We start from the raw sequence: 112,498 nt of genomic DNA, 5'->3' as shown, positions 1-112,498 counted from the left end.
TTATCCTTGGTGTATGCAAAAGAAAGGAGGCTATATTCTTTCAATGTTGACGTGCAGTAGGCCATTTAAGTGACCCTATATGTTGTGTGTGTGTGTGTCTGTGTTTGTGTGTGTGCACGTACACAATGGTGCATTTACATACTTGTGTAGAAAAAAAAAACCACAACGTGATTTATAATTTTTGTCATATCAGTACAGCAGTATTTTACTAGCAATATGTTGATGTTTTCAAATGCATTTTTAGGGGAAACTGGAATTTGCATTGGCCAGAATCACAATATTAATTGCTTGTTTTAATTCATGCAAATTTTCAGTAAATAGTAATAGATTTTAGTAAATAGTAATACTGTTGCGCGTTTTTGGCAATTCTTAGACAAATGTCATACTGTTGCCTCACTTTATCATTTCTAATTAGAATTTAATTGTTTTGAGTTTTAACATTAAACTCTCCGTATCGTAATTGTATAGGCTACACGTCTATAACATATTAGCCAATATCTCAACAGAAATCAAAACGCCTACGTTAGCTTTCAGTCAGGGGCGATTTATTTGGTCTGACTGTCAGGTCTTGCGTAGGAGCAAACCCGCAGCTGAGTGCTGACTTCGTCCAAAGAACATCTGATCGACCAATAGCACCATTGTCCCCGAGGGCAGCTGTCACCATTACTTCATCCGCATTGGTTAACAGTAAAAAGCGAATTTAACAAGGTAAACAACGGAATTGAGCGGGCTGACCATCGGTTTGGGAAGTTTTTTGGATTGGGAACAAGTCAAAAACAACCTCCGCGGGAGTGAGAAAGGAAGAGACCAGTGCTGGACAATGATACTGGGGAAATTGGTACGGTGAGATTATGTTTCCATGGGGGGTTCTATGAAACAAAGCAATGCCTCAAGCATAGAAGATTTGGGCGCTTGTTTCAGAAGTGTCCTTTGCAGCAGTGAAAACGATTGAACCATTGTTGTCCCTGTCTAATCTTTTAAAATGTATGTTGCTAAGTGAACGCAGATGTAAACTATTGCGTAGGTTGCTTTGGGGTCAAAAGCTTAGCTATCTTGCGTAGGCTACTCTATTTCGCAAGTTATCCCACAAGTAAAAAAATAGTTTTTGACTGATTGCAGATTGTAATCTATGCGTTTTTGGGGCAACGTTTGGAACACCTTTTCTGTCTCTAATTTAAAACGATTATTGCATGAACTGTCCAGTAATGTCAGACCCAAGCGTTTACTGCGGTGGGCTTGCTCATTTGCTAATCATTAATGTTAACAACTCTCAAGTGCGTGATGCCATCCACTGCATCGATCTGTGAGTTTTGTGAGGAAACGCAGATAGGCAAGTCCTGCTGTTATATTAACCACGGGAAGGCTTGAAAGTTTTACTAAGACATAGAATCTTACAAAATTGGATGTATTTTTATATGAAGGACACTGCAAGACCCGTACGACAAAGGCACAATTCAAGCATCGTCGTGTTTCGCTATTGGTAATTATACATCGACGAAATTCGTCCTGCAAAATAATGCAAATAGGATTTCAACTTGTTCCACCACAACGTTCATTGGGTGGTTTGTGTAATTACAAAAGCTGACCACCAACATTTGAAGTTTCTAGGCAACGTCAAAATACAGTAATTGAGGGTCATACCGCTTAAAAATCATTGAATGATTTTGAATATATCGTCCTTTTTTAAAATGGACCAAAAATCGTTTTTGCCACTGTATCGACTAGCATAGTCTACCTTTAAACTCTCAGCACCTATAGCCCATTCATCCAATGTAAAGATCACCGGATCTACAATTGAATAACACAAAAGTAGTATTCTGGTGGAGTTCCCAATTAACAGTCAGTCACTCCTCGACATATATTTAAACTGAAGAGAGACAAATCAAATTTACTGATTTGTCACGATTAATCATCCCAATTTACTTGTTGACAGGTATTGTATTCATTTGTTGTTCCAGTAATATGGGATTGTACTCTTTTAAACATTTTAATCGCTCAAGTAACATGTATGTAATACTCTTAGGTGTTCCATACCTTTTCATACCTTGCTGGTTGCAGTCTTTGTGTGGGATATGTTTTTCAAGCAAGACGACCAGGAGAATGGGATGAAAATCCACATGCTAAAGGTAAGAACCTCATAGTACTGTTACACTTGTAACTTTATCAGTTCAATTGAATCGGCTTAACCCAAATGTTTCTTTACCTTTTAAATATGCAACAGGAAATATCCTTAAATTCCAAATTCTGTGGAGGTGAGGAAACGGTATATCTTTACGAAGCCTTTGGTCTGTTGTTTCACTCATATTTAAATGTTTTGGTATTGATTTAAATCCAACTAACTTGCTCTCTAATGCTGGTCTTTAAGGGTCTACTATAGTTAGACTTTTGAAACTAACTGAATTTAGAAATTTACCAGTACTAGGCAGACACAGTTTTTGCTGCTTATCTTTACGTGTACAGTCAATTTTTGGCTGTACGTGTAGATGCTTTTCTGGGGATTATGAGTAAATTGGGTCCCACTGGCACAGTCTCTGTAAACAGCGTATAGCCAAAATGTACCTTAGCAAGGATTCAGTTTGAGCTTCCTGGCTATTCTGAGTCCCCTCTCTCCCAGCTGATTTTACATGTCCTATCTGGTCATAGTTCCCTCAGACTCCCCATGGATAAAATCATCTGGATCATGCAGGGGAAGATGCTTTGAGCTGCATGAAGCTGAACCTCCACACTGTCGCTGTGACAATTTATGCAAAACCTACATCAGCTGTTGCCAAGATTTTGACGAGCACTGCTTGAAAACCGGTAAGCCCCCTTTTTCTGTGCCCCCTTCGATGCTCTGTTCATGGAATGTTCTTAACTGTTTACCAACAGCTTCTTCCTAGAAGACCTGGCTTTAAGCTTTCAGTCCACATTTTCACAATATTTTTATTCCCCCATTAAATTAAAGAGAGGCTGATTAAAAATTCATGTTTCTGTGTAAACAGTGTGATTTTGTGTTCCATTACTAGCAATGACCATTTAAACCACATTAAACATTTAACATTGTAGGCTTTTGTTGAAGCGTGGGATATTACTCTGATTCCCATTAAGCTGTGTGGATACCACTGTATGCGATACTTTGAATGGTCTTCGGGTCATTGCAGCACAAATGTTTAGCCCACTTGGTGCAGAAAGAACATGCGCTGTGGCCCACGCTGTAAATAATGCACTGTGCACTCACTGGTCCCCTGTGCTCTCAGCGGGAGGGTTCGAGTGCACTAAGGAGAGGTGTGGGGAAATTCGCAACGAGGACCACGCCTGCCACTGCTCTGAGGACTGCCTCCTTAATGGAGACTGCTGCACTAATTACAGGGCCGTATGCGAAGGTGAGAAACTGCCTCTGTCCAATGCTCGTCAAAACTCTGCATGGTCAAAAGTGCCTGGCATTCATTCAAAGACATACTGTATAGGGCTGTACTGAGAAAGAACGTGAACCAGTCAATGAACAAAGCCTTAATCAATCACTTTGTCAACTTTAAAAGTATCACTGTATTTGACAGTGAAACATTGGCAAAGTACATATGTTTGAGTTGAAGTGCGTGGTCTAATCTCGCCAAACACTTTAATTGAATAAGCTCTTTTTAAAAGTCTCCTCTACTATAAGATGCACGGCATTCAGTTGAAGGTTGAGGCTGTCGGACGGTGAGAAGGGATCCTTGCTTATATCATGGTCAGGAAAAATGTGGAAACTCCGTGCTCTGGTGTGCCTAACAGTGTCCCAGTGTGTTGCTTTTCATATTGTTTTTAGGAGTTTCTGAGGGTAATGGTTTCGTTCTTTAAGGTTCAACTTGTTGCCGCTAGCATTTGACGTCTCTTGTGGCTATTAACCACCAGTGAATGAAGAGAGACCATTCATTCTGTACACACTGCTTTACATTGGGCTAGACTTGCAGCCCAAGGTCATCCAGTTCTCCTGAACTACAGTTAACTGAAGTGGCAGCCTGGTATTGGTTATTGCCTTTGGCCATTAGATATAGTGTAACTGATGTGGTGAGTGAAAATTCAGACACACAAATGCACACGTTTTACAATATATAAAAAAGGTACAGAAATGAAGTGACATTGCATTATTGGGAGGGCAGGTATGCCACCCTGCCAAGTTACGGCTTGGTGGGGCAGCATGCCCCATACCTATACAACACTGAGAGTTTGGCACTTTTCAGGGTTTCCTACAGAAATAATCACAAGGACCACACACTCTCAGCCCTTAAAAACATTATTTTTCGGTACCTTCTGACCGCATTTCAACAGACAGAATTCACTAACAACTTCACACGTCCACACAATAAAGCCCCAAACTTAGGGGATTTTGCATTTTTTCCATTCTTCTTTACTTTTAATATACTTTTAATGGCAGGCCTAGATTTTACCAGTTTGAATGAATGACTTATAGACAGTGCTTTGTATGTGTGAGTAACTTGGCATTTTTGTACATTGAAAACATGTTTTTCATCAGATGGACACTATACATTATTAAAAGGTTACAGCAATGGAAGAAACAGCACATGACACCTGGGAGTATGCCCTTTAAGACGGGTATACCCTGTGGTCAGTACTACATAGTGCACTGGGGTCTGATGCTGAATTGGAGCTTGGTGCGAGCTTCTATAACTGTCACTGTCTGTATCTATAGAGGGGGAGACTCCATGGGTGCAGGATGAGTGTGAAGAGATTGACACCCCAGATTGTCCTGCTGGGTGAGTGGTCATATTTCCGGAGCACCGAAAAACTTTCACCATCCACACCACGCTCATTATGCATATACACTGTAGACTGTACATGACACCGACCGCTGCTATGCTTCACAGCCGAGAGAGGCTGCTCAGGCCAATCACACGGCTAATTATCCCTGTGTATGAAAAATAAAGAAATGATTGTCAGCCAGTTACTACAGTAGCTGTATGTCATTCAACTTGGTTGTTATTAATGTAGAGTTTAACCTTTTCATGATTCCTCTCAGTTGCTAAGCATAACTTCACTGAGGGTGTGGCTAGGCTGTACTCTGTACTTTGGAGAGCCAGTAGTAATTGAGAGTATATATTTTTTTGTGCTCAGTTTCATTCGGCCCCCTTTGATTATGGTGTCTGTGGATGGATTCCGGGCCTCCTACATGAAAAAGGGCAACACCGTGATCCCCAACTTTGAAAAACTGAGTAAGAGACTCGTACACTCACAGTGCTGTGATTTACAGAGCAGGAGCAGTTCTCCACTGAATACAATGTGTGACTTGAGCTATGGGCTTGACTTGCTGTTTGGCTGTTCAGAAAAATAGGAAAAAGTATACAAAATGATGTAGAAATGATATTTAAAAAGTTTTTGTATCCAATGAATTGTAAGAGCTCTGTTAAATAATGTCCCAAAAAGGGTTTTTGTTGAAAGGAATTGGGTGAGGACATGAAATGTCTAATGAAAGCTGAGAAAAATAGGCGACTCCATTGTTTTTTTTAATACCACATCAATGAGCTCCTAATACTGGGTTAGTCAGTCGTGATTAGCAGGTGATTAGCAGTTAGATTCAAATCCCATCTTTTTTCTGAATTCAGAGTTTAAAATTTTCTTGTAATCCAAGACATAGCTGCTGCCATTCAATTTCTGTACACACCGTGAAGGAGCTGATTATTCTAGACTATGAGGTTTGATTGGTTATTCTAGCCTAATAAGTACTGCACCCGCAGTCTATTTCCTCCACTGCTCAAAGCCTTTGGCTGTTAATTAGATGAACCATTGATTCATCCAGTTACCTCTGATAGAGAACCACTGTTTTATGGTGATTCGGAACTCTAATATTGCCTTAATACTTTAGTAGAATGAACTGTGTTCTGTCAGATAGTGGAATTTGTATGTTTGTGTGGGTATTTCACGTACTTTGGGATGTTATTGACATGTTTTGTCGAATGCTTTAGGAACATGTGGCACTCATGCACCTTATATGAGACCTGTGTACCCCAGCAAAACCTTCCCAAATTTGTATACACTCGCTACGGTTAGTTGCCTTTCTTCCCATTAACTTATTTCTGTGCTCTTACTATTTGAAAATAATAACTTTGTATTTGAATTCAAATAGATTCTGTCCTTGTTATGACAAGTTACTTGAATGAAATTTTTATTTTGTCATTCTTATCTACCGTATCTGCTGTGTTAATCTGAGTGCTGCCTTTAATATGGCAATAAAATAATTTAGTGAAATCAGTATTCGATTTTAAATCTTAAATTCTGGAATAAAGTGCCATTTATCCTTTTTTTAGGGCCTTTATCCGGAATCCCACGGGATAGTTGGCAATTCCATGTACGACCCTGTGTTTGAAGCCACCTTTAACCTGCGGGGCAGAGAGAAACTGAATCATCGTTGGTGGGGAGGTCAGCCGGTGAGCAATAAGCAACCTTTTGCCCTGAGCCCTTTAAGGAAATTAAAAATGCTCCCTGTGTGTGTGTGGATTAGCCTAGCAGAGCTCTCTCTGCAGCCTTTGTGAGTGACACGAAATTGTAATGAGATGGTAATGATGAAATGTGTTTTTGCAGCGTACATACGCATGCACAAAGTTGAAATATTGTAACTAGTATAGTGTTAGTTGTGTTGATTTGCTGAAGTAAGGAACTGTTGTTATATTGTGGGTTTGAATGAAACCTTATCGTTTCGGTAGATCTGGATCACAGCAGTGAAGCAAGGAGTGAAGGCTGGAACCTTTTTCTGGCCCATGTAAGTTTTTTTCTTTTTTTGTTTTGTTTAAGAGATGAGTAACACCCTTGGAACATTGCTATGTTAACTCCTGAAACTGCTTATTTGAGGGGACTTTTATCAGTAGTTTAATGTGTAGTTTGTGCATTAAGCAAAAAGTCCTGTGGAAAAAACGTCAGCAGGTATTTGATGATGAATATCGTGGTGCTGAGTGCTAAGTTGGCTGTAATATCAAGGCTGCTTCAGGAAAAAAGGCTTTTACAAGGCCGATTTGCAAATATTTGGGGACATTTGACCCAGCACGTTCCCAGAGTCTTACTGTATGTCCTCACAGGATAAGTTCATTTCTGCTTCGGGTTAAATCACATCGCACATCAAACGCTTGATTTATGAACTGGCTGTAATGATGCATGTGTGCTTGTTCAGTCATGCATATAGTTTTGCCCAGGCTGCTGCGTTAGCCTAGCTATAGGCACAAAGGCTCCCACACACACAGACACAGACGCCATTGATCTTTGGAAGCAGGGAGGGGGAGAAATGGACTTGTTGTGCTGGCAGTTTGTGCACATGAGCCCATTTATACAACTCTTTCTTGTCTTTGGGCCTCTGAAGCCTCCCTTCAAAATGGAGGAACCAATTGTGCCTTGTGATTGATTTGATGATGTTGTTCCCTTAAATGTAATGTTACTGGCCAAAAAGATTCGAGAGGGAAGTGCATGAGGTTACTGCTCTGTTAACTGTTAACCTCATACTCAGGGAGGGCTGTGACCTGATAATAGTCAAGGGCTAATCTTTCAGACCAGACCTTGACAGCCACTGGTTTAATACAGAAGTTTATGAACCTGGTTTGTAACATTAGGTTGCTGGATTTTATGTTGCCTTTGTGAAGCAGGGAATTGACTTTAGTAGTAGTGAGACAACAGTAGCAGAGCTTTAATTGAATACATTATATTTTTTGTACCTTTCTCCTGATTCTTTGGGCTAGGATCTGATTTAAAGATACTGGAGACATAGATTTGGATTAAAATTTGCCTGTGTGTGCGTGTTCCATGAACAGGGTGATTCCCATGGAGAGGCGCATACTGACCATACTGCAGTGGCTAAATCTTACTGATGACCAGAGGTGAGCTCCATTTTACCTTTACAGACCACATAGCACCAGTAAGGTGTGTGCAGGACATTAGAGCAGGTCACATGACATTCTCTGCTCTGTACCATCTGTAAAACAAACAAAGTGGTATTAAAATATTTGCAACAAGTCTGCCATTAAAAACAATGAAGAATTTCTCTTTGTTGTCTCTGAACCTTATTTTGGGTACTTTCTTGCTGCTTTGGGTGAGTGTGGCAGCCCTTGACTTCCAGGGCAGTGGAAGTTACGGGTTAATCAGGGTCTCTTTCTTTTCAGGCCCTATGTGTATGCTGTCCACTCGGAGCAACCGGACACCTTCGGCCACAGGCTGGGGCCCTTGAGCAAAGAGGTGAGCTCCTCTGATTGGCTGAGAGGTAGAAGTTCCTAGAGGGGGGGTGCCCTTTGTGTTCTATGACTACAACTGCAGTTTTACTCCACTTGCTTAACTTACCCAGAACCAAAGAGCCTGGTACAAAATGGACAAAATACGAATTTCCCTTCTCTCTGGCAGACATCTTAATCTTTTTTTTTTGTGATGCAGCTGAACAATCCACTGAGAGAAATTGATAAGATCGTTGGGCAGCTGATGGACGGGCTGAAACAGATGAATCTGCACCGCTGTGTGAACATCATTCTGGTGGGAGACCATGGTACTGGAGTTTCATTAGTCCTCCACGCATACTGTGGGCGCTGTATTGTATAAACCCCATTCAAAATGACATACAGTCATACACATGTATCCACATATACAGTAGAAGAATGTGTCAGTGGAATATATATAGGTGTAAGTTTAGGATAAAAGGGTTAGTTTGACAAGGTATGTATATTTCTTTACCCCATAGGAATGGAAGAGGCCCACTGTGACAGAACAGAGTTCTTGAGCTCATATCCGCTGAATGTGGATGACATCTTTTTGATCCCTGGATCTCTAGGAAGAATTCGCCCCCGATTTCCCAGCACCTCCAAATGTGAGTTACAAACGGTCCTTGTTGATTCATGCTTTATAATCACAACTAAATAAGCTTAGCTCTCACGTTAACAGTAATGAGATTGACCCAGATTTTGTAAGGGACTTGACATAACAGTGTATGAACAGTGCTAAATCATTTTTTTATAGAATGTTTTTAAAAAAAAAAATTTTTTTTAACAATCTGAGATCTGCCCTTAACAGGGTTGGATTTCATATTAATAATAAGGATAGAAAGCAAAAGTGTGGGAAACGTTATTAACGACGGATTAGAGCTGGTCCTTGAGATGTTCCCATAACAACCGCACAGTGCCAGATGAGATAAAACAGAAATGTACAGTATTCTTCTGCCTTGAAAAGAACGCCTTGTCCATTGAAGACCTTTTCATGCTTTTAAGGACTCACTTATCAAGTTTATAGTGGCTATACTATGTCAGTTTCACATATGGGCCCTTTCAAATGGGGAATGCATTAATTTTGTATTAGAGTAGAACATAAAGTAGTTTGACAGCTGCTACTGAAGAAAATACAGTGGAAGTTATGTTATATTCTGTATAAAGATGTACAGTAAATACGCTTCATTACAGAACTGTTAAAACTATTCAAACTGTTTTTTCAGATGACCCGAAAGCAATTGTTGCAAATCTTACAGTGAGTAAATTTTTACTGTGATCTGTTTCTTCTGTGAATATGAAGGTAAATGTCACATCATGCTTTGTATTAGGAAAACAAAATATATGTGATATTAAACAATTTATTACAAAACAAGTTAAATTCAATGTATATTCAAATCATTACATGCAAATAACGACTTCCAAATTTTGAGGCTTCAGAATGCAGAATGTTCCATTGAATTACGGTACAATTGTTAAATAGTGGTCCACACTGATATCAAGGAAATGCGATATCACATTTTACAGTAAAAGTAAAATTTTAATCGCCTCCTGATCATGACGTTCTTCCCTCAGTGTAAGATGCCAAACCAGCACTTTAAGCCATACCTGAAACAACACCTTCCCAAACGTTTGCACTACGCCAACAACCGGAGAATCGAGGATGTACATTTGCTGGTGGAGAGAAAGTGGCATGTTGCAAGGTATTGTTTGTTGTAATTCCTTGGTACTAAGAACAGCCTTTTGAGGGTAGAAAGACTCTTTCACACATTTTTGTAGACTGAATTTCACAGCTTGTGTCCATTTTGAAGCAATTAACTGCACGTGTGTGCAAAGAAATGCTAATTTCTTGATGTGAGTCAATAATAATGATAACAACTATCATTATTATTATTATTATTAGGTGTGTGCCGTCAAATTGGGGGAATATCAGTACTGGCGGATAATATCTTAAAACAAACATCAGTATTGGGCAGTATGGTAGGATTATGGCTGATATGACAACATGTGATCACGATGAAGTATGATGCTCAAAAAGTAGCCTAATCATAGGCACCCAAATCAGTTTTATTTACTTTTGATTTATGATTTTTACCAAAAATCATCCAACTCCAGGAATAGTTATACCGAAACTCAGTTGCTCTCTAGACTTATGCTCTTGATTAATAATACAGTTAGAAAAGTTAACTTACTGTACAAGTAAAATTTGTTGCATTTTGTCCGCATATATTGACATTTGTGCTCATGTATATTTTGGTTGCAGTTTGCACGTGTGCTGTAATGTAAAATGGGTAATTATCAGCATCAGTATCAGCCAGTATGGTCATTTTTATTTTTTTGGATGAATTTTGTGTTTTGAACTGCTTCCTTACAAACCTTTGCCAATTAAAAAATTATTTAAAAAAATTATTAATGTATATTACACTGTGTGTATTTCAGGAAAACTCCTGAAGGCAAGAAGCATCCTGGGAAATGTGGTTTCAATGGTGACCATGGCTATGACAACAAGATCCACAGCATGCGGGTAAGCTGATTTCATACGTTTTATTTGCTGAACATCTTTCTGTTCAAAATAAGATTAAAATAAAAAGGTAGTCATTTTATATTGCAGTCATTACTATTACAGTTACCTGAAGAATGACCATCTTTGTACAGCTGTTGATTCATCCATTCATTATCTATACCCACTTGTCCTGGTCAGGGTTGGGGGGGGGGGTGTTGGAGCCTATCCAAGTGTGCATTGGGCGAGAGGCAGGAATACACTGGACAATCTATCGCAGGGCACACACACCATTCACTCACTATTCACTTACGCACTCATACCTATGGGCAATTTAGAGCCTCTCAATTAGCCTACCTGCATGTCTTTGTACTGTGGGAGGAAAACGAAGTACCCGGAGGAAACCCACGCGGACATGGGGAGAATATGCATGCTACCTGCTGCACCACTGTGCCACACAGCTGTTGATAAATTATGGTTTTTTTTCTTCAGACAATCTTTATGGGACATGGACCAAGCTTCAAATTCAAGACACAAGTGCCAGCTTTTGAGAACATTGAACTATACAATGTCATGTGTGGTAAGACTGTACTTCTGTAAATGCTTTCATTTCACTGCCTTCATTGTCCAAATTGTCGCTGTTTATTTTCTAAACCTCCATGTGCTTTTCTGTGCTCCATTGATCTTGCCTGGTGTAAATGAGCCTGCCAATATGAGCATAAGATGGAGTTTGCACTTTTTGAGAGTATTTCATTGGTTACAATACACCAGGCAAGATCGGTAAAGCGTAGAAAAGTATTTGAATCCAAAACAAATATTTGACCCAGGTCGGAGGTGCAATGAAGCTGTGGGCCCTTTGAGTAGTTTCTGTTTTTTGTGTTCTACATGACAGATCTCCTGGGCTTAAATCCTGCTCCTAACAATGGGACTCATGGCAGCCTCAACAACATATTAAAAAGCCCCTCCCACATCCCCACCCAGCCGTTGGAAGTGTCCGAGCCCTCCCCCTTAGACCCCGCCTCCGCTGTCACCGACGACCTCGGGTGCAGCTGTGACGACCAGGTCAGCGTAAGGAACACCTGTAAAGACCCTCTGACAGAGCGGCCTCAGTACACCTTTATTCTGTTTCCAAAGCAAATTCAGGAAATAACCCAACTGTTTATGTAGCCCCTGATGGTTATCGTTGTCATGGGATACAGAACAAGATGATTTAACATGTCTCCAGTTGCTACCATTTGTTTTGACTTGCCTTGCTTTTTAAGCTAGGATTCTAATCTTGAGATCAGATTTTACAGATAGAGTAATGTAGCCTCTGAAAATATATTGTCAGATATGTCATCTTTTATCAGTTACAGCTGTTTTAATGGATATTAATCTAGAGGATAGTGCAGTGTGTAATGTCTGTGGCTTGGACTGTTACAGAATGAAGTGGAAGGGCTCAGTCAGAGCCTCATGGAAGCAACAAACGGTAGGTCTCTTTGTCTCTTAGTCTGTTTTTGTTGTTAAAAGTGGCATTAGTAATATCCCAGCGTTCCCTGAGGGCCAAAATGGGCCATACCTTAATCCAAACTAGGCAGTAGGGTAGTGCAGCTATCGCATTTCGTCATGTGTCAGAACTCACGGGGTGGAAGGAGAATTAAAAACAGGGCCGAAAAACACTTGCTGAAGCTTGGGGCTGTTTCTCAGGGTAGATGATGGAAAAATGGAAGTGTGTCATAATGCAGCTGGCTTCACATTGGAAGACTGGATGTGTTCTCCTTAGTTAATGTAGCTAATATCAAAGAGTCTAGCTAGCTACTTAGCTTGATAAACATGTCTGTATAACTGACACACATCCATCCATCCGTTATCTATACCCACTTATCCTGGTCAGGGTCGCAGGGGGTGCTGGAGCCTATCCCAGCGTGCTTTGGGTGAGAGGCAGGGAACTGGGTTACATTGCAACCTAATCATTACTCTGAAGCAAATGGCAAAGTAACAGGTACACTGAATGAAAGTACTATCAAAATGAATCTTTAAGTGGAAATTAAAGTGATTATTAGATTAGACTTTGCATTTTAGACAAGATTATTAGCAATGGCTTGATTTTTAGTGAAGGCTTTTTAGTGGACTGTTTGTTAGTGAAGGCTTTAGACAAGTTTGTATTCTATTTAGACTACTTCCCTCGTACATTTTGTGGTGTTTTTTCCCCCAGTTATTGGTGGTGCTGTGAGCTCTTACTTTAATTTGTATGTTAATTAAATCTTTAGAAAGCATGGTGTGGTTGGTCAGAATGGAGAAAAATAAACAGGAAAGCCAGTTTCTTGTATCTCTGTTTTTGGCAATGTAAGTGATTGCTTCTCGACAGCTGTTTATTAAAACTAGCCTATTTGCGCGAAATTCTTCACGCAAGGCCAGCATTTGCAGGTATTTCCTGTTTTTTTTGTATTTAACCATTGCGTCCGTAAATGTCTCGTTACCGGCCTGTTGACTATCACTCGGTTTTTTTTCTGCAGATACCGGAAATCTCCCGTACGGCCGACCGGCCGTTCTTTTCCAAACGAACTACAGCCTTCTGCACCACCTAGACTTTATCAGCGGCTACAGCGAATCGCTGGCCATGCCCCTCTGGACGTCATACACGGTTCCTAACCAGGTAGCCGTACGCTTGTTGTCTCCCCTGACGCCGAACATTCTCCCAACGCTGACGTAACGTTGCGGGAACGTTGTGACTGGGTCACATCGCGTGATTCTGTGAATGTGGCGTCGTCGGCAGACACGAGTTCTGTGCCCCAGTTCATCGTGTTTATCACATTGTTTATCACGTCGCGCTGCGGTGCGAATGCATGCCACGCCCCCGCATGCCGGTCTACTCTCGGCCGAGCTGATGGACTGTTCCTCTCGCAGGTGAACATCACACCGCTCCCCGAGTCTTTCAGCCACTGCAGGAGGCCTGACGTCCGCATAAACCCGACCTACAGTCAGTCCTGCGCCGGCTACGACTCCGACCCAAGCCTCTCCTTCAGCTTCCTCTTCCCCCCTGGTGAGAGTCCTCTGCTGTGCTTTCCTCTGAACAATAAGTGCCAGATTTAAGCAGGTATCTTCCGGTATCATTGTATATATTACTTATCTTAAAATATGGCAACTGGAAAAAAAAGGAACTGAAAATGCAGCTGTTGTAGTCTTAAATTTAGGATTTTGTTTATTGTTGGCAGAACTGGCCTCATCCCCTGACACAAAATACGACGCCGAGCTGATCACAAACACAGTTCCAATGTACCCCGCGTTTAAGAGTGAGTATTACATGAAGCGGTCGACGCAGTGAATTCGAGCATGCGTGTGCTTTTTGAAGCAGTGAGTTGAATGTGCCCAGTGAGAAACCGTTGCAGGTGGGTGGAGTTCTCTGGGGGTTAATGAATGATCTGTGTGTGGGGGCGGGGGAGGGGGAGGGGGAAGGGGAGGGGGGGGGGGAAGGGGCGGGGATTCGCAGACGAGTGGCCAGTCTGATGACCTCAGGTCCGTGAAAGGGGCCAGTGTGTGGCGCTGTTGCCGTTCCTTGAGACGACTGGCACCTATTGTTCTGTCTCTCTGGGAAGGAGTCCAGCGCAAAATGCGAACCCACACACACACACAGATACACATACACTCACACACACATACTCATGCACACACACACTCACACACATACTCACACACATACTCACACACACACGCGCGCATGCACACACACACACACAGAGCCCAGGGGAGGGAAGAGGATGTTGTGATTACTGGGATTTCCCTGTTCCCCCGTCTATTTCCCAAAAGGTTTTCAATCAATGACTTCCCCCCCGCTTTGTTCGTAAGATCATAGATTTGGCTAACGTAGTCAGCTCTCGCTGTGGATTTCTGAGAATAATGACCACGCATTGCAGACTGAGCAGGGGAAATCTTCCTGTTTTTATTTATTGCTGATTCAGTCCCGTCTTGTTTAACACTAGCATGTGAAAGGTCAGAACAGTTCACTTTAAACTAAAACAAAAATCATGTTTTTGAGTTGAGCAACTCTGCTCAGCTCAGAGCAGCGTGTCCAGCAGCTGGGGGGGTGGGGAGGGAGGGGGGGGTGCAAAAGAGGTTAGAAAAGCAGGAATTGTGATCAGGTTTCAAGTCTGTGCTGGAACTTGCTTTCGTACCCTTGAGCAAGGTTACTGGACCAGAAGTCCTTCAGCAAATTTTCAGGCTTGCAGATTTGTAATTGTGTAAAATAAAAACTACCTATATGCTTTCTGCACCATTTTCTCTGACAGTTGAAAAAATATATATTTGCATCAAATAAATAGTATAATTGTAATCCAATGTAAACACCCCTACCATGCATTGAAATGAGCATTGGAGTGCTGATTGAAATTCACACTAAACAATTCATGCATATGTTTTCTCTCTCTCTCCCTCTCTCCCTCCTCCCCCCCCCCCCTCCCTCCCTCCCTCCCCCGTCAGAGGTGTGGAACTACTTCCAGAGGACACTGGTGAGGCGGTACGCCAGTGAGAGAAACGGGGTCAATATCATCAGCGGCCCCATATTCGACTACGACTATGATGGCCTCCGTGACTCAGCTGAGAAGATGGAACAGTAAGAACTACAACTCCCAGATACTCAGAGCTTATTTATGGACTGGTTATTTGAATTTATAATCCATAATTGAGGCAGGTAGAGTTGAGTTGCCCCATTTTTTAGGTGTGATGCTTTCGAATATTCAATTGTAGCAGCCACACTGCATCACAAAAACCGAAGATGTTAACTCTAAACACTGAAGCAGTATAGATAGTCAATATACACTATATGACAAACAGTATGGATACCCCTTGCTCAGGGGTTGTTTTTCATGGCTTGGGATAGCCCAAATGCAAATCTTAATGCAATGACGATTCTGTGCTTCCAACTTTGTGGCAACAGTTTGGGGAAGGCCCTTTCCTGTTTTGGAATGAGAATGCCCCCGTGCACACAGCAAGGTCCATATAGAAATGGTTTTGTCGAGATCAGTGTGGAAGAACTTGACTGGCCTGCACAGAGCCCTGACGTCAACACAATCCAACACCTTTGAGATCAATTGGAAAGCCAACTGCGAGCCAGGCCTAATTTCCCAATCAGTGCCTGACCCCACTAATGCTCTTCTGGCTGAATGGAAGCAAATCCCTGCAGCAATGTTCCAACATCTAGTATAAAGCCTTCCCAGAAGAGTGGAGGTTATTATAGCAGAAAAGGGTCGACCAACTCCACATTAATGCCCTTAATTTAGGATGAGATGTTGGATGTCAGGTGTCTATATACTTTTGGACATGTAGTGTACAAACTTTGTTTTCTGTGTTCAAGTGATTAAGTCCCCTGAACCCATTTTAATACCCGTTTCTCTCTTTCAGTATTCAAGTATTTAGTTTTTCTGATCTGCCCTGGCCAATTACCCTTGTGTCAACTGTTTAAAGAAGTTTTTCCCTTACAAATGGACCTCTCTGGCAATATTTGACAAGTAAATGGCTGTTGTTAGCACTCATTACTCTTCCTGCTGAATTTTCATTGCGTAATGTTCATTTTGTATTGTGCCAGTTCCACCTAGTGGCAGACTGCTATAGTGCGGGAGTGTTTGAAATAATAGGTTATGCATATACTCTGCTGCCTATGTTCTATATATGTATGGTGTGTAACTGCCTTTCATTTGTCAGTTTCTCATTTGTAGCTTATTGATTTATTGATTGACTCGTAACATAACTCACTGATATCATCTGGACTTTTCACAAAGATGCCTTGGTACAGTGAGTGAGTTAGTTTGGGTTTTTTGTGAGCATATCTCCTTGGTAGGTTTTTATTTTTAAAGTGTCCTGCAACACTTCCCATCTATTGGCTATGTACTGCATGCATAATTTGATTGTGAAAGTACATGCACGTTTTTTTGTTCGTTGCCCTCGCTTTACACTTGTCCTGGAGAGTCCCTGGGCTCTAATGGGATGGTAAGGGTTGTGGAAACGGGCCGGCCTTACTGAGTGTTCCTGTGGTCGCAGGTTCGCGAGCGGCCCCGTGCCCGTCCCCACGCACTACTACAGCGTGGTCACCAGCTGCCTGGACTACACGCAGGACGTGGACACCTGCGACGGCCCGCTCAGCGTCTTCTCCTTCATCCTCCCGCACCGGCCGGAGAACGACGAGAGCTGCAACGTGAGTCCCCGCCGCGGTCCTCTTCCAGCCGCAGTCCTCTTCCAGCCGCGGTCCTCTTCCAGCCGCGGTCCTCTTCCAGCCGCGGTCCTCTTCCAGCTTCACCTCTGAGTCTTTAACACCACGCTGCTGCCATAGGTCTCATAGCACTCCTCAGAACCCATCACTCTAGGCCTTTGGCTTATGATCTCGAGCAGCAGTCGTTTAAAATTCTAAGAATGTGCGGCCCATTGCATTGTGTTTTTTTTTTGTTTTTTTTTGCAGAGCTCGGACGAGGAGTTCACGTGGGTTGAGGAGCTGATAAAGATGCACACGGCTCGGGTGCGGGACATCGAGATACTCACAGGCCTGGACTTCTACCGCCAGACCAGCCAGAGTTACACAGACATCCTTTCCTTAAAGACTTATTTGCACACGTATGAAGACGAGGACTGAAGCTCTCTCGCCCTGGTACATCTTTGATGGCAAGCTGTATATTTGTTTGTTTTGTTTTTTTTAAATGTAATTTTACATGTTTGTATTCCTTAGAAGTGCCAGTAAGTATTGTAATCCCATGTAAACCCCCCCCCCCCACACACACACACACACCTTTTGTTTTTTAACAAATAACAAGATTAATTTTATTATTTGCAACTGTCTTTTTAAAATTGCGGTCTGAATGTTTGTGACAGGTTTCTGATTAGTCATTGGAAGCTTCAATAGGACTCAATGGGATGGGAGTACACTCCCATCACACTGAATGCTGTACTGTAAACCACAACGGAACTGTATCTAAGACTTTTACCACGTACTACCAACTGTGTGATTTTCTACATCCACAAAGGTGCGTCACAGCGAACGAAAATGTTCACTGTTATTAGTACTAATATTTGCTCGTCAGACAAGCTTTCCATACGCGAAGGGTGGATTCGCTCTTGATGGTGTGGGCTTCTACTGAAGACTGAATGCTAATTTCTTTTGTATCTGGTGGCCAGTTAAACTTGATTCCCTATATTCTTGATTTTTGAAGTGAAGCTGCCCTGCATATTATGGCCCAATAGTAGTACTGTTCATCATGGCTGCTGAAAAGCCACACAGGGCTCTTGACTGAGATATACTATATGATTCTCACCACTTTCTGATCTTATGATTATCAGTTGATACGTACTATAGTAGTTCTTGCGTATCTGGAAGAAGAAAAAAAAAAACTTAGGTACTTTTAAATCCCTTTTAGTGTTTTTTTAGTTAGAAGTAGCAAGGAAATACCTTCAGCTCAGTGGCTCTAACAAAGCTCATTTTTAAAGGCTCGGCAGGACCAGACTACAGTCTGGTGTTATTGTATTAATAGCGCATGCTAGGCGCTTTCTTAGGAAGAGTGCTACACAGAGACCACTGGCTCGTTTATTTATTTTCACTCTGTGCTAACGTTACTTGACGATATTGTGTAATTAAGCATGTGGTACCACAGTGTCTGTCTCCGCATTACTACACGGCACAGCTGCCTGTGAGTATTTGCAGAGCTACGATTGTGGCATTCTGTCTTGTGCTTATTTTATACTGGTTCCTCACACAGGCTTTTCTACATATGGTAATAACAGTCTCCCCTAAATTTGAGCTAAAAAAATAATGAACCTTGTGACAGGTGAAGCTGTCAATCACTGTCTCAAACCAATCAAAAGATGGCGGTCACCAAAGAGGAACACTTAATTGGTTAAAATCAGCGGAACATTGACAGGATGTTGAAGGCTCCACCCATCAGTCGGACAGATTATTTTACAGTCTTTAAAAGCTTACATTACTCATGACGGTTACTCACTGAATGTGTTCAATTTATGTATAAGTATGCATATATATACACGTGCAAATCCGGACCATTTTGCGGCGCTTCCGTAAGTGATTGTGTTGTTTTTGCAATGTAATTGTTATTGGAGATTAAGTTTATATCTAGCTCCTGGTAAGAGTGTTCAACAGTACATAAGTCTAATTACATTGTTTACATTCAATGTAAATTTGAGGATGTTTGCCACAGCCTAGTAACACTGATGTTTTGCTTGTAATACCAGCTGTGTGATCAACATATTTATGCCTTATGTAGAACCATGAAATTGTATCACAATAAACCAGATTTTTATTCAGTTTAATTATGGCTAGTTATTACCATTATGGATGATTAACACAAATGAATGAATTTTAATAAATGGCATGATGGAAAATCCTGTACTGCTTGTAGAAGGTGCCAGCAAGTCTTGCAGCACCATCAGACCAAAGAGGTTTGAAGATTCATTGTGTGGTGATGCTGCTCCTTTCCTCCTCCATGTCATAACGTCAGCTCTCTGATGGGTGCGAGCTTCTGTTTCCTGAGAGGTCACCTGACTTTGCAGGGCTTCTTTCAACTGAAATGGAGTGTCAGAGCTAAGTGCCCACCAGGACTTCACCAGGAATCCATTTTCTATGCCTGCTAATGTTCTTCAATTAATTGGTGAAAATGAATTTTAACATTATAGTTTCATAGCATTGGCAATGATTCAGGAGAAGCATTATTATTATTATTGTAATAATATTATTACCTGTGGGTGAAGGCAGGTTGGTCATGACTGAAAATGAACACTGTGACATTCTGTCTTCAGTTTGATGAATTTAGCCACCTGGCTTTCTTATGAATTGACTTTGGACTGTTATGGTTCCTCACAATGAGACTGAAAGCTAGAATGAAATTTCCAGATGTTACATTTTTATCATTTACTGGCAGCACAGACCATACTTAATAAGCAGGGATGAATAACATGACTAAAATTAGGAACCCTTCTGGTGGCGTAAACATCTCAAATGTTTCTTTTGTGGGTTCATCTAAGAGCATCTTATAATACTTTCAATACATATGTCAAAGCCCTACTCCAAAGTGTACATTCAGTTGTCTGTGTGAAAACTGATATTAGCTTCCCTGCATTATTTTGGTTCCCGTTAGCACACAGAAATTGGCAATTAAAATGTAAATATGCACTTTGAGTCAGTTAAAGCTTGACTGTAAACTTCAGCTTGTTGTCTTGAGAAGTTTTTTCATGGCTTAGAATAAGATCATCAGGAAACACGTTTGCTCAATTAAATAAATTATCAAAAACTGCATTAATGGCATATGATTTTTGAAATGACTAAAGACATTTAGTGCTAATACAACGAATCATTCCAGTCTTGGATCAGCTTTTGTTGCTTTAGGCATTTCAGCATCACAACTGAGTGCTAGACTTTGCGAAAGCCCACCTCAGTTCAATAAATCACAGTTCTGTAGGAAAACCCAGCAGGAAATATCCAATAAACATAATAAATTGACATTGCAATGACATGTGGCTGAAACAGGCATGACAGAAATTTCACTAATGCATTTCGTTTTTTCAAATCTAGTGATGATCATGTGGATGCGTGTACGTCACCATCTCAAGTTCTCTCACAAATCAAAAATATTTTTCTGTTGTAATAAAATTCTAACTTAAAATGTTTTTAACAAAATAATTGTACATTCCTTTCAGCATAATCATTGACCAATCAGAACCAAACTGCCTTCACCACAGATACCATGAATGACATTTGACATGGTGCAATAACCTACCCTTTGATAGTACAAAGCTCAAAACCGTTTAATTTTTTCAACTGCAAGGACACTAAGAGTTTAGACATTATCAATTCAATGAAGAAATTACACATAATAGTATCCATGTATCCAATTCAAGAGCCTCCACCTGTCCCTTCTGGTATAGGATGCCCTTGTTCAGAATATAGGCTATGTAGCCTCCTCTAGACAACTAGGGCTTTTCTAACCCCATCAACCTCTGAAACCTTTCCAAACCAAGGTTTCAAAGCTGGGTCGTTTCTCTGTAGTTCAACAAATCTTTCGGAATATCCATTTCCAACAATGTGCTTGGGAGATCCTCCATCTTCTTATGTTTAGTGGTGCCAAAACACTTATCCCTACACTTGAGCTTCTGATTTAATGTGCTTCACTGGCCCTGCTCCCAGCTCAGCTCCCTCAAAGGGCAAAGCCTTAAACAAATCAGCAGCACTCTGTGCTTTGGTGGTGACCATAATACAAGACTTAGCCTGGGGCAGCAAATCTAAAAGAGTTGGGACATCCTGGTCTAGGACCACTGGATACGGCAACTGAGGTGCTATTGCCACTGTGAGAAAGAAAGTCTGACCATCTACAGTCAGGTAAACATCAGCTGTGGGATACACCTTTTCATTCCTGTGAATGCAACACACCTTGACACCATCACTCCACTCCTCTCTAGGAACCAGATCCTGCAGTACTAAGGACTGAGTGCTCCCTGTGTCCACAATTGTTTTCTCCTGCTGGCCATTAACTAAAACTGAGACAACCTGACCCTTCTTCTGCAATACTGGCTCTGGACTAATGGGCCTGGGTACAGAACATAACTGTTTGCTTATTTTGTCTAGCAGGACAAACGGGCTTTGTGAGCCCCAACTCCTCACAGTTGTAACATCTCAGCTCTGGCTTAAAAGGACGAGCAGGAGGTCTACTACTATTATGCAACTTACTGTTAACGAAGGTTTTACTATTGGAAAGACCATTACTCCCTTCACCCCCATCAGACTTACGCTTGGATGAGTAGCTGTTGTCTCTGTGGAAGACTGCGCTCCCGATTCCCTTCCTGGCCGAGACGAAGCCTTTAGCCACACGTGCGGCTTCCTCAGTGGTCATGGGATCAGGTTCCTTGATCCAAACTTCCATTCCTGGATTGACCATCCATAGAAACTGTTCCAGGATCATAGTCTCAGCAAGCTTCTTCATGGTGGTTTGTTTCACCTTAGTCCATTTGGAAAAAAAATCCTTGAGGCTTACATACAGTTCTTGTGGGGTTTCACCACCGTTGAATGTCCAGGGAACTAAACCATTGGTGGTAGGTGTTGGCCGTGATTTCATATTTGGTCAAGATAGACTCCTTGACCTTGTGGTAGTCATTGCTGTGCTCAATTTCCATTGCCACATAAGCACTCCGTGCCTCGCCGGTTAAAAGGGGAACTAAATGAATAGTCCAGTCTTCCCGGTTCCAGCGGCCCACGGTAGCTATTCTTTCAAATGTGGTTAAAAAATGTTCAATGTCATCGTCTGGGGTCAGAGGATGAAGATTGGGTAGTTTTAGGTTTGGTGGCTCCCTCAGAAACCTAGCAGGTGGTCTGGAAGGTTCCTCTGCTTCACTGGCGTCATTGCTACCCTCCTGCTGCGGCTGCATCTGTTGCTGCTGCTGCCCTTTCTGCATGCTGCCCCACCTCTGGTCCTGACAGGGGGCCTCCTTCTCCATTCACTTATACTTTGCTGCTTGGGACTGAAGAAGGATCTTGACCATCCCTGCCAATTCTGCAATGGTGTCCTTTGGGTCCTCCAGCGCAGCCCCTTGGTCCTGTGTTGAGCTAGCAGCCTTGGCTTCTGCATGTGCTTCCTCTGCCTTGTCCTCCTTTCTCTTGGTTGACATCTTGACCTCTTTTGCACATCAATTATGCCCATTCAATTGCACTTAACGAATTACACCCACCTACTGCCAGGCCCTACTGAGAGCAAAATGACCTGCTTATATACACTACAGATTATCTATATACGGACTATACCATTTCCATACGATATTTAATTATCTCAGAAGAAATGACAGTATATATTTTTATACATATAACTCATTATAAATATATTATCCGTTGCTACTTTATATCTAATAATCACATATCTAATTGGGTATGATAAAATATTACTAATGCAGTTTATGGTCTCCCCCCGTCTAAAATAGCCAATTATTCAGGTCCAGCGCGTCCAATAAAATTGCACAGAATCGTGACGTTCGGATTACGTCAAGCCAATTTGAAAATGGAACAAACGGAATAAACCGCAGTTGGTAGCAACTCCTAACATTGCGTTATTGAACATGGTATGGTAAAATAAATAAATTTTATGTTTGAAACTAGATGTGTATTTTTAAGTGATTCGCAGTATGTTATGGTGGTGAGCAGCTGTACAGTAGTGAATATGTTTGAGTTGACAAACCGGCAAACATAAATGGTGCGCACTACATGTATGCGGCGTCGGCCTACTCGCGCCAAACGACAGCTACCATAAGCAGGTAGACTACAGTTAAGACGAACGTTGTGAAGAAATAGTGTCCTAGCAGGAACGGAGGGTTCGCTCCGTTACAGTATGATAAGCAAAATGCCTGGGAACGGATTTTGTATTAAATATCTGCTCGCATCTCTATAAAAACCAGTCTGTCTCAATAGATTTTGTAGGCTAATTAATGAACTCTGCCAGCACAGAATATCCTCGCACTCAATAAATATTTAGCCTTCATTTCGACTCGGCAGTAAGCGCAAGTGTTAGCTACTTTTTTCTTCACAATCCCAAGACTTTACTATGAAGTAGTTCCATTTTATTTGAAAGTCAAAGCAATAGACACATATTGATTCGATCCAGGGGCAAAATGTTAAACATAATGCTTCATGCAGTGACACAATATTAAAGAAATGTCTTTGTGGTGGTCGGTTAATCTCTTCTCTTGCACTATAGTTTCACAATTCATTTGTAAGGTCTTTGGTAATTCCTGTACATGTTTCATGGGAAATATCCATATGCACCACAAAATCAGAGTACGGAAGAGAAGTATCATCAGAGAGACCACTGATCAAAGATGACTGGGAAATATGACTTGAATGTACAATGTTTGAAAACAGGCATCTAGAGCTAAGTAAATGTTTTCCCTTAGTGAATGCATACTGTACTCCTTAATGTTCCACACTGGTGGTGGCTCAGCTGAACCCTCCCACCCCCTTAACTGTGAAGTGTCCATTGAAATTATTTAAATTTACCTTCCTTGTTACTCGCTTTCAAAGAACAAGCTACATCATTGAATGTGTGACTTGCATTCATGATTTCATACTTCCTGGAAAAACAGAAACACTTTGACTGTCTGAATATATGTCTGCATTTGTTATTTATTACTTCCCAGTGTCATGTGATGCATTAAGCTTCCTTGGCTGAGTTTCTTATGTTAATTAAAACCACATTTACTGCTGCTTTTCTACAGCAGCCCATTATTTATGGCCTTTTTCTGCTTTCGTAATGTTTGCATTACATCACTGCAGAAGCTTTTAAGCTTCCAGTATAGAGAATTTGAAGTCAGGGTTTCCAACAAATCGGCCTGCTCGTTTAAAACAGCCAATGGAGGCTCAAACCTCCATGGTGCAACAAGGTTAAGCATACAAAGCATTTGTAAGAGTTTCCAAATTACAGCTGAGGCCTAGTAACCCTTTATGAAATGCTCCACTATCTGATGTCTGTGATTAATTCATTTCTGCTCCTGGGACTGTTGATAAGGATAATAGTGAAAGTTATCAATGTGGTAATGGTTCATAAAAATGTCTTTTATTTTAAAATATTGGAGGCCACAATTAGTCAAGTAAAGGCCAACACACAACCATTTTGAGAATAACCAGTATAATGTAAATAGCATGAATAGCTGAATACATTTTGGAGTAAATTGTCTGATTTCTTGATAGAATGTTGTTGTGGTATATCTGCAACCTAATGCAAAACTCAACAGTGTGGAACACATCATCTTTATTATAAGTGTTTAATAAAATATATGCTTATAAAGGCATGGTATCTTTAATTGGATGGCAGTTTTACAGAAAACAAACGGCAGATCACATTCGACCATGTGTTAAATGTGATTATGCTGTAAACAGACTGCCAAAATCATCATTGTTGCTCATAGCCAACCTTGAGTAGACATCCATTAATTTCTGAATACATCTGTTATGTAAATACACTGTGGTCTGACAGTTTTACCAGAAACAATGACTCAAGTCGATGAAAATGTGTAATAAATCTTGTGCTTTATGCAAATTAGCAGGTGCGTGAATGTCTGCCTGTGTGCATGCATGTGTCTCTGTGTGTTCGGTGTATGAAGAGATACTGTTCTATGCTTTTAATCAATTTGAATGTAATAAAATAAAAAAACAATACATTTTAGGCATGTTTGCTCCAAACCCTGCAGTTCATTTTAAACTCGTAGGCTGACATCAAATCCTGTTTCTTCTGCTTTTATCCACCTTCAAAACAAAAACGTATATTCGATTTCTATAGATGTGAAATAACCTTTGGGTACAAATGTATATGGAATTGCTATTAGGAATTGATATATGTGATAAGGAGTTTATCTTTTTTTTCTGATGTGTTCACGGCTTGAGTCCCCTATCAGGTATGACTTGCAATTATAATAAACAGCAGGTTATCTGCTTATTTAATAATGACCACATCTGTGAGTTCCCAATCTATCTTTCTGAAATCTGTCACAAGTGATCATGTAATTTTATTACCAGGCGTTCTGTAAGGTTCATGGACATTCCTTCTATATTAAATGATGTGTGTTCTGTTTGGTTTGGCTGGTACAGCTGGCCAAGCGAAAATGGTGAGCCACTTAGTTGATGCAACCTGCTAAGTTATTATTTTGTATAATTTAACGGCATCCTTAAAAAAAATGCTTCATGTCTCTCCATTTAGAAAATCCCGATTCCCTGAAGGTACAGGTTTATTAACATACTTCATATTTCCTTAAATAAATGTTGGCCTAATACCATAACAGTTCACAAGACTACGTCAGCTCAACTTGCCACCTGGCTGAAAATCATATATTAATAAACAATAATGCAACTCACTTGATTGAATTTAGCACGTTCTCAATTCTTTATTATTCTTATTTTTATAACGAAGCAAGTTTTATAGATAAAAACACGATCACGTCTTTTGTCCGTTCCATAGGATACCTTCGATTAATATCAGTCAAAACACGTGCTTTTTGTTGTTTTCATTTTTGACTGCCGTCGGCCTGACACGAACAAAAAATACTACAGCGCAGGCAGCTCTCATTTTGATTAACGGCCCGGCGAGTGGGTAATAACCTCAACCGTAGAATACTTTCTCGTATGCAAATTAAAACAAATCATGCTGTAAAATAATATATATTTAAAAGGTTTTTTTTCTTTTTTCTTTTTTAATAATTTTTCCCTGTGGAATACATGCACATCCTCATGACTAAGCAATAAAAGCTTGATTAAAGTGAATATAAACTGGGTCATCAGACAGTGTTATCAAAAGGTAACACCTTTATGCAAGAAACTGTTAGGAGGGGGAAAATATGCTACAGCTGGAAATACCATTATTGGGCTGGGCACGGTCTCTTCCCTTTTCCTTAACTGTAAGTTCAGCATGGAAAAGAACGTGCTCACACGGACTTGATGGAAGGACTGGATACTGAGATCTTGAGGCCACGGTCAATCATGAAATTTTACCTGGTGAGTTACGACAAATTTATGGGCCGTGAAACTTGATATCGGGCATTTATGTAGTTGACTGTATCAGGCATCAGCACTATTCATTATTTGTATTAAGAGGATGCTTCATCGAGCAAAGACAAGATACTAAGCGGACGTAGACTGTTCTGTTATTGGGTAGCTCATCTTGCGAATAAATAATTCATTTTCAATTATCATATGCAATTATTCGGTTGTAGCCTACATCCCTCGAGGAAGCATCTCATTATGGAAGGATGGATCTATAGGCTGCCATAAACTAAAAATCGAGATGTTCTGCTTTTATTATTTAATGGTTTGAAATAAAGTAATTTAACAAATAATTAGGCTATATATGTATTCCAATAACGTCCTGAAAGTCGTGACATGCGTAACCTATGTTTTATTTTCAAAAGACAGAAAATATTTTTTGGCACACATGCATTCCAAAATAGACGTTTAATTTTGGAACAAAGAGAATTCAGTCCCAGTGTGGAAAATGACACAAATAGGGAAGTTCCGTGGGCTCCCATTGAGTACTACGCTCTCACCACGTGCTGAACAGTGACGCTGTAGGCGACATGTAGGCTATGGCCAGTTGGAAGTATCCTGTGGAGTCAATTACACATATGAGCATGCTTTTCAGCTGACACTCAATGACTTTAAATTGGAAAAAATGCGCATTTCGTGACATATTTTCATAATGTTTCCTTTGATGAGACCAAGACCTTAACCATGGACAGAAACGTACGATGGCATGTTTACAATCATCAGTCACAATGATGTATGTATACAGAAGAACATATTAAGACGTATATTGATCAATGATCGCAATAATAGCCCAATCCGCCGGTCTAAGGTTTGGGTCTGATCCATCGTTGTGCCAAGAGTCTCGAACAACTGAACATAGCACTTCCCTGATCGGCACCTGCCTGTTTGTCGCTTGGGAGTGCTTTAATTAGTCGCCTTTGTAATTTCTTTCGGACTATTTTGGTAGTGTTAATCAGAACGGTTTTTTTTATCTGAATGCTGCCGCTCCTGCTGCGTCACTAGCGCAGCCAGCGGAGTGAAAAACCTCGGCAAATTTCGGACTTAGAAAATAGATTGACGACATTGCCACGATGGGATTTCCCTACAGTTAGATTGGGGATTTCAAAATGTAGACAACAATGGGTGATATGCCTAAAAAAAGGTCTGAAAGCAAGCCAATAACAACGAACTGATAGACTATAACCTAAAGCAGTAGCTACGATAATTTATTTTATTCTTGTATTCTTTTGAGAGTCATTATTCTTTTATCGCCAAATTTGGCCCCAAACTTGTAGTATTCCACAAACTCGACCTTGCTCTTGGAAACTCACGAAGAAACGATTAGCCTATATGATTACCAAATGACAGTCTGTGATTACCATATGACAGCGTTTACTATGCCAATGTCGGGCAAAGATGACAGGGCACTAATTGGTTTAATGTGAGTCTGTAAATAAAAAATAGCATAGCTGTCTGCTAGTGGGGTTGCCTAACTGCTGTGCTTGACGTGAATTCAGCTTTAGCACAGGCCACACTAGTTTGCGTGAAGGCCAGGTGAATCCGTTGCATATCTGGGATTGTCTTGTGCACCTGCGGTTTTCTTGGACAGAGAGCTGTGATGGACTTCTCCTCAAAGGAAATCATTTGTGTGAGTGGGCGTAGAATAAATGGCTAAAAGTAAAATGCAAATTCTTCAGTGTGATGTCATTGTGTTCCCTCTACAGCTGCTTGTCTTCTCCTTCTGTGGAGCATCCCGGGAGGTGTCCCCGCCCACCTACGAGCACCGTGACCCGGTGACCTCTAAGGTGTACCAGTGTGAGCAGTGCCCGCCTGGCACGGCCGTGCTGCAGCACTGCGGCAGGGACACGCCCACCGCCTGCGGCCCGTGCCCCGAGGGGCACTTCTCTGAGCACTGGCACTGGGGCAAAGCCTGCCAGCGCTGCACGGCCGTCTGCAAGGAGCAGCAGCTGGTCCAGAGAGAGTGCACCCGGACGCACGACCGGCTGTGCGAGTGTGCCCCGGGGTACCACCTGGAGGTGGAGTTCTGCGTGAAGCACACCCTCTGCCCGCCTGGCTCTGGGGCAACCACCCTGGGTATGTGCTTATAAATCTACTATGAGAGGCTTTTGGGTATCGGTGTCCGCTCCTGGTGGTCCTGGAAGTTCACAGTCTGAAGTTTTTAGAGATACCATAGAGATCAGCTGTTGACTGATGTTTATTTCCAGGTGGCCATTTAGTCAATAGGTACAATGAAGCGATGAAGGGAACTTCAGCTAAAATAATTTAATATGCTGGTTCTCACCTTAACGACAATTTGTTTAATATCTAACATGTCATACATACGTAGTAGTTAAGCCCACAGCAAATAACTTGTTTTGAGCCTCACCTCAAACGATAATGTCACAAAGGGATAATGCCAGTGTAGAGAATAGATTTTTTATTTTTTATTTTTTTTATTTTGAAGGTAATATAGAACATACCAAATCATTCCTTTTTGGATGGGAGTCTGCTCTAAGACCTGAGTTTGAATGGGGGCCAAAACCCATGTAGTGCCAATGGACACCCCTGTTTTTTAATACAGTTTATAGCTGAGGGTTCCACCATTGTAGTTTATGAGCATTGCTCAAGTAGCATTGTTATGATGCTGTAGTAGTATGATAACACAAGGACAAAATGTAGGTCTCTATAAGCCTCTGTAACAGGGTATAATATGCTCTGTTTTGTACTGTATCAAATGGCCAAAAACACTTTCTTGGCAGTGATATTGTACAGGCCCTGTGAAAGACAAAGTCGTCGAGCTTTGAAGATGGTCTTGTTCAAAATTCTGTGATATGGGTGTGTCTCTCCGCAGCCTTATCCACATAATGCAGTGACATACTTTTCCTTACAAGCATGATTCATTCTTGAGTTTATCAAATGAGATGTTTTCCAGTCCAGGACATTTAAATTGGAAATACTAGGCTATTGTGAGCTGTATGCAGGTCAAGGTTTCCTGTGGTTTTCTCTGCATATTTCAAATATTTAATCTGTTATTTAATTGAACATCTGGTGTACATTTACCAAAATGTAATAAGAGGTAGATTTTTCTGAAAAGAACTAATTTTGTTTGGCTGCTTTTAAAAATGTAAATTACAGTTAAATTATGAAAGTAATTGGTGTCCTCAAACACTGCCGTCTCAATCAAAGATTTATTACTCGCCAGAATACCACACGATCATCATTGGATGATCAGGATAAACTGCAACGCAAGGGAACCCACATGAACATATTTCATTTCCCACATTGTTTTTTCTGTTTCATTTCTACTGCTGGGAAGGCATGTTATCTTTTTTGCATAGTAAAATTAAGAAAGCCTGCAAGGGGTAAACTAACAAAAAAGGTCCTCTGGGTGGTTTTGAAGAGTTGCTTAGAACACTTGTTACAGGATCGGTGATTAACTAAATCATTGTAATTACTTCACAATACTTCATCAGATAATGTTGCTGAGGTTGATTGTGCATTGATCCTTCATTTTTCTGACATAGCTGCTAGGTTCAGACTGGTTAATATTCTGAGCTAGTCGTTTCTGATTTCACTTATGTACAATAAACACTTTTGTTTGTGGCAACTATTACAACCCAACCCTTATTTTTCTAATGCAAGGTTTTCTGATAGGGGTGAGCCTGCAATTAATGTATGAAATGTATAATGTAATATGAAGTATGCATGTAGGTAAAAAAAATAAGTAAGAATAATTCTAATAATGTTGAATGTTTCAAATCCCATAGAAATTACACTGACTAGAAAGACCCCCCCCCCCCCCCCCCACCTGAATTCATATTATAAACTCTGGGGAAATTTTGTATAGCAGTTACCTAAACACGACTGTGCTTTTCATGCTTTTGTTTTCGTCCAGTTTATTGCTATTGATATTATTAATGATGTTTCTATTGTTATTTGTTGTTATTGACCTTATTGCTCTTTCGACGCAGGCACGCCCGAGGGTGACACGGAGTGCGAAAGGTGCGCGAGGGGCTTCTTCTCCGGCCGCTTCTCGGCGACAGAGCCCTGTGAGCCGCACCGGAACTGCAGCAGGCTGGGGCTGAGGACCCTGAGTCCCGGCACGGCAGAGAAAAACAGCGTGTGCGAACACGACGACCGCGCCATCGCCCCGGAGTGCTTTCAGCAGGACCTGCAGTGCCACACAGGTAACTCCTCCTGATAAAACAAAAAACAAAACAGTCATTTTATAATACTTAAAACAGGCGTCTTGCATGACAAAAACATGTTGCGGCTGAACCATTTTCAGAAATGTGATTTCTTTTTTATTTTTATTGAATGTCCATTGTTGTGTAGGTTTCAGCATAGCAGAATATATTGTTATTGTTGAGATTAAAACCAAAGGTTTATGTCCCCTACTGGGGACAAAAATGGATTGCTGGGTTTTAGGAGATTAAACTCAGGCTCACGCTATCTTTAATTTTGGTTTACAAATACATTAAAATGGTATTTCATTTGGATTATTTGCCAAATTTTGTTTGTGGAAAAGAAATGAACACTTGCAATTAATTGTGATTCTGATTTATGGGGAAAGGTTGGTGAACTGTACACAGGCCTCAGTACCTCAACTTAACCTGCCAGCATTTTGCAAATTGGCACTTAGGGGTCTGCTACTGTTGCATGTAGTAAGCTATTGGGCACTGTATGTTTGCTGGTTGGTTCACTAGAGCACCTCGCATTGCATTGCATCTTCTGTAGCTGTAAGTGTTCGCTCAGCTGGTCCCTGTGTAGACACCTAATGTCCTCCATCCTCATCATAGATGTTATGCTGTGTGAGGAAGTCATCCTCCAGTTCCTGTCTTCGCTTCACTTCCTGTCTGCGCTGCCCCTGCACACCGTGGCAGCCAGCTTACCCGGCAGGAAGCTGGACAGCACGAGTGTAGAGCAGGTGAACAAGACGTGCAGCCCCAAGCAGCAGGTCCTACAGCTGCTCATACTGTGGAGAGAGAGGAACAAGCATCACAGAAGGCTGTTTGGAATCACCAAAGGTCAGGTGCCACCTGCTGGCAAAGTTTGTTACTGCTTGTTTTTTTTAATAAGCAAAATATAGAGATGATACTATAAATGCGTACTCTAGGTGTCCTGTATATACAGAAAGGATAATTCCCACTCCAGTTAATGGGCCCTATATATTGAATTGAGAGCTAAGCAAAATATGTTTTTTTTTTGTAAATACAGTAGTTTTAACAGCTTACACCCTTGTTTAATGTTCGGTACTCTGAATACTAAACACAAGCGCATCAACAGTTAGAACACCTCACTTATACAACATTTAAATAAATAATTTTTTTTATAAATAAATAAAAAAAATTGTTGATAATGATCAAATATGTCAATTATCAATTAAATCATAAAATATGTTGCTAGGCAGTGCAACCTCTTGGATCTACCTTTATTAAAATGCACAACTCAACCACATTAAAATGAGACGATTTATTAAGATACAAGTAGATGAAGGTCAGACTACTTTAAACAATGAGTGTTACAGACATAGACAAGATACAGTCACAAAAGAAATCAATGAAAGAAGATATGAAACCTAGCTTGTTTATCAAGTTAATCCCAAGAATATGACAAGATAGTAGAATATTCCAAAAAAAAAAAAAAAAACCAGGGATGAAATGTAGAATGCCTGGCTTAGATGCAAGACTCAGATGCCGACTTCCAACTAACTCTAAACTAAAAGAAAGGTGCACATTTTATCTAGTTGAAAGGAGGACCCCCTACCTGCTCTCTGTGTCTTATCTCCAGGCCGCACTGGCCGACCCCTTTGAGGTTTCCTAGGGCCCACAACAGGCCCAGAATAGTGAATTAGAGGTCCCACTATAAAGGTCCCGTTTTGCCCCTGACCTCTCTGTGACTCGGCCCACTAGGCGTGAAGCACTGTGAGAAGGTGGTGTCCAGGAGCTCCGCCTTCAGGAAGACGACCCTGAGTGACCTCCAGATGATGACCGACAGCCTGCCGGGGGCGAAGGTGAGGGAGGAGGACGTCCGGGGGGCGATGGAGTCATGCCAGCCCCAGCAGTACCTCCTGAAGGTGCTGTACCTCTGGAAGACCCAGAACGAGGAGCAGGATCTGGCCAAGGCCCTGGCACTCAGCCTGCGTGAGCTCCGCACGCGGGGAGCCCCGTCCCATCTCCTGAGGAGCATGAGGAGGCTCAACACGCTGTTCAGCACCTCCTCCATACGCAAGCTCTACAAGAACATATTCCTCAACATTATTCTGGATAAGTGTTAGATACAAATACAACCTGTTAAATCCAAATCTTACATTGACTAGACTTGGCACCAATGACAACAGTGCTGCAACTTAAAACTTGTATATGAGTTAACGGGAAAATACAAAATTTCCATTGAATGAATAGTTACTGTGTGTTCTTGCTTTTTTACAAGCTAGATGGATTGGGATGAAAAGTTTCACCTTCTGTTCTGTGTGGATGTGTAAAAATGTGTTTTTTTATTGAGGGGGAAAACAATAAAATGAATGCTATTTTATATGAATGTACAGAAGATTGTAATTAATTTTATTCCATTTTTGGATTAAAGTAGAAGAGCCCACAAATGACATTTAATTTAACAGTCATGTTCAATGTGAAGTTGTAAATTCATTTCGGTCTGTTTTTCATGTTATCACAATCATCTGGATTTTTACTTGTTTTATAGATATCCTTCTGAAGTGATGAATGATAAAATACAATGCTTTCTCTTGCCCTTTGGCTCCATCTTGGTTAATGTGTAGTTAAGCAAAATGACACTTTATGTGTATGTTTATTTAAAAAGATTGAAGTTACATATTGTGTCTAATTGTCAGATCTCACCAATATATTGTAAAATCAAATTAATGATAAACTACACTGAAGTTTTCAAGACACACGAAAATAACTATATGGTTATTTGTGTTACACCATATATATATATATATATATATATATATATATTTCCCATCAACCATATTGCTGATATTTCTTTTTGTGATTGTCAGTGAAATATAATGATCTTGTGAGCTCATGTACGTATGCATCCTGATCCATTCCTTATGAAGCTCTGCTGCGCCCACCATTGCTTACAGTAGATTACAGCGGCTGTTTTAAAACAATAATTTGCGTACAAAAAAGTAATAAAAGGTGGCTTTAGCTGAATGCTGAACTATAAGGTGCATCTATGAATCATTGTCAACTGTGCACATGCTAAGGGTGTATCTGTGACCTTTTCACCCTCTGCGTGTGTGTCTTTGTGTGTGTTTTTCACATGCGTGTTGACACAAATACACAATTAATTCTTATGATACAATTTGAAATATAGTACATGACATTATTGTGCCTCTGTGAGTATGTGCGCATACTACTCTTGTGCTGCCCACCGTCTCCTAAATTGTTTCAAGTAACTGTGCAGCGATTCAATTGCACTTTGAATCTTGTTCTACATTGCTTATCATCTGAAAGAAACTAATCAATTGCCAATTTGTCACATTGTTACAATGCACATAAAAATCACTCATTATAATTAGAATGATTTGTGTCTAATGCACCCAAATAAAACATTTTTAAATATATAAAATGGACTGTGTCAGGCTCAGGTTGTACTGATTTCTTGAGTACTTTGTTTACTCCATAGGGGTCCAGAGGGTATTTCACGAAGCAGCTGAGTAAAACCCGGAACAGCTCTTTTTACTTCATGTTCCAGATTTGGCAGGGTTCTGGGTTTTACTCGGTAACTCAGTAGTCCTGCTTCGTGAAATACCCCCCTGGTCCAGTCCAAAAGTATCTGGACACCCCTTGCTATGGGGCTGATTTGGGGCTGATGGTTTGGGCTAGGCTGCTTAGTTCCACTGAAGGCAAATCTTAATGCAATGACTTTCTAGACCATTCTATGCTTCCAACTTTGTGGCAACAGTTTGGGGAAGGCCCTTTCCTGTTTTGGAATGACAATGCCCCCGTACACACAGCGAGGACCATATAGAAATGGTTTTGTTGAGATCGGTGTGGAAGAACTTGACTGGCCTGCAGTCTCCACGTCTCCATTCTGTCCAGCTGCCTTCACTTAGCAATTAAATGCAGATGGAGATGGATCAAAAGGCCTCACAGCACTAATTATGGTCTGAATCTGTCATCCATGATGATGTCATTTCTTATTTGGTTTTTAATAAGTGGCTTCAGAGCTGAGCCTGATTTGAAGATTAAATTTATGAAGAGAAATGAACACGCTCTCTAAGGTAGTTGGTCTTCACTCCTATATCTTTAACATGTCTAAAAAGCTCTTTTAATGGTCAGTTCTCCAACTTTTACTAAAAAACATATTTTGTTTTATAATGATTTTGGAGATCCACTCACAAAGGAACAGCATTAAGTGTGATTAGACCTGCGCATAATAATAAGCTTGCACTTTAGTGATACATATTGGCTATGCAATATTAATGCAGTTAAATGCACAGGTTTCAGATTTTAAAAGTGAATGACTTGAATGAATGTAATTTCTCCACAGGAATATTGACTCAGTTACCTCAAATAAGATAATAAGAGTGGTAACTATAAACCATAATCTTTGTTTATTCAATGAAAATGCTTTACAGTTCGAATGACTGAATCAAATATACCACTAGAATGACTGTATTAAAGGAAATGAGGCCACTGAAATATTTGACAAGGGGGGGGGGGGGGGGGGGGGGGGGGGGGTGAGAGAGAGAAAGAGAGACTGCTTTTCACCTGTATATCATAAATAGGTAAATGCCTAGGACAAAGTTTGAACTATGAACAAAGAGACTGGATTTGTATAGCAAGACCTATGAAGATGGATCAGTTGCAGGTACAAGCAAGAACTGTGAAACTTTACCTCCTGGGGACATGTAACGAACAAAGATGGACCCAGACTCACCCATTCCTCTCCGGACAACAGCTGATTCTCTGTGACCTCACCCAGAATGCACTGGGCAGACATGAACCAAGGTGGCCCAATGAGACCAGTGCCTGGACATGCTAAAGAGGATGCGTTGAAAACAATCACTTAACAGAACATGCATTATTGTGGTGCAAAGAGCTCTTACACATCTTAGGGAAAGAATATTGTGTTTTAGGATTTTTATAAGGACACCGCAATATACAATTACACTTTGACATTAATGAGGTTAAATTAAACCACTCGGGCAATTCTAACAATAATTCAAATATTTTGCGATACATGCGACATTGTGTATCGCCACTAGATGTCCCCTTTTCCCTGTTCCGACGCCGGCTTCCGCCGAAAGCCCCTCGGCATGAGGAGGGGCAGCTCTTTATCGCCAGCTCGAGTGCTGTTGACTCAGGGTGTGTGATTCTTCCGGAGAATGAATCTCGCGATTTGAACCAAGTATTTTTTGCCTTGCCTTTTAATAAGTGGATCCCCCTCTTCCTGTGGTTATTGCTCAATCTATGATTTCGACAATTCCGTTCATCTTCAAGGAACTGAAAGTAGTGGGAGATGCACCGAGATAACTGTGGATACGTGGAACCGACACTCCCGAGAAAAAGAAATATGTAACCAAGCACTGGGAACTGCACCTGAAATTAAAGAACCAGGATTTTCTTTTAATTTTCGGATTGTACTTTTGTGTGTGACATTTCTTTTGGACATAGGCTACTCACCTGAACTCTATAAACATGAGCGAGGAAACAGCAGAATTGCCAAAAGAACTGTTGGGTAAGCTAACTGATCATAGAGTGATAACATTTTGTATTTCTAAATATATTTTTTCTTTGAGCGGTTTGTCTTTGACAAATGATAGCCAATGGCCATAGAATAGCAGTAAAATTGCACCAGGTTATTATAGGCGTAGACTACTCTAAATCGAATTTTCGGAATAGTTCATTTTACTCGTGGGTGTTTAATCTACCCTATTTACGCATTTTCGGTGCCATTCATGAAACCCCTTTTTAAAAATACGAATAGGTTGTTATTGCCTACATGTTCTGGGGGTTTTCTGAAGACATTGAACCAATGAGTTACGGACTCTTTAGTTAAAAATATATGTGACAGAGTCAGACATCAACAGATTTAGGCTACTTAAAATATGATACAGTGATCGAAATAGACAGTTTGCCAGTATTCAATAAAATACATGAAATGCCATTCGTCAACTCAGTTTTTTCTCTGACGCGTGTAACTTTATTATGGCTCTTCGTTTTCATGGCTTTTTAATGACTGTTATTATGTGGTTTACAGTACGATACAATTAAACTGGGTTATGTAAATCTCTAACCATGCCGTATTTGTAGTAAAGGTTTAGCTGAGGCGCGTGTTTTAAACGGTCGAGTGTTTCAGACGCACACCTACGATTGCATCGCGAATAATTAACGCTAAATCCTGTGTTTTGGCTGGCTTCACGTTGGTTTAATCGTATAGCAATGTTTATGTGTTTTGCTCATGGCTCCCTCCCTGCGCTAGAACTCTGAGCATCGGAAGACAATGACAGCTCACGTCGCTTACCGCACATGCATGGTCATTGCGAGTGCGCGAGACAGAAGTATGGGCACGAGACAGTTTTGCCAGCTCATTTCTTTATTTCTTGTGTGTTTTGTACAGTACAACATTAACTGTATGCTAGAGCGGCATTTAACGGTATGCAACATTAATATTTATTTTAAGTTTCATTTTTTTATATAAGGGTTCGCTTGTGAGATCTGCTCTGAACATTTACAACGAAACAAAATTCTGATTTGTTTGAATAACGTGATTCTCAGTATCAGTGACTGTGCTCTCGTGAACATTAATTGAACACTGCCCTTTTGTATAAACTAACATCACTCATAATAAAATGGGACTGCCATTCTGACGCTTGATCAGGAAAACCATAATTATGAACACTGGGGTTCTTGTTGCAGCTTTTCTTCGGTTGAAAATGTTAAACAAACCTTAATTAAGTTGTGAAACACTAATAAAACGATTGTAGAGTAGGCTACACATGATGGACTTTGGAGGAGTTTGATTTTTAGCAGATATGTCTGAAAATGGTGTTTTGAAGGCAGCATTAAAAGGGGTATGTTCGTTTTTATTTTAGTTTTGATCCCATTTTGCCTCCTGGGTGAGATAGATCTCATATTATGGGAGGGTCCTAACTGTTTCCACCACAGGAAGTGAAGGCTGCCATGAAAGAATGGTTTGACAATAACTATGTAAACCCATCATCATCAAGACCTGGCCTTCTAGTGTGTGGAATTCTGCACAGCAGTCCTCAGTGCTGTGAGGATTTATGGGAGTCAGTGGCAAAGGTTCCTGGGAGCTCTGAAGCTAAACTCAGATTTTGACTTGGGGTAACATTGTTACCTCATGACCTTACTGCCTCAAATTGAATCATTAAGCTTTATGAAACCTTCCATCTTCAAACACAGCAGATGGTAGCTATCCGAGGTAGCAATTATGGTACGGTATGGTAGGGCAGGTGCAAGAACACTGACAACAGAAAAGAGTTTGAATGAGTATATGGCAATTTGACAAACACTGAGACCGTAATTGTTTTGAGACAGGAGTCCATATTTGTCACTTGGTCCATTGTGCCAGAAACAGAGCTACGAGGAAGGTGTCCCCAGCATTGTCTGCCGTTGCTCTATACAGGCAGCAGTTCATGGGGAGGGACATTTAAAGTGGTTTTAAATGGTTGTCACGTGGCTCTGTTTTGCATTGGGAAGCGTAGGTGTGGCAGACACACTTTCACATTTTAGGCAATTGTTCCAGAGGTGTTTGGTTTTTGCTCACAAGTCAACCACTAATGAACCTGTTCCACTGTCAAGTTAACCGTGTTCAATGGGACTACAAGTAGAAAGGTTAAATGCCTGCTGTTGGACCAGTTGGATGCTTGTGGGGTGAGTTACCCTCACTGATGAGACTGCAGTTCTCAAACTTCCTTATTTTCTGACCACATATTGGTACTTTGAGTGTTTAAAATAGTTCAACACATTTGATGGCCAGCTTTGATGAACTCTTAACGTTTCATTTTAGGAAGTCGTGTGAAATGTTTAAAGACAGAAAGTTGTGGCAGGGCGTATTTAATGATAAAACAATGAAAAGGATGTAGGGAAACAGCTGCCAGCAGTCACAGATATCGCTCAGTTTTCCTCATTTCGGCCATATTGTGCCAAGTTTCTCAGTAAAGCACACTCCAAAACGAAAGCTGCTATGTGAAAACATGGATGACCCAGTTCTTCCATAAGCCAATTTTCATCGCTGGATAAAGATTCCCCAAAAGTGTGAAAAATCAATTTGAACAGTAGAAACCGAAAAAGATAAGGACAAAACCATGTTTTCAACGGCCAGAGGGCTATGTTTTGAGCCTACGGAATTCCAGTATTGATCAGAATGGGGAAAGGCCCAGACAAATATTAAATATTAAGTAGAATAAGCCCATGTCATGTGAACTGTCTGTAAAATAAAAATGTTTCAAGCAGGGAGTCATTGGTTGTGTAGGGTAAAAGTTAGAAATTGTATAATGCCAGAGGTTGTGCATCTCTTTTTTTTATATGTATACATAATAAGGCATCATGTTTTTCTTCTTTGAACAAGATCTTTCCCCACCCCATGAATGTTCATTGTCAAATGCCTAAAGAAATCTTTTCTTTCATTTGTCACTATCTCACTGTATTATTCAATTTATCTATGAAAGACATCTTTTGTTAGCTGGCTTGCTGTGACAGTGCAGCAGTGTTCATTAAACACTCACTGGCATTAATATTGGGCTGTGCTCTGGAGACTGGATGTTTAAATAAATATTTGTAAATGTTTGCTTTCACACAAGCTGAAAGAAAATACTGCATTTTCATGTCAAATTAGTATTTATTTAAAAGAAAAATAACAATTGATATGCTATATTTATTTGACTCAGCATCTGCTAGGATATTTACATTACACAAGTGTCCACACTGGATGTTTGGGGGTTAAATTCCCAGAGGAGTCATAAGTACTTTTGAACTGGGACCCATTGCCTCTCCTCTTGCCAATCAGCATAACAATTGGATTGTGGGTAATGTCCCTGAAATAGACTGACATCCTGTCCACTGGGGGTGCTGGTCCGTCCATTGGCCTCTTCTCTACTGACATTAGTACAAGCTCAGGCCCTTTGACCCTGGCTCATCCATGGGTCCCTTCACAGCATGGGAGAGAGCAAGGTGCTGCACGCCATACACATACAGAAACACACGGCTCTATCCACTTTGAATCACAAACACTATCCAGCCCAGTTGTAAGTTATTAAATCTTTCATGACTGTGAATGTACAGTGACATTTTCAATATATTTTTGTTGCAGTATTACCTCCACAGTGGATGTTAGTTTTTGTTTGTTCTGCCATCTGAAAGCAGGGGTCAGATGTTACGTTTGGATCTGTTAGCCACATTCTCTTTTCTTATTTTTTTGTTCTAGAAAGCATAAAGGATGCCGTGAGCAGGAAGATCAAGCTTTCCGTGAGGAAGAGAGTGAAATTGGAGGTCAAGGGTGACAAGTTGGAAAATAAAGTGCTGGTAAGTAACTGAAGTCAGCCAGCTCCTCTACCATCTTTGTTAGACAGGCATTGTTTTATTGCTGTGTGGTTTTAAATGTACTGATATCTTGACAGACTGTTCACATACAATCATAATTTTTAGCTGCCAAAGAAAATGCACTTTATTTGGTTTTGGTTTGAATATGAGGATCTGTGCTGTGCTTGCTGTAATTGGTCACTCTCTTGGGGAAAAGTCCTATGAAAGCTTTGTCTATGGGAAATCTGAAGGCCCTGCTGCAGCCAGCATGTAGTACATTGAGAATTCACACTGTCATTTTATGCAGTAGCATTCGAGTCTGGGGTGTCATCATGAATTAGTGGTGGCTACATAACAGAAATAAGTCCCACGGTTTATTAATAAGTTGTCTTCTTTACACTTGTGTCCTGTTTGTTGCTTTGAAAAAGCTATAACGCACCTTATTTTCTATGTTTATGGCTTTCTACAATGTTCCTGGTTAAGACGACTGAGAGTTAAGAGGACTGAGAGTTATTCTACTGAGCTTATTGCATTAACTGGCAAATGTTGGTTTTTCATAAATATTTGATGTCCTTTATGATGTGTAACGTACTGTGGACAGTACATAGACAAAATGACTAGAGTGCAATCTCCTACTTTTAATCTCTCTTCAGTTAATTGTGACTTTAAGCCTTTTTAAGTGGACAAATGACTTGACAGAGACGCACAGAAATGAAAATTTAAGGACGTCTGCTTTCAAATTCGGAAAGTTTCCTTTGCTCACATTCTATCATTAGTATTTCATTGGCTTTGATCTCTTTCACTGTGGAAGGTGAGATGTGTGTCTGAGAGCTGGGTGACACCTGCTTGCCGAAACGCTCACAAGACTGTTGTACCACAGGAATGCTGCCATGTGCATTCTGTTGTGTGGATGTTACCATGTGTGCTAGCCAAACTGTTTGATTTTGAGATCTCCGGGCGAGGAACAATCAGGCATTCGAGAAAGGGATGGGGGGCGGGGATTGGGCGGGGTGGCTTTATGAATCCCATAATGCGTGGTGTGTCAGTCTGTAATTTCCTTGAACAAATCAGAAGACTTTGCTCCTTGCAGCAGTATGCCCTGATTGGTTCAAATCGGTCAGCGAATCATTGATGACGTAATAGCTGCATTTATCTTGGGGCTCATGAAACCGCACTTTTTTTCCTCTAGTTAAAAAAAAAAAAGCAAGGGTCAGAGATTGGTTGTAAAGGGAAAAAAAGAAGTATGAACTTTGAAGAAAGAGAAGGGAACTCTGGTTTAGAGAGCATGCCATTGTGCCCCTGTGTGTCCTAAACTCTGTGGCCCCAGTATAGCCTGGGGAAACAATGGGATAATGTGTGCATTGGTTGCTCAGGCACCACTCTGTGTCAATACAGAAGATTCTTATTTTGTTAAAGCAAAACAAGTGCCCCGGTGTGCCTTTGGTATCTTTTGCCTGTTTGCTGGTCTCTTGTATCTCTGGTCTGTTTGCCTGCATCTGTGTATGTGTTTACCCTGGGTGAACCTGTGTACCGCACCGTGTTCAGAAGACGAATGTTTACTCAGGGAAATGCGGACACTGATGGATGAACGCACGCACGCTTCTTAGGAAGAGATTGAAAGTCCCGGGCAGGATTCCAAACGTATTAATATGATCTTTGGTTTCATTGATTGTTTAATCACACTGTTCCATGCTTTACTTTACCACTTACTCAATCTGCCTTGGACATCTTTTTCATTTGTTCCTCTAAATCACATGAGCCAGTGATAAATAGCATACATCATTTTTTTAAAGAAAGAAGTTTACATTTTAGACTTTTACCTGCCGATACTGGCATAACGCGCAGTTTATACATTAAATAATTTTTTTTCCGTTGTCTAATTTGTCATTGAATGTGTCATTTTAAATGCAAACATCACCCCAATTTTGCATTGCTCATTCAAAGGAGTGCATGCCATTGAGATGGCCTCTACTGACAGTAGCCCGAGTCACCAAAATAATGTCTGCAAGAATGAACAGGTAAAAGCCCCAGCAGTATGCTAATGTGATGGCTGACCAGCATACTTCTGCATCTACACTTGCTGGGACTTGCTTAAGAATACCTTACAGCAGTGTTATTGTTAGACAGAATGAGAGGAAGTGGAATTCAGCTTACCTTTGCTACTTTAAAGACCAAAGGTCCTGTCTGAATGAAACCTTTCTAACTGTTTTTTAAGTGTTTTTCAAGGCATCCAGTGATGTTTGTTTATATTGGTATCAGCCAAAAAAAAAAGAAAAAAAGAAGCTTATCAGCCTTTTCTGATAAGTTTTGTTTCTTTTACTAGCAATGCATGCCAAGGCCTTCATCCTGTCTCCTCGTATGTCTGGAGATAGCAATGTAGTGTCCAAGAGTGAAATTGTATTTTCTATGAATAGTTGTGACCCTGGAGTATTTAATGAAAAATGTCTTTACATTACATAGTTGAATTGTCCAGTGATCTCATGTTGTACGGCCATTAACTTAGTCTACAGTTTGCACCATTTCATGAGCCGTTGGTGTGGCGGCCCTGGTAGAGCACTGTGCGTGTGAAAACCTGCACTAATTACACATGCTCTTACGGCTGGATTCCAGCTCCCTGCCAAGTTCTCACTTCATGCACCCACAGTACATTGCTGCACAAATACCACAACTTGTGCTTTATGGCAATATTCCTATCGGGGCTAGACAATGCAGAGGATGCTATGAAACATGTTTCTGTGGAAGTCTGCCTTAGGAAAGCAATCAGTTATTTCTAAGAATGGGTCCTTTCATAAATACCTATTTTCTTACTCAGATAACATTCGTTATAGGCAGGGGTTCAGGTAAGACAACATTGAAGCAAGCAAGCAGGAGGTTTTTCTGGGGGTAGAGTGTGTGTTGATCTGAACAGACCTGCACGCTCCCATGAAACCGGTTTCGTGTTACCTTAATCTGCGCTGGAATCCAGGCCCCGAGGACAGAAGAAATGCTAGCGCAGGGTGTCTGAGGGAACTGGTATTTCTGACTCACTCACAACTCACAGCTAATGCTGAGTAGCTTTTATGCCCTCTTTGGGTATATTGCCCTTGTAGCATTTAGAAACGAGTACACTTCTTCAAATGTCTGGTCATTAGCCATATTGAGAAAAAAAAGATCACTTGAAAAGATCAAAAGTAAATGTAAGTGTGCTTGACTCGACTGAGATTGAACTGGTTGCACTTGAAACTGATACGTTTGCCATTCTGCCGTTTGAAATGGTGGCTTCCTAGAGAGCGATGATGTCATTGCAATAGTTTCCTGTGATGGAAATTCCCATAGACTGTTCGGCGCTCTGAATGGGCAGACTGATGAGGTGACTGTGACTGTGATTGAGCTGTTTGTGACTGTGAGTGTACTGCTTGACTGCTTAAGGTGACACAAGGTCAGATTAGAGTTAGCACTGGTCTAGCTTGTTGATTGGCTGCTAGATTTGGTTACGGTTGTCTGGGACAGCCGTGTGAGCTGAAATAGGTTTAGAATAGCCGGATTATGGAGGTCCACTGCCGTGCCAGGTTGAGCACACCTTGAGCACCTCAAATGGGAGGTATGTGGAAAACAGCATGTTTAGACCACTATATTTACACAGTGAGGGAAATCAGGGAGTACGGATCAGAGATGTGTGAGAGTGCGGAGAACTGCACAGCGATTGGATAAAATGTTCAGAGGTGTGTGTGCTGCAGATCTGCACAGTACACAGGTTTATTAAGTACCCTACCCATGTGTGTGTGTGCTTGTGTGTGCGTGTGTGCCTGTGTATGTGTGGGGTGTGTGTGTGTTTGCATGTGTATGTGTGTGTGCTTGTATGCGAGCTTGTATGTGTGTGTGTGTCTGTGTATGTATGTGTGTGCGCATGTGCGTGTGTGTGTGTTTGATTGGGAACCTGCGCGGTCCATAAGTGGACAGAATGCCCTGCCTGTCTCCTGCAGCCTTTCATTAGTGGCGCTGGGCAGACAGCTTGAAGAGGTGCATTCCACAGCAGAGAAGAGCCACATTCCTCCTGCCCCTCAGAACAATGTCATGGCCCGGGGCCTGAGATGCCTGGCCTATCTCCCTCCATTATCCCTAAAGCTGCCATTTCTCCTCATCTCTCAATATCAGTTTTTATTTTTGTGGGGTGGGAGACATTGTGGTGTGTTCACAGGAGCTCTTGTTTTTTGTTAAAAAAAAAAAAACCAAAAAAACAAGCAGCCCATACCCAGTAGCAGGGAAACTGAGGCCGTGCTGAGTGAGTGTGTGTGGGGGGAGATGAGTACTGTAGGCAGGTGAGCTGCAGTTTCGCAGGCTTTGACCCGTCCTGCTGCGTGTGTCTGCATGTCTGTGTTCACAGGCTGCATTACTGCTCAGGCTCTGCTCGCCAGTGTCAGAGGAGTCAACAGCGAAACGCTCCGCCCCCTTCACTCAGCACCAGCCCAGGAAACCAGCCGTGATTTTCGCTGCTTTCACTCCATAGCGTTTTTGAATCTATCTTTGCAAAATCTGTTAAATCAGTGAAAGAAATGGAGTAAACAGAAATGGAGAGCGCCAAGTTTTTTTTGTGGCTCTCTGGAGACTCAAACAAAACTCCCAGTGTAGGAAAAAGGGTGTGGCAGTATCTGTTTGTTTCTCTCCTTCTCTCTTTCTAGTGTACGTGTTCTCCCTGTGAGACCGCTAATCATTAACTCCTTTATTTCACCTCCATTGTTTGCCCGGTTATGAGAGCAACAACTGCAGACTATGATCTATGTCTGCTGCTAACTAACTCATTTGTACTGTGGCACAACACTGTGATGTGGATCTGGCCAGAGTTTTAATGGAAACACTTTTGGCTGTTGATTCACTAACCTTTTTATTGTAGAATAAATACACAGATGGCAAAATCATGAATTCTTGTGCTTTGAAATTCTATATTTCCTCTCCGTCGCTCCTGCCATCGGTTAAATGTACCCTGAGGATAATGTGTTGGGGTTTTTACATTTTGTTTTATTTTTTAACCTCAGTCCGTAGTATTTTAGAGCCAGAATATACATGGGAGTTCAGTTGAAGTTACATCCCTTTGCTGGTTTTTTTGGGTGTTTATCTTGAGCAAACATTTTCCTGGAACACTGGAAAAAGTGTGCCGAGTTATCCCATGAACCGAATGAAGTGCGTCCTGGTCTTTTTATGGAAACATTGCGTTCGGGCTCAGGGCACTGGTCTTCCTGTTTGGATCGCCGCAGCGATTGAATCATGGCTCTTTGGCTGGAATCACTGCTCGCAAAAGAGGAAATGCCTGCAGAATAAAAACTTGCTCGCTTCCTCATAAGCTCCATTAATCTGCCAGCACACTGTGAACTTTCTGCCTTTTCTTTTCAGCGATAAGAGCTGTATGATGGGGTAGAATAAGGCAAAATACACAGTACAGTGCAAGCGCTACGCTTATTTTGGATGCTTATCTGGGTGATGGCAAACATACTGTATGTGTGCTACTAGATAAAATGAAGAATGACTGCGAAAGGTGTACTAGCATCTGCTTTACTGTACAAGCTGTGAAATTTGGCTTTACCACATCACTCTGTTAATTGTTTTGCTGAATGCATAATGGCTCGCAATTATGCAGTGGCTGTATGTACATTATGTGAAAGGTATTACTTGACAGTAAAAGTGTTACATTGAATAATTAACTAGTGACCTGTTCACTGGAAATATTATCAGTGGTTTACTTTGTGGTTGTAACTCCATGTGCAGTCCACTCCTTGTCTCTTTACACAGAACGATGTAAGTGTTCAGGAAAATGTTGGAATTCAGTCGTGCACTCCGGTTGCATGGCCTTTATGGGGCTGATTTACAAGCGCTTTGTTTGTCCAGACGCACTTTCCCTGGGGTTTCATTAGTCACCGAATGAGGCTTTAAAGGGTGCAGGTCTGTCTATGCATCTACCCTCCACATACAGTAAGCCCTTACAGAAATAGAATTTACTCACAATATGTTGAAATGATATAGTATATTTGAACAATAGCATAATTAGTGTAAATATAATAGAAAATATTGCATCACTTTACAATGTATGATCAAATACACAAATTATTTCCACTTATTGCAATATATTACATTGTTGTGAAATGTAATCATCATTAAGTGTATATATTTTTTAAAAGTCCACATATTTACAGTACACTGCAGTGTATTCCATTTCTGTAAGTGTAATGTGCTCACTACCTAATTGCTAGCTCACCAGTAAAAGACGGTTTACGGTACAAGCTGTGCTTCCTGTGTTGTATTTCACATTTATATCCTCTGCTGTATGCAGATTAGCCCCTGTCCCTTTGCATAACGATGCTGAGAGCCCTTCTGCAATTAGCATGAATTACCGAAAGTGTCAGCTCTCCAGAAGTGGGGACCCTCTACAGCTGTACTTACATCCGTTTGCTATTCCGGTCACCTCTACGGAGGAATGCGCCGGCACCATCTGCACCCGTAACTGCGCTCATTATCGCGCAAATGGGTAAATGGACCTTTAAAAATAGCAGTTTAAAATGGAGCTGAGAAAGAGCGTTTGTGCAGCTAAGGTTCCCGAACTGTTTGTTTGTGGTGCTTGTGCTGGAGAGGTATCGAAAAGCATCTGTTTTGTCGATGCGATCTTTTAACGTTTGGGACTGCCGCAGAGTCCATCTCGGAATGATATTAGTTTTTACGCTCATTCTGCCACGTCCGCTTGAAGACTCAAACGCGTTTTGACTAAACATATTCACTAAATTTAACTTGATCCTGTTTTCTTGATGTGTATGTTCCTTTCAGAGTATCCACCATTGGAATATAGAAATACCATCCTGATCCATGTGTCTGCACTTATAATGATTTTCTTTTGAAATTATAGAATGTCATATGCATTGACACAAGGCCCTGCATTCATGTTCTATTTTCACTCCTGTGTTGAGAAAGCAAAACTGGTTTACAGCCGCATTAAACCATGGTCATAACATTTGTGTGCGGAAGTTTGTTACTAAACCTTAGCTTTAAAAGACAGTATACCATAACATGTGAGTGCTTATTATCTGCTGGTCTGTGTCGTAATGACTTGAAATGCTATCTCCTTTTATGGTCACAATAGAATACGTTCTGTGGCTCCACAAGATTCAAAAATAATGTGTACTGTGGGTGATCATAGCGGATGGTTTATTTGTTAAACTAATAAATGCGTATAATCCATGGTAATACCATATTGTAATTATGCAGGCCATTGCTATTATGAGAAAAAACAAATAGGTGTCTAGACAAAGGAATGCTATGTTTGGTTGGATTTGAATAAAGTGCGCATACTTAACTGAGTGATGTAGCCCCTTTATAATTGTCTTTGAGCGACTTGTGTCCTAATTTATGCTGGGAAAATCAGCCCGAAATAAAGCCGTCCCAGTGAAATAATTGCGACTTGTTGAAATGCCCTGGTGCAAACTGTAAGAGCACGGAATGCCCTCCCCACCCCCACTCCATTGTATGTTTTCCCTGGGATAGTGTTACAGTGAGCTGTGGAAATGGAGTGATTAATAGGAGCCAAGCCAAGCCCTGTGCCCATTGAGTTGCCAGCGCTTATTAACTCCCATTCATCTCACCCAATGACATCGTCTTCCAACGCTGCCTCATGGGAACTCAGCCCTGCAAACCTACACCATCCCCGGGCCCTGCCCTCTGCCACACAGTGCCATTGTTTAGCTCTAATTGACATTAGCACTGCCATTACGGATCTAAAATTCTCAAGTCATGCCTGGGATTTGAGAAGAATGTTGATGGAATCATCAGGGATTATTGTTTTTGAGGGATGCAATTCTTTTTTTTTGTCTGAATCTCAGATTGAATCTCAAGTTGAAGAGTGTGATATATTTGTTTTCCTGAAAATGCATGCATCATTGCAAGTTAGGTGGTGACTAAATTCTTATGTATGCTAACATTCACTACTCAACGGTAAGAGCTAAGGGCCAAAGTGGGTTGACTGAACCTAGACCAGTGCTACCCAACCCTGTTCCTGGAGATCTACCATCCTGTTGGTTTTCACTCCAACCCTAAAAAACGCATCTCATAATTAGGGGTGAAATGAGAACCTATAGGGATAGTACATCTCCTGGAACAGGGTTGGTTACCACTGACCTAGACCATAATCACTGAACACTAAATATAGCGGGAACCCTGCAGGGTGTTCCTTTCTTTATGCAGTCAGATGATAAGACTGTACCATTTTCCCTCTGGTCATACTGATAGATTTTTCCCAAGACAACTGCTTATCTCTGAATGCACACAGTGTAAAAAAAACAAGTTTAACTGCAGAGACATGCCATTCGACTGTCAAACACAGAATTGATAGCATTCATACAGTACGGGAGATTTACAGAGAGGGCATCCCTGGTGACTGGATGCCTCCAGCAAGATTGAATCCACTCAAGCCCGAACCAGTTATATGCAATAAAAATAAAAGCAGATAATCGTGAATATGTTTGTGATATATGAGACGTATCGGCGTGTTGCGACTGCAGGCTTACTCCAGTGTGTCCAGGGTCGTGGGGTTTTCTGGCTGCCCACACTGGCAGATGGAGCTCGAGTGTGTGGCAGAAATATCAGACCTGTTACCGTTTGATGCCTCCTGCTCAGTCTCATTACCAATTCCGTGGCTGATGAAGTGTTTAAAGATTGTTTTCCAAGGGCTGTTTTAATTAATTACATTATGTATTCATGAGGCGATCGTTAAACATCTGAATGATCCAGGTAAGAACAGCTAATTAGCCAGCAGTGTTTCCCTCCTGGGAGCATAATTCACTGGTGGGAAAAGGAGGGTAATTATGTAAATAGAACAAAAACATTGAACAGTGATGCCATATTGTGTGTGTGTGTGTGTTCGTGTGTGTACGTTTGCGTGTGTGTGTTTGCATGTGTGTGTGCGTGTGTGCGCGCGTGTATGTGTAGGACGGTGTTCCCCTGAGTTTTTCATACCAAATGTGTTGATGAAAGCTGGAAAGTTTGATCTAATTGATCGTATTGGTTCGCATATAAAAATATCACATTTAAAAAGAAAAAGTCACATGCTGTGGAGCCCATTTGTTCATAGTTGGTTACAGAAACATTTTCTCTTGTGTTGCCTTCATCAGGAGAAATCCACTTTTTACATTAGACTGCATTCCTGTCATATCACCTGCTAACATTTCTGTTCAGTTCATAGAAAGACACAAAAGATAATGTGAGTGTGGTATTCAATGAAGGGCATACACCAGTGGTAAAAAAAACAAAGATCAGGACGTTACTAATTACACCAAATAATTGTAACTCCTATCTACAATACCAGTGGTAAATGAAAGGTCATTTTCTGAATTCAGTTCATCTTGCACTTTGGTCAGTATGGTAAAACTATTTCAGAGTACGTATGTCAGCAAGAAATTACTCAAAAATGCAGGTCATACAGTAGGCAATTAGTTGTATGACCAGTTTTTACACATATACTAACTTTGAAAAGTTAGTTAAAAAAAAGTGTATGAGAGAATTCTCAAGGGAAAAAGTGTTTTCAATGAATTAATTGAGGTTCATGAGCTGATCGATGCTGTTCATAGAGTTTGTTGGCATCGATTTCTGTGTCCCGACTGGCCTATTGATCTGGATGTGGTGAATTGAAATACAGCAGTAAAAATTAGTCCCAAAAAAAAAAACGAACGAACATGTAAAGCAGGCTGTGCAGACTCCCCTCTGGACCCGGGCCAAAGCGCTTGTGTTGGTACTGTACTAACAGCAGGGACTGGGCCCAGTGTGTGCAGTGGGAAGTGCACCCAGGGAGTCAGGAATGTCGGAGGTGGGACTGGTCCTCTCAGATTTCCGTGGGAGACTTTCCCCTTCAGCACCGATGAGATTTATTTTCATTTCCATGCGGAGTATCAGAGCCCTAAAGAGACCCCTTTGTTCCCTCCTCTCCTACCCATCCACTGCCGTAAGTCTCGACCAATTTATGCAAAATGCCACATCTGTTGCACCGAAATGGTTTTGATTAAAGGCCATCGTGGTGTTTTGCTTTTATAATTTTCGTCAGTGGTCCCTTGCAAAATGTTCATGGCTTTTATTTGTGCCTTATGTCCTTGTTTTTCACTGGTCATATTTGATTTAGTCATCTGAACAAGTAAATCCCTTTGGCAGGTCCTATGGCCCTCTGGGTATTGGCCTTGTCATCACTTTGAGCTCGAATCCATTTCATTTCATTGTGCTGCTGTGAGGGTAAGATCTAATTAGTGTTGTAATGGCAATGGGAATCATACAGGGGATGGTGAGTGCATCTCCTGTCTGTTGTAGTATAGCACCTGTTCTGTGTGAATGTCTTTGCCAGGAAAGTATGTTGGCATGTCTGCAGGATTATTGTAGACATTTTTGACTCTTTTATTGGGTGCTGGATGAAAACCAATGGGTAAATTTAAGTGAAAAAAAAATAGTAAAAGCTCAGCCTGAAATGTTTATATTTTTATGTGCTGTAGTAGAAAGCTCTTTCTGTAAAAGTTAACTTGTAGTAAGGACTGTGCTTTGCTGCGACAAGGGCATTTGCCTGTCAGAATGCCTCTGTCTATTTGGGTCTGTCATCAACAGTTGTTGTCAGGATAAGAACAAGAGTTCAGTGGGCAAACAAGGACAGATGGGTGAAGGCAGTTCTCACAAGTGTGTTTTACTCACTATGGTTGTTATGAAACATCTATATACCACTCTATGGGACATTTGGGGTCTGCCTGCTGTCATGAGCACCCATCCAAAATCAACGTATTAGTGAATACAAACATTCTTTCAGATAAACGGAGGACGCCTAGCACTTATTGTTGTGCGTGATCTGATATGAGCAGCTCAGAAAGTGAAATCAGGGTAAATGTCAAGGCTTAACACACATTCTGGAGTGTGCATGGAGGGAACTCGGATTCCAGGGCCTGGTTCTGTGGTGAGGCCTGTGCTGAGACGACAGGCCTGTGCTCAGGGTAGGGAACTTGTTTTGACCTCTCTGTGCCGCAGACCTATTACATGCATTTACCAGGCCACCCCTGGGACCTGATTTGGCCAATGATGAAGCTGAGGAAACACTTAGGCTTTGTTTTTAAAACAAGGGGAGAGGGAGAGTCTAAAGCTAATTCAGGGTCTTGTGCCAAGTATGGCTTGTTTTGATGCCAGTGGAAGTGTTTACATTATTCTTCATCTTCCGGTTGTTACTGAATAACAATCTAAAAAACAGTTCTGACATTACCACAGAGCAAAAATAACAAATTAATAACAAAAACTACAATTCTAACATTGACTGGAGACACGTGCCAGTTATTCTGCATTCTGGATTAGCTGTATTTTTGCGACTGAAATATTTATTTACTCATGTGAACTTAACTGATTCAGACCGCTGCTCTATAGCCTTATTAATTCATAGAAAATAATGTGTGGTGACTCCAGTGCATTGAGCTTGTTTCCTGGTGCTGAGACATCCGTGTGATTCATGTATAGTTTGGTGGTGAATGTGGCTCACCTCAGTTTTATAGCCGTGTTCTGGAGCTGTGTGTGGGGTGAGTCATTTCAGTGATTATTTAATTCTAAAAGGAGACATATTGTGACACTCCATGCAGTTTTAGCAGTGAATTATAACGTTGGCTGAGGCTGCCATATGTGTGTCCATCATCTGTATACTACCCTGCATAAGCCCAGGCCTGTAGACTGTAGCAGCAGTAGCCAGAGGTGTCTTTGGATTAGGGAGTGGTGGAGAATCCCATGTTTTTAGACTGATGATGGGCGACTCCTTTTTCTTCCTTTATTCGTAGCTCTGAAGAGCCTGCTGGCCCACTCTGAACACACGCCTCTGAATGTTAAACAGACTGAGCCTGCACCTGGAGTGTGTGCGTCACCATGTATTTCCAATCAGGGACAAGGGAGTGCCTTACAGCAGCTGTGGCTTAACATCTCTTGGAATAATAATAATAATAATAATAATAATAATAATAATAATAATAATAATAATAATTAGGTAGTTTCTCTCTCTCTCTTTCTTCGGTTGGTTTGGTTGTAAGTGGATTAATGTTAAAAGCCGAAGGGTAATAGAAGACAGAAGGGGGGGATTTCCACTGTGGAACTGCCCCAGGCAACGGGTGGGCACAGAGGTGGATCCCTAAAGTGCACGCCCCCCTCTTCCCTTCTCTTCACTCCATCCCCAGGAGCCTCTTATGTCTTCCCACCCTGGGCCTAGCGGGAACGGGAAGGGAAGAAAATGATCGGAATGGAATTTAGGTCTGGAAACATCTGTTTGTTTGTTTGTCTGTTTGTTTCATTTCAGGCTAATTAAAATTAGCAATGACTGTATAGGCCAGGCTAAGAGACTTTCAGTATCGCATCATATGACAGCTGTTATGTGTGCATCAGTGAAGGCCGGACAGATGTCAGGATACAAGGCTGTTGATTGCTCAGGCCTGATGCTCCAGCAGCGTGCAGTCTGATTGGCTAGCTTTGTAATTAAATCTGGCGACACTGTCACAAGACCTCTGCTGTGTTTGCTCTCTCACTGAGAATGTAAAAATGTGATGACAGCAACGCTGTCTCACTTTAGTTTGTTCAGCTGCGAAATGTGTTTACTGTTTTTGTTTGTGTATTCTTTTTCTAGTGACAGGACAAATTAGTAAAGATTGTTTCTAATTGGCTCCAAAATACTTTTCTAATGCTGGATGCTCTACTGCAGCATGAAAAATGAGATTAGGTAGTGAAGCATGCATTGTATTTTGTAGAGTTGTGGACTCCTTTTTTCTGTGGAATTAAAGTGTTCAAAGGTGCAGTAAATCAAGACTGATTTTTTCCCTTGTTGAAATTAATTGATTTGTTTCAACTGCTCTTATCACCAGACAACAAGCCGATTTGTCTGATTCACATGTGAGAGGTCAGATGCTCCACTGGAAGTTTTAAAAAGCAATTTGTGTTGTGTTGTGGTGTATGCTGTCTGATTGCATTGTATTGCTTTGGATGGCCGGTGTCCTTATTCAGGACCCCATGTTTACTTGTTAACAATCTGGAGACTTGATGTAATTCAGCTGTATTTCACCCAGGATTTGAACCTGCAGCCACCTGGTAGAAGCTACTTTCCCACCAGAATTTTGACCATCAGGAAAACTACTAAAAATCTGCGATTCTCAGAGGCGGATGATCTGTTAAATCTATCAGACCGAATGTTCTGCTGTGCTGAATGTAATCTGTCTGGTCTGCAAATCGCATAAATGAACGGTTGAAATATGAATTTTTTGCAGTGAAACATGGGGAAAGGGAGCTGGTGCAGTAGGCTGTGGTGTAGAAAGGGAACCGGTGGCATTGCTACAGATGGAAAACAACAGCAGATCCAGTTTTAGTCAGCAGATTGAAAAAACTCATGATGTCATGTCCTTTTTTTCTCTATATTGCGCAAGACAGTTGAACCACTGGAAATCCCACAACAGAGGCTTTAGCTGTGCTAAAAGTGCCACAGTGGTTAGGGTACTTCAGTGTGGACATGGTCATGGGTTCAAATCCGGGACAGGACTTCACTATTGAAGGAGTCTTCTGGAGGGAGTTCTCCTAGTTACTATGATTACCTTCATAAATACGTAAGTGCATGTCCAGGTCTATTGCAGGATAACCCACATAAATAGAGAAAAAGATATGGAGGGATGTCCAGGTTCAGGAAAGTATCCAGCCATTCCCCTGGTAGTGAACTGCTATGTTCATCTATCCACCCATGCATTTTCAAGTAAAAACAGGCTCTAATCCTTTTTTAATGATGGTTGTTTCTCTTGTTAATAATGTGCAAATACTAAAAACGAGGAAACAAGAGACTTGTTTCTATATGGCACCATACTTCATCCTTCATTTTTGGCAGAGTATCTCTCAATGCTCCTGATTTACAATCAATGAAGGGTATTCTCCACTGGGTTATTTTCGGGCATTGGAGTCAACAGTACTGAACCTGAGAAGGGGTGACTCTGCAAAACTGCGGCTCTTAAGAGGCTTTACCGATCAATGAATCAATAAGACGATCCGGGCGATCCGTTCGGGCTGGGTTTCCGGTGGCAGGGAGCGCAGGTGATGGAGTGCGTACGGTGCAGCTGGCGCTTTGAAGTCCACTCCATGGCCTCTCTGTGAGCTCCTGGAGACACGTGCGAGCGGTGGGTTCAGATTATACGGCATCGTGCTTGAACGCAGAGGAACTGACCCTGAATCGTCGCGCGCGTGTCTGCTGATAGATTGCTGAGCGCTACTTAAGGCAGGCCCCGTTTATAGCCCGAGCTGTGTTCCTCTTGCCCTCTCTCTCCTCCCTCCCCCTCCTCCTCCCACAGACCCTTGCGTGGGCTGACTTTGAATGTGCCTGAGTCCAAACAAACCGAACGGTCAGCCTGAGAATGCTGCGGTCTGCACCGGGGTACTCATGTCTTTTTTCAGATGACGTAATGGCAAAACAAGCGAATGATTCTTGGGAATTTCCCCCAGGCTCCCACAGCTGGTGCTCCGAATCCTGTAGTCTCATATGACCGGAGAGACATTGGAAATACATTGGGCATGTGTGTGCTCTGAGGATCAAAGACCTTTGTGACCTCGGGTGCGATCTTTAAGTAAAAATAGTTTCTCTCTTTCCAAAGGAATGATTTGTCTGTGTGTATTTTGTCGCTATTCATTAATTCAGCTGAATACTTCTTATGAGCCTTGCTTGAGGGTATGCCCACTGTGAGCCATGGGTTTCAAACCCACACCTTTCTGGTTCCTTGTCCTATTACCTAACCACTTCACCACACATATGCCCTTAAGTTTCAAAAGAGTTGCAGGAGGTGAAAAAGAAGACTGTGGAAGTTCAAGCCGAGCTAAAATGTGGGAGGATTGAATCGCATCCCCAGAGAATTTCTTTCAGCCACGCCATTAGCCAACCTTGCGAAAACTATGAGATCAGATTCTTGGCATGCTAACCTGATTTTAGCCTGATTTCATCACAGCTGTGCGGTTTATTTGCGAAACATACCATTGGGGCTTTTTACCACAAAGGGGGTGGTCTGTAATGCCCGTGTATTTATTTTTCGGAGTCTCTGAGGATCTTACTAACAGAATCTGACCTCTTTAGTATTGACCCATTTACCACGCACTTCCTGGTATCAGTTTGGCCCAGCTGATTAGCCTCAGGCTGGTTTCTGATATGTGCTTCTCGTGCTGCTGCAGTAAACCCTTTCTCTGTCTCCTCCAGGCCCTGGCCTCCCATCGGGCCTACCTGCTGACCGCTCGAATCCCTGCAAAGGTAAGTCAGACGGCACGGCCGTTCATCATCCACACAGAATCCGCTTAAAGAATGTGTGGCTTTATCACGTATTATAAATCAGTCAACACCGGGTAGTACAACGATAACGATATGTGGCTCCAGGGATGGTGTGTGCCGTAACTGGTATTCCCATTTGATCTACATGAAAATAAATCATTAATCGTTGTATCAATTTAGTTTAGCTTGTTTTAACTTGAATGCATTTTTTTGTACCATCCTATTTTCAGAACTTTACTGAAAGGCTGGAATGGAAATGATTTTTTTTGACACTAGCTTATCAGTGATTGCGGAGGCACACTGTTTGCAGACATTCCAGGTGAACTGACTCATGCTCAAATGCTCCTCTCCAGGGTGAATGGGGTCTTGTAGAAGTCCTGCCCAGGTGTAGTTTTTTTGACACCAGGGTTTATGTGTGTGCGTGTGCCTGAACGCCCACCCTCTGTGCCCCCCCTCCTTCGAGTGCCCGCTGGGGCTAATGATTTGGAGTGATTGGGTCGTGACCCAGTGACGGCGCGGTGACCTTGCTGACCTTGCGCGTGCTGCCGCTTCCCAGTCTGTCCGGATGCCAGCCTCAGCTCATTCTGATCTGTACAGTACATTAGTGGAGCTCCAGCTCTGCGGCCTATCTGCGGTGCCTGCTGCTGCTCTCCCTTCACCGCTCATCTCAATGAGCTCAGACTTAATGAATTCAAACTCATTTGTGAAGTCTTATTGGATGTAATTGCTTTGCATAATTGCCACTTTAAAGCTGGCAGGTCTTCATAAACTTTTGTAATTATATAAAATACCTTTCATCGCGTAGAAAAAGCGAAAACATGCACTAAAACTGAAATAACATAAGAAAACCCCAGGAAATTGAACTATGCCTTTAATCAAATATTGTGTTTATTCACAAAGGTGAGCAAAGAATGACCCACAGAAATAACATTTAGCAACAATAAGTGGAAATGTCTGAAAAATTGATTTTGCTTCCACAATCGCATAAGAACCGAGCAGCGTTTCTTCCGTTTCTTCTTAAAACAGCACAGCAGCTTATCTGCTGCTGGCCCTCGGCACGCCTTTGTAAATCTAGACGCTCAACGCGGATCCATTTTCAAATGTTTTCGCAGTAAATCTCTGGGCACGCCTCTGCCTGTACGTGAAAATGGCGGATTCCGTTTGAAACGGCTCCTGGCCTTGAGACAGGTCCTGGCACTTTCCCTCGGTGTTTTCCACTGCTCCATGGGGTCATTACAGGGCAAAGTCTCCATTGCGTCTTTTCTCCTGCTTTCGCTTTCCCACAGGCACTGCTTGCAGATGCATTGTGGGTAAACATCAGGCTAGCATCGGGCTGGAGGTGGATTTATCTTCCCTCCTCAGTACATACCAAGCAAAAAACAATGCTAATTTGTGCTGGTATTCTTAAAACAGTACAAACTGTAATACACTGCAGTGTGAAATACTTCATGAAAAAATGACAAAACAAGGTAAAATAATAAACTGCACCATGTATATTTCATAGAGGAACAATATTGTGGGAAGTAAATAGACACAAACATCTACCGGAGGAATCAGAATTGGCAATGCTTCTACCAGGAATCAAGACTGATTAGATAAATAATGAGTGAATGAATGAATTAAACAGCAAGCGAGAGAACAGAGTCTGCAGCTAATAAGTTATTTAGGTATTGATATTAACACATTTCTCAGGGACAGTTTGAATATTAATGTGACATGCTTAATGCACTTAATGCAATGTCGGTGCTGGGAAATGGGAAATGACGGTCAGTTTTCATTGGCTGTCCCTCAGGTGAGGTTTCTTCGCAAGTGAGACAGGAAACATGAATACAGCAGACGCTGGTGCTGTGAATTAAAATGAAAAGGCTGACACCAGCCCCAGCGGTCCTGCTACGTGCAGTATGTAAATGGCCCTTCCGCCTGTCTGGCTGGAAGCAGGCCGGAGGGTAGCGGGAGCTCACAGTGGAAGCGCACAGGAGCCGAGCCCATCTCGAAACTCTACCCTCGCAGGAAGGGAGGCGTCCTCCTGTAGCTTGGCCTCGCTCGCTCTCCAGCATGCCAGCTGTGCGCGTACGCTCATGCCTGTGCATGCTCATTTGTGCGTCTTAATGCTGCACGTATGGAATATGTGTGGCTGAAGCAAATGCAGGTGCGAATGGATTGATGATGCAAACAAATGAAGAAATAAAAGGTTTTATATGCATATTTTTAGTTTTAGTTTAAACATTATCACAAGGAATGTAGCTCATCCTCTTTTGGGTGTGAGGGTTTGTTCAAATATGCTGGACCTTTTTAAATTATTCAGACCTGGAATACATATCTTATGATACAGCATATGTGTCTGCAATACTTGTTCTTATATTTCCTGATTTACTAGCTCATTATATTTGTGTGCCCATGTAAATACAACAGATGGTGATGTTGATCATTATTGGGTGATATCTTTCTGTATTATATCATCTTGAAGTTGCATTTGACTGTCATCTGATAAAACCCCTTCCGCAGTGTAAACAAATTTAATGCAGAGATCTCAAGTGCAGTTATACAGTTAATTTAGCCTGTTCCATCATGCTGTTATGCGTATTCTCTCCCACACTCTCCTCTTAATGTCAAGTGTTCTACTTTGACAGCCTTATCCATAATAGTGACGACCTTATCATTTTAGCCAGTTTGTAATTCTGAGATTCCCACCGACTTTTGATGGTTGAATTCCGATCAAATCCAGGCATTTCTTTTTTGAAGATGAAGATATGTTTTGCACATGTTGACACTTCTTTTGGGTTCCTGTGGGTCTGTTAGAGGCAGAATCTTGGACCGCCGAACTGGGAGATGATGGCACCGCCCCCCCTGTGCCCCCATGCTATACTGTACCATGCCAGACCACGCCATGCTGTGCAATGATGTCATGCCCTGATGTGATAATACTCCCTTTGTCTGCTTCAGGTGGAACATAGTTTCAATTATCTGGAGATAAATGGAATCACCTGCAGTAAACCCAACCAGGTAGGTCAGCAATGAGAGCTGCACTCATTTGAAAATCATCACAAAATCACTTATTCCATTGAAACAAATCACTCACATCAGAAAATCTATCACAAAAATATTTAGCGTAATATTTACACATTAGCTTTGGACAAACATGGCAGTAGTACTGGTTCTTTCTTTCAGCCATTCATCACTAATTTCAACCAATTTGGATTCCCCTATTTGTGCATGACATTTCAAAGTGTATCTATATTAATTAAATGATGTATGTGAACAATGTGTTGATATATTTGTGATTTCTATAAGCAGCATTGGGGATGTAGCATAATAACAAAGTATGGGTAGTATATTTTGTAAATAATGGCAGAGATGCAACAGTAAATAATGGAAAAATGGCCTACTTCTAATTCATAACTTGTCTGGCTAGCAGCTGGATAGTTACAGATTTAATCAGATTTTATCATAGGGTTTTTCAAATAACTTGCCTGTGAAATGAAAAGCTTGTTTTTTTTTCTCATGTTTTTTCCACATAATCACAATTTTTTTTTATTATTTCACAAATGGCTCTTAATTTTGGAATATAAAATTGCAGGCTTATTGCAGGCCACCTGCCTTAAATAAGAAATAAGATTTTGTGTGATTCCACTCACTTTGACATTTTTTTAGCCAAGATCACACCATGCTTAAAAAATAATCTTTCCTGTCACGAATCCACTCATCCTCATGGCTGTGGCTTGCAATATCATATGCAATATAGATCTCTGCTAGGTGTATGATGTAAATTAAAATCCCTTTTGAATGACATGATTACATAGACAACACCGGTAGCCACCTGTTGCACTCAGTCAGTATTGCCTAAGTCAGGTCATTGCAAAGCAAAGACTCAAGGCAACCATAGGATTATATTGGTCAGGAAGCCTGTCGAAGAGACTGGAAAGTCTGCAGATTTCCTGACTAGTGATTTGGCTGGCTTGTTGTTGACCGATGGCATTGATACAGTCCCCAAGATTCACAGAGAATGGTACTTTATTAGTTAAGAGCTTGAAAACACAAAACTTTAATTACATTCATTCCGATACCATTTCCGAACATCTGTGTGGAAAGTAATTAAAGTTGGGTCTTTAGAAAAGTTTCAATTAAAAACTAAACTAAGAAAACTCAGCACAGTATTTCTCAACTTTCCTGTTCCATAAACCTTCAAAACCACTGGCAAAAAAGTGTCTCATTGCTTCCAGTATTTTCCCCCAGCATTTCGTGCGAGAGGCAGAGCTTTCCTGATTTGAAATGCTGGGCCGTGAGACAGTTTGACAGTTATGCTTCTCGCCTCTCTCAGCTGGTGGTGGAGCATGACAGGGGCCTGCTGTCCATGAAGCTGGGCTCCGCTGAGGATGTGGACGAGGTGGTGGGCCACATAGGCGGCTGTCAGCAGAGGATCTGCCCCGGCCTGCCCGCTCTGTAGGTCATCCCTCCCGCTCTCCCGCCGCGCTGTGAGAGAGGCGTCTGTGTGTGGGGTCCAGGCCCTCTGTCCCTGAATGGCTGTGGTTAGCACGGGATCATGTGCTGGATGCTGTAAAATCACAATGCTGTTCTGTTCAACAACTGCTGCCTGGATATTCCAGCAGAGCTCAGATTTTTTTTTACAGTTTGGGATCCCGTCAGTCCCGTTGGGATCCAGGTTCAGAACAAGGTAATGAGGAGTTATAAATAGAATCAGGTGTCTTATAGCTTGGCTAAAACGAAAAACTGCACCCACATCAAGGCTTTTCAGATAAGATTTGATGTCCCTGTTCTAGATGTCCCTGTTTAGGACACAGGTATGTGAAGCAATATGGTTGGGTTTCTCACATAGTGATGCATTGCAGCAGGAGGTCCACCATGATGTGCCTTATTGTTGCCATCTGAAGTGTCGTTCCCTCATAATGTGTGCTCGCCACGGCAGCAGCACTTAGTTTCCTGTCTCAGTTTGACATGGCTGTCCTTAGAATGTGGGTCCACAGGGCATTGATGGTGTATGGAGCTTCAGTGCTCTCTGCACTTCTAGCAAGGCAGAGGGAGAATGTAATGGAATGTAACCTTAACGTGTGTCTCAGGGGAACACTTAATTCTGACCCTTGTGGCGTGACAAGATTGTGAGGTTTAATTGAGCACTCGGAGCTAGGAACATTATCTGCGCACAGAGGTCTCTGGCTTGTCTCTCCACTGCCTTACAGCTTGAAGCCTTTACAAGGAACAATCAGACCTTCCATAATGATTTCATTTCACAGTGGCAGAAGTAAAGAGCAACTGCTTAATTGAAAATTCTTTAAGTTTTCCATGTGTGCACTGTAAGTCCTGGCCTTTTTTTGGGCTATATTATATATGACACCAGGCTAAGTTGCAAATGAAGAGAGGCTGGAACAACACATGTTGTTTTTCGTATGGGGCCTCATTCTTGCACTATGACTGCAGTGCGATGGCATGGTGTTGTTCTCTGCTGACCATTTTCTGTGCAGCCAGCAGGAAATTTGCTGGTTCATAAACACTGTCGTTAACAGCAAAGACGTGGCGTTCTGACAGTCCTCTCTGCTTGTCTGGGGGAGAAAGAAGAAGTGAACGTCGGTGGTGTGTCTGAATGATAATGGAGCCTTTGTGTTGGTTTGTGAACAGGAAGGTGATGAAGAAGCTGGTAATGGAACCTCCGGAGCGGCTTTCCAACCTGCAGGCGCTATGGGAGAGCCAGAATGTTCCAGAACCGGGGCCGTGCGGTATTGACCGTTCTCATTACCCTGCAAAAGCGCTATATAAATGCAGTCCATTATCCACCGTGCAACACCCCCTGTGAATACCGGATGTGAACCATGGTCTCAATATGGCCAAGCGATGAGATTTTTAAAATTCTTGCCACAAACATCCATATTTACTTTGTTGTCATAGTTGAATTATTATAGCTAATACATTCCTTAATGTCCTTCATATATGAATGTGGTAGACGTGCATAAAATATGCATTATTTGTGTTAGCATAGCTTTTATCTAAAGACATTTTATTACATCATTTCTCTTAATCTACCGTTTATAGGTGATCAAGACAGCCTCATTTGTATTCATTACAGGATTCCACAGCACTTATAGTTTCACATTTTGCTTGCACTTATGAATATGTTGTCAAAACCTATCATGATTTAGAGTAAACAAGGTTGCTGAAAAAATGCAGATTCGGATCAGGGATCAGAGCAGTGATATTTCCAGGGGACGTTAGTACCAGTGGGTTTAAAACAGGCCTTTCCGTGAGTGGTCTTTGTTATCGGGCACTCTCGTGGATGATTTCATTATGAACTATGTGACCTGAACAGCAGTGTATTAAGACCGCAGTCATTGATTCCTGCTTGTCTGTCTGCGTTTCTATTTGTTTGTCCACCTGACCGCCCCCCCTAGGTGGCTTCTCGCATACGTACATGTGTGTCTGTGACTGGCTGGGACTGCCCTACCGGGAAGAAGTGCAATGGGTTTGTATCTGCGTTACTTGTTTCCACTGCTTCTCTCTCAGCTGAAACATTGTTGTGGTTGCAGGCCATTGAATCTGGCCATGCTTTTTTTCAATGAAAGAAGTTATCGTAGCCTTTGAAGGAAATGGAGCTTAAGGGTATACTCCAGGATAGCCATGAAAAATTCAAATCAGATCGACAGCCTTCCACATCAATTGATGCACAACAGTGCTAGCTAGCTCTTACAAGTTTGGAGGGCAAGACAGGTTTATTTTTCTCATATCTGGTACTTAAAAGGAAAAAAATATATTACTATTAATGAAGGCCTTAAACATGCTGCATGCTTTAGGGGTATGTATACTAAGTATATATACATTTCTGTAAATGTGTAGATTTCACTTCAACTGTCTATATTGTTTTTAAATCATTACTCCTGCTTTAGAGGTATGCCTGTTTGTGTATGTAGGCTTTTTCCTTTTACTTGATCTTAGAAGTGTGTTGTTGTACATAGAATTTACAGTAAAATTTGATCTTTCAAGTTGAGTGGCTTAATGACTGTTTTTCTGGTCTGTGTATTCCTATGTTACAAACAGGATGTGGATACAATCTATTTAACCCATGACACCCGGGAATTAAACCTACAGGATTTTATTCATCTTGAAAACAGGTAACTCCCTAGTGTACTCACTGAATAAATGAGCAAACTTTATAACATATAGTTCCTATGCACAGGAAACTGTCCAGTGTGAAATCAACTCTGTTAGAGTATATTTTATCCCTGATGGGCTCATATGAACACTGGTAGAGTTGTATTGGTGTGCTTTCCAAGCATCAAATGAAGAACAAAAAACTCTTGGTGATATATTTTTGAGATATCAATGAGAGACGAAAGGATTGGCTGTTTTTCTGACTGTCAGTGTCTGTTTCAACATGACAGGGATTTAGTGGCCATCATTGCTGTTCTGGAACTTAACCAGTGGTTCACAAAGCTCTCCGCCAAGGATTGCAAACTGGTATGTTTCATGTTTTTTTTTTTTGCTCAATCTCATTACTGTAGACACTTCGAGTTATGAAATTGTGTGGTTTGCTAATTACCTTAGTGATGAGGGCTGTTTGTGTCATATGTGTGCTCTTGTTCCAGCCAGCCTTCGATTACCAAATCGGCAATAATAATGTAACACTATAACCATTATAACTCCATCTGGTTCTTTGTAGTATTACTAATCAACGATTCGACCTATCGGAGGCTTTTGTCAGACTAGATGTGTATGTGTAAGGTATTTTAACTTCCCGTATCAACTATTTAATCTTTTCAACTCTGTCATGGGCTCAGATTGGAGTTTTACTCCTGATGGTTGCCCCATTATACTCCTCTTTTTGGGGGAACTTTCCTCAGCCACTGCGCAGTGGCCGGTGGTTCGGTACATCAGCAGCCATCTTGGATCATGGAAAATCACTTTATATTCTCTCAGCACCCTCTTCACAGAGCCTGCTTCAGGACTTTGAGGAAAAAAAAAAACCCTGATAAAAGTCTGATGTACGGTTGAGTTTCTCCTGATACTAGCTCTAGAGTAGATCTCTAAGCTGGTGAAAGTGTTGTCACACAGGAGTGAAAGGCTGTTCAGTAGATACTGAAATAAGGTGCTGGAGTCGAGGTGCCGTGTGCAGTTTCTTGCCCTGCGTGGGTGGAGCGGGGTGTGATGAGAGAGGGGTGTTTGCTGACACAGGGGCTGCGGTATGGCGGGTCTGAGGGAAGCGCCACGCCCGCAGTCTGCGGGCGGCGGCGACGCGGCTCCTCGAGCTCTGCAGGAATTTCACACAGCGTAACGCGGCGGGGGCCCGTTCGGGCACGCTCAGAGGACTGCGAATGAGAAGCATCGGCCTCGTGAAGAAGTGCTTTCAGCGAGATATACTGATACCTCTCAGAGGAAGTGAGAAAACGCCTGCGTTGTGGTTTAGCAGAATGAGATCGGTCAGTGTGTGGTGACCAATGACCGGACAAAGAGAAAGTGCTGAACAGTGCGAGACACTCATCTGCCAGTGCGGTTTTGACGGTATAATTCTTATCTATAAAATTTAGCCCAATATGTTTTTCCCCTTTGGCATCAGTTTAATTTATGGCCGTTTCATTGGTTACTTTGACATGGGAGAAACGATTCCCCGCAAAACCTTGCAGCGTTTTTTTTTCATTGCAAAACCAGTGACGTACGGCACCATGGGAATGTGAGGCAATAGGGGTGGGGGTGAGGTTATTTCATTACAACCACCCCCAAATGCTGACAGGCAGACAAATAGCTTGATGGACAGCTCAGGCTTTTTTGGTGGCTCCTGGAGGCAGAGAAGGGGGAAAAGACGCCATTTGCGAGTGGAGAAAGGTTCAAAGTAGCGTGGCTCTCTGAGGTGCCAATTATTTCAGTGAGCCAGTGGTAATGGAGTGCGATGGTGGTTCAGAATGAAGCGCGGAGGAGGTCAAATGGCTGACTTAGAATGCCCATTTAGTTTCCACTGTGTGAGAGATCTGCTGGCATTACAAGAGGTGCTGGGAATACTAGACTTCAAATCACACAGTGAATACCAAAAATCTGTGTTTTAGAGGAAGAAATAAGCGGGTTTTTTAAATTATGAAAGACTCCTTGCTAGAGAATAGCGTTGTGGCCTAGTGTACCTGAGGTGTGTGGAACTCTCAAAGGTTTTCAATAGAAAAGGAGGACCTGCACTCTGTTACTGTGGTTGTGTGTGTTCTGAGTGGATAGACCTGTGCACCAAGTGTTAGTATGCTTGTTAGTGTGCAAGTGTGCATGTTTGTATGTGCATGTGCGCTTACAGTATGTGTTTTCTTTGTATTAGTCTGCAGATGTGTGTGACCAGATTCTGCGAGTGGTGTCCCGGTCCACTCGACTAGAGGAGCTGGTTTTGGACAATGCTGGACTGAAAGCGTGAGTCCTTCCAAGTAGCTACTACTGCTGTGATGTTACTGTAGCACAGGTTGTGACATCACTGCTTAAGTTCATTATGCCAGCTTGGATAATACAGGCTGCTGTGGTCCTTCTTCCACATCATACCTCATACCATCACCTGAGTTTTGCCACTATAATCTGCAGTACATTTGTAACTGTTGCCTGTCACAATGTCCACCTTGAATTTAAAATAATGCCAAATATGAATATTTTATACAATATAAGTATCTCATTGTCTTAGATTGAATATTAAATAACTAAATATTCAATGTTTTGCAGTCATTATCTTGTATTTCTGAAAGTAACACATCCTGAGAGTATCCCTCTGGATAAGATGTGATCTTATATAGGTGCTTTGGAAAGGTAGGGAGTATGTAGCTCTTGCAAGTGTATTTGGTAACATTGTCTGTTGCCTGTGCAGCGATTTTGCACAGAAGCTGGCCAATGCTCTCGCCATCAATCCTAGCTCAGGACTTCACACCATCAGCCTCGCTAACAACTCCCTGGAAGACAGAGGTATGGACTCCTTCTCAAAGCTTCAGAACAGCTCCACGTGCTCCTACTGAGACTAGTGCAATACAGTACACGGCTGATTGCTACAGTTATAGCATGCTGGATCTTTTATGTTGCTATATATTAGTATTTACAGTTGGTAAAACCCTCAATACTGTCATTAAATGTCAGAAATGACACATGATTTGACACATTTTAATCTTACAAATTTTTATTCTGCAAAAAGGCACCTATTTTATAATACATTGTGACAGGTCCTCCGGGTGAACAATATATGAACCCTGTTTCCTTTAGTTATTTTTTTTTTCATTATTTAATTTGTCTTTGGGCTATAAGTGAACTTCTTCAGAATTAATTTGACAGTTACATTATTGAAGAGTCAGGTACTCTTCACCATTATTTCCCTTTTTTTCAGAAAGATAAATTTAGTACAGGATACATTTCATTCGCGGTTCAATTTGTTGGCAGCTTGATTCTATTCCAATAAATCCGTGTTGATACCAGGAGTCCTTGTATTTATTTTAATAATTTCAGGAAATTTTGAACAGGATGTAACTGCCTGCCTGTCAACCACTTAGTAAGTTTGAGGCCTGCCTCATTTAGACTCCACATAATCAAATACCAACATTTTATACATAAAACATCACCTCACTCTATCACAAGATACTATTCTGAACACCTTGATAATTTCAGCTTCCAGTAGTTCAGTGTAGTCAGTGGTAAAGTATTTCAGCTGTCAGGATAAGTACCTAAATAAATCTTAAGTAAGTGGTCATTTACGTGGGTTTCAATAGGGGCTGAGTGCTCTGTGGAGGGTGACTGACATTGAGGAGAGATGCCAAATAGATCTGTGTCAGGAATGGCTGCTATTCTCAAATGGTCAGCATCCCTTAACCTACAAAGAAACCAAGGCCCTTGAAACCAAGGCTTTTTAGTTTCTTGTGGTGACCCTGTTGTCACTCACAGATTCACAGCCACTCCTCCTTATCCTTTAATCCAACAGGGCTACGAAAGGTATTAATCATTTACAGGTTATACACCATATCACTCTGTCCGCCATCACATGGTGGTGCAGTTAGCTGTGTTACCTCACAGACAGAAAGTCCCCAGTTAGAATCCCAGCCGGGGCCTTTCCGTGTGTGGTGTGCATGTTCTCCCTGTGTCTGCGTCGGTTTTTTGCTTCAGTACTTCAGTTTCCTCCCACAGTCCAAAGACATGCAGGTTAGGCTACTTGGTGGGGCATTAACAGGGCTTGGAAAGGAACATGCTTGCTCAGGCAGCCTACCCTGTATAAATAAGGTGGGTTTAAAGTGTTATGTGTGCTTTACGAAGGCCATATGGCAGCGGTCAGAAGCTCAACTGGCTTATAATTTCAGCTGCAGTTCTGGAATTTTCTGCCTGTATGGAAGATTGTGTGCTTAATGTGGTGGAGTAGAAGTGACAGATCCTCCCTTCCTGAAGATTTCTCACCAGTGGTTTTGTGGCATGACTAATTTGCCATCTTTGTGTTTTCTCTGCAGGCATGTACTCTCTGAGCGTGCAGTTTGCCAAACTGCGAAATGGGCTCAAGCATTTGAATCTCTCCAAAACCTCATTATCACCCAAAGGTAAATTGTGATTTTCAATTAGGCTGATTAAAGCTGCAAATTCTTCCTGAAGGTGTTATTATTGTACCGATTGTACAGTGCTGTGGAGTTTTGTATCTTTTTCTTATTCTATTCATTGTTTACTCGGTTTAAATATTTTTCTATGACTGTGACCTTTATGGTACCTCAAGCACTTGGGGATATATAATCCATTAGAGGTAGATAGGCTTCAAATGTGAAAAGACATACTAAACTATTTTATAGAGAGGCTCTTTGCTGTGAACCAAATGGAATTTGAAATCCATCATTCTTTCTATCCATAATTCAAAGTTAGTGCCCTGTACATAATCCTGTATTTTATAGAAAGAGTACTGTTTCACAGCACATTTGCTGCAAGCCTATGTTTCTTACTGTTACTTGGTATGAAATGCGTGCAGCTGTATATTTAAAGCTTACACATTGTGTTGCTAGTTCATGTACATGCAGCCCAATAGCCATGTTTGTGCAGACATGAGTCACAGGAAGACACTTCATATGAAGCTTTCATATGAGGTGGCCTGCGGGTGCCCAATCGACCTTGAGAGAGTCGGGATGTCCGTCCTGGCCAAACGATAACCGGCTGGCCCTCCCTAACCCTGAAGGATATTGCTGGTGATTATGCATCACACTTCGAAGCTGCTGGCTGCAGTCAATGCCATCAGGCTTTGATCCCAGTGATGCACCGACCATGCCAAACCTGTTTGCTCTTTATTCAAGAGTTTTAGCTACCGTCCTGCACTGAAAGGGAAAGCTGAACGTGATGGCGGTAGGTCGGCTCTAAAACGATCGACTTTCGACCCATTGATGCCCATTTGCCTCGATAAGCCACTTGCTGTTAATAGCCCCTAATGAATTGATAGCCAGTCATTTGTGTGTCTGCGCTTTAGTTTCAGGCGCACATTAGAACACTAATGACCCCTGTTTAGCTCAGAATTGATGTGTTTGAAAAGCAGGGGCGGTGTTCTGTGTCTCGGAGATGAGAGAGGCGGAGGAACCGTTTATTTTGGAGCTGAGAGATTGCTTGTTCACAGCAGGAGCTACGACGCAGCGCTTAAATGTTTAATGAATTTAAGGTGGTGGCAGGCTGGCCATTGGTGCCCAATGAGGAACAGTAAAACTGGAAGGATCTGAAAGGAGAACTGAAACGTCAGCCTCTCCACACCTGATTTAAGTATAGAAGTGGCCGTGAATGAAACTGCAATTGTCCTTGCTTGGAAATAAAGTGTAATTTTATTGCCTGATCTTTTGGTTGTTCGGTTAGTTGACTGGTTGATGTATTGATTATTCTTTTTTTTTTATTTTCTTGTCTTGATGTTTGTCAATATTAATTGTGGTGTCCTTATTTTACAAAAAACATTCCCTGAATTTTTTCTCAAATACAACAACAGTACATCACACAATAAATAAATGCATTACAAATAGCCTAGCGTATGTATTACCAATATTAAATAAATAAATAAATGAATATGGATGAGTACATAAAATGCATGTGTAAAGTAATGTCCTAGCCGAGTGCAGTAGCACATTGTCCTGTTGTGTGTCCCATACATGTTCATATTGAGATGGAAAGAGGGAGGCCCGTGCTGACAGAATCGTTTGGAGATAGCTCAGCATGATGGGGGCCATTTCATTTACAGTATGTACACTGTCTCATATACAGTATTAGTGTAGTAGAGTCACCTCAGAGTGTCACAATTATAGTATGGGACCACACTGAGGAAGAAAGGTTCTGCTACCTTGGCTGATTTCAGCGTCTTTCTTAAAACACGATGAAGCGCTGTCTTCCCTGAGCAAATCAAAATCAGTCCCCATGAGGTGAATATTCTCCAAGAGTGAGGCCTGGTGGGTTTGTTACAGTGTTCTGAGAGGTCACAGGACGTGCCACAAATACAGCTGTTGGAGGTTGTCTGGAGGAAAAGACAGCCATAAGACAGGCCGCGACACTGTCTCCCACACAACTAAAAAACTCTCCATCTCTAGGTGGACTTTTAGACAGCTGAGAAACCGTAATTGACTTTATCTCTGACAGACTCCGCCTCTCCAGCCTATCGGCATGAGGTCAGAATTCAGCATGGCTGTCTGGAGGTTTGATGAGTGAAGTCTCCTAAAGCTGTGTTCATCCTCCCCGCTCCTGGTAGCCTCTCAGTCCTGCTGGACTGGCTCGAGCGTGCGAGCCAAATGCAGTCAGGTCAGATGACATTCATTGATTGACCCCGTGGCGATGCTCAGAGTGTGCTGAAAGGCTGGTGTTGATTGATGCAGTGATTTAGAGCAGGCCTCCCCCCCCCCCAGCTCATGAGAACCACTGCCGTTCTGAAGACCACTTCACGTCAGGCCTTATTTACTTGAGGTCGGTGTTTGTATTTTGAATGACTTTCAATTTTGGATGATTAATGTATGGTCAGTATCAATGAATGTAAATTTATGGTGTAGATTTGTACATGTCCATTCAGCCCGTATGCCATGATCCTGGGGGTTCCCCACCATTTGTTTATTGACATCAGTCCATATGGATGTAATAAAAACTGTTTTTTTAACAATGGGCAGATATGGAAACGGTATAATGAATCTTTCTGCCATTATACTGTACTCATATTATACTGGAACCAAAGTTGAGTGAAATATAATTTTTTTAAATCTAAGTAATACAGTATATCAGCATTAATTAAGCAGTTGGCCTGTCAGAAGATCAGCTTGATTGGCAGTTGTTGCTTCAAAGAAATGTCACTAGCAGCAGGGGATGCCCCCCTGACTCTACAGAGCCCTGCTACTATCGCCATCGTAAATTCAGCATTAATGGCTGCCGCATCAATATTGCAAGTAAGGGTTATTTGGATTTCCATTCATCAGTGTTGCCTCTCTGCAAACACGCATGTGGGTCAACTTGTGGGTCAAATAAAGAAGCCAATCAGTGAAAGGATGAACACAGTCTCTGCACTTTACCTTAATTGTAGTTTTTTAATTGATGTTGTCATTTTAAACAGACTGTGTGTTTTGAGCGCTGTTCTTATCTTGAGAAAGTTTGGTTTATGGAGTACTGTGGGAATCTTGAGCAGATAGAGTTGAAAATGCCTGGTGGTAGTCTTTTGTAAGTTCAGTTCACTGAAATGTGTGTACTGTGGTCGTCTTCTGCAGGCTTAGCTTGCTGAACTCTATGATCATCTTGAGCAGGTTGAGTTTGCGGCCGCCTCCAGCCATTTGAGTTTACTGCGCAGTGAGTACAGTGGTCAGCTTGAACAGGTTTAATGGACTGTGTGGTTATATTGAGCAGGTTGAGTTTGCTGAGTGTTGGCTCTTGAACACAGAGATCACTGATAAACTAATGTCAAAATGCCCCCACCTCCTCACACTCTAAATGTTATTATGTTATTTAACCGGAAGAATGACAGATTCATGCTTGAACTCTTTGACATTGTTCTGACTGCCTTGCCTTGTTTATTTTTGTTTTTTGTAGCTCCCTGGAAAAGTTTGACATTTCCATTTAGCTTCGATCCAGTCCATTCTTATTTATAGATGCCTTTATAATGAGAGGAAGGATCTTATCTTGGGCTGCAAGTCGAATTTGCTGATTGCTGCTTGATTTGACTTCTTCTCCAGCTTGGCGTCACAAATCCCCCCCCCCCCCCCCCACCGATCCGTAATCTCACGTTGGCCTGCAAGCTCTTTAAAACGCAAAAAGGCTAGAGACATGCCTGCTTCTTCCTAAATCGCCTTCTCTGTCATTTCAGGGGTGAACGTTCTTGCCCAGTCCCTGAGTGCCAACCAGCCCATGCTCAGCACGCTCACACACCTGGACCTGTCGGGGAACGTCCTTCGAGGGGACGACCTCCCGGTAGGTGCCTGTGCTCTGAGATTCAGTCCTGCAGCAGAGAGAGCACTACTCTCATTTACCATCAAGGGTTCTTCCTGTGTGCTGTTGAGTATGTGTGCTTACTAATAGATCTGTAGACAATGGCTGTGAGTCTATTAGTGCAATGTCATAGTGCAGTGATGGGGATATTCATAATGAGGCCTGGTCTTTTTAATGTGACAGTTCTACTCACTGTGGTCAGTAAAGATCCTGTATTTACTGTATCAAACGTTCAGTGGTGTTTATCCCAGTGTCTGGACTGCATTAGTTAAACAGCTGTAGCAGACTGTTACGGTTCTGAGGATTTCACAATAAATTTTTAGTACCTTGCCAACTAATTCCTTCCCTCCCTGAATCACTTGATAGCCAAGTATGGGCTACCCTCTGACCACAGGCCAGTCAGTGAGCAGGCTGTACTGTACTGATAATGAGTGCTTTAGCTGAACTTACCAACCAGCAGCCCCCTAGTTAGACCTTATCGATGTCAGTCACCATCCCTCAAATGTTCCCAGATTTCAGGCCTCGTTGAGCATCATCTCAGTCACCTGTCTACCAGTCAGGGTTGGGGAGCCACAGTGCGTATCGGTTGGAGGGTTCAGTTCACTGCCTGTTCAAGGTCAAACCCTGTAGCAGTGCTTCTCTCTCTGTCTCTCTCTCTCTCTCTCTCTCTCTCTCTCTCTCTCTCTCTCTCTCTCTCTCTCTCTCTCTCTCTCTCTCTCTCTCTTTCTCTCTCTCTCTCTCGCTCTCTCTCTCTCTCGCTTCCTCTGCATGTTTCCCACAATCCCATGGGACACGCATGATTTTCTATTAGCTGCTGCTTAATGCTGTCATTCTTAAGACGGACAGAGTGAGCTCTCCAGTAAGGAGTGTTTAGAGAAGCGTTGCTCCGCCTTCTTCTTTCATACCTCCTCCCCTCACACCCTTCCGCTAAATCAGCTTCCACTACAGTTATCAGTTTAACCCCCCCCCCCCCCCCAACACAGCACGGGATGGCATTCCTCATGGGGTCACCGTCGATGACCAGGCCATGACCTGTCAAGGTGGTTGTCATGGAGAGCTGCTGTAAATTTGTGAATTCACCCGCATCGACCTCCGTCACTTTGTGAGATTTATGAGCTGTCTCTTAAACTCTGTGTCACAGTGGAGTAATGTGGTCATGGAGGTCATTCCAGGAAACAAAGCAATATTTCCCTGTGTGGGTCAGGTGACTTTCGAAGTTTGCAGCACATTTAATCTGGAGAAAAGTCATTCAGGGGTCCATTGAGGATCCCTTGAGGATGTCAGTCATTTCATATCAGCCTAGACTAATGACCTCTTGCACTATAGATACTATAGATTATTATATTAACATAACGGGTATAAAACGGTTTAATGGATTCTGTGATTATCAAGTGTCTGGTTTATGTAGTAAAGCATTTTTGATCTTTCAGACCTGTGGATGTATGATCTGGTGGTTAATCATCAGTAACATCCTTACACAAATTTAAAAAAATATGAGGATTCCCCCCAAACAAATCAAATCTTTGAGTTATCTGAGTTTTATATTCACATTTATTGCTAAATTATTTTGCTGGCTGACAAAGGGCTGCAATAATGTTGCCTAGTAACCACCAGGTATACTTGAGTATCACTTTTCTCTGGTGTATTATGGCTATAAAACTCATTCCTGCTTCAATGGACTTCATTTTTCCCCACTTCTCACAGAATCTCTACAATTTCCTGGGCCAACCCAACAACCTGACCACCCTGGACCTGTCCAACACTGACTGTTCTCTGGACCTGGTGAGTGAGAGTACCAGTCCTATTTTGCTCTTGAAGTTTGATTTCATAAATGTTTTATTATAATAAATCATGTCTTGATATTCATGAATATTGTTTAGGAATGTAAGGCACTTTGGAATCCCCCTCCTACTTTACAAATTATTGATGCCAATCTTGGCATATGTATTAATTTATGCGGAATGCTTGTACACTCAATGAGTGTTGGCTAGCTGGCTAGCTGGATCATGGTCAGATGTAGCGGTAAAGACCCAGAATGCACTGGGGTGAAATTTGAAGCGTGAGAGGGAGAAGTGGATTTGATTTGCTTTGCTAGGGTTGTAATGTTCATGATGTGCATGAACCTGTTTCCCCAGGTATGTGCTGCACTCCTGCGGGGATCAGTCGAGCATCTGGCTGTTTTCAACGTGTCAAAGAGCGTCGTCTCTCACAGGTAAGGGTCTCGGGCATCACCTAGTGCTCAGCTTCTGTCTCGACTTCACAACCATTTGCACACATACTGATAACCCCCAGGGAATTTTATTTAAAACCGATGTAAGGTGCGATATTACCACCCTCTGTCTCTCAGGTACTCATTCAGTCGAATCTTACAGGTATTTAGGAACGTTTTTTTGTATAAATGGCACATGCTCAGAGTTCCAGCTTTAAAAGGGAGCACAAGGAAAAAGGAGGAGAAGGATTATCCTTAGATAATCCTTAGAATTCAGTCTCCTCGCTGTTAAAACCGGTGTTTAAAACCCGCTGTTAAAGTCAGTGAAGGCTTTGTGATATTATTCAGTAATCTCATGGACTGCTCCCACCTTAACTAGCATACTTTCCAATATCCACAAGGATCCTGGAAGATTCAGTCTGATCTCAACAGCCTGCTGCTTGTTAGTCTTACTTCAGTGAGCATTCCGGTTGAACCTCCTTGCCCTGAAAAAGTGTGTGCTGTGGTCGTTGGGATCAACAGGGTAATTCAGTGTCTCCTCCTGCTGATTGTCCATGTGTCCTCATGTGCTCCACAGCTGTGGCCACCCCTGTTTGGTGGGGCGAATTGCCTAAAACATACTTTTATACCCATGTTATTCTTTTATACCCATGTGCTCATTGCCTCTATTCCAGGATCCTGTATCCTTTAAACACAGACAAGAAAATGGGTCCGTTTAACCGAAAATTGTCACAAATCGAAATGAGGTTTGGATTCCCCTCATCTCTCCCTGGTTTTGTGTTGATTTTGAAAACACAGGAAAGGCAAAGAAGTCCCGCCCTCCTTCAAGAGTTTCTTCAGCAGTGCCACGGCCCTCCGGAGCATCACTCTGTCTGGAACCAAGCTGCCTCCGGAAGCGCTCAAGTGAGCTCACGCCAGCTTATTATCCTCTGTCTGCCCATTGTAAAACTGCAAAGCCCTCTTTATGTTTCTCATTGATGGAGGGGGTCTGTGAATTGGATTTACTTCAGACTGGAAGTCAAAGCCTGAATCTATTCAGCGTCAGCTCTGGTTTTCAGACTTCAAATGCCGTTTCAGTGTTAATGTATTTTTTTGTTAAAATGATTCCCTCGTTTTCTCTGAAACGATTTTACCCTCAGAGCGCTTTTGCTTGGCCTGGCGTGCAATCCTAATCTAAAGGAAGTCTCCTTGGATCTTAATGGTTGTGAGGTAAGACAGAGAACTCCAAACGGCTCGAAAAACTGATCTCGTTTCAGCTTCAGCAGATGATGTAAATACCATACGAAATTATACAATACGAACTTCAATAATGCTGAATGTCAAGAATCTTTTACTTCATTTCATTTTCTTCCCGATTATTATTTAATCTTAATCTTAATATAATTTTTAAAAATTATTTTCAAGTCAGAATGCCCTTGATACATGTGCAGATTCGCTTTCAGATATTTTGTCCTATTTTAGCTCTTCTAATCTCTGGAAAAGCTTTTGCCTGTAGGTGCTGAATATTTCTGTCTGCCAATGTTACCTAATTATCCACTTGCCTGTTTTCCTAATTGCATGGTGTGGTGTGACAAATCTGCTCCAGTCAGTGTCTGTATCAGCTGAGTGAAAAGGATTAGCTTTCCATTTTTCAGTGTGGGTTTTGTCTGCACATTCATTACAAAATCAGTGGGTATGCGAATGGTTTACTTGTAGAGAGAGAGAGAGGGGGACCAAGAGAGAAGAAGGGAGAGAGAAAGAAAGAAAGAGAGGGACCGGAGAGAAGAAGGGAGGCGGAGGCAGAGAGAGAGAGAGAGAGAGAGAGAGAGAGAGCTAAGTGGTTCAGAAAGCTGTTTGTATCAGAGATGACACAGGGCTCTGATTCTGGACAGCCTGACTGGTTGTGGTTCCAGTCCACCTGAGCCTATAATTGCATCATTAAATCTGAAATGAGTTTGATTGGGTGAGGTTAACCCCCCGCCCCCCCGCCCCCCCCCACACACACACACACACACCAGCTCTCACATGAGGTGCTGACACAGACTGTGGCTCTGAGTCAAAGGGGGGCTGTGTGTCTGTTGCCTAGCGTGAGTCACCCATACCATTTCAATGGCGACGTGCTGTCAGTGAATATCTCAACCCTGCACATTGTTTTAAGGTTCCCTCACAAGACCCGTAAACGCGTGGAGTCAGAGTCGCGGCTTTCACAGAATCCCTTCACAAAAGGTTCAACTGGCATGAGGAAAAAAAGGGGGAAAACCAATCTCCATTACTAATAGCGTCACATCGCCATCTCTCCAGCCGAGATTGCCAGGAACGGATTAAATGACACTGTTAAAGATAGCGCATGAATACTAATGCGTGGCGAGCTTAATTAGAGCTCCTTTGGAGTTGTAGAAACCTTCTTCGTTTAATCTGCTCGGAATTAATGCATTTTGTGTGGAGGATGGTAGGATTAACTACTTGTTGGAAAGATCTTTTTATGTCTGTCGGCTGCTGGAGAATAGGGAGCTTGCTTCTCCCTGCCCTGCTGTACATGCGGTTTCTTTCTGAGCTTTGACGCTGTTCTGCTCTCTCCCTTATTGCTTATCCAAGCTCGGCCACTGTGTAAGTATCACGCTTGCTACAGAAGCTTAATGAAATAACTTTCAGCCCCTAAAACCCATTGGCAACATTCCTCACCTTAGACACACCGTATATGTCTCACCATTCCTAGCCACAACAGACCCTTTTTAATTAAATTTCATATTAGCCAATCCGCGCGCATGTGAGAATATATGTCCTACTAGTATTCCTATTGCTCTGATCTCAGTTCCGTTCTCTTTCCCGCTATTTTCGTTTGCCGTGGCTTAGCCGTGTCCCAGAACTCCGTGGGGTTTTCGGCAGTCAGCTCCGACAGGATCGGCAGCCCTTAATAAATGAACGCTGTTACCTGGAGTTACCTCCTCCCGCCAGACAGAAAGATTGAATGATGTGACACAGAATCACCGGGAAGCACTCAAGCTTAGTGGTCATGTACCAGGAGCTTAATCGAATCCCCCAGGTTCAATCTTGGCGATCGCTGAGCTCCAAAATAGTGTTTGTCCTGGACACTGAGGCCTTTCTCTCAGCCCCTTCACCGCTCAGTTTTGTTTCAATCCCTCCTGTCAGCCATTAAATCTCGCCGTTTCCGCCGTGCCTCAAACTTGGCAGCCTTCTGCAGTCCTGCATTGTTTTCCTGCCATGCCAAGAACACTCATTTGACGGTTTGAGGCCTCTGCTGCCCAGACTTAAAGTGGGGCTGCTACGCTGCCAGCGCTTGCTTCGCTAGACAGATTTTTCGAAGTGTGGCTTTGTCCTTGTTTTGATTACACGCAGACAGGATAAAAAATGAAAAATGAATAATGCGGCGTTATACTTTCATAACCTCTTTAAGAGCCACGGGCTTTTGTGAGCCTGGGTGTCAACCTCAGACTAGCCACCCGTGTCTTTTTTTCCTCCACTGTGTGCTTTTGTCTGTTTTCACAGCTGTGATGTCAACACACACTTTGAACATCTGGTTCATGTTAGCATTTTGATTTTTGATTTCCCTTTGAAATGAATGGTACGGGTGTTTGCTTTGTTTCACATACAAATTCCCAGACTTTCCTGGTTTCCTGCCTAGAGAGATTTAGATTTCTAATATTAAAATGAGTCTTTTAATATTTTTAGAAAACAAATTAAAATGATGGAAAATGTATCATTAAGTCTGAATTATGATATTTTGTCCAACATTTGATGTTTATCATTAATGAAAACAAACTGGTTATTAACTAAAAATGAAGCTGTTGTTCAAGTGCTGTTTTATATAAGAATAAGGTATTAGTATTCGAAAATAGCTCCAGTGTTTAATAAGCTGGGTGTGATTCTATCCCATAACTAAAGGCCTGGATCTTAATTTCTCTCTTGAACTGCCTGATGCTTTTTTTCTGTTGGCTCCAGCTGCGGTCTGCTGGCTCTCAGATCTTGGAGGGCTGCATAGCGGAGATCCCCAACATCTCCAGTCTGGATATATCTGACAACGGTATGATCCTCCTCCTCCTCCATCAGCCAGAGCTCCACCCACTGCTCCATTCCTGCATCGTCCTTCTAACCCGCCACCCACCGGTCACCTGCACGCATCCTTTCATCGGCTCATCCATCCATCCATTACCAATCTGTCTGAGCCTTCCATTCATATCTCCATCTCCTCATCCATCTTTCATTTCCTTTCTATCTATTCACTTGTAACTTTATTTCAAATGTTCAGCATTCTATATGTATATTATTTATAATCCACAATTACAGCTGATATGAGTCCATCTTAGTACAGTATGTGATGATATTCTTATGCCAGTACATTATGAAACTGGGATGAATGACACCTAAACTTATAGCACCATTGGGGGGTTTTGAGTTTGTTGCTGCACACAGTTGCTCACAGGTCTGAGTATGGCAAACTAAGGGGGAATTATCCTTCCCCGTCTGGTGCAGATTGGAAAGGATACTACCTGGAATCAGCTCATTACCTCTGCCTGGTTTATCTCCCGTCAGGAAAGATTCATATTAAACCATTTACAGACTCCTGATGGGACTGTTGGCTTTAATGAAGCCTTTTATAATGAAATATATTTTACTGTGTAAAGTTGGGGGTGGGGGGCAAATTGAGCTGGAAATTGTGTGCCTTTGGAAAGAGTAGCTGGAGCATAAAATACCTTCATTCTCTTTGGGGAAAAAAAATGTAATTATTTTGTTGGATGGGGGTGTGCAGGTACCGAATGAAGTGTGTTTCTGAGTTGGGTCAGATGTCTATATCCTTCTCTTTTATGTGCGTAATTGATTGCATGTAAGCCATGTTGGAAACCAGTACATTGGTTTTACAGTTTACCCCTCAGCTGGGGTTGTGGAGCATTATGGCGGCTCAGTTTTTTTTGGATTTTGTTTTGTTTTTGACAAGGCTTGGACTCTGACCTGACCACGCTTCTGGTGTGGCTGGCCAAAAACAGATCCATCCGCCATCTCTCGCTGGGGAAGAACTTCAACAACATCAAATCAAAGTAAGAATTCAGCTGTGCGTCTGGGCATTGGAGGGGAGTTGTGAGTGGGGGGCAGGGGCAGAGTCTATGGAAGGCATATGTGTCAGAATACTCGGGAAATTATCAGATCTTAGTAGCTGAACTCGGAGAGTATGCAGTCATGCGTTTGTGCTGTGGGAACGCATGTATTCATGCAGTTATGCTGGGAAAACATTTTTAAGAGGCTGGTTTTTTATATAAGGCTGACACTTTCACTTCCCGTAAGTATTGTTCAGGAACCACAGCATTGTGTTGATTCATTTCTGTTCGCACAGGAATCTCGCACCTGTCCTGGATAACCTGGTACACATGATACAGGAAGAGGAATCGGTAAGTTCGACAGTACGAGCCTGGCAGCCAATATCAGCCGGCAGAAAAGGGTACTTGAGGAGGTGTTGTGAGGGATATACGCCCCGTGAGTCACACTCATTCCCTTAAATTGACAGAATGAAGTGCATCGATTTAATTCTCCCTGATTCAAATGAGAGCTTTTCATTAGGAGGCAGAGTGGCAAATATAATTGTTCTTCTCCCGGCAGCTTGTTAGCTCTGTCTATCATTTTCCCCTTAATATGAGCTTCTTGTTATGCGCCCGGAGACGTCAAACCAGCCCTGTCCCCTCTGTCTAAGCGGTTCATTCTGCTGTCTGAGGCCTCTTCACTGTCTGCTGAAGAGGGGAAACGGCTGCACCGTCAATTTGCTTGCGGCCAAATCTCGGCCTTTGAGGGCGTAGCAGCACAATTCTAAACTGAACTTTACAACGTCTTTGGATGTACCAAAACACGGCTGAAGGCCAAAGTCTCCACGAGGAAAGCACAGTAGGAAGTAGGAAAGCAGTGTAGGAGATGCTGTCTCTCACGTGGGTTCTGTGTGACCCAGCGAGGCCCTCAGGGCTGGAATGTGCGCCGTGCCGTAGCCGGCTGTGAATGCGCTGAACCGTGGCCATTTTAATTACGGGAGGGCCCTGCCTGCCGTAGAGGCTGTTGGGACCAGCGATTTGACCTTTGAGAAGACCGCACTCTGGAGTTATCGAACCACAAGCTGCGATATGAAAGTAAACAGGTATAGTGTTCTGCTGGAATTATACTGCGGTGTGGCTTTATGGTTCCTGCCTCCTCCAAGGGAAGAGATTTGTAATAAAAAATAAAACCTGTCTCCGCAAGATGAACTGAAAACCACCCTCAGTGTAGAATGAGGAATCCATGGAGGCTTTTAGCCCATGGCTAATTTGGATTGGAATTGACAACCACAAATATTGTCGTGGAATATATATCTAGATGCTAAGACAAATGGGAAATGGAAGAAAGGTAACAGTAAAAACCTCAATTAAAGTGCCTGTGGACTGGATTCCATTTAGCAGAGCTAGAGAATGAATTGAAGGCGTGAAACCCAAGGTTCAGTGAGTAAATAAGTAGTAATGAGTGCAATGAAAGTAGCAGCATTAAACAATGTCCTTTGGGCTGATGTTTAAACCCCTGCTCCCTGCCAGCCCCTGACGTCCCTTTCGTTGGCCGACTCCAAGCTGAAGACTGACATGGCCATCGTCCTCAACGCCCTGGGCAGCAACACCTCCCTGACCAGACTGGACATCAGTGGCAACGGCATGGGGGATATGGGGGCAAAGATGCTAGCCAAGGCCCTGCAGATCAACAGCAAGCTCAGGTCAGGAGGAGAGCGTTAGCATTGCCACAATATTCATTCTCCCAGCAGGACTAGATACACTGAGAGGGAAAATGTTCTGAGTTGTAAAGCTTTCTTTCTGAGAGTCAATAAAGCCCTCGTGCAGTATGTACCTCAAGTGTGCTCTTAATGCACAATATGCTTTTTGTTTTGTATGAAAAATAACTAACACCTGAGGGTGTAAAAGAAAACCAGTACATTTTACATGCATAAAAAAATGACAGTTTTCCTTTTATGAAGAGGGTGGGTAAAACCTGTGTGACATTCATGTGATTTAAAATGCTGAGTACATCTTTCTGTTTTTTTTTGTTTATCCACTTAAACAGAACGGTCATTTGGGACAAAAACAACATCAGCCCACAAGGCCTGCAGGATGTGGCTGCTGCCCTGGAGAAGTGAGTATCTGTGTGTGTGTGTGTGTCTGTGGACACTGTATGTGTGCCACTGAGACATCTGGCACAGTGCCTGATCATATCCCATGATGCCTTGGGGCTGCGTGATTCTCAGAGCTGTAGTGTTTTGAGTGTGGCGAAGGGGGAATGCCATGTGTCTGGGAACCAGGGCCCCCTGGAGCGAGCGGGGGGACCTGCCCTGCACAGAGGAGCAGCTGCAGCTGCGGGCTGAGTGGGGGCAGGAGTCAGTGGGAGAGAGATGTGTGGGAACCGCTGGTGTCCCCTCATGCGCTGGTACTCGCTCTGTGCAGCTGAGGGTGGGCGGAGCCAGGCCGCAGGGGGAGGGGTTGGGTTCCGCTCCGTCGTGTTGCTGTCAGAGAGCGGCATCTCCAGGCAACTCACACCAGTGCTTCTGAAATCAGCTGTCTTCTACCTTTCATACTGTTCCCCCACCCTTTTCTTATTATTAATTTGAATTTACTATCTGTCCTTCTTAAGTCAGTGTGTTTCCCAAAACTCCTAGAGCGCTGCAGCTGAAGCACTTGCTCTGATGCCAGTCACCCACAAGTCAGTGATTATTTTTTTAAATTACAGGCCACACAGTGCTACAGGTGAGGTAGCGTCAATCGCAAGAGAACCTTTCTCTTAATTGGCCCGTGTGGGATGGATTAAGTTGTTGGATTGATTTTTCTGAAGACAAAACTTAGCACATGCTGGGCTACCTGTCATCCATAAATATCATATTCCTTCTGTCATATACGTACGTCTGTCAGCAGCGCTGGAAGTGGCAGAGCCGCCCTTGTGCAGGGCATCTTTTCCTGCAGTTGCTGATTTGTCAGGGTACCCTCCAAACTCAGGCCTGTCACCGTGAAGCTATAGTTCATGTCCGTACTTCCAGATGTCATCCTCGTGTCCGCAAACACTCATTTTCCCATCTCACGGATGTCAAGGTGTCAGGTGTCTGCGAGTAATATTCGCAAGCAATGCCTCCATATGCATTTGGGAAAACTCTATCTAATTTAGGCTTGAGTTGACGTGACTGTGTAATTCTTGTACCATAGCTTGTTTTATCAAAGCCAGGAGGTGAACATGCTGGCATTCGGTGTGTCTCTCAGTGAAATAAATGCACACACACGCATGCACATACTGCATGTCAGCTCTTTCTGCCATGTGAAATACAAGGTTGAGTAACTCCCAGTTCCCATTTCCATTGTGCCAGGACCCATCTAAGAGGAGGTGAGGAATGTGCTTCTCACCTATTCTGAGAGACAATCCATCATCCCTGTTCAGCAGGAGTCATTTTCCCTTCTACCATGAATATTAATCCAGTGTGCTATGCAGATTTTACATTTGCATAGGATAACTATCATCCTTAATGATGTCATGATTTAGTCTGTTATTGTAAGAAAATGTGTTGCTGCAAGTGTAGTACACTGGAGCTTTTATGCCAAGTTATAAATGGCAAAAAGAGCCTATTATTTATTCTCCTATTGCATTGTAACACATGTCATGCCTCATTCAAAAAGAAATAGTGACTAAAATAATATTATTTGCATCTTATGATAATACTGTGTATAAATTATTATAAAAAGTACAATAGTTCTGTATATAGTACTGTCGGAATACATATTTGTACAGAACTTTCTGAAGTGTGGGCGGCAGGTAGCACTGTTGCCTCAGAGTGAGATGGTCCTCAGTTCGAATCCTGGCCTGGGCCTTTCTGTATGGAGTTTGCTTGTTCTCCTTGTGTCCACGTTGGTTTCCTCCGGGTACTCCGGTTTCCGCCCACAGTCCATAGACATGCAGCTGAGGTCAATTGGAGAGTCAAAATTGCCCCTAGGTATGAGTGTGTGAGTGAATGGTGTGTGTGCCCTGCGATAGACTGGCAAACTTTACAATGCATTGTATGGTGCAATGGTGTATTCTTGCCTCTCGTTCGATGCAGCACCGCCTAGGACCCTGACCAGGAATAAGCTGGTTAGATAATGAATGGATGGATGGGTGGATGGATGTATGGACTTAGTGAAATGTGGAAGCTAAACTGTCACCCATGTGTCTCAAGAAACTTGAAATTTAAAAAAACTTTTGGATCCGCAGTGGTGATTCACATTTCTGAAAGTTGTGGATTATCACGTTTCCGATTCATCCAACAGAAACTTCACCATCCGGTTCATGCCCATCCCCATCATCGATGCCTCCCAGGCGCTGAAGTCCAGCCCGGAGAAGACGGAGGACGCGCTGATGAAGGTCAGCTTCCTTCTACCTCATCAATCTCAACCTTCTGTTTACCCCCAGAGATTTCTCCCAGACGCTGACATGTGCATGTGGGCTGTTGACACAAGCCTGTTTTAATGTCACGCCTTGTTCTCACTTTGCTTTAGTATTTGTCTTGGTTTGTTTGTTTGCTCTGTGTAATGCTTTTGGTTTTGAATGAATATGAAATTTGGCTGCACTACAGATGAGCTGTACTGAATATGGCCCATTTTGTGCATTGTGTGGGGCGTTGAAATATCTCCCCTGCTTTTCAGATTGAATCCTACTTATTCCGGAACCACGAGACTCGCAGATACCTCCAGGAGCAAGCCTACAGGCTACAGCAGGGCATCGTCACGACAACGACCCAGCAGGTGACCAGCAGCAGAAGGCTCTGTGCTTACTTGACCTCTTTTACCTTTTGTCAATCACATGGTTTCTGTGCTCTTTCACAGAAAATGAATTGCAATTTGGGTTTTGTTTTAAAATTTGCTTTAGGTGGCATTAAGTTGAACGCTGTTTTGAAGTAGATATGGATTTAAAAATTAATCAAAAGTAGCTTATAAGGATAGACTGCCCCTCCGCTAATTAGATCTATAGAGATAAAGCAGATTTTGAAGTTAAGATGGTATCAATTTCAAAATGGTGTCAATTTCATGGAAAATGAATTGCATGACACATTATGACGAATATGGAATGATATTGAGCGTAGACTCTTAAGTTGAAGAAAACACTTATTAGAGAACATTGCTGGGAATCTGGTCATTTGTAATCCACGCGACCCCTCCTGTGACTGCCCTGCCCTGCCTATCCAGGTGATAGACCGAATCTGCGTCAAAGTCCAGGACCACCTGAACTCCCTGCGCTACACGGAGACAGACGCCATTCAGGAGGACATGAAGGTGGCAGAGAACCTGATGAAAGACGCCAGGAACTCCAAAACCGTGAGTGCTGGAGATGGGAGAGAAGAGGCCTGGCCTCCAGGGGTCTCTCCAGGGGCTCATTCCATTCCCTAATTTTATCCGTCCTCCTCTCCTCGGTCCTTGAATGACCTGGAAATCAGTTGAGGTCCGCCATCTTTAAGGACATTCTTATCCGTTAAATACTTTGAGGAGTGAGGAGGCTCCCGGAGAATGCTTCAGTGAGGATACACGAGTGCAGCCTCTGTGGAAGCATTTTATACATGATCGACCTGTGGATCCACCTCTCCACATCTGCTCTGTCTATAATTGACATGGCTTCAAACTGACACTTGAAAGCACAAGAACGTTCCATTTGCCTAATACTTGTTTCCTCAATCCCTCTGCCCTGCCCTCTTTGCATCCTTTCCTTGAGTCTTCCATTGAGTGGAGCTAAGGAGCGAGGAAAGGACACGAGGAAAGGATTCAAGGAGTGAAAATAAGCAATTGGAATGAGCCCCAGCTCTTTTTTGTGTCTGTCCAACGAGGTCAGAGGTGAAAGGTGAGGGGTTAAGGGTCACACTCTGCCCCCTGTGTCACCTGCAGCTCCTGCGCAACCTGTATCACCTGGGTTCATGCTTGCCTGGGGACACGAGCATTCCATCTGCCAGCCCCATCCAGGAGAAACTGGAGTCCATGGCTGGGGAGGTTACCAGGGTGATGGACGAGCAGCTGCAGGTAAATGGTCAGACACGTCCTCGGTTACAATACCAAAGGAGAGAAAGAAAGAGATGAAGTGCACGCATGTTTGTACATACAAGTAAAATCTGTTTTCATGTGTATGTGTCTGCCTGTGTACTTGTGTTTATTCAGTTCTTTGCAATTCACCAGGCTTTACTGGCATGGTGGGGTAATTCAGCCATCACAGCTAAACACCATTTGATTTAATTCCGTAATTGATCCAGTTAAGTCCCCAGGAGATGGGACCTAAAAATAGAAGGGCATGGACCCAGCTGGCAATATTAAGTAAAAAAAAAAAATCTTTTATGGAATGGTCTAAAAACTTTAGTTGCAGCAGAAAATAGTGTGTGCTCTGAACTGGTCTGGTCTACTCGAAAGTTGTTTTCTGGTAATTGAGGTATGTTTATATAGTTCATGTATTTATTTTTCTTAAGCCATAGTCCACTCAGCAAAAAGTGTTGCTGGTTTCAAGAGATACATAGAAACAGTAAAAACAATTGAGGAAATATTTATCCACATACTAATAGCTTAAAGTCTAGTGGTGCAAGAAAGACATTGTGAAACCACTGCTACAATGTTATTATTAACCAAAGCCATATGAAAAGGTACTGCAGTCATGTTAAAAGCAATAATGTTTTTGGTTTTGACAACATTGCCTCTTGGATCACGTTCAACAGAGATCTCCTGTTCTCTGGCAAGCAGACATCTTTGTTGTTTCGTAACTGATAACTCTGAAGGAATACCATGTTATTTTTTAAACAGGTGCAGCTGATGTGAGAAGGATGCCATATGTAGGCTTTCCCCATTTGAATGGTTTGTCTGCAGGCACGCTGGCTTGTAGATTTTCATCAGGCTCCCCAGAGCCCTCTGTAACGCAGATCCTCCCCCGCGGGGCCTGGCCAGAGATGCCAGTAAATTGACAGGTTGCTTCCCCGCACCGTAAATATGTGCATAATTTGCGGGCCCCGTACACCTTTCCTGCTCTGCGTGCTTGTCATCTCCCACTCGAGCGGTGATCACCGCTGATCAGCGCGGTGAGGCTGACCCTCTGAGGGGCCTCTGGGGTCGTCCCGGTGCGCCTGTGGGCGGTTCCGCTTGGCGCGGTGCGTCTGTTTGAATCGCGCTGGGATGTTTGTTCTCTCCGGGGGCTCGATCTGGCCGCGGCCTGCCAGCTCCCGCCTATCGATTTCCACTGAGCGGCATGAGGGAGCAGCCGGTGGGACCAGAAGCTGCATTCTGGCCTTGTGTCCTGTGTAGTGGTGGCCTTGATGACAGGGACCTCGGTGGGGAACCTGGCTGATTCAAAATCATCCACTGAATTAAAGACATTCGGTGACAGTTACAGGTTTTTCTATCAGGCTCCATCAATTCCAGACTTTCCCTGTGGGCGCAAACTTCCCTGAAGACCTCTTAACATGCTGGTCAAGCTGAAGTTATTTTTAGTGAAGTTGTGGCTTTTTGTTGTTGGATTGCTGGACCAAAAACTGTGGGAAAGGGCATAAAAATAACCTGAGCAATCAGATCTAAGAATATCGTCTTGTTATTTCAATGCTGTTCTGTCTTGGTTATGGGCTATTAAGGTTTTCATGATATGGTAGCTTTCTGTCTCTTCCTGGTCTTTTTCAGGTCTCTTGCTCTTTCATTATGTCTCTGTATTACTCTCTCTACCCCCACTCTGTTGCTCTCTCCCTCCCTGGTCACACTTGATCCCCCTTCCATTGGATTCAAACAGGCATGACCCAGTCTGAGCAAAGCATCGTAGAAAAATAAATTACCAGACTAACCTCCTGCCCGCATTGTAGATAAGTGCCCATAAAACAAAAACAAATGTATTATAATAAGAAGACTCTCCCTCTCTCCCTCCCTCCCTCCCTCCCTTCTTCTCTCTCCCTCTCTCTGCTTCCCTTCTTCTCTCTCCCTCTCACTCCCTCTCCCTTCCTCCTTCTCTCCCTCTCTTCCTCTCCCTCCCTCCCTTCCTCCCTCCCTCTCTCTCTCTCTCCCTCTCTCCTTCCTTCCCTTCCTCCCTCCCCCTCTCTCCCTCCATCTCTCTCTCTCTCTCCCTCTCTCCCTCCATCTCTCTCTCTCTCTCTCCCCCTCCATCTCTCTCTCTCCCTCCCTCTCTCCTTCCTTCCCTCCCTCCCTCCCCCTCTCTCCCTCCATCTCTCTCTCTCTCTCCCTCTCTCCCTCTCTCATCCCTCCCTTCCCTCCCTCTCCCTCCCTCCCCCTCTCCCTATCCCTCCCTCTCTCTCTTGCTCCCTTTTCCTCCCTCTCTCCTTCCTTCCCTCCCTCCCTCCCCCTCTCTCCCTCCATCTCTCTCTCTCTCTCTCTCCCTCTCTCCCTCTCTCATCCCTCCCTTCCCTCCCTCTCCCTCCCTCCCCCTCTCCCTATCCCTCCCTCTCTCTCGCTGCCTTTTCCTCCCTTCTTCTCCCTCCCTCCCTCCCTCCCTCCCTCCCCCCGGTGCAGTCTCTGTTGCTGTGCATGGTGGACGCCGCTGAGGGTCTCTGTCCTCATGTGATGAAGAAGGCCAAGCTGCGGCAGGACCTGATCAAGGCCAGCAGCAGCAGGGTGGTGGTCCCGCGCGGCTTCGTCAAGACCACGCTGCTGGAGCAGTCCGGCGTGGACATCATCAACAAGATCAGGTCAGAGCATGGCCGAGCCTGGACACTGCAACCGTATCAAATGCCGTTCCATTTTATTTGGAACTTAAACTTTGGCCTTTCTGCTAGAAAGGGGGGGGGGGGGGTACTTGTACTTCTAGGTGGGTAGTCTGTGATAACTGGGGGCTTCATATTTGTAAAATCTGTATGTTTTACTATTGTTAATAGGTTTAGTGTTAATATTTTAACATTGCCTCTATCCAGAAAAACGTTCCATTTTGTTCCTTATAATGTTGGTTTCATTCTGTTGTTTTGATGTGCATTTTCACACCCAGCTGGGAGTCTTGGTAACTCTAATGTCTTGATGGATATACCATGTCTGTATTCACGCTCCCATGTATTTAATGGCCTCTCCTCAATAGTGCTGTATTGTGGTATTAGACTGACAGAGTGTTAGAGTGTGTTTTGATTTGTTGTCTGACACCTATGCTATGATGTGTCATTGTGGATTGATGACCTGCTGATTTCACATTTCACAGAGCTCAGTGTCAGCAAGGACCCCCGTAAATTAAACTTCTGTCTTTCTCTTTCTCTCTCACTTTCTCTTTATCTCTCTCTCCACCTTCTTTCTCCCACTCTCACACCATCTCCCTCCTCTTCTCTCTCCCTCTTTCTCTCTCATTCTCTTCCCCTGATCTCTCTCTCTCTCTCTCCTCTAATTTCTGATTTCCCTCCTTCTCTGCACACAGTGAAGTGAAGCTCAGTATGGCTTCTTTTCTCTCTGATCGTATTGTCGACGAGATTTTGGAGTCCCTCTCCAGCTCCCAGAACACCCTGGTGAGGTCCCATACACTAAGCATGCACACACACACACACACACACACGCACAGACACACACACATGCAAACACCCACACAAATACACAGTTCTTCATATGAACTGCTGCTCTGAATGACCCGATATCAAAAGTGAATGAGCAATCTACAAGTTTACATTTATGTAATGATGTAGGCAACTAGCCTCCCAAAACAAGCAGCAGCTGAAGATGGCTGCAGTACAGGCCTGGGTGAACATCATCAGAGAAGATGCAACAGCCCCTGGTGTTGTCTATGGGTCACATGCTTCAAGCAGTTATTGCTTGCAAAGAATATGTGACTAAGTACTAAACGTAGCTACTTTCATTTACATAACATTAATGTATCCCAAATATTTTGGTGCCCTTAAATGGGGGTAAAACCAAAAAATACCCTTAAATAAAAACAAAGAATATGCACTTTTACCACTTGTGTATTATTTGATTACAAATCTAAAATTGTGCAGTACAGAGCCAAATCAAGAAAAAAATATGTTATGGAAATCCCTGTATATATCAATTTAAATTCCAACCAACTGAAAACCATCATCTTCATAGCTACCTGCTGTTGAGGATTAAATTACAAAGTCTCTGCCCTGTCAATCATGACTGACCAATCCTTACACGGTGGTGTGGGAAGGGTTTAGGTACGGGGTCACAGGTCACTGAGCATGCTCTCTTCTGCCCTCCCCAGGCAAACCACCTGGTCCGGAAAGGGCAGCCCCTGCTGCAGCAGGTATCTGTGGAATCGGAGGCCCCAGAGGAGAAGGCCCCCAAGCAGGCCAGTCCAGAACAGACAGAGGCAGACAGGCTAGAGGAGCTGGACCACTGCTTGGTAGGCCCCGCCTACTGGGGGAGGAAGGCTCCTCTTTGGAGTGTCTTTACAAATGATCTGATCTCATTGGCTCTTTTCACTTTTCAGTTAAGGACAGGACCTCATACTTTTTCTCACTTTTAAGACACATGTTCTGTCTTTTGAGATTCATGCTTAGTGATACTTCTGAAGGATGTTTCATTATGCATTATGCTTTTAAATTACTATAAAATGAATGGACTGCAGACATGCAGTAAGATTGTGGTTTACTTTGAAGTAAGTACTCCGACACCAAGTGTTTGGGTGTACTCATGCAACACTTCCTTATTGCCAGAATAAACATTGAATAAATAGTGGAGGTAGGGGGTCGTGTGCATTTTCTCTGCCTCGTTTAAATGTAATTATTCTCCCATGCGAGGGCTGTATGCTTGCCTCTCGCTGGAGTCGGTTATACGAAGGCGCGGTGAGAAACTGCTTGACCTTGAGAGAGAGAGAGACTGTAGACGGAATCCCTCCTCCCCTGTCTGCAGCTGGCTTCATTAATTTCTCTCTTATTTTAGCGGGGCGGTAATGGAGGGGAGTCCACAGGGCTTCCAGATGTTTTCGTGAGCGCTGATGCGGGGTGTAGCACAGCCCCTCTTTAGCGGTGCCTCAGTGCGGACCTGTCATGCGCTCAAAGGCAGAAATTCTCTCTTTTTTTATGAGTGCCCCAGACACTATTAATACTGTGGGCCATGTGGTTTGTGGGCTGGTTTATCATTCAAGGCTGAGTTTTTTAGTTTTTTTAGTTTTTTTTTGCTCCATGCATAAACATGAACAGACAGCCCCGGCTGCGGTTCGCGGTTTCGCGGCGTGGTTAGTGTGGAAGGTGCGCTCCTGAATGTTAAGCTGTGGCAGAGGCCCCCAGGCCCCACACTGTCAGACACTGTGTGGAGGGAAACTCTCAGGACTCCACCGGGCACCAAGCGGCGCTAGCTTTTAGACAGTGCGCAGAGTTTGTGTGATTGGTTCACAGGCTCATTGCTGCTGTGTGAGGTATTTCCTGTGAAGTACCTAATGAGCATCTGACAGGTATCAGTCAATGGGGCTGGTTTCTGGTGCATTACCTGTAGTGCATAGACTCCTTGTGTGAGATAATGCCTTTGTGCTTCACCTTTAATATTGTCTCACTGGCCGTGAGAGTAACTTTAGGTTATACTGACTAAAAAATCTTTTACTTTTTAATGTAGAAAGCTGTACTTATAACAATCTCATATTCATAGTTCTTATAATCTATGCTCTCAGGCCTTGCTTAAATTCCAGGTACTTAATGTAAATGTAAGTAAGTGCAAGGCTTTACTTCCTGGCTCCTTGGTTCTGTAATAATGCTCTCTGCCTTGAAAGCTTCATTTCAATGAAATTATTTAAATCAATAATTCAGGAAGCAATGTTGCAGTTGTTTTAAACAATTGGTATTCTTTGTTCAAACTGGCTATCGTTTATTTTTGTTCTTGTGAAAATTCTTTATGTTTATTTAATGCGTAACAATCTTGCCCAGGTCTCCCTTGTAAAATAGACTCCATACTTCAATAGGAATATCTAGTTCAGTTGAGCTTAAATAGGAAAACGGCAGGGCCTGCGTACGGTATTGACTCTCTGACTCTACAAATGATGCAGTGCAATGCCTGTACCATTGACTGACTATAAAAATGACACAGCACATTGCTTGTGTGTAGTATTGACTCACTGACTGTAAAAGCCACCCAGCCCTGTGTCCAGTATTATGTCTCTGCATGCTGCCTGGCCTTGGCTCAGTGCACGTATTGTACAGACAGTTCCCAGCCAGCTGTTCTGGGATTAGTGACGGCCAGGTGAGCACTCTGAGCTGCTGTTCACAGAGGCCTGTGCGCTGGTCTCTGTGTGAATCAGCACAATGGCTCAGTACCGGGTATAAAGAGATGTATGATTTAGTGCTTTGATAGTGGGCCCTGCAGTGCCATCTGGAGCCATAGACACAGATAGTGCAGACTGATTGAGTTTGGACGCTGTGCGCGGTGATGGCTAGGTGCTTGCGCCAGTAGCCAGTGAGTAACTGTCCTGCTGTTGCATGCGGTGCCTGCGGCTTGGTCTCTCTGTGTTAGTAACTCTCTCTCTCTCATGGCCTGTATATCTCAACTGTTTGGCTGAAATGAAAGTGAAATCATTTTCAGAGAAACTTCGTTAAATACCCTTTTTATTGCTCTGTAATTTATTAATCCTCGTCTAAAATTAGAGTTAATCTTTGCGGAAATTCCTCATAATGGCTGAAGGGGATTAAGGCTCAGTGCAGGAAATGGAGGCTTTGTTTGTACTGTGCTGGATCCTGATGAGGATGAGTGCAGAACATTCTGGATCGTGTCCTAGGAGCGAGGTAGATCTGTTTAATGTGCTGAAGGGCAGACAGAGCAAATCTGTAAAGTCGTGTAGGATGGTGTCTGAACCTGGTTCAGGGAGCTGTGGTGAATAATGTCTGTCTCACTGCAGACAACGTCGAAAAACGATTCACAGAAATACGCCTTCCTTTTGCAGCTGTTGAGAAAAGACTGATTTTTTGAAGGGCGGAACTTGGGAAGCAAAAACAGCCCTCTTATCAGAAAGCAGCCAAGCAGTTCCTTCTGTCTAACCACAATAGATGGAAAATCAATCACAGAGTTTATGCTCTATAAACACAATGGACATTTCCGTTGTATTAGTTCAGCACGGAAGGGCTGTTCACCCCAGTTTGAGGGAAACTTGATATATCAGACACAACAGTGTCCAAGCAAATCAGCCTCTGTTTGGTACCATTTTGCTTTGACTACTTGCCGCTGATCTGTGGAAGTCTCGTTTCATATTGGAGGTGGCAGAAAATGTTGTCGACTAAGTCATGTCAAATATCTTTATTTGGTTACACGTTGAATCAGTGTTAAGTGGTATTGACTTGTAATTCACCAGGAACAACGTACAAACCTGTGCTTCAGTTCAGTTAACTGAACTGAACAATGTGTTGCTATGGTAATTTGTATGTCATATAAACATTTTTTTTGCTTTACAAGTGTTTTGCAAATGGTACACGTTTTACAAATGATGCTGTTTGTACTCTGTAGATGACACCCAAGTCCAAGAGGAAAAGCATTCACAGCAGAATGCTGAGGCCGGTTTCTCACGCCTTTGGTAAGCCCCCTGTCCATTGTGAAAAGTTTATGTACATTTTTGTGTGAAGTATTTTAGCACTCAATGTGATGTATACAATACTTTATTTTTTGTCCCTTATCACACTGCAAAGCCTCTATCCCCAATCCATGTAAGGGTTGTTGAAGTTGCACATATGCACAGCATAGTAGAGTCTGAATTCAGTTCACTTTAAAATGATTTCCAACAAAAACTATGAATTTTTTATTCATGATAAAAGACATTTTGCCCAGCTTTGTGCTTCACAATTACCTCATGGTGTGGAAGTGTGCTGCTCTCTTTTTTATTGGCATTGTGGCATTTTATGAGCTCTGGTTTACCGTGGCCTGCCCTGTCAGAGATGGAGTTTGACCTGGATAAGGCCCTGGAGGATGTGCCAATCCACATCGAGGACCCGCCCCCTGCGCCCAAAATGGAAAGCAGAACCTCGGTGGTCCTGTGTGAGCTGCCGTCCGAGGAGGTGACCAAACTGCAGCACTTCACCAAGCTCCGACCCAGGAGGGACAAGAGGACGCACCCGAAAAAGACCCCTGTGAGCACATCTCCCTCACACGTGGGGTCCTTCGTTGCTTATCCAGGATCTCGGCAGTCCTTGGATCATATATTAGTCTTAGCACCAGGATGTTCTGGGCTCAGTATCCAAACAAGTTATACACAAGTCTTTAGAATGATACCCATTCTTGGAGCCATTCATCACCATGGGCCTGGATCATGGCCCTGCTCTTTGACTTGAGTCCTAAAAGGGGTATACTGTACTTGAATATCAAGCTGGTTGGTGGCACAGAAACTTACTTAGACTGTGACCCTGTGAGCTGCTAAGACTCAGACTTGTCTTCCATTGTTGTTTCTGTGTGTAAAACAACCTCAGTGACAGTGATGTCTAATGTGGTCTGATTTTTTTAAAAAGCCGTTAACCTTAACGTGTCTGTAGGTCAGAAGCACCCCGTCGCTGGAGAGCGAACAGAACAGCCTTATGGGCCGGCTGGATGAGGGCATGGACGATTTCTTCTCAAAGACAGTGACCAAAATAGGACTGAGGTAAGTGTGTTACTAATGACTGATCAGCCATGTTGCACAGGTCAATCATTGTGGCTTCCTGTTTAAGATTGAGTTAATTATTTCTCACAGTTGCTTAGGCTTTGTCCAAAGAAGTATAATAAAAATGAACCTGTATAGTGTAAACTGTAAACTTATTATGTTCATTTCCATTATCCTATGTAAAATGTCATGCTTTTTCTGCCAATACTATGTCATTGTAAATGTTAAATTACATAACATAAATTGGTGTAACTTTATGGTATGGTTTATCAAAACTATAGAATGTATAAAAGCATGTGAACTCCCTGGAAGTGACTGCAGGACTGCTCTGGCTGAGTCTGAGGGGTAAAGGAGGCTATGTAGAGCTGTATACTGTCTGTATGCAGCCCCTCTTATGCCTCTTATGCCCGCTCACTCTCCCAGGCGACCCACCCTGAAGACCTCAGCCTGCCCGGAGGGAGAGAAGAAGCGCGACTCCCGCAAGAGCGGCTTCCTCAACCTCATCAAGTCCCGCTCCTCTAAGACTGAGAAGAGCCATCCGGCGCCACCGGCGGCGGCTGCGACTCCGGCAGTCACGGCAACCGCAGCGCCCGCAGCCACCGCAGCGACCACAACGACCACAACATCCGGAACAACCGCGACGACCACAGCGACACCTGCGACCGCAGCAGCCACAGCCACCGAGCTGCCCTCCTGCCCCAAGGCGTCGCCCCGAGGCCCCGCCCACGAGCCCAGCCCCGGCCCCAGGGCCCCGCCCCCCGACCGCGGCGGCAGCCCGGAGCGCCCGGCCGAGTCGAAGACGACCGACACGGCGGAGGAGCAGCCGGAGCGCGACGGCAGGGCCAGCCCCCAGGGCGGCCCCCGCTACGGGGTGCAGGTCATGGGCATGGGCATCCTGGCAGAGATGAGGGCCAAGCAGGAGAAGAGGGCAGCTGCCACCCATAAGGTGCGTTCCCCCCGACCGGCCAATCGGCCGCCGCGGCGCGGCCTGGAGCACGTGCTAACGGCCATATGGGCTCCAGTGTCGGGTCGTAAATGTGGAAGATGGAGCCGGGCTCCGTGATGACCCAGGCAGGGCTCCGCTGTTGGAGTGAGGCCCGTGTGCTCTGTGTGCCATGTGGGGACAGGCTGTGGGGGAGGGACAGAGTGCTCAGCTGGGGGATAATTCTGCTGTGGAGTCAGGAAAGTGTCAGGAACAGCATGCAGGCTGTGGTCCAGTACACTCCTCCCACAGTCTGCTATAGAGAGCAAAAATGTCAGCTGTGTCACAGAGAGTTTATGTGTGAGGTACATGTCATGAGCTGTGCAAAACTTGAGAATATTATACCTTAATTACTTTTGTGATGTGCATACAGTCATGTTTATAAATTCACTTGCTGAGCAAGTGGTCCTTGATCCAAGTACACAACTGGAATTTTTATGGAGATATTTAGATAAGGTTCAATGCCCAGGAACACAACTGCAGTATGTCCGCCTGATTACCCCTCGGGTCCCCAGTTACCTCACTTCCCCAAAACACTATCCCAGAAATGAGGTAAAATACCTACTGGGGTAATTTCAGGACAAAGCTCAATTACAGGCTGGTGGAACGTATGGAAATGGCTCCCTCTAGTGGTCCTCCTCTCTCAACGCTGGTTTAATCCTGGGAAATCACTGGGCATCAGTTGTTAAATGTTAATATCAGTGTTAATATGTAATCCAAATCTAGTCCGTTTCTCTTTTCCACAAGATTAGTCATCAGTTTTAGTTAGTTATTCCTGACATTAGTTAATTTGTTTAATTTCGGGCAGTGATTATCGGTTGCAGGTGTTAAAATTGTGTGAATATCCAGCCTAAGAAGGTTAATTGTGAGATGGGAACGCGTGATTTCCATAGTGATTTATCTGGCTGTATAAGATATTTTCAGTGTCTTAATAGTTCTTTTTTTACTTGAATGAGGTGGAGTTTCAGCCCTGTTAATAATATAAGAATTTGAGTTGAATTCAGAGAGTCTGTTTAGAGTGCCACGCCATGTTTAAATCTGCAAGCTGTGTGAAATGAGGGTACAACTAATAATACACTTTCAGTCAAAAGGAATAACTTTCTAAATAGAAATACTTTTTATTAATATGCCCCTGTCAGGTCACTTCTGTGCCACCTGTACGCTGATGCTGCAGTGTGTGCAGTCTTCTGATCCACTCACTCACGGCACATGGTACACAGTACACAGTACTACCGGAGAGTTAGCACTGATAGTTAGCTCGTTAGAATGAATTTAATGCAATAGCAATCTGAGGAACCCTGGCTGTCTTAAACTCCGCCCTATGCCTTGCAGGGTGAGATCACTGCGGGCTCCTGGTCAGAATGAGCTAATGACAGATCTGAGGCTGTAGCCTGAAGTCTTTCTGCTATAGGGCCCAGTCTGCATTGACAGCTAGCTGGTATTCTGACTGAGCCGCTTGTGGTTATGCACAATAAATATGTACAGTAGCACATCAGAGGCATATTAAATTGGTGTCAAATTAACACTCAAATAAGCCACAGCCTGAACCCAGCTAATGGAGTGCACACGCATGAAAAAGCATTGCTGTTGAAGTTATTAATGACGCCGTATATGGTCATGGGGGAAAGGCCAGAATGCATGGCGGTGTGTCTGTGGAAAACAGGTCACACCTGTGCAGAGGCCTGGTGCTTTTATAGCGTGCTTCCTGACGTCAGAGGGTTTTGGGTTCAATCCTCAGCTGGGTCGTAAACTTTAAACCTTCCGCTCTGCCCGGTACACAGCATCGCCGGGGATATAGGAGTGCTTACGTGGTGCTCTGAACTGGCATTCCATCAGCTAAGGTCTGAGCAAAAGGTCAGCAAAGGTTTGAATCACCCCGACCACAAAAAAAGTGAACCTGTCATCTCGTCCGCATGTGGAATCGCGGTCAAGTGAGGGTTGATCATTCAACATTTCAACACAAAGGGCATTATGGGAAGATATAGTGCCATAGCTGTTCATAGAGACAAGCCACGCCTCATAAAGCCTGGATATTGTTAAGTACGGAGTGGCAGTAACGAACAGGAGTAGTTATATTGTTAAGTACGGAGTGGCAGTAATGAACAGGAGTAGTTACGGCTCTCTGCCTCATCGCCCCTTTCATTCTCATTTAGTCTGTGGTGCAGTGGAGCTGATCTGCCCCCCGTCTCAGAATCCCCACTACGTCTCCACAAACCGGAGATTAACGGACTGCCAGTCCCGCTTCGTTTTAATGTGCCCCCGACTGACGCAGAGACAGGTGTGGTGCGTTTGTGCACGTCCTCTGATTGATGCTGTGGCTGTTCGGTGACATTTCCACACCCTTCATTCCACTCCAGCTTAGTTTCATACAGATGTGTCCATGAAATGATTGACATACGTTATATTTCAATGCAGACACAGCTCTTCCTGTGTTTAATTTGACTTCTTAACTTAATTTGACTTTTTGGTAGATATTGGTGGTTTTTATTCTTCATGTACTTATTATGGTATGTGTGTGAGTGTGTTTGTCTGTGTGTGTGCGTGTGTGTGTGTGTAATGGATAGTAGTGTGAAATTATATATAATTTGTATCATGGATGTTTAGTTTCACTGTTATTTTTGTGCAGTATTATGGGATAAGCTGGGAATCTTATTGAGGTGTGTTGCCTGGTCTGTTTTTATCACACTAAAGGTTGTTAGTCTGGTAGTTGTCCTTGCGTTTGTGATATAATTGCTTTGTTGTGTCTTGCAGGCTCCAAACCCCCCATCCAGCACAGACAAGACGGATGGAAGCGAAGCAGGTAAGTGACCTTCACCAGGGTACAATCCCTCACACACTCTACCCCTCCCATCCCCCCACCCCCCTCTCCTTCAGACTCTATTACATTCTCCACATATGGGGTTGCAGCTGGTTTCCCTCTTTATGGAAGGTTTACAACTTATCCAATAATCCAATTAGCCTGTTTAATAAGTGAAATCTTTCCCATGTTGACTGCTGATTTTGATCGCACATTTCTGCTCCTGTAAAGTGCGTGTGGAGCTCCACGTCTTTGTTGGTTTTGTCCCACCAGTTAAAGGGCACTCCGCCCCTCCAGACAGCCGAGCGCCGGGGCCAATCAGAGGCGAGGGAGGCGTGGCTTCGTCAGAGAAGGCTGCTCGGAACGAGGGCAAGCCGGAGGCCGCTCCCAGGATGCGCAACCCTCCATCCAGCCCAAAGCCGTCCCCCCAGGGCTCCAAGCCCTCCCCCACGGCCCGCCCCACCGTGCCACACAAGCCTCGCACCAGCAGCAGCAGGAGCATAGGTAAGAGCCGGGGATTTTAGGGTTAATCGCACGTTCGGCTGAGGTGACTTCATGCTTTCATGATGATGTCATTCGAACAAAGAAGTTGCGGAGACCCCAAAAGCTGGAATTTTAACACCAAATTTCACGCGTCAGTTAGGCCTATGATATCTGAGTGCTTTGTGTCCTAAATGTGAATGCTCCCTCTATCCCTCATTTGGAGTTCTCATATAATTTGATTTTACCCTTAGACGAGGGCCCAGAATCACCTGGTGGGAATGTATCTCCAAAACTGCCACCGCTGCCCCAAGGCCTGAAGAGGGCGCCGTCAGACAAGGAGAACGAGGGGCAGAGCAGCCCTCTCTTTGGGGGGGCTGAGGAAGGTAGGTTTGGTATCTCTCTCCAGATGGAGCTGGTTTGGGATTACAGGTCCCAGCTGTCCATATGAACCTCGGGGGCATCTCCTAAAATGCCAACCAATGAGATTCACAACCCTATGAAGAGGGCGTTGCTTCATTGGTGTCAATTTCGGAGGAAATATAAACTACTGCTGAGCCAGTCAATGAGAAGTAGCTGGATCAAATTTTCTGTGCACACATTATTTCAGTAGCGTTGTGTTGCTTGAATGAAAGCTGCATAAGGCTTAGTTTCTTTCGCATATTCGCATGTGTTCATTTTTCCAGCCGTCTGTTTCCTGTATTTTGTCGATTGAAGTGTAAATTGCATGTGCACTGCTTGATTGTAGTCCCTGTATTGATTGTTTCCTGTCTTCCAGACTCCTTAGATCAGTTTGTTCCCCAAATCACCTTGTCTGTGTCCAAATCCCCAGCCCCACATTTTTTCATTACCTCACTAGCGTTGGGCACAGACGAGAATTAAAAAATAATTTTAAAAAGCACAAACTTTATTTGTGCTTGGAGTTGGACCCAAGTGTGTCTGAATATCCCATTATTCCTTGCTGTGGATTGGCCAGATTTTACTCCATTCTACTCCAGTGTCCTGTCCTGTTTGTTCCAGTGTGTAAAATCTGCTACACAGTATGCCCATGGCGTTTTCATTAGTTCTCACTGAATGCTTTCTGTGCATTTCCTGTGAGTAAAGGTGTTTCAGATGCCCACATGTCTAAGGGATCCTTAATATGATCCGGAGAGCTAACTGCTCTCATGCAGCGAAGAGAAAACAATTAAAAGCCCAATGCTAGTGAGGTCATCAAACTTCATGTCCAATGAGATTCAACCAGGGTCTGAATGGGAAAAAAATAGCTCACCACCATTACCTTACCCTTCCACCTGTTCCAAAGGTGCAAAGCTAAATTAATTTCAGCATATGTGTGGAACTTCAGCACTGGGTGTTTTGGTTTGCCCAGAGTTCACAGTGTCTCTTGACATATACTGTATGTACGCAGACCTACCGAAGCAAATTCAATTACAGCATTAACACCTGGTGAAGTGTGATCTCATAACATCATGCTGTGGACCAGTTCTAGAAGATGATTGAGAATGAAAAACAATGCCAATGTGGAATTTAACAAAAGCATGTATGTGCAAAGGCAAGTTCCCATAGAAAGAAATAACTTGGATCTCTGGTGTAAAACGTGCTAAAGGATCTGGTATTGGTACAGAACGGAACTGTGTCTATGGGCGGGGGTTATGGGTAATGAAGGCTGAAGGCAGCCTCCTTCTCCTCAGTGGACCTATCAGGAGACAGTAGCCCATTTGACTGCGATCAGGAGACAGGAAGTCCAAAGCCCAGAGCGAGAGTCAGGCCTTCACGCCAGTGCTCTGCCAGCACTGCCTCGGACGCTGACGAGGAAGAGCGCAGGAAGTCCCTCCCCAGACCTGGTTAGACCCAATCACCTTTCACCTTTCCTCCCTCTTTGCCTTCCACCTTTTCCCTTGTCTTGAGAGGCAGAGCATAGTGTTTCCAGGCTTTACTTTTTGGTCTTGTTCGTGTTCTTGTTTCTGTAATCATATTTGCGTTATTATTGCTATTATGATTTATTCATTATGGATCTTTCCAAATGGCACTTCACAAGATATATAAGCTGCATACAAACTGCCATAAGCCGCACATTGCAGTTTATTATTATTGGTGTTATAATACAGGATGTAGTTTTGCCATTTGGAAATGTCTGACCTTAGGTGTATTAAAGAGTATCAGATCAATGTTATAAATCTTTCATCTTGAGTGTTAAACCAGTTTCTTCATCCTTTGTCAGAACACTACGGTCTCTGGGTCTCATTAATTCAATATACATATATACATACCAGCATACATACATTCGTACGTACATATACCTACATGCATACATGCATACATACATAAATACATAAATGCATCCAGTCGTGTGATCGATTGGAAACAGCGCCCTCTCCTGTCCATTCTCACGCTGTTGTGCTCCTGCGCTCACAGTGAGACCAGCCTCTGTAGCAGATGTGGCTCCGCACCAGACCTCCAGGGGCGACAGCCCTGAGGACCACGACCCCCAGACCAAGGAGCCGTCTCCCGATGGGGACAGGGAGGAGGACCACGGAGGAAAGCCCACAGACTCCGAAGAGGAGCCTGACGAAGAAGACTCTTCATAAAACAAGAAAAGAGGAAAAAGGATGGGTCAGTCCTGACTCTGTTTGGAATAAGTCTACCTGCTAAATGCACCATTTGCCTTTTTTCCCTCTCCTCTAAGGCCAAATAAAAGTACTGTGATTGTTATTCTTTGTGAGACAGGCAGAGAAACTGTATGACGTGTGAAGCTTTAAGAAGGCTAAGCTACATCATTGCCCATGAAATAGAAATTGGACTGATTAGAAATGGTTGCATTATGGACATACTGTAGCATGTTTTTACTGTGCATCAGTAAACCTCTCAAATTGTCTTCCTATTTTATTAGTCAACATGAAATTAAGTAGTAGCTCTAAATAATTTGCTGCTCACTTAGCCTTTTTCCTTCCAGTGTAAAAATGCTGTTACCACAGTACCCATTCCATCACCAGCCAGTTAGAAACAAGAGAACTACCTCCAGTTGCGGCATAAAGTGGGATAGCGCGACCATCCATTGTGATTCTCTGAAATGATGTAGCTGTGAGCCAAATGCAGAGCACTGACCATACTTCCCCTGCTGGTCACTTTTGTGAACCTCAGTGTTGGGGCTCCAGCATCTGAATGCACAATACAGGACCTTAATGACCTTGTGAAAAACCTTGTTGGTTTGAGGTGGAGGCCTTTTTGCAGACTCACACTTGCACTGTATTATCCTGACAGCTTTGTAACCATAATTTAGCAGGTTGGTTTTGAAACTTTTTTTTTGTCATACTTTTAGCTATAAAACTAGGGGGGGTCCACAATAATGACCATAGTATAACCAGGGGGCTGTTTAAAATTCCTATCCGCTTTCTCTGATCCCTGATTGGATCAGTCATGTTGAGGTGCTGTTTAAGACTATTGTACTGCTTTCTTTTCCCTCATTCCTCTGCATAGCCCAAATAAAATTGACTGTTAGTCCAACTCCACCCAGTACTGTTGAATGAAAACGTTTGGCAAATAGTCTTAATGAATGACTAATAACTGAAACTGTGGTTGTCTTGAGGTATTTTCCATACAGTAGGCAAATTGTTGACAGCAAAATTTGTCGATATGCATGTGAGGTATATGTATATATGTGTATTCATACATCTGTGTGTATATTTGCATGTGTAATATACATAACACATTTACAAAGAAATATTTATGCATACACATATTGTGTACACAGTCCTTATATTGCTATAATGCTAAGCACATTAATAAATAAAGGGGTCTTTATATTTTTTATTTATTAGATTGAATAAATGGGGGCTTGATTATGTTTTTTAACTCATACAAGAGATTTTTTTATCTGAAAAAAAATGCATTGAATTAATAAAATTACAAAATGATTAACCATGAGGTTATTGAGTAGGAAGCACAAGTTGTCAACCCTACAAACAGTGATGGCTGTTCTACAGAGAAACACTTAAATGTGTTTTGGTTGTCAGATTTTTAAAGTAACTATGTACTGTTGTACTCTTGTGAAAAACTGAATTCTGTTCATATTGCATTGAGCTACATTGAGCTACTTTATTGGTTGTGGAAATTATTTGTGTATATTTGTACCAATAAAAATATTTTACTGGTTCAAAAATGTGTGTGTGTGTGTGTGTTTTGTGTATTTCTATGAGCCCCCATCTACAGTTCTATTATATACCAAAAATACAGCTGTTCTTTACATACATAACTCAATAACTTATCTACTATTAGAAATATATTTTGGTACAAGAGTGTTCCCTTTAATTTTGAAATTTAAGAATTTTTGTTTTCTTTTTGTACATACTATGCATTTGAAGTGTTAGAACATTAATGGCTATGTTTACATGCAAAATAGTAAGAAGTAGTATAAAAAGCAAAAGAACCTCGATTTATTAATCAAAGCTAAGGAAAATGTACTTTGAAAGTGCAGTGAATTCATGAGTGTTACTACCCTTCAAATTACACATTGGCTAAATAAGCTTTAAGAGTTTCTGTACTTTTCAGTGCCATTGATAGAAATGCGAGTATTCATGTCTCAGTGAAAACGGGAAACTGCAGTATTTGGTAAAAATTTATTCCAATTATGGATTTCTAGCTTCTGAACTTCTTTGGCATTACAATGTATTGCTCCCTCTGACCACGATCTGATATTAAACGAGGGTCATCATTGTTTAATCAAGATAAGGTGGTAACAAAATATAGCCACCAGGGGGAGATGTGTTTACACTAAAAATTACAGTCCTTTGGAATTAATATTTAAAGAAATATATCAAAAGTTGTGACTAGAATATACATTTTTGTTTTTACTTCTTAATATTATATGAATTCACGGTTAAGTTGTGTTGTATATTGTAAATTAGACAAGCTGACAATGGATTGAAAATTAAATTTTAATTAAACATAAAGTTTTGTGGATGATCCTAACAATACACTGGCAAAATAAGCAATGTGCAGTACTTCTGAGTTTCGGGAACTAATTGATTTATAAGAATTTTCCCAGAATCATTTTCGAATGAAATCCGTAGTGCTACTAATGGCTTAAATGGCTCTGCTAGCTTAAATACCCAGTGAAAGGGTATTAACAGTTTGGGCCACCTGTTATTTTTATTTTACACCAGATTTTTTTTTTTTTTTTAAATGAACGGGTAATCTGTTACAACATCAATAAAAAAGAAAACGACCAATCACAAGACATCTTTCAGTGAAAACAAGGATGTCTGTTAAGCGTCACAATATTATTAATTATTTAACAACGGATAATTAACATAGTTCACCATCCTATATGGTTTAACTTGGTTGTGATTTTGCGAACTTTGTTATGTCATATCAATATTTCATGCATTCCGAAAAGAGATAACATTACGAACTTTTCTTTCTTTAGCCTATTGCAATGAAAGATTCCCTGAACGTGTCGTGTTGACATGTTACTCTGCAATTAATTAAGATCTTATTTAGAATTGCGGAATTATTTTGCTCATCCATGTCCTTTTAAAAAAGTTTTCAAAGCGGTACACGTAGGCGTCATGGTTAAGTAAGACTTCCTCTCATGTAGAGCGGAGGTGGAGTTACATTTCTGCGACTAATTTACCAAGAGTTTACGAAAAGGGGCAGGGCAGGCTTCGGACAAATCATTTTTATACGGCAAACGGACTTAACAGGTGCCTAGCTAAACTTTATTTCACCGAAAACTGGGCTGATCTGGCTTACCACAACTATAATTAAGTACCATGGACAGCGTATTCGCTAACCTGGACGCAGCTTCCTTTCTGCAGATCTGGCAACACTTCGATATTGACGGTAGGCACGTCTATTGCACATTTATCACACTTGCATACAATGTTTATTCATATATTCGTGTGTTTTCTTCACAGTCAGTATCAGCAGTTTTAAAGTCAAATCAACGTACAAAATATATTAAAATGCAGATAGAGTATAACATATACTGATACAACCTAGTTACAGGATAATATTTATATGCACGCTAACAAGTTGGGAGTTCTTTTTTTTAACAGATAATGGTTATATTGAGGAGAAAGAGCTTGATGACTTTTTCCGACGCCTGACGAAGAAAATGAGTGTAGGCGTAAGTAAAAATATGCTATTGCAGCTATTCATTGTATTGTCTTTGTCAATTTGATCAAAAATGTAATATTGTTAAATCTCTAAGGAATAAAAGTGTAAAATAATTTCAAGGCTAAATGTCATTTTGGACGATGCGATATTGGCATGTGATTTCATAATAAAATAAATGTTGATAGCTGTTTGCTTATTTTCTTACGTGAGTTACAAAGCAATGCCTGTAGTTTCATGATGGTGATTTCCATAAATTGTCTGAAGCCAGTACAGCAGTCAGTACCCCTTCCAGTCTGCTTGCTGTCAGAACTTTTTCAATTGGCGCATGAATCTTGTGAATAACGAAAGCTGCAATAATTGACACCAGACCTGATGATAGATTCTTTTTAGCCACGTTCAGTTCTCACTGTTTCCGTTTTATGATGGACATTAAACAACATGCTGAAACACTTCATTTTTAAAAGAATGCGAAATGTTATTAGTTTACACAAAATGATTACATTGGCCTTGTAAGCTTGGAATCTCAGGAAATGTGAAATTTCACAGTTTTTTTTACATTTTTTTATTACACATACAAACATACAGACAATAGAGGCAAGACAGCTGTTTGGGCTGTGGTTTTTCATTTGCTTCTTCCATTCTTTAAGAACAAGATGACCGAGGAGAAGATACAGCAGCTGAAAAAGAAGTTCATGTCAGCCGGCACATCAGATGGACGTCTGCAAATCCAGGAGGTACCCAGGCGTAATTTATGAATTAATTATGATACTGCATCTCTTGCTGTAAAAGGGCTAAAGGAAAGGCAAAATGAGGGGCTACACAACCAAATGACTTCTTCACATCGCACATGCAGTCATCCACCCAGCAGGGGGAAACCTTATGCGCAATTGCAACTGACCTTTCTACACCATGGTGTCAAAAATCAATTTTAGTCATTTTGTATTCATTTGATCTGCTGAGGAAAATTCTGTACCCTTTGTATTCAGTGGATGTATCATTGGAATAACATTTTTTTCCCTTTCTACAAAATTGGACTAAGAAAATATTAAGTGATTAGTTGTGGTACTTGTTGATGTGTGCAATTTTTCTACCCATGACCAAAGTTGGGTTTCTTTTTTAAGATGAACCCATCATTATTGAAACCCAAGGCTGCAATTAGTGTTTTGTGCCATGTTTATGAAGCTCAAACAAACTTTATTGCCAGCAAAGTGGAGAACAGACTTTGATGCACCAAGGCTTGTTCCTGTAGCATTTTGGATGATGTATTCTCAGTGGACAATGAGTAACTAATTCAGCTGGACTACATTTTGTTGCAGCTGGCTAAGATGGTGCTTCCTGAGGATGAGAACTTCCTGTTACTGTTCCGTAGGGAGACGCCACTGGACAACAGCGTAGAGTTCATGAGGGTAAGGCTGCTAATTCAACTCCTGTTGTCTAATAGCGTAGCTGAAATAATAGATACTTACTGCATCAGCAGTGTAATGCAAAAACAAAAAACACAAACAAAAAAAAGCATTGAATGTCCATCTCTCTTAATTTTAGTTTTTGTATTTGTGTTGGCAAGTGAAAAACTTGAACCTTTTTTGTTTCCCCCAGAACTGAATTCTTTGGGAAGTTTTTTTTGCACACAGACTACTGGTATTAAGTGTTGAGTGGTTTGACAGTATGTCACATGTCTACTCGACAGATCTGGAGAAACTATGATGCAGACAGCAGTGGATACATATCAGCAGTGGAGCTAAAGGTAGAATGTAACGGTGTCCGTTTCATATACCATTTGTATCACAGCAGAGTCATTTTGTTCTGTGCATATTTCATCTCATTAGTTGCTCTTTCCATTGCTCATTGCTTGTTTAACAGGGCTTCCTTCAAGACCTCTTTCTACAACACAAGAAGGTCATCACTCCTAGCAAACTGGAGGAATACACAGACGCCATGGTAACTTCCTCCTGCTCCTTTGCTTGTGGCTTGTTTGGCTGTCAACTCAGAAACAAGGCTTTGTTGAATCTGTCACAAGGGTCAGATGGTAACATACAGCACGGCTAAACAGAGGTCCTTGGAAGAGAGGACCATTTCGGAGAGATGTGCCAGCTAATAATGCTGAGGAGTTTTCATGTTCTTGCAGTGGGATGTATGATGAATTCACCATGTGTGTAGAGTTCTTTGCGCCATTCAGGAGGCCTTGGTCTAATGTGCTTCCAGTTGACATCTAATTATTAGGATGACTGGAACTGTGCAATCTGAGAGCCGTTACAGTCAGTGCAGTTTATCCATAGCATTGAGTGTAAAGCAAGTGCGGTCAATTAATAAGCAGATTCGTGATTTTCTTACTTGCCACAGCTGACATTTTTACATAAGCTTTGCATGTGGTATATTTGAAATAGTTTACGTTTTCCAGGATATCTAAAACAGTAATTAGCTGTACATCTGGGCAACAGGGTTAGTGTTTCATAAGAGCCCTGAGGCCTCACCACCTCTCTGGTGCAGCGGTGCGACTTCTAGTGAATGGATCGTTGTTCGTTGACTGTCCTAGACTTTAATACAATGAGCTGTGTTAAACCCCATAATTCTTAGGAATAATTTATAAGTAAATATAAAAATATCCATGGCAATATATGCTCATTTATACATATTTACTTCTCAATTATGTATTGACTCACATATTGTAGAGCATATTTAGTATTTTGTGGATATAAACCATGTGAAGATTACAGGTTAGCTTTTTCTTACTTCACATCAGAGGCTGAGCCAATTCAGAGATAAAACACAAAATACTTTCAAATATTAGCAACATGCTGACCAGTGCGACTTTGTTAGATACAATGTCTTAAATTCAGCTTTTCATTTTCTGCCTTATCATGATTTAATATCTGTTTAAGAGGATTATTTTCAGACATCGCAAAGTTAACCTTGGTGAATCTTTTGTTCCTCACAGATGAAAATGTTTGATAAAAATGAAGATGGCCGGCTGGATTTGAACGACTTAGCCAGGTACTAATATAACCCGTCATCCTAGTTTGCCATGTGGATAGAGTTATTGATATCAGAAAAAGTGTATTTTTCATCTACACATAAATCAGCCTTGCTCATAGTACTTTATGTACCAACATAGGTGTGATCTGGGTATATTTCTTGAAGGAGCCCTGCAAGGTCAAACTGTTATTTACTTGCTCAGGCAGATAGTGTCAGTATTAAAGTGAGTTCAAATGTCCAGAAATAAATCTCTTTGTTTTGATGAGGTGACTCTCAAAGTGTCAAACTCATGCCCTTTGTTGTAGATATATTGAACATGTTCATATTCTGTTTTGATAGAATGTAGTCCTGCTGTGTTTTGTCTTCCTTGTGGAAATGTACATCCCCGGCAAATTTGTTGTAAAAATGTGCAATCCTTACTTGAAAACTTTCACCATCACTTGGTTGGATTTCATCTTTGAGGTTTTGTTCCAACACTATTTTTCTCTTTTTTCCTCTCAGTGAAACCCTTGTAAGTTGTGCTGTTGTTAGAACCAGAGGTGGGTAACCAAAGAGTAAAAAGACTGACTATGTATTTGCTCCACCAACATGCACTAAACCACCTGATTACAATAATTAGTTCTCCTATCATGCTGAAGAGTTATGCTAATTAGAATCAGCTGGTTTAGTGCATGGTGGTGGAGCAAATACATGGTCAGTCTTTTTTACTCTTTGAAGCCGGGTTACCCACCTCTGGTTAGAACATGACACTGTGTTCCTTAAAGCTGCTCTCTGTTTCTCTCCTACAGGATTCTAGCACTCAAAGAAAACTTTCTGCTTAAGTTTGAAATGCATGTAAGTTTTTTTATTTATGTATATTTATGTACATTTATTATTCATATTTATTATTTACTATTCTACACACTTCTGAAGGCATGGTGTTGTAGGACATTTGAGTGCTCAGCAATCCCCTGAGCTGTTTATTTTGTATTGAATTCCGCGCATGTTCTGCAATATGCAGCTCCATTGGTCCATACAACAAAGAACACAATGCAGGTTTTTCCCAGTATTTGCTCTCAGTCACTCACATGAAGCTTGTATTCAAGCTTACACTGAAATTTAATCAAGGTTTCAATTTTTTAAAGAAAGATGGAGAAGCATTCCTCTATACCGGGGTGGTTTATGCAGCTGTTTGCTTCTCTGCCATTCTCTTCCATTCAGGCCTGCAGCCAGGAGGACCGGAAGAGGGACTTTGAAAAGATATTCGCGCATTACGATGTCGTAAGTCATGACTGCTCAGACTGTTCTGGGATGGTCTGAAAAGTTTTTATTTTAAGTGTATTTTTTAAATTATTTGCCACTTAATGAGTAGATGTATTGACCAAGATATACAATTATAATACAGTAATACATGATAAAATACATTATATATAAAATACAATAATAATCCCCTGTTTTTCAGAGTAAGACAGGAGCTTTAGAAGGACCAGAGGTGGATGGCTTTGTTAAAGATATGATGGAGCTAGTCAAGGTGGGTCAAAGGGCCAGTTACTCTGCGACATGTTCAAATGAAATCTCACTCTGAATCAAGGTGTGAATTGTGCACTTCCATTGTCCCTAAAAATGGTGACTGTAAGCTTTCACACAAGACGTCCACAAGCATATTTGCACAATGCCTGGTGTGGCGTATGCAGCCCACACCAGTGCTGCCAGTGATTTTCAGTCTTCTTCTGGTCCCCCAGCCCAGCATCAGTGGCACTGACCTGGACAAATTCCGGCGTGTCCTGCTGGGTCACTGTGACGTCAATGGAGACGGAAAGATCCAGAAGAACGAACTGGCGCTGTGCCTGGGCCTGAAGCTGAACTCATAACCCCTCCCTTGAGTTGGCAGAGAAACCTCCGTGCCTCTGCCCACAGTGCCATCTTGAGACAGCCCATATTAATGACAACCCAGTGCAGTAGCTTTTATAAGAGGAGCTCAATTATCAGCTGAGGACGGTGTTGGGAGTGATGTGGGGGAGGGAAAGGACTAGTTTTTGAAATGTCTTGCATGCTCTAGATTTACATTGTTGACATTGTTTGTGGCATTATTTATATCTTAGCTGCTTATAGGAGTGTGCCAATATTGAAAATGTAATGCGCTGTGGTGGAATCGACAAAATTCTGGACAAAAGTGTGATGATTGCACAGGATTCTTCATCATCTGTGTGAAAGCAAAAGAAAGGACTAAGCTTCTTGGTGGTTCCAGGTTATTTGTGTTATTGTGGTTTTGCTTACCTACACTTGTTAGCCGTGATCTGAGAACTGTCAATGGACTTGATCTGTTATTGTTTCAAATGTGTGTAAAACTTATATGTAATTATGTAAAATAAGGGAATTAAATACATTGTGATGAAAACTCTGATATATGTTTGTTATGTCTCTGTCCACATCAATTAGAAATAGAAATTAGAATAAGAAATTATTCTTGAAGTGCATTGATCTCCTAGAAAGGGTCAAAGGAACCTAATCCCAATGGCTTTTATAAGCAGAACTTTGATTTAACCACTAGCTATTTAAAACAGACCGATATTTCCACCTCTTTAGCGCCGAAAGGTTCTGCCCAAAACCATCACTATCAGGACCAATGAAATCAGCAGAAATATTGTTTTTAACATTTTCTCTTGAGAGTGTAGCCCTGCATTGAAATGACACTAAGGTGAATAGAATGCTGTATTGATCCTAGGGGGTCATGAAATGTATGTTTATTTGCCAGAATTCTCCTTATATTTACAAGATTGTGTATGTCTAACACTTTGTAATTAGTATTTAAGGATTTGAAGGAAGGTGGCTAAAGTTCAAATTCCCATTTGCTGAACATCTGACCTCCCTTTTCCTTCATCACCCAAGAAAGAGTCACTTAATTAGTGAATTAATTTATTGGTCCATTAAGACATACATTTTGTGTATTATTCTGTTCCACCTGAGACAGATAATCAATGTGACTTAATTCACATTGACAATATGACCCTGTGAGACAAAGAAATTTCAATTGAGGTGTCTAGTCTTACAGGGATGCTGGAAGCTGGAATGTTCCCTTGGGAATGTACAAATGCTTTGGGGTAATTTATAAGAACATGCCGTTCAAGTTTTCTGGTTCTTAACTGGACTGTGTCTGCACCTGTTTGTTACAGCACAAAACCCACATAGCTGCGATTTTAAGACTGGGATGGCAGATATACCATCCTGCCAAGTTATGGTTTGGTGGGGCAGCATGTCCCATACCTATACAGCACAGAGAGCTTGGAAATTTTCAGGGTTCCCTACAGAAATAACCACAATGACCACAGACTCTCTATAAAAATTAAACATTAATTTGACCCCACTTCAACAGAGAGAATGCACAAACAGCTTTAGACGTACACACGATAATGCGCCAAACGGGATTTTGCATTTTTTCCTTCTTCTTTTTCCTGCCTGATTACATAATCATAAATGCCCACAAAGAATATGTCTCGCCATTGGACATTTAGATACATTTAGGATAGTATTGCTTTGGACTACAGCTTGTTTAATTTGTGTGAGGTAAGATAGCCAATATTGTTTCTTGTTTATTGTTTCATAATTTTAATATCAATACTTTTAATGCAGGCCTAGATTTTAAACCTTGAATTTAGGATTTATAGATAGTGCTTGCTTTGTGTGAGTCACTTGGCATTTTTGTACATTGCAAACGTGTTTATCTGATCTTTAAACACTACATAACCCTACATGAATCAGGGCCTGATAACCATCACTCTCAGAGCAGTGGAAGTTCCAGTGTTATGATATTTAGGTGGTAGCTCTGAATTTATGTTTTAATATAACACTAATTAAACGCTCACATCCTATTAAATGTCATTTTGTTATTAAGAATTAGAGTTCTCCATTGAGTAACAGGTCTTAACATACAAATCATACCGATGCTAACCTTGTCCTCAAAGTTCATCATGATGCTACACAACGAAAAACCAGTTTGCGCTCAGTATCTTTCATCCTACGATATTGCTGGCACGTTAGCATACCAATCCTGCTAAACTGTATTGAGCAATGAAAATGTGCAGTGCCTGGTCACGTGCTGTCCGTAATACACAACCCAGACCATATTAAAAATGTTGGAATACAACTGGAAGCATTCATCTAGAAATGATGGGGCTATTTGAGAGATCCTGGAACTTTAATTCCTGGAAACCACAAAGCTTAAAGAGGGGTGCGAAATTGACCCAGAAAGAGATGCAGAAACAAACACAGGCTAATCAGCAGACTGGATGATGCAGCCTGAGTTATCAGTAGAAGCCGTACTGAAATGTATAGTCTTTCTTGGGTTTTTGGTTCGCATTCTGTTGGCTTTTTGTGATATTACAGTTTGGTGAGCATCCCTATTTTAATAGCAGCTTACATATGGGAATATTACATAAAATGGCAATTGAAATGTGACACAGTAAAAATCATTGTTTTACCTTCTCTCTCTCTCTGACTCTCTCCTTCTAAAGGATGTTTCATCAACCACACAACAAAAAGGTTTTGCTGTTGTAACAGGTATTGAGTTCTGAAATCAAGACTGCAATATTGACTGTAACTGTAATATTGGTCATATGCTCAGTCTATTGACTAGAGTGAGATGGGCCAATGGTTAGTGTTGGCAGTGCAAAATAAGCATCAGTGAGGCTCAGTGAGCGAAGTTTGTTGTTCAATAAAGAGCGATGATTACTAATGTTTGTCAGAGTCTTGTTTTGCGCTTTGTTTTCTGTCTGGTGTCATCCATAAATTCCACCACCTAAAATTTCCATGACAAAGCTAAATCCTCCCACTATTGTAATCTGTGTTGCATCAAGCATGTCAAGCATCTTTTTTTTTTGAAAAATGATTTAATATTAATAATGTTTTGCATAATTATCATAAATTAGATTTTCACTGAGCTTACTTATTCTGTTATTCCCTGTAGTGTACCAGCCTCAGGATACATCAGTTCCTTGATTTATATTCATTAGAACATCTCCACATGCAGAATAATTTCTGCTAAGAGTTTGTGGTTTACCAAACAGTCTGGAGAGACTGTAGCTTTTCAACAGCCAGTACTATTGCTCTGCAGCATAGCTGTCCTGAACTAACCTTATCTTGGCCTTAATATTAGCCTGACAAGAATGACCAATGGTGGTGCTTTAACCATTACAGAATGGCAATTTGCTGGGTTGTCCTTCATTGAGTGTTGGTAGCACTAATTTTAGGATTTAGTTCAGGATTTTCATTTCAAAAGGTTATCTATCAAATTTAAATTCAATTTAGATTTATACGGACTCTTGGTCACACAATAGAGAACTTGCATGATATCTTCATTCATAACATAGAAATGAATTATAAATTCAACTGAAAAATAGAAATTGCAATAGATTTCTATCCCTAATCACTACAACCACAACACACAAATCTCAATGCACAGGGACAAATGCATTATGTTGGGAGGGAACACGGTGAGAAAACCTGGTTGCTTGCAGTTCTTCATGAAACATGGTCATTCTTAGCAAAGAGGAGTCTTCGCTCTTCAGCTTGTGGATATGAGATTCATCCTGTGGAGCCATTCACATGAATTATGCTTTCACAAAGCATTGGCACTGCTACTGTTTTGCCATTACTTCAGTGCCACAGTAATGTTGGGTGAAAGGGATGGACTTGTTGGATTGAATTGTTGGACTCTGATAGCTGTCCACATCCTTATTCTCACATCAATCTTTTAGGGACCCTTCTCTCAATATATCAAAAACGATAAGCTGCAAATGCGTCATCCCTGTCCACAATACAGACATAAACGTGGAAAAGCACAGAAGAATCTGGTGCATCCACTCTATTTCTTTCCTATTTCTTCTCCTTTACAGGTGGGGTCTCTGCACATGGGTCTGATTGCTGTAATTTCATCAAGCTGTGCCTCATGGGTAATGACACTGCGGCGCCCTGTCATTAGGCTTGCTCTGTGATTTTGTGTCTTTTTGGGGCGTCTTGGCCTGGTGCCCCTCCACTTTAAGCCCATCACCTCCCAGGAGTGAGGCGCCAGCACAAAGAGAGCTGTCAGGGAGCCTGGAGATCGGGACAGCCAGTGATTAGATCTGAGCGCTCGGGGCGAGAGGGGCTCTGGTGGGGACTGTGGGGTTTGCGGTTCCTGGCCCTCCGCAGCTGAGGCCCTCTGGTCCGAGCCAGCCAAGTCTGATGGCTAAATTAATGACTGGCCGCCGGTTGATTGGCAGTAATATCCCCCCACCTCCTCCGCTGCTCTGTGGCAAGCTATCATCTGGGACCATCTTGAGTCAGGTCACATGGGTGCAAGCCGTCAGGATATTAAGGTTCTAAGTCAGAGCAAAATAACATATGTGCAGAATAAGATTGCATGAATGTGAATGTTTTCCAGGGATAGGAAGCATCTGTAGCTGTACCGTTCCTGTTTTAAATATCTATTGAAGATTAAAGATAATTGTTGGGTCCCTGTTATTTTCCATACGTCTGATATATCCATTAAATGGCTTGTTCTTTTTTTTCATTTTCCCAAAATGCAAAATGGAGGATTTGTGGACATCAATATTTTTTAGCTCAACAAAAACATTGGCAAACAGATAAATATGTATCTATAATGATGAACCATACCTGCCACATCAGCCTTTTGCCTTTAAACACCAGTGGTGAATTAAATCAATGACACTGTGTTCTTACAACACAATTGAACACAAAACTGATATTGTTACGGAAGGCAAGCATTTCTGAGAATCAATTTATCGTTCAGCACCTCGGAGGAGATATAGGAGCATTGGCAATGTGGCCATCTCCTCACATAAATATAGCAAGAAAATCTAATTGGTTGAATGGGGAACCCATTTCCCGCCCCCCTTCTCAAATGTGCTTTTTGGAATAGTTGTGCAGCCACACTTGTAATTCCTAGTTCAACATTAAACATTTGTGTGGTGATTACATGGGAATTTCCTCATACATGTTCTGAAATTGGTACATGGCACATTATAGAAATGGAATAAGATGACT

The 112,498-nt window shown here is 42.3% G+C and overlaps 4 protein-coding genes and 1 long non-coding RNA gene across 7 annotated transcripts; 4 read left to right on the top strand and 1 right to left on the bottom strand.

Moving 5' to 3' along the window:
* Nucleotides 1-567: 567 nt before the first annotated feature.
* Nucleotides 568-18,984, top strand: LOC118234463 (ectonucleotide pyrophosphatase/phosphodiesterase family member 2-like). The gene is made up of 25 exons (XM_035431006.1): nucleotides 568-838; nucleotides 2,024-2,126; nucleotides 2,644-2,799; nucleotides 3,237-3,362; nucleotides 4,670-4,733; nucleotides 5,092-5,189; nucleotides 5,940-6,019; nucleotides 6,282-6,401; nucleotides 6,678-6,733; nucleotides 7,770-7,835; nucleotides 8,118-8,190; nucleotides 8,383-8,491; nucleotides 8,684-8,809; nucleotides 9,428-9,459; nucleotides 9,777-9,904; nucleotides 10,641-10,725; nucleotides 11,194-11,281; nucleotides 11,594-11,763; nucleotides 12,124-12,169; nucleotides 13,197-13,336; nucleotides 13,588-13,723; nucleotides 13,896-13,973; nucleotides 15,157-15,289; nucleotides 16,714-16,867; nucleotides 17,129-18,984. Exons 1-25 carry the CDS (start codon nucleotides 821-823, stop codon nucleotides 17,297-17,299), a joined length of 2,556 nt encoding a protein of 851 aa, XP_035286897.1. The 5' UTR covers nucleotides 568-820; the 3' UTR covers nucleotides 17,300-18,984.
* Nucleotides 18,965-22,415, bottom strand: LOC118234464. The gene is made up of 2 exons (XR_004766669.1): nucleotides 21,455-22,415; nucleotides 18,965-19,236 (listed from the first exon to the last, which is right to left on the bottom strand). It is a non-coding gene; the product is annotated as an uncharacterized LOC118234464 (long non-coding RNA).
* Nucleotides 22,416-22,738: 323 nt separating this feature from the next.
* On the top strand, nucleotides 22,739-33,158 carry LOC118234440 (tumor necrosis factor receptor superfamily member 11B-like). 2 transcript variants are annotated; one of them, XM_035430970.1, is made up of 5 exons: nucleotides 22,739-22,773; nucleotides 27,943-28,312; nucleotides 30,190-30,405; nucleotides 31,018-31,245; nucleotides 32,131-33,158. In XM_035430970.1, exons 1-5 carry the CDS (start codon nucleotides 22,771-22,773, stop codon nucleotides 32,493-32,495), a joined length of 1,182 nt encoding a protein of 393 aa, XP_035286861.1. In that variant the 5' UTR covers nucleotides 22,739-22,770; the 3' UTR covers nucleotides 32,496-33,158. The 2 variants fall into 2 exon arrangements, with proteins under 2 accessions (XP_035286861.1, XP_035286860.1); XM_035430969.1 differs by lacking the exon at nucleotides 22,739-22,773 and adding an exon at nucleotides 26,005-26,191.
* Nucleotides 33,159-35,529: 2,371 nt separating this feature from the next.
* On the top strand, nucleotides 35,530-100,541 carry LOC118233823 (F-actin-uncapping protein LRRC16A-like). 2 transcript variants are annotated; one of them, XM_035429810.1, is made up of 38 exons: nucleotides 35,530-35,929; nucleotides 39,641-39,738; nucleotides 54,953-55,003; nucleotides 57,965-58,024; nucleotides 59,340-59,461; nucleotides 60,653-60,750; nucleotides 61,420-61,490; nucleotides 62,063-62,136; nucleotides 62,407-62,482; nucleotides 64,317-64,405; nucleotides 64,848-64,942; nucleotides 66,460-66,546; nucleotides 70,293-70,396; nucleotides 72,119-72,196; nucleotides 72,550-72,626; nucleotides 73,422-73,526; nucleotides 73,763-73,832; nucleotides 76,563-76,644; nucleotides 77,557-77,656; nucleotides 77,950-78,004; nucleotides 79,163-79,335; nucleotides 79,680-79,748; nucleotides 81,899-81,992; nucleotides 82,274-82,372; nucleotides 82,814-82,942; nucleotides 83,504-83,635; nucleotides 86,102-86,277; nucleotides 86,985-87,072; nucleotides 87,783-87,923; nucleotides 91,007-91,073; nucleotides 91,430-91,623; nucleotides 92,023-92,129; nucleotides 92,553-93,075; nucleotides 95,863-95,911; nucleotides 96,182-96,412; nucleotides 96,643-96,774; nucleotides 98,080-98,232; nucleotides 98,804-100,541. In XM_035429810.1, the coding sequence occupies exons 1-38, from the start codon at nucleotides 35,890-35,892 to the stop codon at nucleotides 98,974-98,976; spliced, it is 4,362 nt and encodes a 1,453-aa protein (XP_035285701.1). In that variant the 5' UTR covers nucleotides 35,530-35,889; the 3' UTR covers nucleotides 98,977-100,541. The 2 variants fall into 2 exon arrangements, with proteins under 2 accessions (XP_035285701.1, XP_035285702.1); XM_035429811.1 differs by lacking the exon at nucleotides 98,080-98,232.
* Nucleotides 100,542-101,720: 1,179 nt separating this feature from the next.
* Nucleotides 101,721-107,861, top strand: LOC118233159 (secretagogin-like). Its single transcript, XM_035428542.1, has 11 exons — nucleotides 101,721-102,229; nucleotides 102,445-102,515; nucleotides 103,153-103,239; nucleotides 103,822-103,911; nucleotides 104,193-104,249; nucleotides 104,366-104,443; nucleotides 105,441-105,496; nucleotides 106,267-106,312; nucleotides 106,679-106,738; nucleotides 106,920-106,988; nucleotides 107,200-107,861. Exons 1-11 carry the CDS (start codon nucleotides 102,160-102,162, stop codon nucleotides 107,326-107,328), a joined length of 813 nt encoding a protein of 270 aa, XP_035284433.1. The 5' UTR covers nucleotides 101,721-102,159; the 3' UTR covers nucleotides 107,329-107,861.
* Nucleotides 107,862-112,498: the final 4,637 nt, after the last annotated feature.

Source organism: Anguilla anguilla, chromosome 8, assembly GCF_013347855.1.
Source record: "Anguilla anguilla isolate fAngAng1 chromosome 8, fAngAng1.pri, whole genome shotgun sequence".
In the NCBI taxonomy this organism is placed as follows: Eukaryota; Metazoa; Chordata; class Actinopteri; order Anguilliformes; family Anguillidae; genus Anguilla; species Anguilla anguilla.
Note: the sequence above shows the minus strand (reverse complement) of the source record. Positions and strands in the feature narration are given on the sequence as shown.

Bases quoted from the DNA above. Each gene is read 5' to 3' on its own strand.
- LOC118233159 (XM_035428542.1), top strand. From the start codon at position 102,160: ATGGACAGCGTATTCGCTAACCTGGACGCAGCTTCCTTTCTGCAGATC. The intron at 103,240-103,821 runs GTACCCAGGCGT...ATTTTGTTGCAG, and splicing joins GACGTCTGCAAATCCAGGAG to CTGGCTAAGATGGTGCTTCC. The intron at 106,313-106,678 runs GTAAGTTTTTTT...TCTTCCATTCAG, and splicing joins TGCTTAAGTTTGAAATGCAT to GCCTGCAGCCAGGAGGACCG.
- LOC118233823 (XM_035429810.1), top strand. From the start codon at position 35,890: ATGAGCGAGGAAACAGCAGAATTGCCAAAAGAACTGTTGG. The intron at 60,751-61,419 runs GTATTGACCGTT...CGCCCCCCCTAG, and splicing joins TCCAGAACCGGGGCCGTGCG to GTGGCTTCTCGCATACGTAC. The intron at 83,636-86,101 runs GTAAATGGTCAG...CCCCCGGTGCAG, and splicing joins TGATGGACGAGCAGCTGCAG to TCTCTGTTGCTGTGCATGGT.
- LOC118234440 (XM_035430969.1), top strand. From the start codon at position 26,135: ATGGAAGGACTGGATACTGAGATCTTGAGGCCACGGTCAATCATGAAA. The intron at 28,313-30,189 runs GTATGTGCTTAT...CTTTCGACGCAG, and splicing joins CTCTGGGGCAACCACCCTGG to GCACGCCCGAGGGTGACACG. The intron at 31,246-32,130 runs GTCAGGTGCCAC...TCGGCCCACTAG, and splicing joins GCTGTTTGGAATCACCAAAG to GCGTGAAGCACTGTGAGAAG.
- LOC118234463 (XM_035431006.1), top strand. The intron at 8,191-8,382 runs GTGAGCTCCTCT...TTTGTGATGCAG, and splicing joins TGGGGCCCTTGAGCAAAGAG to CTGAACAATCCACTGAGAGA. The intron at 9,460-9,776 runs GTGAGTAAATTT...TTCTTCCCTCAG, and splicing joins CAATTGTTGCAAATCTTACA to TGTAAGATGCCAAACCAGCA.